The sequence below is a fragment of the Sorghum bicolor genome, chromosome 2 (assembly GCF_000003195.3).
Source record: "Sorghum bicolor cultivar BTx623 chromosome 2, Sorghum_bicolor_NCBIv3, whole genome shotgun sequence".
Lineage (NCBI taxonomy): Eukaryota > Viridiplantae > Streptophyta > Magnoliopsida > Poales > Poaceae > Sorghum > Sorghum bicolor.
The window spans coordinates 76,375,847-76,516,423 of NC_012871.2; the positions used below are offsets into that span (position 1 = coordinate 76,375,847).

Sequence of the window (140,577 nt, forward strand, 5' to 3'; positions counted from 1 at the left end):
CCTTTCCTGTAGGCCAAATTAAATTCTGACGGTTTCGAGAAAACCGACGGGAATGTGTAATCGTTCCCGTCGGCTGTACGGAACCGACGGAATCTACTGGATATTTCCTGACGGTTTGTGGGTACCGACAGGAAAATGTTATTGCCGTCAGGAATACAATATGGATTCCTGTCGGGAGCTTAGAACCGACAGGAATCGTGGTTTGCCCGCCCGAAACTGGAGCGCGCGGGAAGAAAATATAATGGCGGGCTTGTTTGCCGCTCTTCTTTTTTTTTGGTCCACTTTTAGATAAGGGGTATAAAATGGAAACCAAAAAAACCCTAACACCCTGCCCGCCGCCCCCGGCTTCTCTCGCGCCGCGCCCGGCTTCTCTCGCGCCGCCCCGACTCCGCACTCCGATTCCGCTCTCACGCCGCCGCCTCCCCACGCCGATTTCGCCCTCGCGCAGCCCCTCGAGCTCATCCTCTGGTCCCTCGCGCCGCCCCTCATCCCGTGGTCCCTCGCGCCGCCCGTCATCCCCCTGGTCTCGCGTCGCGTCCCCGCGGCCGCGCGGCGTCCCGCGTCGCGTCCCCGCGGACGCCGCCACCGTCCTCGCCGCGTCCCGGCGGCCGCCGCTAGGCTGCAGCAAGATCCGCCCGAGGCCCCCGTCAACACCACGAATCCGTCCGTGTGAGCTTCTGAATCTCTCCTTATTTCCTGTCTCTGCCTCTCCGGATACTATATACTCCGTAGCATTTTGGAGACAACTGAATTTCTTGTAGGTTTGAACATAGTGAGTTGGGATGTGTGATGAAGTAAATTTATTTACAGTAATAATGGAGTTAAAGTATCCCTTCAAGATATGTGTGATGAAGTATATAGGAAAACGTATTTTAAAAAAATATATAGGAAAACAAAAATATGTGTGCGGTAATAATGCATCAAAATTCTCATATCCTGTGGCGAACCTCTTTTTTTTAACCTGGCTATGGCGAACTTATACCACAAAATAAGTTGACGAAGTATACAGAAAAACAAATGGTAATAATGCAGCTAAAGTATCTCTTCAAGAAATGATGAAATCTAACATCAGTTAATGATAATTTTTTGAAGAGCGGTTAATGATAATTGATAGTATGCAATAACAATTTATTATATTTTTTCATCTATCGAGCAAATTGCAAATGTTGTCGGTAACAGAAAAAAAACATCAGCAAATCCGCATGCATGTCGCTGCTACGCTGCCCATCTACTGGCCTACGACTCTGCTCATGTGAACTCAGAACTGAAGCTGTCTACGAGGGAGAAAGAGATGTTTGCCCCTGCAACTTGCATCAGCCTAGGATATGCCGCACCATACCCGTGCCACCCGCTGGCTCCGCCAGTGCTTCCAGTTCTGGTTTGCATTGCAGTAAGACTCTAGCAGTTCTTGTCAGGCGTATTACTTCTTTTGCTGCTGGTAACCCCAGTTTGGGTGGATTGTAACAATGTTGCTGGTATCCCCAGCCAACTATATATGTATCCCATTGCGTAAAAAAAATTATATATGCATCCGCAGTTTCGTGTTGCTTTATATTTTGTTGTTGAGATCATCACATCATAATATCATCACAGGCTTTGAGAAGGAGATCCTGCAAGTTGCGACAGGAGGAGGAGATTAGCTGCCACAAGAGGGGTAGAAGGAGATCCTGCCAGTTGCCACAAGAGGGGAGATTTGCTGCCACAAGAAGGGGACAGAGGTGATTTGATTCTTCCCTTGCAATTTTTTTATGGATACTGAATCACTGGCATGAACTGTTTGTCACTGCTTATTAATTTGGCAATAAAAACATGATATATTGATTTGAACATGGGATTATTAGAACTAGTATTGGGCACCTAATTAGAGCACTTTGTGAACCTGGATAATTGTTTTATATGAAACTATATTCATACAATTGGAAAATAGTATTGGGCACCTGATAAAGCACTTTGTGAATGTTGACAGCAATACTAAATTATGGATGAGCGTGATTGGATGTATAGTGGTTGGAAGCGTGGTAGACCAACATGTAATTGGGTTCACCATACAAAAGAGTTCCTAAATCTTGCATTCTCTAATCAGTCTGTAGTACAAGAGGGTACTATTAAATGCCCTTGTGCAGTGTGTAGGAACTATTTTTGGCACAAAAGGGGCAAGGTAGAGTTGCATCTATGTCAAAATGGGTATAAGTCCAACTATAAAACATGGACTGCACATGGTGAGAGGCGCTTTCAGGAGCCAGTAATTGAGGGTTTCGGTGATACGGATAGAATGGATGATATGTTGGTAGAGTTAGCTGCAGCTGCACCATCACTAGGTAATGAGGAACCAACAGAAGATGCTCAAGCTTTCTATAGGATGGTTGATAGTGCAGAACAATTAGTTCATGACAAAACAACCCACTCAACATTGTCAGCCACTTCTAGGTTGATATCCATAAAGGCACAACACAACCTCTCTATTGCATGTTATGATGACATTCTGGCACTGATCCATGAACTCATACCAGCTGATAGTAACATGCCTAAGGATTTCTACCATTCCAAAAAATTGCTGAAGGGACTGGGCATGCCATATGAAAAAATTCATGTATGTTACATTTATGCATGCTTTATTATGGAGAAAATAACAAGCATAAAGAGAAATGTGACTACTGTGAAACCCCACGCTATGTGGATGGCTCAAATAAGGTCCCGCGCAAAGTCTTGCGCTATATGCCAATAACATCTAGGTTACAACGGCTCTATGCACATGAGGCAACAGCAAAAATGATGAGATGACACAAAGAAACTCCTCGCTCATGGTCTGGTAGAATGGACCACCCACGTGATGGTGAAGTTTGGCAACAATTTGATGCTGATTTTCCAGAGTTTGCAGAAGACGCAAGGAACGTGCGGCTAGGCATTGCAACCGATGGTTTCACACCATATGGCCCTATGGCTGCATCATATTCTTACTGGCCGGTGTTTGTTTTCCCATACAATCTTCCACCTGGTGTAGCTATGAGGCTGGAATACATCTTTCTTTCCCTAGTTATCCCTGGTCCAGAACACATCCTGAAAAAAAATTTAGTGTCTTGATGCAACCTTTAATAGATGAACTGCAAACTCTGAAGGATGGAGTTCTAACATGGGATGCATCGATAAAGAAAAGCTTCACCATGAAAGCAGCATATCAAATGTCAATACATGATTTTCCTGCCCTCGGGATGTTTGTTGGTTGGAGCACCCATGGGTTGTTGGCATGCCATCGGTGTTTAGGTGACACCAAATCATTCACACTCACTAAGGGTGGTAAGGCGTGCTGGTTTGATTGTCATAGACATTTTCTTCCCATGGACCATGAATTTAGAACCCGAAGTAATGCATTTAGAAAGGATACAATAGTGTTGGATGAACCCCCAAGGAAGTTGATAGGAGAAGAAATAGAAGCCCAAATGAACCTTCAAATCAATGATAGGAAGGCATTTAATAAACAACACAATTGGACACACAATAATGGTTTATGGCAGCTACCTTACTACAAAAAAGTTGCTACTTCCACACAACATTGATGTAATGCACAATGAGAAAAATATGGGTGAAGCTATATGGAACACATGTTTTGACATAGCTGATAAGACAAAAGATAATGTGAAGGCAAGGCAAGACCTAGCATTGATCTGCGATCGTCCAAACATGCATCTTGTATTGAAACCAAACGGCGAGTGGCGTAAACCAAGGGCACCATTCTGCATTGCCAAGGATGACAAGCCCATCATTTTAGAGTGGTTCAAAGCTCTAAAGTTTCCAGATGGATATGCTGCAAATATTAGAAGGGGGGTTAATATGCAAACAAAGAAGGTATCAGGGATGAAAAGTCATGATTACCATATCTTCATGGAGCGTCTACTTGCTGCTGCTTTCCGTGGATTTCTTCCTGAAAATGTTTGGCTTTGTCTAGCTGAGCTCAGCTATTTCTATAGGAAATTGTGTGCTAGGCAAATTACTAAGAATGAGGTATTAGCTTTGGAACAAAACATAGTGCCTCTTGTTTGCAAACTAGAGAAGATATTCCCTCCAGGATTTTTTAATCCTATGCAACATCTTATGGTACATCTTGCTGAGGAAGTTCGACTAGGAGGCCCTGTACAATATCGATGGATGTATCCAATTGAGAGGTATATTTTTAAACTGTAGGTTCAATTGGTTGCTGATCTGTTAGTGGTAGTGCTAATTTTTTTCTTCTTAGGGCTATACAAAAGCTTAGCCAAAAAGTCCGAAACAAAGCAAGAGTTGAGGGCTGCATTGTTGAAGCTCAGCTTGTTGAAGAGGCCACAAATTCCTTGTCTCTTTTTTTCAAATCGAAGGCTCATTCAGCTAGAAACAAGGCACCTAGATATGATGATGGTTCCTCCACATTTGTGCCCGCTTGTGATGATATTGAAATCTTTAGACAAGCTGGCCGGTGCCATGTCCAAAGGAGTTGTCGTGATCTTTCTGTAGAAGAATACAAGGCTGCCTTCTTATATATATTGACTAATATACCACAGATGGAAGATTTCTTGAAGTATGTGTTGATTTCACCGTAATGTATTCTAAAACTTTACCAAAATAAATCATCATGCTGATTTGTCCTTGTTTTATAGAAAGTTTGAACAGGAACAATGGAAGGGAACAAGGAATCCGACCGAACAACAAATTTCTAACTTAAGGCTGAATGGTTGGATACCTGGGCGTGGGAGCCATGTCCATAATGGTCCTAATTTCTTTGATTGGTTCAAAGCTCATGTAAACAACATACTTCGCATTACATAGCATAATTTTAGTTAACAAAAGAAAGCTAATTTATTCAATTTTGCGTTTCAGTGCAAGGTTAATGCAAGCATCCACAAAGCTTTGCGTAATTTATCTTATGGGTTTACTAGAAGAGTCAACACATATGGGTGTTATGACATTAATGGCTATAGATTTCGATCTGAACCATATGAGAAAACAAGAGTAGGATTGGCGACAACCAATTCTGGAGTTTGTGTGTCTAGCTTTGATGAGAATGACTCTCTTATTGAGTATTATGGTGTTATCAAAGACATCATTAAAATTTCATGGGAGGGCAGCATGCAGCTTGAGCTAGTTATATTTGAGTGTGACTGGTTTGATAGCACTGCTGCTGGTGTTAGGCGTACAGAAAATATTGGCTTAGTAGAGGTCAAGCATAGCTCAAGACTTTCAAACTTTGATCTCTTTGTTCTAGCCAGTCAAGTGAAACAAGTGTATTATTTGCCATATGCTTGCAAATCTAGACCAGATCTATCTGAGTGGTGGGTTGTGCATCAAGTAGCACCTAGAGATCGATTGCTTCCGATTGATAGTAGCAATAAGTGTGATGAAACTGGAGCCCTAACAGAAGATGTAACGTTCTTTCAAGAGGAAGGCTTGGATGGCACATTTGTGATTGATCTAGATGTTGAGTTGGACAATTCTGCTTCTTTATTGTTGGATGAGATAGTTAATCCAAATGAACTAGAGGTGCTAGCAAGACAAACACAAGCTTCTCAAGAGATAGATGAAGACGAACATGAGCAAATTGACACTGATGATGAGGAGCCTGATGATGCTTGCTATGACGATGAAGATTATTGAAACTAAAATCAATATGTTTTACCATTATTGTACTTTTTATGCTTGTTTCAATGTGTACTGAAAACAATGTTGCTTATTTTTCTGTACCTTGAATGTAATATGTCATTTTCTGCGATTTTTGTACTTCAATGTGTACTGCAAGTTATTGTTTTACTATGAACCAAATTCCTCTAATATGAACCAAATTTCTGTATCTATTTTTCTATACACTTACTAACATAATGTCTTCTCTGCAGAAAATGAGGGGCTTCAGACACCGCCGAGTAAATGGAGTCTGTGATGCCAATGCTGCTCCTACTGATTCTCATGAGAATGGGAATGGCTCCAACAACAATGAGAATGGGAATGGCTCCAACAACAATGAGAATGGGCCAATTCAGGAAGGGAGTCGAAAGAGGAAGAGAGGACCTACTCAGCTGAAAAGGCCTCCATCAGGCCAGCGAATTCCTATAGCACTAGTTGGCGAAGAGTGAGTATATCTTCTCCTATATTTATGTAATGTTACCTGTTATGATTTAGTAGAAATTTTAGAAGTATCTTCGACTATATTTATGTAATGTTACTTGTGATTTTAGGCAATTTTAGAAGTATCTTCTACTATATTTATGTAATGTTACTTGTGATTTTAGGCAATTTGAGTTTGTAAATTACTCACCTAAGAAGGACATGGGGATTGGTGGTCAAGTCACAGCTCTGCTAAAGCATGAATACCCTTCTATGATTGAAGAGAGTCGTTCAAAGAAGTATTTTGCAAAGAAATGGGCTCACTATGATATTATTGAAGATGAAGATGGGATGACTGCTGCTGATCGTTTTAAAGAAGAATTATGGGTAATTCAATAAGTGCACAATATCACTATTTTTAAATTTGTAAATATGATTTGGCTGTAGCTAACACTGGATTTGGCCTCTGTTTTGTCTATGTAGAGCATCTACTCAGTGGAAGATGAGTTAATGCCACGTGCAGAATATGTTCTTGATAGGCTTGCAGCTAAGCAGTGTAGAAATATGATGTATGAGCTTCGTGTGGATGCTGTGAAGGAATACTATGACACGTACCTTCAACAGAGGATAAAGGATTCAGAGGCTCGCCAGAAATTACTTCGTCAAGCCCAGTATGCAAAGGTTAAGCCAGACTGGATTTCTGAGGCTGCATGGCGTGCTATTTGTGCTTACTGGTGCTCACCAGAATATTTTAAGAAGCGTCGCCTTGCTCAAGATTCACGGAACCAAGTGGATTTTGCTCAAAACAGGGGTGGATCTCGACCATATGCTCAAACCAAACAATATCTGGTAAGTTGAGATGAGCTGAACTATTCATGTCCATATAGTAATGTTGTGTTCTACACTTTGTAATTAGATCTCCATATCACAGGGAAAGACCTATGGTCCAGAGGCAGCAACTGACATGAATACATTTTGCTCCATGAAGTCGGGTGTCAAAAATTGTGATAGCAATGGAAATAGTGGTCCAATTCCAAGCCAAAAGACCAAACAACGTATTGTATGTCCACCTCATTTTTAAATACCTATGGTTCTGTACCATGAAATGGAGGGTAACATGATTTTTTTATGTCATAGGATGATTACTATACTACTCTTGAGGCTGAACATCCAGATGATTTTGAGCAGCTCAGGAGTGATGGACAGCTTGATCCAGTTGTGGTATTCAAAAGTAGTGGTTGTGGCTTAGCTCATGGCCGTTTGCCAATAGCAAATAGTGCTATAAGGAAATCTGAGATAAAAGGATCGGGTAGAAGGGCAAACACAGCAAGCCAAACAAATTCAAGGTCTTAATATCTTCTGAGGAGGAATGCACAGTTGGAGCAGAATGCTCAGAACTCTGCCCATATTGGACTTGTACTAACCAAACATATGAAGGTATTTGAGCTAATCTGACATAGTGTATGTACCCGGTCAGTTACTTCCAAAATGTGCTCTAATAATCATCTTGTGTTTTAGGATGTTTTTGAGAAGCTGAACATGGAGTTACTAGCAGAAATTGCAGACATTCTGCAATCAGTCAATGCAAATGCTTCTATGCCACCAGTTGATCAGGTCTGTTTCTTACCATGCATTTATAATATCTATGTGTTACCCTTGCATATGTGTTCGACTTAATATAGATCCAGTGATAGTCCTCAGTTGTGATCTGTTGGTTTTCTCCCTCTCTATCTTTTGGCTGTTGGCTGCACTTTCAACTGTTGGCTGCACTTTCACTTGGACATTTCAAACTGTTGGCTGCAATCTTATTGTTGTTCACATAGATAGATAACCAAATTTGTTTAGCTTATTTAAATTTCATCTCCTTGTAGGTTACTGAGTCATCACATGCTGGAGACGCTGGTTTTGGTGGTCTACAGAACAATGGCATCAAAGAGGATGAAGGCAACGCTAACACAGACTGAAAGTGTCTGGATAGCAAGTCTCTTTTGTGTAGTTGGAGTGTATGGTGAAGCTCCAAGTTGACTTGCTTTGGTTGAAGCAAGGTGACCTCTTTTGTTCTGTTGGAGTGTATATGGTGAAGCTCCAAATCGACTTGCTTTGGTTGAAGCAAGCTGACCTCTTTTGTGCAGTCATAACCTAGTATGTAGATGTTAGAGAGTGAATAGGCCTCTGTTATTTAGTTTGCATGTATGCAGACTTGCCGAAGTCTTTCTCCCTTGAACTGTTAGTTGGCATGTAATCAGCTAGACTTTAGTAAGTCTTGCCATTTGAACCTACTTAGTTGGCATGTAAGGCTTGCTGAATAGTCTGTGATGTGCAATTTGGATTTGGACTTGTTAACCAGCTTCAAATGTGGTGAATTTGGACCTATGAACATGTTTGAAATATAATCTGGAATTTGGATATTGAATGTGTGGTAATCTGTCTCTGGTGTCAAATGATATATTTTATTTTTTCTGGAATCAAAATGGATGGAGGTGTATGTGATTGGATATGGCATTCCTGTTGTTTATTTTCCTGTCGGCTGCATGACAGGAATTGGGATTCCATCTTGTTTTTCTATTTATTCTTTCCTGACGGCTACATGACAGGAATTCTGATGCAAATTCCTGTCGGTCAGGATTCATGGCGGGGAATTCCTGTCGGCCTGTCGATAGGGTTACAGGTTGCGTCCGTAAACCGAAGGCCGTCAGGAATACAATCCTGTCGGTTGACCGTCGGGAACAAATGAGTTTTCCTGTTGAGTTGTTCCTTACGGTGGATTCCTGACGATTGCCCGTCAGGAATCGCATTCCTGACGGCTTTCGGCTAATTCCTGACGGTTTTAGGCCGACAGGAAAAAGCATCAGCCTGGTAGTGTGCAGCAGGTGCGGCTTGAGACTAGTCACACACAAGAACTAACAGCAGCTCTAGGATAAGCACAAGTCTGCAGATAATCATACGTCGTAATCAGGCAGATTAATATTGGTCTCCTCTGCCACTTGTGGCGTATCGCAATCACTCGGTTTATTAGTTATCGACGACGTTTGTCATCACAGCCTCACAGGGTTTCAACGATAGACAAATTCTGCATGGTTGGCAACTGGCATGGTTGTATTGCAAGCTACTAGCCACATGTACGTTCAGTCCTCAGTGGAGGCTGGAGGAACTGATATTTTTCTACCCTTTTCTTTTGGATGCATATATACTGTAATATGCTTCCCTTACTTATTTGAATCAAGATACCTTCAAAGTTCGAACTCCAGGCCTCCTCCTCTGAAAGTCTGAATGCATACGGTTGCATGTATTGCAGTATATATGTGTGTTCAGTTCAGTGCAGAAACTGATATTTTTCTTTGACCTTCAGGCTTCATGACAACAAGATTTTATAATTTCTCCTAGTGATGTGGGGTTCTCCTAGTGTTTTAGCATTCAAAATTTAGTATGAAATTTCCCTAGTAAATGCCTCCTAGTGAGGATTCCTTAGTGTTTTGACTAGTGGTAGTGTTTTATTACTAACTAAAAACACTAGGAAGACTCCACCATTTTGGTAGTGTCAGGTCTCCTTATCCTTCTTAATGATATATGCGAATTGTGAAAAGTTGTAAATCTTGTTTTCATCTGAATTTAAAGTTCTGTTTTTTTCTTTAGCAGCTGTATATATAGGTTCTTGTTCATCAACATTTAGTACTGTGGCCTTATGAGCGAAAATACTATAGTATATGCCTTTCAGTGTTGGGAAATGTTAAGTGCTTCTGTGCATTTAATTTCAAGGAAAAGTGCATGATATCTCTCTTTCCGCGATGAAACATAAAACGACCAGCAGGAAAGCCAAATTCTGGTTTGCGCTAGAAAGAAAAAGAGAGCCAGAATCTGGTAGGTATGTTCGCTTCTACTATATATTGTATAAAGCTTAACTGACAGGACACATGACCAGCTAATAATGCTCTTTTTTTTTTCTGTTCTTTCCTTTTTCTCTGAAAAGGGCCAAGCTAGTAATGTTCAAAATATGTATCGCACGTACAGTACAGTGACAACGATCTTGATGTCTCCAAAACATATATATCCCTAGCCTGTAAAGCACTTGATTCGTTCGCCTTCATTATTCACTGATTTGGACTCGAACCATATCTTCATAATGCATGACAAAGCATTCTATATACCAATGGCCACCAAACATGCAGCGTCACACTAGCAAACACACAGCATGGCATGTTACAAACAGACTGCGTCACGGGAGCAAAAATAACCAAACATGCATGAACGCTACTAGCTAGCTATATAAACACAGATATGCACTGCCTGTGTTATGCAGGCTAGCCATCAAGTCAAGAAACACTTAACCCTGAAAAGGACTGCAGCAGTATAGTCAACAGTGTACCTGCATTGGGGAGCCATGGCGGCTGCTTCTTCCTTGTCAGTGCTGGTGCTCTTGTGCCTAGCAGCGGTGGCCTCGGCGCAACTGTCGGCGACATTCTACTCCAGGTCGTGTCCCAGAGCTCTGGCTACCATCAAGTCCGCCGTGACGGCCGCGGTTGCACAGGAGCCTCGCATGGGGGCCTCCCTGCTCAGGCTCCACTTCCATGACTGCTTTGTCCAAGCAAGTCCCGTACCCGTGTCCCTCTCAAGTCTCATTCTTTCCACTCCTACTTAAATTTGACCACACATCTATCACCATACCGTCCATCCATGATCTCAGTATGCAATACGGCAGTCGTTAGAATTAAGATGGAGTAGTGTATTATTAATCCTAACGACCTAGCAACAATCTTTGATGTTAGTATGTGACCACTGGTTAGAAATTACAGTATGTTTGCCATTGCATCATCTTTAGCTACCTCGTTTTTAAGTCTGTTCTCACAGTTTATTACCACTGTTGTCAGATTATTAACACGACTAGTAGCCGTAGTAGCGTTTGGTAAGGCTCCAGCTCAAAAAAGTCTCCACCTGTCGCTTATCATATATAGAGCAGTTTCTTTGGTGGAGTTAGAGCCATTTGATTTTTTTTTTTTTTTGATAAAAACAGCTTCATTGGCAGTTTTGGAATAATTTGTATTAGGTCTGTGAGTGAGAGATAAGAGAAGCTCTTTTTTTTCTGACTTTTGTTTCTCCATAAAAAAACGGCTTCGGCTCTTTCGGGCTTCTTGCAAGCAGCCATTTTTTAGATATCATTTTGGCTTCTAGAGCGGCAAGAAGCGCGCGAGAGCCGAAGCCCTGGGAAGACAATGAACACTTTTGACATTTGGAAACATATGTCCAAGACTTATTTTATCCCTTGGTATATATTCAACTTACCAAATATTTACTCTCTATTTTTATTTATTTCTTATGGTTAGCACACAGTTTCCATGAGCTAGCTGCTCCTTAATTAAGGCCTTGTTTAATTTTCAAAAAGTATCCAAAATTTTTTAAGATTTCATATCATATCGAATCTTACTGCAACTGCATAAAGCATTAAATATAGACGAAAATATTATATAGTTTTGTCTGTAATTTGCGAGACGAATCTTTTGAGCCTAGTTAGTTTATGATTGGACAATTTTTATCAAATACAAACAAAAGTTATACAGTACCTACAAGCAAAAAAAATTGGCAGCTGAACAAGGCTAATTATACAAAATCATGTAACAACTGGTACTACTGCTACAACAACTTATATATTTTGTTTTCTTTATGTAACATCAGTGTGGTGTCCAAATAAAGTAAAATACTTTTGTACTTGCTCCACATGCATGGACGACGACCCGCAGGGCTGCGATGCGTCGGTGCTGCTGAACGACACGGCCACCTTCACCGGCGAGCAGACCGCTAACCCGAACGTCGGGTCCATCAGAGGCTTCGGCGTCGTCGACAACATCAAGGCGCAGGTGGAGGCCGTGTGCCCGGGGGTCGTCTCCTGCGCCGACATCCTTGCCGTCGCCGCCCGAGACTCCGTCGTCGCGGTAAGAAACACCCCCGGCCGGCCGGCTGACCAGAATTACACGGATCCGATCCCCAGCTAGCTTGTCTTTAATTCGGTAAACGATGTGTGCTGTGCAGCTGGGAGGGCCTTCGTGGAGGGTACTTCTGGGGCGGAGGGACTCGACGACGGCGAGCTTAGCTCTGGCCAACAGCGACCTGCCAGCGCCGTCCCTGGACCTCGCCAACCTCACCGCCGCGTTCGCCAAGAAGCGGCTCAGCAGGACGGACCTGGTTGCTCTCTCAGGGGCGCACACGATCGGGCTGTCGCAGTGCAAGAACTTCCGGGCGCACATATACAACGACACCAACGTGAACGTGGCGTTCGCGACGCTGCGCAAGGTCAGCTGCCCCGCGGCGGCCGGCGACGGCGACGGCAACCTGACGCCGCTGGACACCGCAACGTCCACCGCGTTCGACAACGCCTACTACACCAACCTGCTGTCCCGGAGCGGGTTGCTGCACTCCGACCAGCAGCTGTTCAACGGCGGCGGCGCCACGGACGGACTGGTCCGCACGTACGCGTCCACGCCGACGAGGTTCAACAGGGACTTCACGGCGGCCATGATCAGGATGGGCAACATCAGCCCGCTCACTGGGAGGCAGGGCCAGATCAGGCGCGCCTGCTCCAGGGTCAACTAGCTAGCCGCTACTCGGCTAGCAGCTGTACGTACGCCGGCCCAAGTGATCCGACGATCCAACAGTACGTGGTAGTGATCTGCAGTGATCACTATAATAAGGCTGGTTTGCGCCATTTTTCAGCTGCGTGTTTAATAATGTGCTTGTAACGATCGATCATCGTTCAAGAACTGCCCCCTTTCTCGAGTCAGCAAGGGTGTGTGATATGACTCGGAAAGTGGCGTCTAGCCTACCCATCACCACTACATATTTAATAATAATCTTCTCTCTGAGTGTCTTTTTGTAAGAAAAATTGACACGTGGTTTTTTGTTATTCTTCCCAATTTTCTTTCTCAAGTGGCGGCCTAGGGGGTTTTAAGCTCTAATATATGGACAATCCCTGAGGTGAAAATATGAACCCCCAAATCAACATTTCCTAAGCACAGATTCTAAATTCCATGTACTGCTAAATGAAAGCGAGAGATGATCATGAATATTTGGACTCGGGCAGACGCTAGACTCGACAACTTAGACACCATAATCTCGATAACGGGTGACGCTATCGGCCCCCTCGTCCTGATGGCAGATGGTAGACGCCAAGGTGTGTTGTGGCCAAGTAAAACAATTGGACAAGTAGTATTATAAGTCTCCTAATCTCTTTTATGCCTATACTTTGAACTGTCATGTTTGAACTACTAGTATTGTAATTTGTACACGTTCTTTAACTTAATCTTTGAATTTAAGACTTATCATGTTAATTCGTGCATTTATTACTGAATTATATTGCAAATTTTATAATTGTTTACCAGCAAACAATTTCACTGAATTGCATATGTAAATTTTTTGTGCGGCATACTCTTAGGTAAAACCTATAGATCCACCACTAGGTTGATTGGCTACTTCAAGATAATATAATTCTAAGAGTGCTAATAACCACCATTAGACATTCATAAAAGCCACTTGAAAATGTTGAAAACCTAGTCATGCATGAATATGAGCTTTTGGTTTTGGAAGGACCTTATGATGAAAACGCATCCATGTGGGATCCATATCACACTGCTTACAGTGTTATAGTTGCAAAATGTCATGCGTGGTGGGAAAGGCGTTCTTTCAGTGTCACGATTGATGCTCCTTAAGGAACTACAAGGGCCACCAGGTGCAACTACAGATATTTTTTTAGAGCGAACAGTATATGCGACAGCTAGCTGCATACGACTGTGGTGTTTTCAATGAAAGACGGCCACACAGTCCAACGGCCACAATTGTTGACCTTTGTAGTCATGCAAATTCAGACTAGTCAACTGTGGCCTATTGCAAACAGGAATGAAGGACCCAATGCAAACATCGCGCCATATTGAAGGCTGATTGCGATTTGAGAGTTGAGACAATGACAAGGATAGCATGCAAATAATGAAATAATGAACAAGCATGCAGTTGAAAAAAGAAGTAAACAAAAAATCATCAGTTCGTACTCTTTTTTCTTCCAGCTTATTAGGATGCATGGAGCGCAGTTAGTTATTAATTAGCAGTAAAGCGTGAACTTTACACGCTACTAATTGTCATACTGAATCAATCAAACATGTCGTAGTTAACTTTCAGACTAAAAGCATGGAGTGATCAAACAGTCTTTGACTATGAGCTGACAGTTAGGACCTTTGGTCCAAAAAACAAGAAGCATTAACAAATGAGCATTCCTTACTACATTACATCATGCGTGCAAGTTGCAACGTGCGTACGTATCAACTACAACTGATCGGCTACTTGCGCGTATGCATGTCGCGATCGTGCAATTTTTAACTATAAACGAGACAAATTTTATATGCTGATCGAATTTCAAGGCAAGACAACTCAGCTTGCATATATGGTGGTATCCTTTGTATAGACTATAGAGCACTTAGCGGTTAAGACCCACGTGTGTGCAGTGCAGGAGATAAGACTTTTCCTTGCTCGCGTGTGCATGTTTACCTGAAAAGATTTTGGACTGAACATTTCTTAATGAATAGTATTCTTCTGAAGAAAATAGAGGAAGGAGTATGGAAGGGGTTGAGAGGAGCTTGTTCGCTTGAGATTATCTATTGAACCTATTAGTCATTCAACAGTGTTTTTTTTTCATAAGAAATTAGTGAACAGTACTTTCATCCATATGTAGCTTATTAACTAAGCAAATAGAGTTCAGGGGCTGGCTCTTTGCCTCTAAGCATTTTTAAAATACATTATATGGTTTAGTCATATGTCAGGCGGTTGAATGTTTGCATGCCATCAACAAAATCTAGTATAGTATACATTTTTTAGATGATGTCATAAAAAAATTATCCCATCTCGATCGAATGTGAGCCAAATATAAGCCAATGATATTAGGCAAGCATTGAGTATCCAATTTAAAAAAAAATCAAATTATGCTATTGTTTATAGGTTCTTTTTTGCGATGAAAGAAGAATTGTATTAGATAATAGTTGAATACATGAACACATTACAAGCACTCTGGATTACACAAATATTTAAAACTGATTTTCATTTACATTATGGATGATCGTATAGGAAAACACTCAACAAAAGGCCTGAGAACAGATGCCCAACGAACAACGACCAATATTTATGTAGGCGGAGTTAAAAAACTTCTTCTTTCTAATATCTTCTTCTTTCTGCCACCAAAGAATGAGGAAGACAGATCTAAACACCTTATTCTCTCTAGTCCTTCATTGTGGCCAGATCTAATCACAATAAAACGGAGAAGAGACATGAGAAAGTTATTCCATAGCGATAATACCATTTGTGCCTTGATGTCGTTGTTCGGAAATAAAAGTCTCTAGTTATGTCGACATACCAATGAGTTGACGCCATACTTGTCGCTCTCATCTTCAACGGAGCCGCCATGGAGAAAATGATTCCACCCTACTCTCTCGCCATAGCTAGAGGAGGAAGAGCCAAAACCAAAAAAACTTGGCATATAGAGAGACTCTAATTAATCCTAAAAACTCAATCTACTAGAAAAAACTTATCAAAAAACGACAGATCTCTACTCCCTTTGCTTCAACGATATGCCGTAGAGAAAAAGAGGGACCAGTGATAGTGAAGGCGAGAGGCGGTGGTGGCGGCGCTCGGAGTCGCCCACAAGGGAGGGCAAGGAGATGTAACACCCTAAATTTTGTTCTTTTAGAAATAGATGAAAAATAATTTAATTTTGAATTTTTGTGCTCATGAAACATAAGAAAAGTAATATTTTTCATTAAAATAAAAATTTAATATAAGGCTTAGCAACTATTGTGTGTAAATCATGCTGGTGCATTTTATTTTTGAGATGAGTGATTTTGACCAAAGTTTGAAATATTTCAAACAGATTTCTAAATGGATTTGAAATAGGCTTTGAATTGAAGAAAGAGAAAAGAAAAGGAAACCCACACCTCTCCCTCTCTCAGATTTTGGCCTGAAAGGCCCAGCCAGCGCCCCCAGCTCCCCTCGCGCGGCCCATTCTCCCTCCCCCTTGTCTCGGCCCAATTTTCTTTTCCTTCCCCCATGGCCCAGCCAGCCCGCATCCTCCCCTCTCCCTCTTCTTCGGCTGACCGCCGGGACCCGCCACCACACCCGCTGACCCCCGGCCCCCACACGTCGGACCCTTTCTTCTTCCTTGAGCGTGGCCGAACCGGACTCCGTCCAGGAACCAAATCCCGCGAGTCTCGGGATTTCCTGCCCTTGTGCGCACCGAGCCGCAATAAGCCTCCACGCTCTCCCCCCGTGCTTCCCTCTTTTCCATCTATTAGAGTCGCGAGCCCCTAGCCGCCGCCCAGCATTGCTTTCGGATCTCGCCGAGAAGCAGAGAATACCGCCGCTGTGAAACTCTTCCTCGGCTGACGCGTTTCCAAATTCAAGAGCTTGCCGAGCTTCGCGACGAGAATACGAAGGTGCCGAGCCCTTTCCCATACGCTCGACCGGCCTCTACTCTTGTCTAACTGTCGCCGAACGTTGCAGAGCCCCATCCGTCCGCCGAAACGCGCTGCACGGCATATCCGGTCGATTTACGATCTCGAAACGTCCCTAGGTGAGTTCGCGTTGGTTCCCTTTTTCTCCCCATACTTTTGGATCCGAGTTTGGTGAACCATAGGGTGTTTTCCGTCAACTCCGGTGAGGTTCCGGCAATGGCACCGCCGCCGGAGACACTGTTCCGGCCGGCAGCTGCTTCCCATCTCCCCAGCATCTAATCTGAGTCGTCCCTTGTTGATCTAACGGCCCAGGGTGGCCGATACCCTTTCGGCTGCGACATTTGCTAAAGAACCCCTGCTCTTTTTAAAGACTTAACCCGCGGTCCAAAACACTTTCTCGGTTTACGCTTTTCGACTTTGAAAGCGTATTTTCCATCGGTTCTGCTGGAATACGTTTTCCAGAAATTACAGAATTGCCATTGAATTAGTTTTGCTCATAAAATATTCATCTTAACTCCGTTTTGACTCATTCAAATTGCGTTAGGTTCATAATCATGATCTCTACATGTTAGTAAAATTATTTACTCAGTTTGAAACTTTCTAATTTCGTGATCCTATTTAATTAATTATTTATCTATAAGAAATCTTAGAAAATTCATATCTTCTCCGTTTCAACTCCGATTTTCGTGATCTTTACGTCTTTGAGATCGTAGCGATGCGTAGAGTCATTTTATAACTTTTCATACTGTTTTTATATGATTGGTGTACTATTCTAATTGTAGCTTTGTTTGCTCGTGTATGCTTTCTCCGATTGTTTGTGTGATCGATGATCGAGTTTAGACGGAGAGCAGTTTTCGGTGGTCAAGATCAGAGCCTTGGACAAGTGAGACCAGCAGAAACAAAAGGATTAGCAAGAGCATCTGGATTAAGGCAAGTATAGCATTTGGATTTTATTTCTGTGACCATGATCCTGTGACTAGATTAATGTTAAGTAATAAATGATAAAAATGACTTTTTAGCCACTTGATGATTTATCTGTAAGTGATAACCGGGACAACAGTGCAACCATGAGGGCTATAATGGCTCTGGCTTTAGTTAAGTATGAGTAACTTTTCTAGCTCGTTAGCGGTTACCCGTTGTGGCGCAATTGGGGAATAGCAGACCGTGGATTCCTGCGGGTGAATCACATGGACTGACTAATGAAACCAAGCGGCCCTAACTTGTTAGACGAACCTTTGAAAGACTTCATAGTGATCCCTGCCGACCTCCCTTGGAAGGGGGTTAAGAGACTAGCTACCTCGGGCGAAAGGGTAAATCATGACTCATGGGTAAAGATGTGCAACCTCTGCAGAGGGTTAAAAACTAGTATACTAGCCGAGCTCACGGTCAGGAGCGGCCTTGGGGATTCTTGCTGCGACGATAATGATTCCTGTGTGTTAGATATGCTCATTATTTATTATTTAATGTTTTACATTATTTATGTCACATTGATCATGAGATTGTGGGAGCTATACAATCTAGTTGCTATACTTGTTGAGTTCGACATGGACTCACTCTTGCTATTTCCCCAAACCTCAGGAGGAGTTTAGGCTTGTGATCAACCAGTCAGTTGGATCCTGTAGAGAGAAGTTAATACCCGAAGTTTGGAGTTGTCTATCCGCTGTTTGTTATCAAAGGTTATCTCTTTTATACTAAGTACGTTATATAATTTATGCATTGTCTTTTGATATTACCCCTTATTTGTAGCTATATATGAGAATTGACTTCTAAAACTCATATATAGTGTATATCTGGTTTTGTCCTTAAAATCGGGTATTACAAAGTGGTATCAGAGCAATGCTGACTGTAGGACGCAAGCCTAGTTAGAACTGGACGTTTTGGCATGCTTCTATCTTTGCTTACTTCTTGCTTTTCGCCTTGACCTTGATAGTTGCTAAAAGTTATGCTTACCTCTTGCCTAGTTCTTTTATAAAATCTTGTCTCTATTCTAAATCCTCTCTCTTTGTCTCTTTAGATGGATCATAATGAGGAGACCTTTGACAAGAAGGAACGAAAGCACCCAGATTTTCCAACCGTAAAAGCATTCGACATGGAGAAGCTTCTAGCCATGCAAACACAAGTAGTGGAAGGAATAACTCAGAATAAGAACTCTCAACAACGTATCTCAGGACCCGTGAGGAGACAAGTAGCAGAAGCTTGGAAAAATATGAGAAATCATGGAAGCGTTGGGAGTAATACATCAGGATATCAGGATCAATGCCACTGTTGTGAGCATTATGGTCTTCCTTGTCTTCGGAATATGTCATCTAAGAAGAAAGTTAAGACAAAACCAACCTGTGTGACTAATGAGGATAAGAAGAGGAAGGCAAAAGCACTAGAGCCGAGATTGGGAAGTGATCAACACCCAAATCCCAAGATGTCACATGTAGCTTCAAATTCTCGTCCGGAAAACTCAAACCTTGGAGATGAACAAATTCCCCAAGCTAATCCCACTGCTCATGAGGTATGCATAGATGGGTGGACAATTACTTATAGAGAGTTTCAACCTCGGAGGATCAAGCAATGTAGAAAGAAATCTAACCAGGCAAAGATAAACCATCAGAGTATGCAAGTTGATAACACACCGAACAACACTTCAGTGGAAAATAACATCACAGAGGAACCAGCTAAGAGAAGGTGTTATCACTGCCAACAAGAAGGACATTATATAAGCTCTTGTCCACAAAAGAAGCAACAGATGCATCGTGAAGATAACCACACTAAGTCTAAGATATAGGTGTCCGTGTCCCCTGGTGTAATAAAAACGCTAGTAGCGAAAGTTGAGTTTGTGTGCCTTGTGAACCTTTAATGCTTAATTGCATGTTATTATGTTTATGTTTGATTTGGATCTTTGTAATGAGTGTAATGATTTTGTGAAGTTCTTCACAATTTCATTTAGTTTATAGGACTAAGGCATACGGAGTAATGACATAAGTAGTTGGGTTTGGCTATCTCCTGTTTCTATAGTTTGCTGATTTCTGGAGCAGTCTGCAATAATCATAGTGTATATCAAGATCTGGTCGTGCAAAGTTTACTAAACTTTTCTGGAAATAACTAGACTCCAAGATCTTTCTCTAACCACAAGAATCACCCTCATAGCTGTTATGGTTTGGAAGTTACAAAAATCACAACAGGATACAACTGTGCTGTCAAGAACCTGGACCAGTTTCGGTTGCTTACTGTTTTAGACATATATAACTATAGAATTTGGAAGAGTATTCTATAGAAAAGTTGTAGACAATTTTCTATTCTTTCCAACGGTATAAGCTGGAACTTATTTGGATAAGTAGAACCTGAGATATGATATTTACAATTGGATGTTTCTGTTCTGTTTCAAAATCTGGATAGATCTGGCAATTCCTATTCTCAGCCAAGCTTAAAGACAGAATCTGGGGAAAAGTGGTATACGAAAGTTGTAAAGGATTTCATAAGCTTTTCAACAATGTAAGGATCATCTCCATATGAGTTAAGTAGCTCGAGGTATAATTTCTGGAATTTACTGCATCCTTGCTGAGATATTATCAGGAAGGATATTATGTTTGGCTGTTTTACCTGAGCCTAAATACAGAACCTAAGGACGTCTTCTACAGGAAAGTTGTAGGGAATTTCATAATCTTTCTAACGGTATAAGCTACAACTCTATTGGATTAACAGAATGGGAGTTATACCTGTTTTTCTATGCTGGTGTTTTTCATATCGCGGGAAAATTTCAGGATACATGTTTGTTCTCTTGCACAGAAGCTCTTTGGGATGTCATAAGTTCTCAATGTTAGTTAACTTGTTTGGAAAACATGCAAGCTACCTTTCTTGTGTCCCCTAGATGACCTTTATTAAGGGGGGTAGCCTAAATAAAGGGGTTACATGGAGAAGAATTGGATAATGTTGGAACAAGAGACTCGGTACCACGAATGTAAAAGACTATGATGTGTGGCGTCCAAAAAGGATAGGAGAACTAGTCCCTAGTGTCCCCAATCGATCTAATTTTAAGGGGGGTAGTACCTTGATATCACGAGTGATGCATTTTAAGACTAGCTTGGAGTGATAATTGTCTTCTAAGATATTCTATGGTTATGATCATCTATCCTTGCCGTGTTACTGACGTTGGTCACTTGATGACAGGGAGTGTAGTGTCCCAAGAATCCGGAGCACAATATGACACCTCTCATGGATAGGTGGGAAGATTATGATCATCTTGCCTTTGAAGAAAGATGCTATGAGTATGACAAAGCTGAGTGTTATCAAAATAATATTGAGGAGCAAGTTGACAATGAATCAAATCAAAATCCACAACGACGGAAGCGTAAAAGGAAAGCTCGTAAGAAGCCTGCTCTCGGAAATAAAGTACAGCGAAATTATATCAATGGAAGACTGAACAATGTGGATATGCATAACATTCAAGGAGCCACCAAAGTGGTGGGAGGCTATATTCAAGTGGACTCAGTACTAGTTTTTGCTCTGTTTGACCGAAGTGCTTCGCATTCTTTCATATCCGCCGACTTGGTAAAGACAATCGAACGGGTGAAGTGTCCGACGAGAAAGCCTTTGTTAGTTCAAACCCCAATGGGAGAAATACAGGCAGATCAGGTTTGCTCAAATATCAATCTTGTCATAAAGAAGGAAAACTTCACTGTAAACCTCATTGTGCTAGAGTCACTCAATATTCCTTTGGTTCTTGGCAATGGATGGTTATGTGCACACAAGGCAGTGATCTATGCTACCCAGTGGAAAATTTTCTTAACCGCACCATCAGGGAAAAGAATTGAGTATCAAGGTGGTCCACTCCTACCTGAGGAGGCATACCCATGCTAAGTTATGATGTCTTTAAGTTGTATAAGTCAAAAAGTTGGTAGTCAAGATGAATTTTAATCAGCTATGAATAATAGACATTTTATGGAAGTTTTGTTCACAAGTTGTGATCTCAAGACATGAGTGTTGCTTTTGGAATACAAGTTGTCAAGTTGAAATAATGATCAAGATCTTTTTCCTGTTTCTCTTTTGGAAACCGTGTCTTTTCCGAATCTCGAGGACGAGATTCATTTTAAGGGGGGTAGATTTGTAACACCCTAAATTTTGTTCTTTTAGAAATAGATGAAAAATAATTTAATTTTGAATTTTTGTGCTCATGAAACATAAGAAAAGTAATATTTTTCATTAAAATAAAAATTTAATATAAGGCTTAGCAACTATTGTGTGTAAATCATGCTGGTGCATTTTATTTTTGAGATGAGTGATTTTGACCAAAGTTTGAAATATTTCAAACAGATTTCTAAATGGATTTGAAATAGGCTTTGAATTGAAGAAAGAGAAAAGAAAAGGAAACCCACACCTCTCCCTCTCTCAGATTTTGGCCTGAAAGGCCCAGCCAGCGCCCCCAGCTCCCCTCGCGCGGCCCATTCTCCCTCCCCCTTGTCTCGGCCCAATTTTCTTTTCCTTCCCCCATGGCCCAGCCAGCCCGCATCCTCCCCTCTCCCTCTTCTTCGGCTGACCGCCGGGACCCGCCACCACACCCGCTGACCCCCGGCCCCCACACGTCGGACCCTTTCTTCTTCCTTGAGCGTGGCCGAACCGGACTCCGTCCAGGAACCAAATCCCGCGAGTCTCGGGATTTCCTGCCCTTGTGCGCACCGAGCCGCAATAAGCCTCCACGCTCTCCCCCCGTGCTTCCCTCTTTTCCATCTATTAGAGTCGCGAGCCCCTAGCCGCCGCCCAGCATTGCTTTCGGATCTCGCCGAGAAGCAGAGAATACCGCCGCTGTGAAACTCTTCCTCGGCTGACGCGTTTCCAAATTCAAGAGCTTGCCGAGCTTCGCGACGAGAATACGAAGGTGCCGAGCCCTTTCCCATACGCTCGACCGGCCTCTACTCTTGTCTAACTGTCGCCGAACGTTGCAGAGCCCCATCCGTCCGCCGAAACGCGCTGCACGGCATATCCGGTCGATTTACGATCTCGAAACGTCCCTAGGTGAGTTCGCGTTGGTTCCCTTTTTCTCCCCATACTTTTGGATCCGAGTTTGGTGAACCATAGGGTGTTTTCCGTCAACTCCGGTGAGGTTCCGGCAATGGCACCGCCGCCGGAGACACTGTTCCGGCCGGCAGCTGCTTCCCATCTCCCCAGCATCTAATCTGAGTCGTCCCTTGTTGATCTAACGGCCCAGGGTGGCCGATACCCTTTCGGCTGCGACATTTGCTAAAGAACCCCTGCTCTTTTTAAAGACTTAACCCGCGGTCCAAAACACTTTCTCGGTTTACGCTTTTCGACTTTGAAAGCGTATTTTCCATCGGTTCTGCTGGAATACGTTTTCCAGAAATTACAGAATTGCCATTGAATTAGTTTTGCTCATAAAATATTCATCTTAACTCCGTTTTGACTCATTCAAATTGCGTTAGGTTCATAATCATGATCTCTACATGTTAGTAAAATTATTTACTCAGTTTGAAACTTTCTAATTTCGTGATCCTATTTAATTAATTATTTATCTATAAGAAATCTTAGAAAATTCATATCTTCTCCGTTTCAACTCCGATTTTCGTGATCTTTACGTCTTTGAGATCGTAGCGATGCGTAGAGTCATTTTATAACTTTTCATACTGTTTTTATATGATTGGTGTACTGTTCTAATTGTAGCTTTGTTTGCTCGTGTATGCTTTCTCCGATTGTTTGTGTGATCGATGATCGAGTTTAGACGGAGAGCAGTTTTCGGTGGTCAAGATCAGAGCCTTGGACAAGTGAGACCAGCAGAAACAAAAGGATTAGCAAGAGCATCTGGATTAAGGCAAGTATAGCATTTGGATTTTATTTCTGTGACCATGATCCTGTGACTAGATTAATGTTAAGTAATAAATGATAAAAATGACTTTTTAGCCACTTGATGATTTATCTGTAAGTGATAACCGGGACAACAGTGCAACCATGAGGGCTATAATGGCTCTGGCTTTAGTTAAGTATGAGTAACTTTTCTAGCTCGTTAGCGGTTACCCGTTGTGGCGCAATTGGGGAATAGCAGACCGTGGATTCCTGCGGGTGAATCACATGGACTGACTAATGAAACCAAGCGGCCCTAACTTGTTAGACGAACCTTTGAAAGACTTCATAGTGATCCCTGCCGACCTCCCTTGGAAGGGGGTTAAGAGACTAGCTACCTCGGGCGAAAGGGTAAATCATGACTCATGGGTAAAGATGTGCAACCTCTGCAGAGGGTTAAAAACTAGTATACTAGCCGAGCTCACGGTCAGGAGCGGCCTTGGGGATTCTTGCTGCGACGATAATGATTCCTGTGTGTTAGATATGCTCATTATTTATTATTTAATGTTTTACATTATTTATGTCACATTGATCATGAGATTGTGGGAGCTATACAATCTAGTTGCTATACTTGTTGAGTTCGACATGGACTCACTCTTGCTATTTCCCCAAACCTCAGGAGGAGTTTAGGCTTGTGATCAACCAGTCAGTTGGATCCTGTAGAGAGAAGTTAATACCCGAAGTTTGGAGTTGTCTATCCGCTGTTTGTTATCAAAGGTTATCTCTTTTATACTAAGTACGTTATATAATTTATGCATTGTCTTTTGATATTACCCCTTATTTGTAGCTATATATGAGAATTGACTTCTAAAACTCATATATAGTGTATATCTGGTTTTGTCCTTAAAATCGGGTATTACAGGAGACCGATGTACAGGTTGGCTCGGACCAGTTGTAGGTCCGCTGATCGCTCTTTCTAGGTTCTTGTGTACCATGTTATACTCTCTCTGTCCCTAAAAGCTGCAATTTCTAGAGCTGTCCTAAGTAAAACTTTTAAAACTTTGACCAAATTTATAGAAAAAAACACTAACATTTATACCATCAAATTAATACAATTAGACTTATCATAGAATATATTTTTATAAAATATTTATTTTATGTCATAGATATTGATATTCTTTTTCTATAAAGTTAATCAAAATTTAAAAAGTTTGGTCGGCGTATATTCTAGAAGTTGAAACTTTTCAGAAACAGAGCGAGTAAGTTTTACTTTACGCTAAATTCAAGGCTCATATCTAGCCAGGAACAACGGAAATTCGTTATATATGAAGCCAAAATAGGGAATCTGAGAGAGACGTGGTGCATGTTCAGCTGACAGGTCGAAGTTATCCTAAACTGATCAAGCACCCATACATTGATCGATAAACGTGTGCATTGTACATGCACTTTGGTGCGGTCCTGCCGACTTGCCATCGTTTTTGGCTCCATACATGCATGTATAATAAAATAATCCGCAGAAAATGCAGCATGAAATTCCTAAGAAAAAAGTGAAGCACGGCATGTGCCTATATATATATATCATCTGCATGCAATGCAGCGCAGAGCATCGCGTCCCACAAGCACGAGAGCTTGATCGATCTGTAGCAGTAGCACTATCTACATTGCATATCGCATTGCTAGCAGCTAGTAGTGCTAGCTATTCTCTGCCCGCCATGGCGTCTTCTTCGGTGTCAGCCTTGCTGCTCTTTCTGTGCTTGGCCGCGGTGGCGTCAGCGCAGCTCTCGCCGACGTTTTACGACACGTCGTGCCCCAACGCGCTGTCCACCATCAAGAGCGCCGTGAACGCCGCCGTGCAGAAGGAGAACCGCATGGGGGCCTCCTTGCTCAGGCTGCACTTCCACGACTGCTTTGTCCAGGCAAGTTCATTCCCTTTCTCGATCACCTTCAGCTTCATTTGCCTCACGTTGGTTAATTTCATGCAATTTATTAGGCAAGTTCATTCCCTTTCTCGATCACCAGACCACAATCATGTGCCTAACTTTCGTTACTGTTCTAACAAAACAATAATCGCTGCATTTGAATGCGTGTGATGACATGATATCAGGGGTGCGACGCGTCGGTGCTGCTGGCCGACAACGCCGCCACGGGCTTCACCGGCGAGCAGGGGGCGTTACCCAACGCGGGGTCTCTGAGGGGCTTCGACGTCATCGCCAACATCAAGACGCAGGTGGAGGCCATCTGCAAGCAGACCGTCTCCTGTGCCGACATCCTCGCCGTCGCCGCCCGGGACTCTGTCGTCGCGGTAAGCAAGCCGCCGGCCGGCAACGATCGCCGCCTCATCGATCGATCGATATCGTCATGCATGCAACAAATGAGGCTGGATTCGTCATCCCTTTCCCTTACCTCGATCGCGCTCGTGCATGCAGTTGGGAGGGCCGTCATGGACGGTTCCTCTGGGTCGGAGAGACTCGACGACGGCGAGCCTGTCCCTGGCGAACAGCGACCTGCCGCCGCCCTCCTTCAACCTCGAACAGCTCATAAAAGCGTTCGGCAACAAGGGTTTCACCGCGACGGAGATGGCCACGCTCTCTGGCGCGCACACCATCGGGCAGGCGCAGTGCCAGTTCTTCAGGGATCACATCTACAACGACACCAACATCAACTCCGCGTTCGCGACCTCGCTCAAGGCCAACTGCCCCCGTTCCACCGGCTCCGGCGACGGCAACCTGGCGCCGCTCGACACCACCACGCCGTACAAGTTCGACAACGCCTACTACAGCAACCTACTGAACCAGAAGGGGCTCCTGCACTCGGACCAAGAGCTCTTCAATGGCGGCAGCACCGACAACACCGTCAGGAACTTCGCGTCCAACTCGGCGGCCTTCAGCAGCGCCTTCGCCGCGGCCATGGTGAAGATGGGCAACCTCAGCCCGCTCACCGGCTCCCAGGGCCAGATCAGACTCACCTGCTCCAAAGTGAACTAAGAACTAATCACCATATTATACAGAAAAGCGTTTATATACATGCGAAAATAAGGCTAGGCCATCATAGTTCGTAGTACTAGCTAGTAGTGGTATGTTTTACGAATTGAAAGAGACGCCGTGTGACTTTGAGATACTACCTGCAAAAGCAGTACGTATAGTATCTTATCATGAGCTCCATCAATTGCTCAAAGAAAAGACGTAACTACGTTATGCGTTTCAGAGGCTTTATGCAAAGGCATGAAGCGAGGATTCCGTTGCTTAATTATGTACGTACTTCTTTACGCTTATTTAAAAATATGCACCCCCCCCCCCCCCACCCCACACCCCCACGTTCAGCAATTATTTTACTGTACACTACGTTCACTAGCTACTTGGATATTACTTACGGCCACTTCTAGCTTGCAACACCTAAACATATAAATCTGTTTCGACTAATTGATTGATCAAACGTAGCTCATTTTTATGGTGGCTATAGCTAGATCATCAATCTAGCATAGAGTTGTCTCCAAAACAAGTGCTTTCATAAATCCCACAAAAATTATTTGATTTTAGAAATAGATATTATTCTAAAAGAAAAAAATGATCAAAGGCATATATCAATAACTCAGACATCGAGGCTCGTGTCTACATGTTCAACAATCTCATGTTTTCCTCTTTCACAATCTATTATAGTGCCTACAATGCATCTGGGTTGGCAAGTTCATTCTCTATCCTTCCTAAAATTGATTGTTCTCTGAATGTGACCTCATTTTGAAAATTCTCCCTTGCATGTCATACAAGCTCTCTAAATCTAGGTGGCCTTGCAAACAACTCAACCTCTTTCTTCATGTTCTCAAATTTCCTATTATATTTGATCACCACCGTGAAACATTCGCACTAAACAATCCATCTAATTGTACACGTCAAAATCATGAATAGAACCAAAGCACCATTATAACTAAGACTCTAATCCAACTAATCGTACTACCACCTATTCAGGTTTCCAAAACACAAAACAGGAGGGATACTAGGGATCCTAATCCCCTCAAATGTGGGCCAAAATTGGTGGATTTTAGTTAGATTTGGGCCAACAACGTTGTTTGGATGGCGTCAGCCACAACAAGGAGAAGGGGGGGAAGACAACAAGGAGAGAGATAAGGGTCGATGGTGCATGTATGTATTCCCACTTGTCTAGTCATCAAGCGCGTGGCAGACAGATCTCAATACTTTTCTATGCATAGAGTTATCTCTACCTGCCACACTAGGCGTGTGGCAGGCAGATCCTAATGCTTTTCCGCGCTAGCGTGCTATGCCACGCTGTAAGGACTGTCGCAACACATGGCATGGCATAATAGGCGGTTCACCACACTAGGAGTGTGTATGCGATCAAAAGGGCTTTTCTTTTAAAAAACATACTAAAGTTACTTTTTAAAAAAATAAAAAAGGGTTAAAATCCCACTAGTAGATTGATCATGTTAACTCATTTTTTGGTGGTGAGTTCACCAATCTATTTAACAAAGGAGGGTGTAAAATTGGTACTGTATCTAGCATAGAATTGTCTTCAAATATCAAAGTGCTTAAGATACCGTGAAAATTGAAGTATACGTGTCAAGCTAAGTCTGGTTATTTTAAAGTCTGCCAATCAAAATACAGTTCTTATTAATAGTATGTATGCAAATACACGTTACGGTAGAAGTTCATCTATACCCAGAATAGAACTCCCCTAACTTTTGGTTAACGGTGCTACCTCTACCTTGACTTTATAGGCACGACACTAGATGTGCTTTTTTTTATTATTAGGATGATGAACAGCTAAAGGTACACACATGGAAATGTAAAATCAAGTTGTCAACATCATTTAATCACGTCGATGCTTACTTCATAACGCTATCGTAATGCCAGAATGGCTGCACACGGGTGAAGCCAAGGGTTGATTTCTTTTGGACAAATGCGGACTTTGTGCCTAATCATCCAAGACACTCGTCCAAGCTGTTTCGTCCTGTGCTACTCATGTGGACCCATGCATATATGGTCACTGTCCAGCTAGCTAGATGAGAATGACGTTTTCAGGCTATATACTACTAGCCATCACTTTACGAATGATACACTGCTGGCACACGTAGTGGTAGTTTAAGTCAAGAGTTTGGACATGTATACATATATTTACCATTTTATGCTTCTAATATAGGATTCATGTGTGTGCAAAAAAAAAATTTGGTTTCGAAATTAGTTCGCAGAAATAAAAAAAAATGGAACCTGACTAATAATGTCTTATCAGATTAATGCTAAGTACGTTAACTGTCCTCAGAAACTCTAATTTTTTTCCCTAAGAATATGCACTCTGAGTTCCAAATTGTAAGTTATTCTGGTTTTCTACGTGCAAACAACCGACAAAGAGCGAACTTTGCCAAACATCTCTAATGTAAATGCATCTGTTTGTACTTGATTATCAAGACTTTAAAAACGAAGATGGTTACGTGTGCGCTTCTAGTTGACACATAACATGCATGCATGCCCCCGGGTTTAATGCATAATGCTGTGTATTATTTGCAGCACACTGCTCATGTGTGACGTGCCGCCTGTCTTCCGGCCTTGACCTGCACTTGGTACCAACCATTCTGTTCGATCTATTGCGAGCTAGCTAGCTGCATGTACTATATATTGCAGAGAAGGTACAAATACTGCGCCACTGGTTCGCATACACTATTCCCCTGGGCCATCCCTCCATCTATATAAACATGACAAGCTAGCTAGCGTCTCTAGAGAGTTGGTGCCGGCCACAGCAATTATTTCGATGGAACTGGATGACACCCGTCATGGTGTGTGTGTGTATATATATATATATACACCGCAGGTCAAAATTGAGCAGAAAAAATACTGAGCAGTACTGAACAACGTTCAGTATCATTCATGAGTACACCTAGGACCCTAAGATACTGAAAAATACTAAAACACAAGTACTGAACAATACTGGATTTTGTTCAGTACAATAGTTTGGTGTAGAATAGTATTCTACACCTAGAGTGTAGAATAGCACTTGTGTATATATATATATATATATTATACAACCCTTAAGTTTAGTATATGTCCAAATTACCCCTTAAACTTATAATTGGTTTAATTTACTCCCTCCCAGCTCCTACATCTAGCCTCCAACAACTTTTGTCTGCGTATAACAAGAAGAACCTCAACCCGACCGACATGGTTGCTCTCTCAGGTGCATATATATATGCGCATGCCCTAATTAACTAGAATATATATACAGCACTCGTATATATAGCTATACTGACGATGCAGTGCACCTTTGCATGCAGGAGCCCACACGAAATCGGGCATGCAGGCGCAGTGCTCCAACTTCAATGACCACATCTACAACGACACCAACATCAACTCCGCCATCGCGACGTCGCTCAGGGCCAACTGCCCCAGGGCAGGCAGCACGTACCACCCTAGCTAGCGTCGCTGGACACCACCACTCCCAACGCGTTCGACAACGCCTACTACACCAACGACCTGCTGTCCCAGAGCCCAGAGGGGGCTGCTGCATTCGGACCAGGAGGCAGGAGCTCTTCAACAACGGCTGCACCGACAGCACGGTTAGGAACTTCGCGTCCAGCGCATCGGCCTTCAACAGCGCCTTGGCGACGGGGATGGTGAAGATGGGGAACCTTAGCCCTCAGATCGGAACCCAGGGGCAGATCAGGCTCAGCTGCTGGAAGGTGAACTCGTCGTAAGAGTTAGAAAATAGGAATATATTGGAAGCATGTGCAATGACTGCATCATTAAAAACATGTTAAGTAAAATTCATCCTTGTGAGAAACCCTAGTCGTGAAAAGAGTACAACCTAGCTCCATAAAAGTTCAATGTTCTTAAACCATTGTCCAAGTTCTCATATTACAGACCCAAGTTCAAGCTAATTGTACATACTAAACTAATAAAGATGAAGAATAATGTAGACCCAAGTCTTCAAATGAAGACTAACAGAAAAGAGGAAGAAAAAATGTCAGATCAGAGTCAGATCAGGGTTAGGGTTAGGGTTTCTTACCTCGCAGTCGCCAACGACGGAGAAGGAGAAGCAGCTCCAAGCAGGAGCAGATCAGCAGATTTGAAGAACAGATTCGGGTTAGACAACAGATGTGGACAGAGGACGATAAGAAGAGGTGGGGATCTTACCTGCTTCGTCGGAGCTCCGGCTACGTAGCTGCCGCTGCTGGAGGGCGAGACGAAGAGGTGGTCGGGACGACGGCGAGTCGCTGTCGCCCTTGCCCCTGCTCGTTGCCCTTCGCCACGGCTGACGGAGACTGGAGAGGCAGAGAGGAGAGGAGAGTCGCAGCGGCGGGGGAGGGGACGAAATGAATTAGGTTTCGGGAGCGAGGCGGCCGCGGGTTATATACTCGGCGTGCCTGAGGTAGGCCAGGCAGATTTGTCGTGTTGTGCCCGTGCTGGCCTATGGGCCGAATTGGCAGCCTAGGCACGGGCACGGGGGTGGGTCATGCCAGGCACGGGCACGAAGGCTGCCGGGTCGGGCCGTGCCTGGGTCGACCCATCGTCCCCGGCCCATCTAGAAAACTATAGGAGTCGGCAGCAAGGTTTAACCGATCCTATAATACTACACAAAATATTTTGTGCAACGTTTGTAAATACATCTTAGAGGCCGGCAAAATTAAAGGGCATATTTTCAAAAGTTACTCACATACGCCATTATGAACATACATTCATAGACCAACTCCTATATTTGTATCTAAATTACTGGCATACGCCATCATGAAATATAATTTAAATAACCTCTAAAATTGCATCTCTATTGTCAGCCTACACCATTATGAAAAGATGGTTAAATACTACACCCTCAATTTGCATATTACTCACCACCGGTGTAATGAAAGATAATTTAAAATAACCTTCTAAATCTGAATTATCCACGTCTACCATCTAATAACATAAAATAATCTATTTTATTTGTGTATCCAAATTTCTTGACTCTACCAATTAAAATCTTTGTGTACATACCGATGTTAGGTATAGAAAGTAATTTAATAACCACAAGCATGATTAATTTATATATGCTTCTAGTTACACACTTCAACCATTGTTAAATTAAAAGTAAGCACAAATGGTATGTGTCACCATGTATACCAAGTAAATATGCATATGTTAGGATAATTTTTAATTTAATAATTTATATGTTGTAAAAAGGTACCCTTAGCAAAACACAGATCAATGACGATGACACAAATAACTCACTTTGAACTATATTGATATATATTGTTATTATTGGAAAAGATGATTAAAGATAATTTTTAAAGATGATTAAAGATAATTAAATTAAAGGCCATATGTTTATGGTTATTGTGAAAATTTTTAAAATTTCTCTTTTTTTCCTAACTTGTCCCGCAAGGAATACATAACATGGATCTTGGATTCTTGGACGCCTTCCGTTAGTAGCTCAGATGTATGTGTGGCCGAGGTAACATGTGAGGTCTTGAGTTTGAATCCTGATGAAACCCACATATTTTATATATTTTTTTTCACCAATTAAGGCTAGGTTGAGGCAACTGACAATGATAGAAAAACCACATCGCTGTCACTTGCTCGCTACTGGTTCGTTTTCTGCCATCTGCCAGTTCGTTTTCCGATAGTGATGAGGGGTTGAGACCCGAAAGTGATAGTATTTTCTGTGGTAATGGCATATATGAATTAAGGCTATCTTTTAAAAAATATATAAAAAGGTTATCAGTTATATATTAGTTTGGTTATTAATTTAGGTCATGCATAGCGGCCAGCTGGAGCTGACAGGGAAGTTGAAAAGAAACACACCACAGCATGTCCTCGTCCGCTAATCTTGTCAGTATGTATAAGGGTTGCATACTTTTCGTCGCACAAGCGCCCTTGTATTGGATGCTTGCACATAAAACCGCGGTAGCTCATGATGATTGCTGGGTCTCAACCTAACATATATGTTCTCTTCTATTTACGCCAATGTAACACACAATTCAGATACTGGTCAACACTGTGTGCCGGGTGGAGTGGCAAGCTGCGGCACTGCGCGCGTGACGAAAATGGTTTGCTGGCTTTCGTAGACTAAACTTAATTGGACGATGTTTGGCATCCGATTTGGATGTTTTCTGATCCCTAGCTAGTGGCATGCAGGCATCAGTGGGCCTATAAATATGCTTGGAGTAGAGCATCCCCTTTGCACACCACACAGTCACACAGCCAACGAATTACTAAGCTAGCAGAAGCAAGAGTGTAGCTACCGAGAGATAAAGCAAAGCATAGGCGCCATGGCTGCCTCTGCTTCTTGCCTCGCCTTTTTGGTGGCGGCGGCGGTGGCCTCGGTGGCGTCGGCGCAGCTGTCGTCGACGTTCTACGACACGTCGTGCCCGAACGCGCTGTCCACCATCAAGAGCGGCGTGGACGCGGCGGTGATGCAGGAGGCGCGCACCGGGGCGTCGCTGCTCCGGATGCACTTCCACGACTGCTTTGTGCATGCAAGTCTCTACCTCCCACATGCATAAAGACGACACTAGCTGGCTCATCTATCTTTTCTTCGTCTGTTTTTTTTCTGACATATAATTCGATCAGATACATATTATCCAAATTAAAGTTTGTTTACATATACGCCGTAGTACGTTGACAGGACAGCACAGTGTGTGTGCGTACGTGTGCCACACTAGCTAGCTAACTAGAAATTTGTAAAACCTCGCTCCAGGGCTGCGATGGGTCCGTTCTACTGAACGACACGTCTGGGGAGCAGAGCTCACCTCCAAACAAGGGATCGCTGAGGCGCTTCGATGTCATCGACAGCATCAAGGCGCAGGTGGAGGCCGTCTGCCCTGGGGTCGTCTCCTGCGCCGACATCCTCGCCGTCGCCGCCCGAGACTCCGTCGTCGCGGTGAGATAGTTCCAATCTAGCTAGTTCCAGGCAACTAGCCACCCTGTTTCCCCTGTTGCTGACTTGCTGTCAATTATTGGTCTGGAACTCCTGCCCAGCTCGGCGGGCCTTCGTGGACCGTTCTACTGGGGAGAAGGGATTCCACCGCTTCATTCCCGAGCGAGACAACCGACCTCCCAGCTCCAACATCTAGCCTCCAACAGCTGTTATCTCTGTTCAGCAACAAGAACCTCGACGCAACAGACATGGTTGCTCTCTCAGGTGCATATGCATATGCATGCAATCCCTAGGCCTAGCTAGAATACATATATAGATATATACCTTTGAATCTTTGGTCGTTTCTTTCAGTCTGACGACGACGCACGCATTGCATTTTGCAGGGGCTCACACTATCGGACAGGCGCAGTGCTCCAACTTCAATGACCATATCTACAACGACACCAACATCGACGCCGCCTTCGCGACATCGCTGCAGGCCAACTGCCCTGCATCAGGCAGCACCAGCCTAGCGCCGCTGGACACCATGACCCCCACCACATTCGACAACGACTATTACACCAACTTGATGTCGCAGAAGGGGCTCCTGCACTCGGACCAGGAGCTCTTCAACAATGGCAGCACCGACAGCACGGTCAGCAACTTCGCGTCCAGCGCATCGGCCTTCACCAGCGCCTTCACGGCGGCGATGGTGAAGATGGGAAACCTCAGCCCACTCACCGGAACTGATGGGGAGATCAGGCTCGCCTGCGGGATCGTCAACTCCTCCTAATTAAGACGGACATCGACGACGACGACTCACGTTGGCATAATAATCAGCATCAAGTATGGGAATGTGCTGTACTGCTGATGAGCGCCAACCCGCATTCTCAGTTCGCATAGCCAATAAGATCCTGCATGCATGGACTACCAAGCAACAAGGATATATATACATATATATAGGAGTATGTATAACGAGTGATGTACGTATGTACGCCACCTCGATTTCTTTGTTCCATATCAATATGCATGGAACGGATACTTATAGCCGTGTGTATCGATCTACATATGTAACGAGGACCTCTCATGCAAAGGCATTGGGAGGTTAATTAGGTACTACTAGCCAATCATATCACTTTCCCTAGCTATATATGTTTCCACATTTCCTATAGTTCATATGCTCCAAATTGACGACAATTTCAGGCAACCCTTAAATCATCCAACATCTGAATCGGTAGGCTGATAAAAGTTGCCGGGGAAGGAGCAGGAGCTTCATGGCTGGACCTAAAAACGGGTCGAGGGTCTGTATGCAAGCTAGCCCAGCAGTTGTGAGCATTATGTGTAACGTAGTAGTAAGATTCTTTTTTTTTAAAGATCCCTTTCATCATTGATATAAGAGGTAACATAAGGTTCTAAGTTATCATGTACTGGAGACAGATGGACTTATATCTATTATGGTCTTCCTAAATTAGCGCCGAAGTACATGTAAACCGTGTCCTACACGTTGGGGCAATTAACAGTTCATGCTGTCAGTTCCCATAATACCCTACATAGGAAAAATCTGAAGATACCTTATTTCATCAAAACGGGGGAAAAAGAAGGCGACTAGTTCCTCTCAATTAGGCTGAGGCCCCACCAGCGCCGCTAGCTGGAGCCTAACGACAGGGAAGTGTTCAAAAGAAATACTAGTATCTCGGTCGGGCCCAACGCATGCATGCAGCCAAAAGGCTTCTTCGGTGTGAAATGACTGCACAACGGTCAGAGCAAGATGGAAGTGTCTTGGACGAATGCTGACCGGCCTCAGCTCTTGGCGAAATCAGTGCCATCGACATCGATAGATCGTTTTTTTTTTTTTGAGGGAAATCGATAGATCGTTTTGTCCCTGTCTCGTCCACTTGTGCAAAATTTCCACACAAGACATGGAGCATGAAAGACTTTGGAGGCTGACGTTTAGGTAGCTTACGAAAATGGCGTCGTGAACGGCTACAAATGCATTTGTTATATATACTGATCCTGAACTGATCGAATTGGTGTGCTTGCAGTTTCAGTTTAATTAGTAACCGCGAACAGAATAATGTTTGCCTTATCTATAATTATCTAGCGCTGAACTCCGCGTCAGCGGCCAGTTATTGAGTACAGATCATACTCTCATTAAAAATAAGAGAGTTTGATAAAGTGCACACATGACACATGTCTAATGTCTTTACCACAACTATATATTTGCATGCGCAGCAATGTGCTGGATGGCTTGTTGTCCTACTCCTACAGTCGTGCGCCACTTGCCCGCATGTCTTTGGTGACCATCGAGGACACTTTCGGAGACTGTTCCACTAGCTTGTTCGCTTGAGCTTATAATCAGCCAAATCAGCCAGCTGTTTAGCAATATTTTTCTCTTATAATAAATCAACAACAGTACTTTCTGCCACGATTTATCAGCCATATATGCGCAGCACTGAGGTCGATCTGTCTCATGCCTGCTGCGATTATTATTTTTATATGACAGTGACATTTGTTTGGTTATCCTTCCTCGAGGAACGCATCCATGATGAACTTTCAGTCTTTCAGTTTCAGAGACCGTTCGTTCTACAATGCTCTAGCTGATCGGAGTTGGCGTAGGTGGGAGTGGCGGCAATAGTTTAACGGGACCTGTGTGACTCTCTTGGCCGGCCCGTCCTGCGTTCTGAACTACTAATCGAATCGAATCGCATCACGCGTGGCCCATTTTGCACGAATTTTTGTCAGGACTCAGCGGTTTTTTCTAGACAAGTTAGGCGCCAGTTCTGGATGGGTGCTGTTCGTTGCCACAGTGGAGTGGAGTGGAGTGATAGATTACACTTACACGGATGATGAATTGGCGCCAAAGTCTGTAGCTATATATATGCATGCTAGCTGCAATAATAATGCAGACACACAGCGCAATGATCGAACGCGATTAGTTAGTCATACTCATACAGAGAGACAAGCTAGATCATACATAGGTGCTTCGTTCTGTAGGTAAACAAAACAAACATAGTCTGATCGATGATGGAGTCGTCTTCTCGCCTCAGCTTGCTTGTGGTCGCGATCTTGGCGCTGGCCACGGCGGCCACCGCGCAGCTGTCGTCGACGTTCTACGACACGTCGTGTCCCAAGGCTCTGGCCACCATCAAGAGCGCGGTGACGGCCGCGGTTAACAACGAGGCCCGCATGGGCGCTTCCCTGCTCAGGCTGCACTTCCATGACTGCTTCGTTGATGCAAGTCTCGAGACTCTCGCTCTCGCATGGATCTTTGAAAAATTGCAGTCACACATCTAGTACGCGTGGATTATGCATGTGACCAGATTTCACTACGTGTGGTGTGTGACTGTGCAGGGCTGTGACGCATCTGTTCTGCTGGCGGACACGGGGAGCTTCACCGGCGAGCAGGGGGCGATTCCGAACAAGAACTCGCTGAGAGGCTTCAGCGTCATCGACAGTATCAAGACGCAGGTGGAGGCCGTGTGCAACCAGACCGTCTCCTGCGCTGACATCCTCGCCGTCGCCGCCCGTGACTCCGTCGTGGCGGTAAGTTTTTACTTATATGATAGGTAGGTAGATAGTTGTGTGCATAGCTAGGATGATCGATAGAGGTTTACTGGAACTCGATCTGCATGCAGCTGGGAGGGCCGTCATGGACTGTTCTTGTAGGAAGAAGGGACTCCACCACTGCAAGCAAGGACAATGCAGAACGAGACCTGCCACCTCCTTCTTTCGATCTCGCCAACCTCACCCGGTCATTCGCAAACAAGAATCTCAGCGTCACCGACATGGTTGCTCTCTCGGGTAAGTACGTAGGATATGCCTACTACCATTCATTCATACGTCTGCATGCGTGCCTGCACGAAGACGTGCTCTGACGATCGAGGACAACACAAGCGATGCAAGCAAATATGATGCATTGCAGGGGGGCACACGATCGGGCAGGCGCAGTGCCGCTTCTTCCGCGACCACATCTACAACGACACCAACATCAACTCCGCATTCGCGGCGTCGCTGCAGGCCAACTGCCCCCGGCCGGCCAACGGCAGCGGCGACTCCACGCTGGCGCCGCTGGACGCGGCGTCGCCCACCGCATTCGACAACGCCTACTTCAGCAACCTGATGTCGCATAAGGGCCTCCTGCACTCCGACCAGCAGCTCTTCAACGGCGGCAGCACGGATAGCACGGTCAGGAGCTTCGCGTCCAGCGCGTCCGCCTTCAGCAACGCCTTCGCGACGGCCATGGTGAACATGGGGAACATCGCCCCCAAGACAGGGTCCCAGGGACAGATAAGGGTCACCTGCTCCAAGGTCAACTCCTAATAACCTGACCAAGCGGCCATGCAAGAGACCAAAGGCTCCCTGTGCCGTTGTGCGTGCGTGGAATAAAGCTCTGGTGGTGCCAGTAACACTGGAACATCAGAACAGCAATTGCTTGCTTGTGTGCGTGTGACAGTGTGAAATGCAATGCATGCATCTACGTGTATAATGAAATCCTCGTGCAAAGGCATGGATATTTGAATTACAAAGTTTACATCTATAAAATCTTAACTTTAATTTCTATATATGATTTCATAGGTATACCGGGATATAGTACTCTACGAGATCTAGAACGTTATATATAGCTCACAACCTTTTCGTTTCAAACCATCTTGATGCTAAAATGTTCATATTTCTACCTATAGATCTAAATATTGCGTCGATTGTTCAGCGTCAATATGAGTTGTTTTATTCAAAAAAATTATAAATATAATTTATTTGATTATGATTTATTTTATCAATAAAAATACTTTAGCAATAATTTATTTGTTTTACTATTTGCATAAAAAAATGAATAAAACAAACGGTTAAACAATAAATCTGAAAAGTAAAAAATGACATTTTTAATGGGATAGAGAAAATATAGCAGAAGTGGAATTTTATGTCCATCTTGCTGACATGGAAAAAATTATGAATGTTTAAGAAGAGAAATTCCGTCGCTTCAATTTGTGCGATTTAAGTTTTGACATTTTAGTTGGCAATAGTATTATATTTCTATAATGTTTTTATTTTATTGCAGAAATTGTTTTGTAAAAAAAAAACAACTGATGAAAAATGAAAAAATCGCTTTTATAATAATAATAATAATAATAATGGACTCGAATCCAGTCCCATAACAGTCGGGCTATTGTGGATCCAACTACTCTACCCGATTGGGCTCTTAGCCTGCACGCGGAGTGGGCCGGCTTGGCAAATACAGGCCCATCACGGTCTCTTTTTCTAAAACCCTCTGCTTCCGTCTCCGTCGGCGGGTGCACACGCAACTCCTGCGAAACAAGTGGGCTCCGGGCTCTAGAAAAGGACATCATTTGGCGCGTGGGCGATGGGACACAGATACGAATATGGGATGACCCCTGGATCCCAGCAGGAACTACTAGACGTCCGAGAACACCACGTGGTGCTGCTCTGGTTACAAGAGTTGCTGAGTTGATTGATCCTATCACGGGCACCTGGGATCACCAACTAGTCAAGGATTTATTTTGGGAAGAGGATGCTATAAATATACTTGCTATACCAGTCCGTCAGAATAGTGATGATATAATCGCTTGGCATTATGATCCTAAGGGGATTTTCTCAGTTAAATCAGCATATCATGTTCTGGAAGGAGTGGAAGAACAGAAAAGACAAGTCCAGAAAGGAGAAACCTCTCGGCAGGGAGCATGTACCTCAGAAGACAGACTGTGGAAAGATATCTGGCATTTGCAATGCCCTCCAAAGATCAAGCAGTTCATTTGGCGAGTTGCTCACAACAGCCTGGCAATGAAAATGAACATCAAGAGACGCCATGTTGACCTGGATACCAGATGCCCTGTATGCTTACGCCTAGACGAAGATGGTGGTCACTGCTTTTTGAAATGTAAACAAATGCGCCGGTGCTGGAGGGAACTGCAACTTGACAGTGTTCGATGTTTACTGTTGAATGCCCAAACATCGAAGGAATTTATTCGGTGTATTTTGGGTCTGAAAACTGATCAATGCCTGCGCACTTGTCTTCTACTCTGGAAATGGTGGGATGCTAGAAACAAGGCAAATGCTAGTGAACCAATGCCGTCATGCCTGGATGTGGTGTGTGCTGTAAACTCTATATTCAGAGAACTCTCTATTGAGGAAAGCAAAACAACCCAGATCCAAGTTCCCCGAAAACGATGGAAACCACCGGATCAACAGTTCCTGAAGATAAATGTTGATGGCAGCTTTATAAAGGAAGACAATGTGGGAGCATGCGGATTCATCGTTCGAAATTATTTAGGTGAACCGGTGCTCGCGGGGGCTTCAAATATTAGTCCAGCTCTGGATGCACTCTCAGCTGAAACATTGGCGTGCTTGTTTGCACTGGAGTCAGCACAACAGGTTGGCATTTCCTGGATTGAGTTAGAAATGGACTGCAGCCAATTGCGTGATGCGATTACATCTCAGGCCAGAGACATGGCACCAAATGGTGTCCTTTTCCGTAGTATCCGTGAGTTATTATTTGATCATTTTAATTGTAATAAAATTTTATTATCTCCACGTTCTTGTAACTCGTCGGCGCACGAGATTGCTAAGATAGCTTTAAGTTGGGACCCGGGTCAATTCTTAGTATGGGATGATCCCCTTCCTGAATTTGTAAACAATCTTGCGGCTCGCGATTTCGTCGAGTCTACGTTTGTTAATGACAGGCCATGAGGGCCAATGTGAACTCAAAAAAAGTAGCTGTAGGCAGAGCCGAGCGAGGAGAGCGACCGGCAAGCGGCCACCGCCGCGGCTTGCTGGCGCTGCTAACTGCCTGCTCATCATTGTATCCTAGGTGCTCAATGGGTCACCTGTACCGTGTTTCGTTTTGCTGCTCAAGTTTATTTTTGGGCCAATGTTCCATTATTTATGGGCTGAGTTTGTTGCTGGTGCACCATCGACCAGGCGTTCGTTGATGTGCTGCCTATCATCTTCTATCGCTAAAAAAAATTAACTAAACACAGGAACAATTTCTCACAGAATTAAAGAGGAACTCGAGTACAAAGACACACGCTACAGAATCTTACTGCTTATAGCTTGCTGGTGCAGCTAGCAGCGACAGTATCAGGACGCTGTACGTACGGAACGAAGCAGATGATGCCTCGCTCATCCGATCGACGACGATCGGTCGTCACGCCTGGTTGACGACCCGGCAGTTCTCCCTGACCTCTCCTTGGTCGCCGGTGAGCGGGCTTAGGTTGCCCAGCTTCACCATGGCCGCGCCGAAGTCCTCCCAGAACTTGGTGGGGTTGTCGGCGTAGTACTTGACCAGGTCGCCGGCGTCGCCGCCGCCCTGGTACAGCTGCTGGTCCGTGTGCAGCAGCGCGCGGCCCTGAATGAGGCCCTGGTAGTAGTCCGTGTCGACGGTGGTCGGGGTGTCGTCCAGCGCCGACAGCGCGTCGTCGTCGCCCGACAGCGGGCACCGCTCGTCCAGCGACGCCGCGTAGGTCGGGTCCAGCGTCGCCGTCTCGTTGTACAGGCGGCCCCGGAAGAAGAGGCAGCGGGCGTAGCCCAGCGTGTGGCCGCCGGAGAGCACCACCAGGTCGTGCAGGGACAGGCCCAGGGACTCGAAGCTCGCCTGCAGCGCCGGCAGGTCCATGAACGGGTTCGGGATCACGTTGTTCGCGTCGTCCATGCTCGCCGTCGTCGCGTCGCGCCGCCCGAGGACCACGTCGTACGAGGTTCCTCCCAGCTAATTGTAGAAACGGACATTCACAGTACGTAGGCGCGCACAGACAAAAAAAAAATGAAAAACTGTCAGTGTCAGTGCCATACTGTCAGTGTCGTCACTTCAGAGTGAAGATTTAAGTAACAGAACTTACAGCGACAATGGAATCGCGAGCGGCCACAGCCAAGATATCGGCGCAGGAGACGACGTTCCCCAAGCATACCGTGTTCACCGCCGACTTGATGGTGTCGATGACCTCGTAGCCTCTCACGGAGTTGTTGTTGGGCTTGGCCGTCTTCTCGCCGACCATGTCGTCGGTGTCGTCCAGCAGGATGGAGCCGTCGCAGCCCTGCAATGCGTATAGGTTAATTACAGTTACATGGCTGGCTTGCATTGCATGGCGGCGGCGGTGTGCGTGGCTTGATCATCAGCTAGGTAGAAGAAGAAGCTCGCTCACATTGACGAAGCAGTCGTGGAAGTGTAGGCGGACCAGCGACGCCCCCATCCTGGGCTCCCCCACGATGGCGGTGCCGACGAGGACCTTGATGGTGCTCAGCGCGAGCGGGCACGTCTCGCTGTAGTAGTCCGCGGTGAGCTCCGCCCTGACCCCGAGAGCCGCCGCCATGAGAGTGAGGTAGACAACTAGTAGCGCGCCCATTCGCGACGAAGCTGCCATCGATTAGCTGTTCTAGTACTGGTCGGTGGATCAAATTGAGGTGCAGTGAATTTGGCAAGTTATGATAGATGGTGTTGCCGTGACGATGGAGGAGGTATATGTGTGCTTATATAGGATATATAGGATAGGAGGAATGTGAATTTGTGAAGAGTATGTAGGCGTGTGGGATTATATATCTACCTGTCATCATCATGCATGCATTGTGTTTATGATCCATCGAGCTAGCATATAGCCAGGCGACCAACCGGTGCTTGTATAGTGGTTGATAGACCTAATGCATGCAGATCTAAGGCTTTATTCTCGGCGTGTGCGAGGGGCTTGCAATTGTCGACCGAGAGCAGTTTCTTGTTCGTTTCAGCAATCCATGCATCCGTGTATCTGCAGGCTTGTTAAATTTTCCCGGAATTAATTTACTTATCCGTGAATTTATTTATATGCATGCATATGCGTCTGCATCTTAATTGATTTGGTTTAGTTCTGGCAAATTTATCCTCCGTTCATGTTGATGCAGCGACCTAGTAGTATCTATCAGTCACACTGTTTCAAAACAAAACTCATGCATTTTCTGACGCAGAGCGAGCAAGCGTATATATCATCCGGCCGGCCGGCGTCTTTCTGAAGAGTCAAAACAAAAGATCATCAGATTAATCCAGCGACTTGGTTAATTAGCGCAACGTTTCGTGGTCAAGCTTGTTGCTCACCGACTCACTTCACTTCCTGTCTGCTGCATGTGTGCTCGTCATCTAGCTATCAGATCCTCTTTCTGTCATAGTAGTCTGTTAGCTAACACGAAAAGAAACCATCCAAACACCATTATTTATGTCCGTCTCGCTCGAACAGCTGTATAAGTGTATAGAGAATAATTTTATCAGGTCCGTTAGTTATCTTGACCTTCGCTTTAAGCAGGGTTGGTGAAAAGATATGATTAGCAAGAAAAAATGATTTCTTCCTGCCTCTTCTATATTACTCCCTCTATCCTTGAATAAATAGATTTCTAAAGTTATCTTTTTAAACTTTAATCAAATGTTTAGAAAAAACATTAACATTTGTGACATCATATCAGTATCATAATATGCTTATTTTATATAACAAATGTTGCTTATTTTATATAATTTATCTAGATGGGGAAAATACATCCAGAAGAGCTAGAAAGCAGCTCTGTCACGTCAACCTCTTTGGTGTGGCATGTAGGTATTTTCGCACCACCTCTCTGGCGAAGGATGCGATTCGGGCTAGAGCACGCTTGGCAATAGGAAGCTCAATCTCAATTGCCATGAAATTCGACATTGGTGGTGAGTAGCTTGGTTTGTTGGCCTCTAGGACTTGATTCGATCTAGTTGTGTGGATTTGCTTTAGTCGCTCGAGACCACGATTCCTGTTGTGGGTTATTGGTGCTCGTGAAGACAATGGCGATGGCACACCCATGTAGTTGGTCTTCTTAGGCATGGGGAGGTTTGGCTGAGATGCTATTGTTGTTGTATGGGAGATGAGGAAGAGGAAGGTGTGATCTGATGATTATGCCCTTGTGTTCTTTAGTATTGTTCTCTCACTGCCGTAAACAACATCATCTATTATACATAGTTTGCTCCACTCTTCAGAATTTGGCACATTTTCTCTCCATTAGTTTCTCCAAACTTCCCTAATTGTGTTTTTTAGCAAAAAGAAAAGAAACACACAGGGTGGGCCTAACGAGGTCACGGAGAGACGGTTTCGTGGCTATATGGATGGAAAGTCCATGTTGAGGGTCCAACCCTTGTAGAGGAGAAAACACATGATCTCCATGTGTGCAAATACATAGATGGAGACACCTAAAGTATAGATAGGGAAGATCTAAACCTCTAGCTACTATTCGTCTATTACTGATAAAGAAACTCCACATGCCCGTCTGACTATAGGGATTATCTCAATCGTCTATCCCCTACATGCACTACATTCAAACCACTCCATCTCAGTTGTACATCCCCCCACATGCACTACATTGAGCCTAGATGCCTTGGTCCACATCCCACTACTCACTTACATGGAATGCTTCCAACCATTGGATGCACAATATGTACATTTGATAAGCCCATTGGTCATAAGAAGATATGAAAAAACACTAGTGCATGTGTGAAACATTCTTATCTAGATATTGACAAGTGGATACCAATATGAATACATCCAAATCCGTTTTCCTAAGTATGGGTATGGATATATTCATATTCAAAATTTAGTTTTTTGTAACCCTACTCGAAGTGCAATTGTGATTTTGCTTCTATTTTTCTAACTTTGTGATTTTGCCCCTGGTTTGCTCAAATATGCAACAACAGCAGTATTGGTTCTAAAATCAAATAGAAAATCTAAAGCATGGGGTAAATTGGCGTTTCAATTCAAAATCGCGAGGGAAAAATTACAAAGTCAGGAAACTAGAGATAAAATCACAATTGCAAACAAAAGTAGGGGCAAAAACACCAAATTTCCTATCATAAAAAAATATATCTATTCTATAGATCTCATCGTAAAGAATGTAGCGGCGCAAGATCTCTTGAAAAATGATATAGCAATCCTGAATGAATAAAGTCTGCCAACTTGGTTTCAGAAAAAAATGAAAATGAAGGACATGCACCGTACACAACATTATCACATTTTTTTTTAAAAAAAAAGAAACAAAATAAAAATACCATCTCTCTCATGGATTGTAGCATGACTAAGGTCTTGTTTGGATGTTGTCAGATTCACATCAATCCACATGTGTTGAGGTGGATTGGAGTGAAACTTGAACTAAATTTCACCTCAATCCCAACACACATGGATTGAAGTGAATACGACAACATCCAAACAAGGCCTAAGCAGGCCAGCCCACATGCGTGGCCATAACACAGAAACTCTATACTCACATGCGCTGGGCGGGCTAGGCCACATGCGGGTGGCTCTGTTGCTGCATAGAGTTTTTTTTTTTTTTTGAGAAGCATTTTGTTTTGTTTGTGTTGTCACACGCATGCTGCTTATCAGGCAGTTAGTGCAGATGGGCCTAAAAAATATGACTCCCGCTGCCATCCCAGGCCCATCTGGCGGGCGGACGTGCAGGAGAAGAGGTCGGACGTCAACCGTACCTCTGAGTCTGATTATGGTAAGATTGTTCTCTGAAAATTTCTAAAAAAAATCAGGCTCCAGAAATATAGTATCTCCTACCTATGGCAAAGATACAAATTGCAAGTAAGCGTTTGAGTCTATCCTTCATCCTTCAATTGGCACTTGACAGTAGACGCGTATATGTATCTGGACTTCTTTCCTTTCTGCTCCAAAAAAAAAACATATTCTGTCAAACAATACCAATCTAAATGGCTACTAGCGGTGACATGCCTGTACTATAAGTGGCTGTCAGGAATCAAAAAAATCCTGAAACACTAATTATATAGCAGAAAAAAAAACAGGAAAAATACATGGAGAGATAATCTGTGTACGAACCAGAGTGAACCCAAGCCAACAAAAAAAAAGCAGGTTGGGAGCGGCTGGAAAAGGGCCCGATTCCCTTTGATTTGGGCTTTTTTCAGTGGCAGCCTGGCAGGAAAAAGGCCCGATCGATCCCAAAAAAGGAAAAGGGCCCGATTCCCTTTGATTTCAGAATTTGAACGTTAGCTTGCGCCCTCCCTGGCTATACCAAAGGTACACCGAGCGAACACAATCAAACAAAAAGTTGGTTTCATGTAGAACATCAAAAGGTTGCGAGATATTGCAGTTATGCAGTATCAAGAGGAGAAAAATGATGAGTGAGTCACATAAGCATCCTCTTGAACTATATGCAGAGAAGCAGAGGCAACATATTGACCGCGTACTATTCGTCATGATTAAAAGAAAAGTGATTAAAGGAATAAGAATGTTTTATTAAGATTATTACACTTGTATTGTCTTTAAACTAGAGAAATAAACACAAAGTTGTGGTAAGATGGTTTCAATAAGGCTATATCACTTCATGGTAAGATTACATATTACATATATAAATGAAAAGAATATGTTTCTTATTATATTGTCCATCTAAATATACTTACTCCATCTTAAAATAGGTGCACTTCTGATTTTGCAAAGAGTTAATTAATTTTAAGTAATTAGATTTATTTATAGAAAAAAAAATCCAATTTTTGTATGTCCAAATAGGTCTACTATAAAATTTCATTACATGAATAGTTTATATTTATTATTATATATTAGTGTTTTTATATTCAATGAAACTTAAGATTAATTAGTTGACTATTCAAAGGACGAGATGTGCATTCTTTTTGGGCAGGGAGTATGTCATCTAAGATTGCAATGTTCCCTTTTTGTTTATTTTTTTTTAAAAAATATCTACTTTTTTTTAATGATGATCAGGATGGGCAAGGAGCCCCTACTGCAGCTTATATTAAAAAGAAATACCAGGTTCAGATACATAAAAAAAAGTGAAAGCCTGAACGAAAAGCCTAAAACAGAAGAAATAGGTGAGTTTTAAAAAAGAACTATCTACTTATCTAGAGATAATCCACTTCTAAAGTTGAGCGTCCAATTTACATAATTGAGTCTTTCCAAATTAAGCACCCATGCCTCTTGTTTCAATCAAGTATTATGTTATTACTAATAGCGGCCACGGAGTGATACTACGGAAGCATGTGCTTTGTTTTCGTGCATGTGTACTGGGAGTGGCACTGTAGCATCCCTCGGCCAATCAGAGTTAGGCGCACATAATCTTGACCCGCCAGTTCCAATCCACAGTCAGCTAGCTAACAAAGTCCATCCCGACACTGTTGCGAGTCAGGGCATCCGTAATATTTTCAAAATAACTAGTCTAAGAATAAGTTTATTGGCATCAAGAAGAGAGATTAAACAGCTAGTGATTTCATAATAGCTAATTTAACAAGATTTTTCAGAAATAAATCTCTCACTGCTCGCACAACCCACCACCACCACATTGTTCTTTTTTATTATTTCTATAAGCCTCATCTATCTACATATTTGCAAGGTTGCATTGAAAAAGTTTGAAAAATGCCATTGAGAATGCTCTTAGTGGCTAGCTAGGTTCCTAGCGTGCTTTTAGGTTAGTGCATCGATGCGGACTAGCAACGACGATGGCCTGATTAGGCCTCGCTATCATGTAGGATCATGTAAATTCTAAATTATAAGAATAAGAAGTTTTAAATTTTCTAGATTTATATTTTTTTACTATATATTTAAATATATATACCACGTTTAGATACATAACAAAAATAATATAGCTCAAAAATCTTATAATTTGGAATATAGGAAGTACGAACGAATGTACGTACTCACTCTCGGTGCCGTACTATGGATCTTCTTCTTCCATGGTCCTATATATGATCTCGTTCTTGGAGATTTTTCTAGTCCATATACACAAGCATAAGTATGTACGTAAGCACATTGGCGATCGATTGATTGAGCTGTTTATATACACATATATATACATATATATATTTGCTACATCAGCACGTAAGTTAGGCGCACACTCATGCCCAATATCGTAGCTAGTAGCTAGCTTCGTCTTACATGGAGCGTACTTGGTGCGAGTTGCCCTTGTCCACGAGCAATTATGATGAGACACGTACTGTAGTACGAACGTACGCAGTACGCTCGCGCGCATGTGTATTTTCATAATATTAATAACAAGAAACATTAGCTCTCCCATATATAGGAGGAGAATGCGCGATGACGTGTCTCATCAGCTCGGATGTCCATGGCGGCCGGGGGTACGTCCACGCGCGCGGTGGAAATTTAGGCCTGGAACACTGTTCCGTCCGGCAAAGTACCCGCAATTTGACGCGAAAATATGCTCGCGTCGGAGCTCCGGTCCACTTGCAATGCGAATGCAACGCGGCCGATTGACGATGGACGACGAGGCCGGTGCGCAAGCTAGCTAGCTAGGGCGCCCAATGGCCGATGGCCAATTAAATGCGTATGCATGGAGACAGACTGTGCAGGACCATATGGCCTATAAATACGGGTATGGTCGATACGCTTCGACTTCAAGGCATGCGTACACACCGACGACACACGGACACGGTAGATCAGCGGCCATGGCGTCCAAGTCATTGCCTTCCCCTGCCGCCCGCCGCCTACTGTTCCTCGCCGTCACACTCATGCTCGCAGCATCTGTTCAGGCACAGGGACGGTCACCGCCACGTGCACCTAAACCGGCTCCAACACCAGCTCCCACAACGAGCCCAACTCGTGCACCGACACCGGCACTTATGCCAGCTCCAATGCATGAACCCACACCAGCTCCAACACCTTCACCAATACATACACCAACACCACCACCTATATCAGCGTCGACACGTGCACCCACATCGTCTCCAACATCTTCACCAATTCGTGCACCGACACCAGCCCCAACTCGAACACCTATGTCTACTCCGACGCGCGCACCCACACCGCCTCCGACGTCTTCACCAATACACGCACCAACACCAACATCTAATACGCCGGCTCCAACACCTTCACCAATACACGCACCGACATCAGCCCCAACTCGAGCACCTACGCTAGCTCCGATGCGTGCACCCACACCGGCTCCAATGTCTTCACCAATACGCGCACCGACACCAGCACCTACACCGGCTCCAACACGTGCACCCACACTAGCTCCAACGCCTTCACCAATACGCACACCAACACTAGCCCCAACTCGAGCACCGACGCTGGCTCAAACTCGTGCCCCCACACCGGCTCCAACGCCTTTACCAATACATACACCAACACCAGCCCCAACTCATGCACGTGAACCTATGGTGGCACCGACACCAACCCTAACTCAAGCACCTACTCCTACTCTGCCACCACCTTCAATAAGGTCTCCACCACCTTCAACAATGCCTCCCCCGCCACCTTCATTGATGCCTCCACCGCCGCCACCACCTTTGACAATGCCTCCACCACCACCACCTTCAACGGTACCTCCACCGCCGCCATCTCCAGCGCACACACCGCCACCACCGCAAGATGTGTGTCCTACCGGCTTTACAAACTCTCTTGAGTATGACTTCGCCTTCAGAGTGTATGCCAAAAGTGGCATTAGGTTGCAACTTGGTGGCTCACTCATGAGCACCACAACATGCTATTGCAATTACTCAACTATATCTTTTGGCGTTCCCAACATCAATGGCCCCATCAAATGCCACCATGTCTCAACCTGAGATACATTCACGCAACATGCTCGTGGACACAATGTGAACATGCACGTTGCTAAGCCACTTTTTATCCATATTATGTTTTCTTTTGTTGTGGCTGTACTTTACCCACACTGCTATTACTACTATATATGAATAACTTTCATGTGCATGCAGACAATGCATGCAAATGTTGTCTGTATACCGAAACTGGTCAGTGTGATACACTATGGTACCTCTTGTAATAAGTGATATTGTTGTTGCAAAATAGTACCTGTATTGATATACATATATACTACGTGTGGAAGTAGTTATGGTATCGGGGCAAATCCAGAGATGCACTATATTGTTGTCACTTTGCAACAACTTAGGCAAAATCGATGAAAATTTACTAAGACATAAGATGCAATGAGACACTAACCATCATACCTAGTGATTCAATGGTTTACAATTCCGGATCGCCCTAGGCGCATGGCCATGCATGTTGTGATATAAAACGTAAACATAGGAAAATAAAACATTTTATGATGCATTTTATTGCGGGAAGTGGGAACCGCTTATGCATTATCAGCTTGTAGTTCAATCTTTGTATACTTCACATGGGTCCAACAAGTTATATATATTAGTTATACTTTTGTACTAGATAATTGAAACACTTGCTTCTTCCCAATTCTCTAAACTAGTGTTGTAAGTAGCAACGCTATAGCAACAACAACATTGTACTAAATAGCGGCATATAACTGCGCTATAGCGGCCAAGTAGACCCCTTTTCACTAGATGCTACAGCCTGTTATATAGAACACTGCTCTAAACTCTATGGCTTTAGATATATTATTATGCATGATCGACAACAAATAGAATTTGATATTGCAGCATACAAGACAGAAGCTTTTGAGACAGAGGTAGTAGTTCTAGGTTTTATTTGATGGTTTGACCCTAGTATATTATCATAGTATATCCTTTAGAATTGAGGGAGTACATTACTATGCTAGAACAACAATCGCTGTCGGTTATGGTGGAGCCGACAATGATAAGTATATGCACTCGTGGAGATGTTAACGTTGAGGTCTCGATTTCAAATCCTGATAAACACATATTTTTTAAAAGTTTTACCACTTATCATTGTCGGACCTATCACTGCCGACTGGAGGGTCCGATCTGGCAGTGATTATGAAATATGACGTGACGTAGTGAACTATTACTTTTGTATTAAAAAATATAGAATTCTAGATTTGGTTGAGTCAAACAATCAAATAGAACTAAGAATTGTATCTTTTCAAACTTAGCTAAACATATTCAATATCCTTTAGAATCGAGGGTGTACGATTACTACCCTTTCTCGAAAGATACGGTTGTGAGTTTGGATTGAGTCAAATCCCCGTAAATTTGACCAAGATTGTACAAAATAATGTTAATGTGTAAAACTTTTTAGGTGTACTATAATTATACTTATTTATTTTAAATGGACTTAGTTAAGCCTGATTTAGTTCCTAAAATTTTTTCAAGATTTTTCATGACATCAAAATCTTTAGACGTATGTATAGAGTATTAAATATAGATAAAAAACAACTAATTACACAGTTTGCTTGTAATCTGTGAGACGAATCTTTTGATCCTAGTTAGTTCTTGGTTGGACAATAATTATCAAATACAAACGAAAGTGCAACCCTGAACTAAAAAATTTTCGCGAACTAAACCAGGCCTTAAACTGTTTAACTACTCGAAAAAAGCAAGACTTTGCTTTTTTTTTCAGTATTTGCCAAATCTTGTGGCAACGCAAAGACCAATTTCAAACGTCACTTTTGCTGTCTGTAGCAAAAAGGCCAAAAGCCTAGGAAAAGCCTGCAATGTGCACAGACGCAGGAGAGGAAAGGAGAGGCAGCAACGCGCCAACGGCTCCCAAACGGCTAAAATTTACTGTACCAGCGGCCGGGTCAACAGTCACACACCCATGGCGATAAATAAAAACAAAAATCCATCCAAACCGGCGTGCTCGCTTCCTTCGATTCCTTTGGCTCTCTCTGTCGTCGGTCGTCCTCTTCTCGCCCACCCGCACCAAAACCCCACGGACGGAACCCAAGAAAGAAGAGAGAGGCGTCATCTTTACTCGCCGCACGAGTCCCCATGAACGGCGAGGCCGAGCCGCAAGGACTCGCCCCGCCCGGCGCCTCCGCCGCCGCCGGCGGCTTGCAGGGCAGAGCGGAGGTCGACACCTCGGCGCCCTTCAAGTCGGTTCGCGAGGCCGTCAACCACTTCGGCGGCAGCGCCGCCTGGAGCTCCAACCTCATCAAGCGTATGTTCGCGCCCCCAAACCCAAAGGTAGCCAATCTCACAATCTGTGTTCTTCGCACGGCGCCGCCGCCGCAAATGTCTCTTGCGTATGGCGTGTATCGTGCTTTTTGTTGGTTGGTTCAGCAGTCGCGATTGTGTCGTCTGTGGTTCCTAGATTTATTGGGAGGGAAATGCGGCAGGTAGATAAAATTTCGCGCTGATATGTGCTTTCTCCTACCTTCTGCTGCAGAAGCAGGAGGGGGCCGAAGAACTGGCCGATCTGGAGGAGCAGATCGCGCAGCTAGAGAAGGCGCTCAGCGTCAAAGAAAGGGAGACGCTTGATGTGCTCAAAGAGCTAGAGTCCACCAAGAAGGTGGTTGCAGATTTAAAGCTAAAGATACAGAACGAGGTTGCCGGTGCATTCTGCATCCCTGAAGAATGGGTTCAGAGTCAAGCCGAGGCGCCCGCTGGCACTGAAGATCATGCAGAAGTGCAGCCTCAGAATGCTGAAACTGATGTGGTTGTGGGCACGCTACATGTGCCCATTGGCACCGGAGAACCTGCAGAAGTGCACCCTGAGAATGCTGAAACTGATGCGGTTATGGGCGCGTTAAGTGTGCAGCTGCAGCAATCCCCTGGTTCTTCAGTGTTGAGGGGCCTTGAGCAGGCAAAAGCCAACCTAAACAGGACCACGAGTGATCTTGCGGCTATTAGAGCCTCTGTTGAGTCGCTGCGGAATGACATTGCCAAAGAGAGAGTCTTGGCAGAGAGAAGCCGAGAGAAGGTTTGTGCCAATACGACGTTGATTGCTTCTCTGGAGGATGAGCTGGACCGGACCGCACAGAAGCTGCAAACGCTGCGGGGTCTGCAGAGAAGGCGTGACGATCCATCAGACATCTTCTTCGAGATCAAGAAGATGACATCCGAGCTAGAGCAGCTCAGGAATGCGGCAAGTGCGTCGAAGTCTGAAGCTGCTATGCTGTCTGCTGAAATTGAGCAGATGAGAGCTAGCATTGGCACTGCTGAGGTGAGGTGTCGTGCAGCCAAGAAGATAGAAGAGGCAGCAAGAGCAGCAGAAGCTCTTGCCCTCGCTGAAATCAAGATCCTACTAAGCAATGAGGCCTCAGCTGAGGATTTGCAGGGCACGGAAGGCATGAGCTTTTCATTGGAAGAGTACTCTGAGCTTGCTGCCAAAGCTCAGGAGGCTGATGAATGCTCAAGAAAGAAAATCGAAGCTGCAATGGTGCAGGTCGATGAAGCCAACCAGACAGAATCTGACTCTCTCAGAAATCTGGAAGAAGCTCAGTTACAAGTCGAGGAATGTAAGAAGGCACTACAGGAGGCCCAGAAGAGGGTGGATGCTGCTAACCGGGGGAAGATCGCTGTAGAAGAGGCTCTCCGCAGATGTCGATCCACGACCGGATTCAGGAGGCGTTCAGTCCATGACCATCCCAAATTCAAGCATCCAGCTCCCCGTCCTAGAGATTCTCAGAATATGGATATTGTTGACGCTTCAAAGGCTCCCTTGAAACCAACACTGTCGATAGGACAGATATTGAGCAGGAAGCTAATGGGACCAGATGGGTATGACAAAAGCGTTCGGGACGATGCAAGCGAAGCTTCTAATATGTCGCTTGGACAGATCCTGAACCGCAGACGTGCAGTTGTGTATAGCAGTGATGCAACTGCTCACAAGAAATTCTCAGGGAAGAGGAAGAAGTTTGCGTTTACAGGACTCTCAGTTTTCTTAGCGAAACAGGCCAAGAGCAAGAAGAAAAAGGGATCACATTAGAACTGCTGAAGTTAACTTGGGCTGGAAGAAGAAAACTGTTGTAGTCTACCTTGCTAGCTGTTAACTTGACCCTAGTTCTTCTTTTAATTTACTAGTAGTATGTATCGTTTATTTGCCTAGATCATTGATTCTTCCGTAGCAGGTTAGTAACTGATATTTCTGTTTAGTAGTAGTTATCAGGTGCTCTGTGAACTTGAAATGTATAAATATGACTAGTAGTTGATATCAAGTATATGAGGTATGTATTCACTAAAATTCAGATGTTCTTCACTGCTATCTGATTCCACAAGTATTCACTGATATCTCTGCTTTGTGAACTTGGTCTTTTCGACCATGCTTTGCACGTTCTTATTATTATTTTTTTTAAAAAAAAAACTTTGTGGTTCAATTTGTGGGTGTTCCGGGATGGGTGGATATGGTTCTCTTGGTTGGGATAAGACCTTTTAGATTCAGATGGTCGGGATAAGATAGATAGTATATGGGTTATATGATCAACCCCATGAATCAAGTGGACATGGAATGGTCCAATACAATCTGTTCTTTTGTTTTCTGGTCTCAAGTTGGACAATCAGTTTGGAGCTGTGTCACGCTTTAGAGAGATAGAATGCAGCTGAGAAAAGATAGCCATCAGCAAGCAGACTAGCTAGCGGTTTGCCTACAAAACGCCTTGCTTATACAGAACGGTGGACGCCTGCTGAAGAAGTCCACCGTTCGGAGCTTTCGGGCATAACAATAGAAGATAGTCATCAGCAAGCAGACTAGCTAGCGGAGCTTTTCAGATTTTCTTGCCAGAGTCGTTTTCGCTAGTCTCTGTAAAAGGACGAGCTTCAGGTGGGTAAATTTTGGTTTCTGGCCGTGTTGGTTGGCACTTGGCAGCGTTTTGTGAGTTGTTTCACCTGGCAGCATTCGTTCACAAATGAGAACAGTAAATTCGGTTGAACAAAAACGTCGATATGTCCGAGTGGTTAAGGAGACAGACTTGAAATCTGTTGGGCTACGCCCGCGCAGGTTCGAACCCTGCTGTCGACGCAATACTTTTTTTTTTTCCAGTCTTTTGGGTGTCATATTTTTTATTTATCTACTCTTGCTGAGAATTGGGCTGGGCCTTTTTTTTCGCTTTGGGCCTCATTCATTCATCGAACTATCTGCTGTCGACGCAATACCTTTTTTTTTTCCAGTCTTTTGGGTGTTATATTTTTTATTTATCTACTCTTGCTGAGAATTGGGCTGGGCCTTTTTTTTCGCTTTTCTCGTGTTTTTTTTGACAAGATATTCTCGTGTTATTCTTCTGTGCTGCATAGCCCATGACTCATTGGCTGTAAAGTTTTCAAGCTCATTGTGTGCTGTCGCTCTCGCTCGGTCGCTCATGCTCAGACAGTCAGGCCGGCACACATAGGTTCAGGTTCGTCGTCTCCAAAGTCCCAGCTGCCGCGGGAGCTGGGAAGGGAGTAGGAAGGCGGCTAGTAGTTGTAGTATAGGCCCGTGCTGCGGCGGGCGACCGGCAAGACTGGCACGGCCGTGTTTACTTGCCGAAGCGTCGCATCGACATACATAGAGTAATGAATATAGAGAAAAAAAATTAATTGTATACTTTGGCACATACATAAAATAATGAATATAGAGAAAAAATAATTAATTATATAATTTATCTATAATTTACGAGATAAATTTTTTAATTATTAAATACAAACAAAAAAAATAATATAGTAGCGCCTTGCAAAATTTTTGGGAACTAAATAAGCCCGGCCGTCACGGTCAGGGTCAGGTTAGCACGAACCTGGGGGTCGTGCGTGCATGCATGCAAACGGGCCGGCAAGAATTGAGAAGTTTGGAGTTAGTCCAGGCAGGCGTCAATTCATTGATTCACTCATGCAGGCACCCCGGCCGCCCATGCGTTTTTCCTGTGTTCCACTGCGTTTCCGCGGCATTACCGTGGAAGTTCAGTCTATCCACCACCAGACAGCAGAGTGCCGAGAAATTGGGTGGAAAATTTCGCGGGTCGTCGTCGGCTCGTCGCCCGGCCCGGCCGCACTCCACTCCGCTCCGTGATGCCGCGCTGCGGCCTCAATTCTCATTGCCCGCCCAAAGTCCAGTCCGAGTCCGGACCTCCGTCCACCGTCCGCCCGCCCGACCGCCGCCGGTGGAGAAAAGCTAGTAGTATTGCTGGCCGGATGACTCCTGCAGAGGATACGACGACACGACACGACAACCTTTTTCGTGTGGTGCTGCATGATGCTGCAAGTTATAAAGCAACTTGGTAGACGATCGAGAAGAAGCAGGGATTAGGAACCGGAGAAGCCAGGCAGCTGCTATAAAACAGATCGCCTCGCCTCGCCTCGCCTAATAAACAGCTGGTCAGTCGCGTCCACACGGCCGGCAGCATATCTCTCATTCTCTCGCCGGCATTTTTTGTCCCGGTCGCTCTGTACCTGTCTTGTGTCTGTATCATCATCAGACACAAAAGCAGGAACGGGCGGCCGCGAGCCACGCCACGCGCCGTCACGTCATTGGAAAGCAGCTAGCTGGCCAGCGCGCCGCGTGACATCTGGTGGATCGGCCACACGGGTGCCGTGCAATGCAATCGCCGGAACCATGCACGTACAGTACAGTACGTGCCTGGTGTCAGCACACACAAGTCCGATTTCTCCTAGTACCGACGATAGTCGATGATGATGACGCTGGAGGAACGAAGAAACTTCCGGGCGGCAGCAACGCGGACTCGCAGAGTGCCTCCACGATCGAGATGACTAATTGCATTGAATTTAATTTGGATCATATATATATATATATATATATATATATATATATATATATATATATATATATATATATATATATATATATACACACACACGTATGAACGAAATCGCAGTGGCAAATCACCAGGCGGGCTTTTTTCCCCCTTCCTTTAAAATAAAAAAAGAAACCACTTCTTTCGTAGGGATAGGGACCGAAATCTAACTCGGTGGGCCAGTGGTTGTGTGTGTGTGCGGGCCCAAAATTAAAGCACGCATCAGAGCTTCTAACTTCACCATTTGCAGAGGCAGAGGCAGCCGCTGGAGGCAGATCGCCAAGAACCACACGAAATCGTGATCATCCTATTCAAAATGAGCCGCAGAAATCGTTATCAGCGCGCGTTTGCATGCAGCAGATCGAGCCGTGTCGTCGTCACCTGCTAATCCCGGCAGCGGCAGTGCACACCACACACGTACCCGCCGGCCGGTGCCACTGCACTGTACGGTCTTGTACGAATAAAAAGGGGGTAACTGACACTGTACGGCTGAGAATGAGAGTGTTGAATTCCGATTTGTCGACCTCTGCTTGTGCCGTGCGTACAGTGGCAGCAGCTAGTAGTACTAATAAACTTCGATTAGACGTCTTGTGCTGTACGTACTCAGTATTCATAATCAGAGGCCATGCAAATTAAAAGGCCGGCATGCATATATACATACAGTGTATATATGTATGATTTGGAATAAAAATTAACATACTAGCTAGAGTCGAGGAAAAGCTAAGGATGCATGAACAAAGATGTCACATTGGAAAAACTAGATATGACAACGGCACCATTAACTTTTCCAAACAAAAAAGAAGAAGGATAAAACAAAAGTCATGTATGTGGCCATAATTATGCTTAGGAAGAACAATGTGTACTACCCGCTAGCTTAAAGCTAAGTGCCCGTCAACATTATTAAATCTTTATTTTCACTAGCTAGCTAGGACGACACTGCTGCTAGTGCATGCTAATAGCTCCGCAACCACAAATAAAGAGGGTATTGTTTTCATCAGGTCGATGCATGATGAGCAATGAGCATGACAGCCACCGCAGCACGCCGCCGGAAAAAGAAAACACGTACGCAGAGAGAATTCATTCGTCAGGGTCAGTCGTGACACGAATTTAACACAAAGTTCTGGACGCCCAAAAATATCTGCCTGCCACCGCACCGCCAGAAAAAAGAAACAACACGTACGTACTACGTACTCCGTGCATGAGAATGAGTATTACATACAGAACAGAAGCGTCAAGGCGTTACCGATCGAGATCGTGGCATATGCTGGGGACCTGCATGAATTAAGGACACACCAGGAACGACCCTTTCGGCCACGGAAGGCCCTGCAACTGCATGCATGCTTCCCGGCCGGCCGGCACATGCAACACCCGCACGCGCGCGCGCATGGCGTATCGCGATTCCAATTCGAGACTGCGTACGGGCGTGCATGTCTCCGCCGCGCGCGTGCCTGTCATCTGTGAACGTGCATGCATGTTTCACGCCAAGCGAAACACGTAGTACGTACGGCGCGTCTCGATCGATCGATCTCGTCGCGTGGCACGTACACGTACCGGCCCGCCGGCCATATCATCTCTCTTCTCGATCCATCGATCGAGGATATCTATCGCTGATCGAGTTACACGTACGAACATCATCCCAGACGACGTAATACATACATCTTTATTTGGACGTGTACTATATATATGTACTATCATTATCTTATTATTAGTAGCCCGGCCGGCCCTATACTTAGTGGTATACGTGCTGTGTGTGTGTGTGTGTATATATATATATATATATATATATATATATATATATATATATATAGAGAGAGAGAGAGAGAGAGAGAGAGAGAGAGAGAGAGTATATATACGTAGCGACAAATTGTCATATATTTATCGTCGGTGTCATAAAAAGAAAACTCCAACTTTAGTTGCTGTTTTGAGTAATATATACTCCAAGCAAGTACAAAAGTAGTATCTCAGGTGGTGGCCGCTACTTGCGACGGTGAGACGTGGCCGTTGGCGCCGCCAAGGGCCGCCACTACTCGCGACGCGGTGCAGTGCACACCGGCCGGCCGGAGACGGAGAGACACTGCAAGTTAAGTCGTTAACACACGTACTGTGCGCACAGATCTTGCCTGTATCCTACCTAATCATCCCGACCGGCCGGTGGCACATTATTAGCGCTATGCATGACCGTACCTATGTGGCTATGTATGGTGACGTACAAACGAAATGCTTTGGCATATGCGAATCTATATTACTGTTGCTGTTATTTGTGTATATATATGTCTGTTCTGCTCAGAAAAAGAAACTATACACCATGTGTTTTTTGATTGTGTAGTTGCAAAACAGTGCTGGAAAATAGTTTCTGGTATCTTGGGGGTTCAAATAGGTGTTGATCTGGTTAATGTGGGCACTTACTGGCTGAGCAACAAAAAGAATTGTGTACTTAACATAATTTCTTCTGCTGTTATTTGGTCTGTCTGGAAACTTAGAAATGATATTTGTTTTCAGAGGATTGGTTGGAGAGGTATGGAAATGCTTCTTGGCAGGATTGTTGGTCTTTTACTGAGCTGGATGGTCATTTGCCCAGTGGACATGAAGGATTCCCTGAAGGAATGCATAGACAAGATCAAAACAGCAGCAAGCAGAGTTCTGTGGCTCCCTTTTGTCTCCAGCCAAGTCACTACCTGAAGGTACGAAGAAGCAATGAAGAAGAGGTGTTTGATAACTACAAGTCGCTGAAGACTACAGAGAAAGAGTTAGGAGGACAGGAGCTGCCTTGGTGGAAGTTGTTGGATTCAGCTCTGTTCTGATCTTTAGTGTGTGTCTTGCTGTTTAAGTCTGCTGAGTGTCTGAATTGTCGTTTGAGGTCTTTTCCTCAAGTTTTGTATCGATTGTGAGGTCCAGGTGGACCTTTGACTTTTCTAAACTGTGCTGTAACAGATACTTGGTTTTTCGATGTTAATTGAAAAGCCGGGGCATTAGCCCTTGAACTCTAAAAAAAATTTGTGTATATATGAATTGAATGAACCCGATTGTACATGTTCTCCTTCACTATTATTCGATCACCTTTGTTTGTGAAATGGACGTGTGTGATTGTGGCGTCTTCCCTTGCTGTCCTTGTCAAGTGTAGTATGGCACGCACCAGCTGATTCGGTCTCCTCGATCGAATTGTGGTCCAGGTTAATTTGTTGAAAACTGGGTGCCTGGCTTTTAATAAAGTCGGGATATCTAGAGAGAGGGATAGGAGCTCAATTGTTATCAGCGGAAACTACTAGGGGTTTGTTTGGTGCTGTTTCAATTCTTTAGCTCTGACTTCTTGCACACGAATGAGCATTGTCAAGCAGCGTACGGAGTAGATCACTATATATATACACTCCCTCCGTCCTAAATTATAAGTCATTCCAAGAATCTTGGAGAGTCAAAGTTTTTCAAATTTGATCAAATTTATATAGCAAAATAATAACATTTTTGGTACCAACCAAGTATATTTTCATAGTATACATATTTTGACATAAATCTTTATATTTCTCTCTATATTTTTTTGTCAAACTTGAAAATGCTTTAACTCTACAAGATTTTTACAATGACTTATAATTTGGAATGGAGGGAGTATGGCTGGAAAATCCGGTCTAGCTCTGTAGGGTTCGTAACGACTGGAAAAGAAAATAATAGCATCATCGATACTTGAAACACAAATATATTGATGCACGAGTTTAATGTCATAAACTTGAATACAGTTTGACAAATTATTCGTGCAAATTTGTAATTTTTTTCCAACTCAAAATATCCATGTCATTTCTGGAGGGAGAGGGAGTGATCCACAAACTTTTCATTGACGGAGGAATCCGATTCTGAAACGTTCGTAGGATGATCCACAAGCCAACAGCATATGCCCTCATATATGAAATAGTCAGCCTGACAGTCCATTTTTGTAGAGATTACTGGCTAGCGTTTGCTGCGTGTAGCTTACGCAGCTTTGAGAATGAATGCAAGATCGAACGGACAGAATAAATGGTGTCTTTAGGCGGGGTTTTGCGTTACGCATTTGTAATTGTAATATAGTACTCCATACACAAGAGATCGCTCGCCGCCGTAACATCGATCAGTGCAAAACGGCGCGACGAGCGCCGGTCGCCGGAGCGATCGAGGGGCGGCTGGAACAATAATCGCAGGACGACGACAAAAAGGTGTCCGTCCTGCACGCTTGCCAAGCTGCTGCCTGCCGTTGGGCTTAAATTGCAGCACGCATCGCACGTGCTCTCAATCAAGGGGTCGACGGTGCACGCACGCACACGCACCGCCGGGAGGAAAGGAAACGACGTGAGAGCCCCGAGTGGTCGTCTTTGCACGGCCGCCGCTGCCGTCACCGTCACGGTCGTCGCTCGCCGCCTCTTGGTTAATTTCCACTGCAGATGGAGATGGCGATACTCAACTTCACATGCATGCTTGTAAGAACGAACAAACCTCAGTCTGCCGTCGTCTGGAATTCAAATTTGCCGTGTATCCAGAATATAAAGCAGCCAACAAAAAAGGGAATGGAATTCGCGGACGAAAATTTGTTGCGCACGCACGCGTAACACGGCAACACAGGTACGTGTACGTACTCTACGTGTCAGGTGCGAGTGCGGCCTGCGCGCGCGGGCGTGCCCCCGCCACGGGTCTCCTGTCCTGTCTGTGGTGATGCCAGCCAATGGCAATGCTACCGTACCGTACCAACTGCATATAGTAGTATCTATTTGAATTATTCGGTCTGTTCCAAACTAATTATACTACTAAAAGTATTAATTATTATTTATAATACATAATAGTATAGTAGAAAGATTTTTAAATCTATTTTTTTTAATAAATTTATTTTAAGATACGAATATTGTATATATTTTTTAATAAACTGAGTTCAATTTGTACTAGAAAAATCAATAATGACAGTTATTTTGAAACGGAAGGAGGATCTAGCAACAGGTAAGATTAAAAAAATTATCTCAGGTACAAAATACGGGGGTACACGGTGCCATAAGCGCACTTTTTTTTTGGATAATATGAATAGAGAAAAAAACTTGTGTTCCTCCTTTACTCCTTTAGATATATGCTGCTCCTAGATATCTCTCCAGTACTATAGTATCTTGGAGAAATTTCCTCAAAAAAGGAAACTTGGAGAAAAGATGTTCCACTATGCTATGTATTCGATTGAGCTGGAAAGTGTATCTCATCATTATTATAAAAATAATTCGATCGATCTGGAGCTTCGGTTTAATTAGGTGTTTTATTTCGGCACTTGTTCTGGCCATTAATGCAGTTGGAGAACAGCTGCTGCTACCTAGTGTTTATTTTGCTTTAAGCAACTCTTTCCGAATATGGGCCGCCTCTAATCCTCCATACAAGCAAGCAAAACGGTGTTCCAGCTTTGCTGCTAGTAGTTATTATAAACAGATTAACAACTCTCCAAACAAGACCTCGAGTGGTGTTGTAGCCTACCGTTGTTTAATGGCTTCGAAGGTTGCTATATACATACTCCCACTTTAGAAATGGTCAAGTGTTGATGTTTACAAATGAAGATATCCAAGCATGTTTTCAACACTTCCCAATTCTAATTAAGGAGGCGCATGCTTGCTTGGGTCGCGTTTTTTTTTACTAGCCCCGTTCCTTGTATCTTGCCGTTTTACGTGGCTTGTTCCACTCTCATCAGCCAGTATACTAATGATGACAAGAACATGAGACAAACGAGTTTAGCGAGATGGTACCACTATACTATAGGTCTGCTTGATCATTACTAAACTAAACTTAAATCATCTAAAGCTTTAGTTCTAGAACGTATGAACTAAACATGGATTTAAATCTCAGATAATATGATACTCCCTCTGTTTCAAATAAAATACATCAACTTCTGCTATGTATCTAGACAAAGGTTTGTCTAGGTACATGATCACAAGGCGATTTGTTTGAGACGGAAATATGTAACTAAATTTTAGTTGAACTTCCAACTAGTCCATCCATCACATAAAAGTAGTTAACACTTAGGCCCTGTTTGGTTCCTCTTGCTAAATTTTAGCTAGCTAAAATTATTTTAGCTACTTTTGGGTGACTAATGGAACTAAACTATTTTAGCTTTTTTTAGTCAATGTGTTTGGAACTTTAGCTACTAAAGTGACTAAAGTTTAGCTAGCTAAAATTTAGTAGAGGGAATCAAACATAGCCTTAATACTCATAGATATAGGCCCCAAACCGCTTTGTGATTCACAGAACTCAGCTCACCAAAATTAATTTGGTGATTGCTTTGCCCTTTTTAAAGTTTGAACGCATCAAGTGCCAGTTGGACTCACATCTTAACAGGTACCAGCAATAATAATTTCGTACGGCATTTTGGAAATTCCGGTGGGAAAAATCCAAGAATCAGTGAATATATAGAGGGTATATACTCAAATATATACCCAAAAAGTGGAATAATTACGATCACCGTCATTTGAAAGCACGAACTTTCGCTGATCGTGCACCCACCCAACGGACCCCAGCTGTCATTTAAGCGGAAACTGCCGGGCCCACTCGTCAAGCTCCCAAGTGTGAGTCCGAGTACTCCCACGCAGCAGGGCAGCGCGTCTCCCTCCCGCACTCGAAGTCGGGGCCGGCCACCGCGTGAGTTCGAGTACATAAATACGAGCACGGCCGCGGCGGCAAAGCCCCCAACTCAGACTGCCCACCAGCTAAGCCACCCAGCAGCACGACCGCGATCACCGGCCAGTGAGACGGTACGGTACAGGAAAAATTCCCCCGTCGCGCCCGGCCGGCCATTACGACGGCGCCAGCCGAGCAGACGCCGCCGCCACGATGCCGCCCGCCACCGGCGCCGTCGCATCTCCCCCCGCCGCTGCCGGGACCGTGCTCCTTGGCAGGTACGAGCTCGGCGACCTCCTGGGCCGCGGCGCGTCCGCCAAGGTGTACCTGGCGCGAGACCTGCTCACGGGCCGGTCCGTGGCCATCAAGTCGTTCCCGAACCCGCGCGCCGCCGCCGCTGGTGACCGGCCCGTGGCCATCGAGCGGGAGGCCGGCATCCTCCGTCGCCTGCGGCACCGCCACGTGGTGCGGCTCCACGAGATCCTCGCGACGCGCAAGAAGGTCCACTTCGTGCTGGACCTCGCCGCCGGCGGCGAGCTGTTCTCGCTTGTCGACGCGTCGGGCCGCATGACGGAGGACCTTGCGCGGCACTACTTCCGGCAGCTGGTGTCCGCCGTGCGGTACTGCCACGCGCGCGGCGTGTACCACCGCGACATCAAGCCCGAGAACCTCCTCCTCGACGAGTCCGGCGCGCTGATGGTGGCCGACTTCGGGCTCGGCGCCGTGGCCGGCACCGCCGACGGAGGCGGCAGTCTCCTCCGGCACACGATGTGCGGCACCCCGGCGTACGTGGCCCCGGAGATCCTGTCGCGGAAAGGGTACGAGCCGGCGAAGGTGGACATCTGGTCGTGCGGCGTGGTGCTGTTCGTGCTGGCGGCGGGTTACCTCCCCTTCAACGACGCGAGCCTCGTGAACATGTACCGCAAGATCTACGCGGGCCGGTTCCGGTGCCCCGGGTGGTTCTCGCCGGCGCTGCGCGACCTGCTGCGGCGCGTGCTGGACCCGGACCCGTCGGCGCGCATTGACGCGGACGGCATCGTGGCGCACCCGTGGTTCCGCCACGGCGCCAGCGACGAGGAGCTGGGCCGCCTGATGCACGGCGGCGGCGGTGAGCAGGAGGAGGAGGAGGAGGCGTGGTTTGGGCCGGTTGGGGAGTCGAAGGCGGACGAGGAGGACAGGGAGCCGACCGCGTTCGACATCCTGAGCTTCTCCCCGGGCTCCGACCTGTCGGCGCTGTTCCTCGGCGCCGGGAAGGAGCGGGTGTTCGTGGGCGAGCCCGTGGCGGCCGTGGTGGCCCGCGTGGAGGCTGCCGGGAGGAAAGGAGGGTACCGCGTGCGGAGGGACGGGAAGAGGGCCACCGCCGTGTACGTGGAGGAAGAGGAGAGCGGCGTGGTGGTTGCGAAAGTGAGCGTGTTTAGGATCGCCGACGCCGTGTCCGTGGTGGAGGTGGTAAAAGGCGACGGCCCCGACGCCGTGGTGTTCTGGAGCGAGCTGCTGGAGCCGGCCGTGAAGCCCCCGGCGCTGAGCTGCTGAGGAGGTGAAGCCGTGCCCGCGCGCGGCGGGGAGCTGTGCGATGTGATTATTTTGTTTGTTTGTTTGTTGTTGTCGGTCCGCCTCGGCGAAATCATCATCTGTAAAACCATTATGCTATGCATCGAATCAAATCAAAGCAAGGACGAAGAAGAATCCTTGCGATGTTGATTGAGACAACAAATTTGAGGTGGTACTGACGACGCTTTGGATTGACGGGAAATAGAGTAGGCCACCATGATCCGTGAATTCCTTTGGTTTGGCAACACAAGTCAAGAACTAGTGCTGTGTACTCCAGCCGGGAAAATCGTGAAGATTGACATTTTTTTTTTATCTCCATGGTGCCAAAAAGTGCAAAGTCAGCGGGCAGCCATATGTACTTTACTAGAATCATATAGTACAATTAAAAAAGCCCAAGTTGCAAGTAGTTAATAGAAAAACAGAGCAGCAGCAGCGGCTACTCGTCCGTCGATCAGCTCCGGCACCGGATAAGAAAGATTGCTGGGAGTGGGACGACGACAATGGACAACCGCGGATGAAATGAAGTGAAGGCGGCGCGGCGTATCAGCCATCCAGCCTATCATCTGCAAGGACGATCTGCTGCCTTGTGGTGGGCTGGATGGTACTGGGGGTGCCCGCGCGCGGTGCCTTCCTGAACGAACTCTACTACCACCAAACGCGGCACGGAGGGGAACCGTGGCGGCGTTGCGCTTGCGCGTGAGAATGAGATTCCCCGGGACCGGTCTCGCCGGCCGGGAGTCGAGACGAGCGGTTGGGCGCGGCGCGGCCACCTAACATTCCTTGGTTGTTCGTTGCTTTTTTTGTTTTTGGGAAACACACACACACACCAGTACTTTCTTGGTCGCTGCTTGTCGCCTTGCCATTGCCATTTGCACCGCACCCGGATGCCAATATGCCGTCGCATATTCTGTTTCTACCACCACTCCTGGTATGGGCAGGGCAGCACCCACCACTCCTATAGCCTATAGGGATATATAGCCCGTGCAGCCGTATGGGGTAGGATTAGGATAGCTGTTGTGTCTGTGTGTGACACTTGAGATCATCTGATTACACATACCGTAGCATACCATGGGCGGGCGGGAGGCCGGCCTTTCACTTTCAGGCTCGTACCGGTTGTGCTGCGTGCGTAGTACGTACGTACGTACGTACGTCTTCTTGGCGCTCATCACTGCCTAGCCCAGTGTTCGTTGGATGCCAATGCCATTGCGATCTAAAGTACTAGTACAATGGATAATGGAGGAGGAGGCGGCGGCTAGTCTGACCGGAACCGGACTGGGACACGCGGCGCGACTCTTTTTTATCAATGTAGATGTGAAAATTTTTTGGATTTCGCTACTGTAGCACTTTCGTTTGTTTATGGTAATTTTTTTCTAATTATAGACTAACTAGAGTCAAAAGATTCGTCTCGCGATTTATAGTCAAACTGTGTGATTAGTTTTTGTTTTCGTCTATATTTAATGCTTCATGTATGTGCCACAAGATTCAACGTGACAGATAATTTTGAAAACTTTTTGGATTTCGGAGTGAACTAGCCAGTCTCAATGGCATTTCATGAAGAATTTCATGCACATTAAATAAGGTGCCACATCAGCAAAAGAGAAATTTTTGCATGAAACTGAGATGAGAGAGAAGAAAAAAGTTTCTGGCCACGAAACGAATCAGCTCGGTTTCCAAAACGTTGGAAACGGCGTGAAACGCGCACTGAGGCCTTCCTTCGTTTCAACGCGACTTCTTTCTTCTCTATCGCTTCTCTGGTGCGGCAGAGGGGATGGCGTCGTAGGTCGTCCGCCCACTGGATCTTCGGCATGGAGGCCAGCCGCGAGCATGGGGGCCCCTCGTCGTGTAGGCCGGCCGTGGGCGTGGAGGCCAGCTGCGGGCGCTGCTCCAACGTGGTCACGGGGCCGGCCACGGGCGCTGCTCCGCCGCGGGTGCAGAGGCCGGCCGTGGGCGTGGAGGCCGGCTGCGGTCGCGGTCGCGAGCGCTGCTCCGCCGTGGGCGTGGAAGTCGGCTGCGGGCGTTGCTCCGCCGTGGTCACGAAGGCAAGCCGCGGCCGCGACTCCGCTGCGACTCCGTACTCCCCCCGGCCGCGATTCTGTCCTTCGCCGCGAGTCCGTCGTTCACCACGATGCCATCGTCCTAGTATACACTGAGAGACTGGTGACTGGTGGGAAAAAAAAGGCTAAAATAATCTATGAAATCGTGCGATGAAACTATACACTGAGAGATACCTATTTCACGATCTATTTCATATATTGAAAACTGTGAGGTGAAATGGTGCATTGACACTGGCCTAAACAAGGCCCGTGTGTACTGGGCCGCGTGTGGCGGTTGCGGCTTCCATTGGATGGTGCCGTGCACGCCGGGCGTTCCTGACCGCGATCGCCGGCGAGTCTGGCGACGACGCGGCCGGGATCCCGGGCGGCCGGCCTCTGGATAACACTCGCTCCAACGTCAAGAGTGACAGACAGGCAGCGACAGCAGGTTGAAAAAGCGCAGCGCAGGGTCCTACTTCTCCTCCCTTGTATTGCTTTCGCGGTCGGTTGTGGCAAGATGAGATGAGATGAGATCACATCAGGACGAGGCGTTCTGGGAGCTCTAACCTCATCAACCAACAGGAAAAGGTTTCACCGCTTCTCCGGCCATAGCTAGAGAGTCAAGCACGCACGTAGGTTTTACACTGTAGTGATTTCCATGTTTCAGTTCGGCTGGCTAAAAAAAAAGGGTCATCGTTAATATCAATACTGATTTGTTACGAGAAAAAAATATTATTCATTGTGATTTCAAGCGAACAGTAATGGATCGACATCGACCGAGCCCAGCATCTTTCTTTTTTCTTAGATATGAGAAGATGGGCAACGACGTAGTACTACCGTGGATGTACGTACACTTCATCATCGATAATGCAAGGTCGTCATTAGTGTCACAGCCTCATGGATGCACGGATGGACCATACCACAAAGGGGTGGGGTGGGTCACAAGATGTATGTTTTGTGGCCAGGTTTCAACGTTTCGTCCAGCTGCCAGGCTGCGCCATCCTGAACCCATCCAAAGAAAACAGTGTTCCCGTCACCCACACACGTACTACATATACGCTACGCTACACCTAAAATTTTCAGCTGAACATGACACGGAGAGTGACATGGAGATATCAGGAAGAAAGCAGAACTCTCGTTGCCATACGTTCATAATAGCGCATTTAATTTATCGCTACGGCAAACAGTTGTGCTGACGTTTTTCCTGATTTAATTGAAGACAAGCTATTATATTATTAATTATAGTAATATATAATGGGCTGCCTGGGCTGGGCATCAGTAGTAGACGGTACAGATATTTTTCGACCGTATTCGAGACCGAATTCGTTTATAGAGGTTCAGATCTGTCCGTATTCGAGTCCGAATATTCAACATCCGATACCGTATTCGTATCCGAATATTTAAATCGTATATTTATGATGTCGACATCCAATCGTATCTTATCCGACATGATTGACATTATCCGTATTCGAATCCGAATCCGACCATAAATATGAAAACAAATATGATATCGGTGATATCCGTTCGTATCCGATCCGTTTTCATCCCTAGTAGTAGTAATAGTACCCCAAGTGTACTATTACTGGACACTGCTTTAGATGGTGTGTACCACTGCAACAACCTACCCTTCACGGGTGCCTTTCTTCCCAACTCCAGTGCTCCATTATTTTGCCCTTCTGTCTATCTATAACCATTAGTCCTTATCAATATGCCACCTCACCTCTCATGATCGATGAGTACGTAGATAGACGACGGGCCAAAAATTATGAGGATCACATGCATATACTCCCATGTACGTATGTGGACAGATGAATACTAGCTAGATACATAGCTGATAGAAAAGATATATACGGTGATCAAGTGATCGATGCTGCTGACGCAGCACGGGATTCCTTGCCTCTTTGTCCTTGGGCCTTGTTTAGTTCCAAATTTTTTTACAAAATCGACACTGTAGTATTTTCGTTTGTATTTGATAAATATTATTTAATCATAGACTAGTTAGACTCATAAGATTCGTCTCGTCAATTTCGACCGAACTGTGTAATTAGTTTTTATTTTCGTCTATATTTAATACTCCATGCATGCGTCTAAAGATTCGATGTGACGGGAAATCTGAAAAATTTTGCAAAATTTTCTAGGAACTAAACAAGGCCTTGGTATCGTCTGGTTTTGGATGCATTTTTTTTTTGAAGGATCTGGTTTTGGATGCATGCATGGATACTTCAGAAATTCAGTGCTGCAAATACGTATTATACGGGCTTTGTATCACCTGAGCATATTAACCATGTGGCAGATATGTAGTAATGACTCGTCACTTCGTCAGCTAGCACACACGGCCAGTTCTCCCTCTACATAAAACAAACAAACAAAAAAGGATCTTTTAAGCGTGATTGGACAATGTTAATTCAGTCCAGAGGACAGGGCTCCAAATTTATCATCGCGAATAAACTAAACAGGCTCAAAATGGGTACAAAACTGGAGTACTGGTTAGTGCCAAACAAACTATTGATTCGTCATTTCTCGGGACTAATAATGAGTACGTTTGATTGGAGCCTGATGACTTGAGCTGACACGGCGACGGCCAAACAAATGCTCTGCTGAGAGCCTGAGACGTGCAAAGCCGGCGTATAATTATAACTTAACGCTTTGTCCGATATACTCGCTCGCTTTCGTTTTCAAAATAAAGCGTACTTATTACCACGCCTTAGAGCATCTCTAAGAGATTAGCCAAAAACACTAGCCAAATTTACTGATTTAGTTACTCTCTAAAATAGATTTTGACAAAAAAGTTATTAGAGTACTTCAACCGACTCTGTAAAAGATGACTCGTGAGGTAGGCTATCTAAAAGTAGAAGGCGAGTAAGGTGAGATGAAGAGCTACTAAATTTAAAGAGTCATTTACAAAATCCGTTGTAAACGTTTTTCCTTCAACAATAGCTAAATTTTACTTTAGAAAATGATTTAGCTAATCTCTTGAAGATGCTCTTACTTCATACGTACCTTAACTCAATGTTGATGTTTTTTTTATTTTCTAGACTATAATTAAATGATGTTGATGTTTTTTATATCTTCATCAATCTAAAGATCTATCAATGTTGACAAAACAAAACGGTGTTTCATGAAGCAATTATTTGGTTTTGTATGTGAATCCATTTCCAGTACTCTGTGAAACGTACACTTCGTTCGCTTGTTTTATAAACAGTACTTTTTCTATGAGATAGTAGTGTTTTCTCTAATAATAAATCAGCGAATAGTACTCCCTAACCCTTGTTTGGCTTTGGCTCCTTCCGATGCAAATTACAAAAAATGGTGTGTGGTGGTAAAATAATCTACATCGTTTTCATCAGGTGTGTACGACGTGTAACAACTGTAACATGACACCAGACACAGATACGTATTAGAGTAGGTATAATAATAGGAAAGAGAAGAGATTTTAAAGACAAGTATAAGACAATATAACTTAACTCTAATCACTTGGCTTATAGCCAAACACTTGGCTCTATTATTGATTTTGCTCTTAGCAATGCCTATTTTAAGCTAGTCGACAATGCAAGTTCGGTGAATGTTTAGAAAAGTTGGATGCAAATTCATAGGGGGGTCGAAAAGGGTCCGTACCAACACGCAGCGATCTGAAAGGCTGTCCATAACTAACCAATTTCGTGTTGGTAACAAACATGTTTAAATGATAGTGATACACGGACGTACAAGAGGAGGATGCGAGTTCGAGTACATCAATGAATGCCTGCTCGAACGTGTACGTCGCCTTCACGCATAAGAAAGTTAGAAACCTAATCGTGTTTTTTGGAAGCTCATCAACAGCACTACGGCAAGCAAGGAGGATCAAGAGGAAGAAATCTAGTGGAGCATCAACTTTGTAAACGAACTAAACGCAACGGTGCATTTAACCTGGACGTGACGAGTGCCGTACTTTGGTCCAAAAGTTGAAATGTACGTCCAAAGATCTGCCGATAGCTGGCTTTGCCGCCGTATCGTGCACTTAAGTTATCATGTAGCACTCCACTGTTACTAATTTGTGGACCATATTCCGTGGACCGACCTTCGGTGGGCAATTTGGCCTTGTTTAGTTCCAAAATATTTTGCAAAATCGCACCGTAGCTTTTTCGTTTGTATTTAACAAATATTGTCCAATCATGGACTAACTAAACTCAAAAGATTCGTCTCGTCAATTTCGACCAAACTGTGCAATTAGTTTTTATTTTTATCTATATTTAATATTTTATGCATGTGTCTAAAGATTCGATGTGACGTGGAATCTGAAAAATTTTGCAAAATTTTTTAGGAACTAAACAAGGCCAGGTAGATGGTCAAGCGGATTCAAACAAACGTCCACTTCTATTAATCTTTTTAATGATAGATATTTTAATGTGACCGTATCTACTAATTAAATATTAATAGAGACCGGCGTCTAAGGTTGTTGTCTCTATTAACAGAGGTGGACTTCTTAAATCTTCACCTTTAAAAATAACTATTAACAGAAGTGGACACACCAAGGATGATTTAAGATGTTCACCTATGTTAATCGATTTACATAGGTATATATTGTCGACCATTGTATAAATAGCTATCAAAAGTGATCGTTTAATAAAAGAAATTGGTGGTTTTTGCATGTCTCTCTGCAAATAAAAATATCTGTTCCTAAAAATGCTTATTGCAGTAGTGCTCTCTCGGCCTAAATCTTTAATAAGTGTGTGTCTTTCACAATGTGCATTGACGCACGAACACATGTTGATGTGTTATCAATGGAGTCGACTTGACACGTACACTCCTCGTCTTTGACACGTCGTGTGCCTCGTCTCCTCTATGTCGATTCAGGTTAGGCTAAGCATGTGCCATTTCCTCTGATCGAGGTTAGTGCTAAGCATGTGCCTCTTCCTCTGATCCAGGTTAGTGAGGATCCATCTGCAGTCTTAGAAGATGGGGGTCCGCTGGCGGCCAGTACAATGGTGGTGGCAGTATGATGGTCGACAGGAGACATTTGATGGGCAAATTCGACAGTCTTTAAGGACTGCACTGAAGAAGTACTACCATGCAAGACTAACTGCAAAGATGTTCAGGTCCACAAAAATTTGCAACCACATCGATGACCACACCCTAGCCTTGTCGAACGTAGGGCAACCTCCCGACTCCACTGCAAGCACCACCACAACATGTGTGGCTGATTGTAGCCATGGAGACGGGTCAGGCCAGCAAAACCACGAAGAAGTTGAAATGGTCGGGTTCCTATACCTACGCATGCTAACTAGGGCACGACTACCGCGCCACCGCTGAGAGTGAGGTACCTCCGAGCATCTGCAACACTGTCGCTATCAGATCAGGTAAGGTTGTACCACCACCTAAGTTAGAAGACCCATGGATCTAACAAAGAAGAGTGGCAGATCTAGACCCAAAGCCGAAGATCCAACTGCAACAACATCGGAACCAAGCCCGCCGACCATGTTATCATAGACACTTGAAACGTTGTTAGACTTAGAGGTGAAACACCCATTAAGACTAGAAGGGGGCCTCACCCCTATTATCCTTGTGGACATATAGACAACCAACTGCCCGCCCTAGTGGTGGTGAGGCGGGCAAGAGTGGCTGAAGCGCCTAGAGCAGTGGTGTTGTGTGCCGCCCATGCCTTTGCATTGTAAGGGACGGCGAGGCAGCATGGGTGCACATGAATATAGAATGTGTTTATCTTTTTGTTCGAACAACTGGAATTTGTTGAAGAATGATTAATTAATAACTCAAAGTTAGGATCTTACAAGCTGATGAGCAACTGTTCAATCACAGATTAATTTAAACGAAATTCAGATCCTAACATATTTATGTTGGAATGGTGCGTGCCATATGTTATCTCCTTGGCTTTCCGTGCTCATGCGATGTTTTTAGTGTGGATCGTTGCTGTAGTCCGATGTAGACTGAAAACTTAATATGAATTATATTGGCCTCTAACTTATCGCCCATGCTCTCCTTCGTCTCCGTGCTTTTGTATCCAAGAATCCTAGCTTGCGATGTTAACTTGTTAAGACAGCAGCTGATGGGACGGACGATGCAGCTGTGGCCTGCCGGATGACCTGGCCTGTGCGTTTGATTGAGCACCGGTGCCCCAGCCCATCCTTGACTTGACGAGGACGTACGGGAACCCGGGTGCGACGGGCCAAAAAGCAGCGGCGGAGGAAGCGCTCTAAACCTGGAAGATGCGATGCGCGTTCATGATGGTCCGGTCTGCGCGGTGGCCGTCGGGACAATAGACGGCGGCGCCAGACGGCGGCTGCATGCGGCCTGGTGCATTGTACTGCCGCCGGGCATGACCGCGACGGCCGAGCTATGACAAGTTCAAACGGGACAGCTCTACTCTATTGCACTGCACCACCCGTGCAGTCTGGATAACTGCTAGTAGCCTTCATGGTCCATGGAGACAGGCAGGTAGCGATGGCAGGTTGAAAAAGTGCAGCGCTTTTCCCATTGTTTCTATCAGGATCATACCATCGCTGACGATTTCGTGGTCAAGATCGACAGAGCCAGAGAGGTGTTGTGCTCTGACTTGATGGACAAACAAGATAGAGAAAAGGATGTGCAGGCAGCCACAGCCATGCATAACAACTGATCGAGAGAAACTAAACTGTCGATCCTTGGACGGATAACTATGGATCCGATGGATTACATGTACGTTAACCTCAGCCATCGAGCTCAACATTATTTTCGAAGCGATCCAGGACAACTTACACTTCATCAATAATGCATCCTTGTACTGGCTGCTTGGTCACTGCATTCACGGTTCATGGACCAAACGTACGCTCATCAGATGTTCAATTTCGTGGCCAGGTTTATTTCATCCAACTGCCAGCACAAGAACGTAGCGGACGTCCGTCCATGCATCCGATCCTTAAAGTGATCCAAAAAACTAGTGTACGTCTCAGTCAGCTATACACACGTATACACCTAAAATTCAGCTGAACATGACAGAGAGAGTGACATTTGTGGCGAGAAGGAAGACAGAACAGAACGCTCGGACCTGCTGCAGAGCCATTCATCAGTGGACACGAAAGGAAAACTGGTAGCTACCAGCAGCCGTCATTAGAATTGGACAGGAAGCAATGGGCCGGTTGGCCGTCAGCAGTATACTGAACACTGCTTTAGATGGTGCACTGCAACAACCTTCACGGGTGCCTGCTGCCTCCCTCAGGCAACAACACCCATGCTTGATCTTGATGCCAGCAGCTGCATTATTGTGCTGTTATATAGCCTTTAGTCCTTATCGATCAATCTGCCACCTCACCTCTCACTCATAAGGATGGACGACGGGCCAAAACTATGAGGACCAGTTGAAGATGCTGGTGTCCATTCGTGTTCCTTGTTCAATTATTTGTGTGATATATACTACAGAAGAATAAGATGGTGTCACAAGGCAAGGTAGTCAGGTTCAGGTAGGTCGCATGGTGAACAACTGATAGAAAAGATGTGGTGATGAAGTGTGGTCGATGCTGCTGACGCAGCCGGGATTCCTTTTTTGGTCTGTTTTCTTCTTCTCTTGGTTTGTTTTTTTTTTTGATGGATGCAGCTGGTTTCAGATATGAAGCGAAACAAAAAATGCTTAGCTGTGACAGGACAATGTTTAAAACAAGCTATTAGGTAGGCCCTTCTTTAATTTTCCAAGCAAACTAATACTATAGTTATTTAGTGGTAAACAAACTATTGAATTGTCATGTGTGTGTGTGTTGGAACTAGCGTGTGGATTTGGTTATACTTTCAAGTTTCAACTGATACGATGGTGATGGGCAAACCAATGGTCAGCTGAGACGTGCAAAGCAGATGTGCATTGTGCAAGGACGCACTGTACTGATAGAAAAGATGTGGTCAAACCAATGGTAATGAAGTGTGATCGATGCTGCTGATGCAGCCGGGATTCCTTTTGTTTTTTTTTTCTTTTTCTCTTGGTCTATTTGCTCGCGGCTTCAGAAATGTAACAAAATACATATATATATACATATACATATCTTTATCTTTATCCCTGCCATGCCGTGATAGGACAATTGTTTAATAATATCATAAAAAATAAACTAAAGATGATCAGATTGGGATTGAAAACAAACTACTAGGCCCTTCTTTAATTTTCCAAGCAAGCTTTTTTTTTCGAGAACATGCGTGGCATGTATTTCATTAAGCAGAGAATAAGAGTTTTAGAACAACTTTGGAGCCGGTAATCTAAGGATTACCCCCAAACTCCAACAAACCACACCAAAGCAACAACAAGAACACAAATTACAAACAACAAACTTGCACTAGGGGGGACACCGGGGTCACAGGGCGAGGATCTCCCCCAACGGCTTGTAACCGGCTGCCACCCAAAGGGACGCCTCCTCGAGAATGGCCTGAAGAAGAGCCGCCGGTTGCCTAGAAGAACGGTCGAAAGTCCTCGCATTCCTCTCTTTCCAGAGGCTCCAGCCGACGAGGAAGAACAAGGAGTCAAAACCTCGACGAATTTGCTTGGGAAGACGCTTTCTTGAATCAATCCACCAGGACATGACATCCTGATCCTGATCCTGGTCGACGAATTTTCCAAGCAAGCTAGATATTAGTGGTGAACAAACTATTGAATTGTCATGTGTGGATTTGATTATATACTTTCAACTGATGATGGTGATGAGCAAACCAATGGGTCAGCTGATATGTGCATTGTGCAAGGCACTCTACTCGCTCGCTCGCTTCAATTTTCAGAATAGAGTATATACCACGCCTTATTCACTTTAAGGGGTAGTAGTAGAAGAACAAATCCAAAGCTAGCTGAAAATTTTGTATACAGAAGTTGTCAATGTTGACGAAACAAACGGTGTTCAAGCAATTAGCAGACTATAAGGGAGACATCGAACATAAACTGCTATCGATCTCTAGAACAGGACATGAAGTAATAACGGACCGGCCATCAGTATTCAGTAGTACTCTGAACATCGCTTTAGATGCTGCCCTACAGTCTGCATCCAACTTCACACGGGTCCCTTTCCCTCCCAACTCTGATGCTTGCAGCTGCATTATTGTGCTGTCCTATAGCCATTAGTCCTTATCAATCTGCCACCTCACCTCTCATGACGGGGCAAAATTATTTTGAGCACCGATCAAAACGCTGATTATTCCTGGTGTACTGATAGTCTGATACCTGGTAGCATGGTCTCCCATGTGATGTGTTTAGTGGCAGCATATATAAGCTGCTGATGAACAGCTGATAAAAAGTTGCGGTGATGAAGTGGCTTGCGATCTGTATATATATGCGGCTATGCATGTGGTCCATGTGGGTTGGGAATGGGATGTAACTCGTCAGCTAACCTGAGCTATGACTGGGCATTGTTTAGTACAAATGATACCATTTTAAAAAAAAATGTCCAAGAGATAAGGCCATAAGGGCAGAAAATGGGAGGAAAAATGGTAGGGCGATTATCATTTCTCTTGGAGCTCTATTTGAAGATGAGTGCGCCTGATGATTATTGGAGCTGATTAGATCAAGTGATGGCGACGGGCCAATTTAATGGTTCCATAAAGATCAAATCAAATACAAAGTGGTTTCCTGCGGTGTGCAAAGGCGGGTAGTTGTCCCACTCAATTCCCTTTTCAAATTAAAAGTATACCACTCGCTTTACTTTAAGAGTAGGTAGAACAGGCCCGGAGGCATGCTGCTGAACTTTAGGAAGAGGAAAAGAAATAAAGAACAACTGTTAACGTTGACAACGCAGACTAAACAAATGTAGAAGGTCCATCAGTATTTGGCTGGCTTCATTCACTAGCTAGTGTTTGGCTTCATTTGTACTTCCTCAAAGTCCAAACATATGATGGTAGTAACTGGTAAATAAATAGCAAAGAATATAGCACAATCTCCATCCAATCAGTATTTAATTTGGCTTACTCCATTCATTAGAGTTTGGCTTCATTTGTTCTTCCTCTAATGTCCAAACAAATGATATATATGTCCCTGTATTTTGACAGTTCACGGCAGCCAACGAAAGGCTGCTTGCAACAACAATGCAGAGTATATGCAGAACAGAAGCAAGAGAACCAGAGTTTGGATTTTGGAAGGAGCTGGTCAGCGCAGCGATCAACCAGCAAATAAATTGAAGCCGAGCATTCATTCATTCGCTGATTAGTGATGATAACGCTGCCGCCGTATTATCATGGCTGGGTTAAGTTATCATCGTCTGTCTGTCACCGGTTGGGTAGGATCCGTGGCAATGCGGTGTACGGTGTCGGTACTGCTTGCCTGCTTGCATGAATGAAATGCACAGCTCACAGTCACACCCCATGCGCTGTTTTATTAGGTCGGCCGAAAATAATGGTCACATGCATGCTGCCATGTTCTATTCATCCACGGAAGCTAAGCTACCTACCTTATCAAATGCTTATATATATTCCTATATTAGTATACGTGATTGAGCTGCACACTGTATACCAAAGAACACGGCAAAGCTGGCGGGATTTCTTCAACTTTTGAAGACGGAATCTGGATTTCCGGTCAGCAGAGAGAGAGATTTCTTCACATTTGTCGACAGAAAAAGCTTTTGTTAAGAGACAAGATAGGAAACCGGAAGTCTTTTTTTCGAAAGGCAGCAAAAAAATTTTATCGGATTTTTATTAGACGAGGAAAAAGAAAAAAAATACAAAATCCCACCCACAGTTTAACGTACTGAATTTCACACTTATGAAATACTTTGAAAAGATCAGCGTGTGGAACGACTCCATTGATAGTTCATGTGTTTTTTTGAGGGAAATAGTTCATGTGTTAAAAAAAATGTGTTCGGCCTAAGATGGATACCTTGAATAATGAGCTGTGGATGACCAGCTTAAAACTGTGCCAAGGAGAGACAGGGCTGGTTCGGTTAGGGATTTTTCTGGCGGGAATAGTTCCTGTACAAATTACACGAATATTTTTGGTTGGATTGGTTCCGGGACTTGATTTCCTGGGAAGCGAACGGAGCCCTGTGGAGCTTGACTGCGACACTGCAAGTCTTTTTTCCCCCTCTTTGCTATATGTGGTCAACCAAGCCCAGCCAATAATCACCTCTTTCGGGGGGGAAAAAAGCCCAGCCAAACCTGAAGCAGCAGGCAGCCGAAGACACAACTTGGGCCAGTCAACCAACAGAATCTTTTGGGCCAGCTTATATTGAAAAGATCAAATCAAGGCCGATTTGGGCCAGCTTATATTGAAAGGGAATTCCTATTGAAAGCTCTGTGGCTGATTGTTGGGTTGAGTTGGAGTGGTTTGTAGATTTTCGAAGAGCTCTTTCTTCTAAGGAATTTCAAAGATGGACTGAACTTCAACATGTGTCTTTAGATGATGATGTTCCTGATAAAGTTCACTGGGAGCTGGACAAATCAAAATCTTTCTCAACTAAAGTCTCTGTATAGGTTTTTATCTAATAGGGGTATGCCGAGTAGAGTTGCTGGGATTATTTGGAAATGCAAAATCCCTCTCAAAATAATTTTTTTTTCTGTGGCAAACTTTCAACAACAAACTGCCAGTTGGGCAATCTTTGGCCAAGAGGGGTTGGAGAGGAGATGGGAAATGCTGTCTCTGTGGGGTTTTAGAAACTGTAAACCATATTCTCTTTGATTGTGTGCTTGCTAGAATGACTTGGGCGTTCATAAAAGAAGTTTTTAGTTTGGGTGATATTCCTCGTTTCTTACAAGAATTTTCAGAAGTTTGGTTGCATGGCAAGGGGCCTCTTCCAATTCGAGTTCTCATGTTTCTTTTTGCTGGTTTTGCCTGGACTTTATGGATTACCCGAAACAAGATGGCGATTGAGAGACAATTTCCCAAGGCGCCCACTGACATTTTATATAATGCCTTGTCTTTAATGCATATATGGTTACTACCCTTAAAAGAAGCTGATAAATGGAAGGTGTCCCAGGTGAAGAAAAGGATGTTACACTGGTTGAGAAGCTTTAATGCAAGCGCGATGATGCCTACAGATGTCTTTGAGATTTGACTGTTTTGCTTAATGCTAGCTGAGTTGTTTTCTTTGTAATTTTGTTTTGCTTGATTGAGATACTGGTATCCCCAGTGTGTATCCAAACATGTTGCTTTCTAAAAAGCAGAGGTTTCTCTTAAAAAAAAATTGAAAGCTAACATGATTGAACCAAGAGAATCTGAAGCCCACTAAAAAAAAGAGAATCTGAAGCCCACTAAAAAAAAGAGAATCTGAAGCCCAGAAGTCTGCTCGTAACAAGGCCGCAATAGCAAGTTTAGTCGACACGGAACGGAGTCTTGGGAACGGGTAGGAAGTGGCAAAGCCCGTCTTCTTTCCTGGTGACCGGCCCAACAATTTCCACGGTTCCACTCGGCTGGCTGTCTCCGTAATTTGTTCAGCTCCAGACAGTCCTGTAGCATGGACATGGACATGCCATTACCAACCAACTCTTCCGGCACGATAAGGCTGCAGATCTGCCGCCCCTCCCATCCCAGCATCACTCAAATCACTCTGAACTGATGATGCATGATGCAAAGCACGGAACGGACGCGGCTGAAACTGAAAGCACAGGTTTCCATTGAGGAAAAGAACCATCATTGATCACTGGTGCTCCATTGTGCAAATGGCTAGAGCAGGGCAAGGATAGAAGAGAGAAGTTAGAAGCTAGAGAGTTCCAATTTCTACTTTTGCTACCTTACCAATCTTTCTATGTTAGTCCAGGAGCAAACTCCTGACAGCAACATGATGTTGCCTTGTAACCTCTAAAACATGCGAGTCGTTTTAGGCTAAAATAAATAGTTTTCCAGATAGGGAGACTGCAATCATCGCATCAGAACAAGCAGTTTCAAGAAGCTGAGCCACCCCAGCCCACTGGTTTGGTTCACCAATGAATGCAGACGTGAGACGTCGGCAGCCAAGCTCCCCTGTCACCTCCATGCACTGCTTGATTCCATTCCAGTTCAACGCATCTCGGACCCCTTTAGAACGCAGGAATTTCTTGGAAAGTTAAGCTTCCAGAAATCACTTTATTTCTTACGAAGATCCACAGGAAACTGGGGAAAAAATGCATGGTAAAACGTCATTTTGGTTCAGCAAAGAGACGTCTTTTGGAATTATGCTTAGGCCTGGTTAGGTTGGCGAAGTGTCATAGTCCTGCCCACAGCAAAGCAAAGCAAAACAACAACCAAATCATGGGTTTGCTAAGCAATCATGCAGGTAAAATAATCATAGTAGAATTAAAAATGGTTGTACTTGCCGCCTATGATTCCATACAGCTGAGCAACCACGGTCTTTTTTCTGAAATTTACTTATTTTTCTTCTTGTTGGAGATTTTTTTTTTTTTTTTTTTTTTTGCGAACATGTTGGAGATTAATTTAAGACCTAATGAGGATGGATCACTTGTGCCATATGATTTTTACATTCTTCAATTGTTAACCATGTTTTCCTCATTGCATAAAGAAAAGTACGAGTCGTAGTTAGCTTCTCTTTTTCTTTATTTTTTTTAAGTAAACAACTTTTGTTTGATCTTTGAAAGAGTAAACTTACCGCTTGCATTTAACGCCATACAAATGCAAATGAACTACTTCATTTTCAATAATATCGATTATTTGGTAAAGACTCCAACATAGAAAGACAATAATGTATGATGCGTTTGCGGTGCAATATAAACTTTGGTGCTTCAAAGTATGCCATTTATTGTTCCTTAGCTGTCAAGATTCACCACATATATCGATTGTTTTAACAATGCTATCCGAAAAAGTCATGAACTCTCACAGAAAAACAACAACAATGATACATGGATCTAGCACAGGAGCGTTTGAACCACAAAATAAACTCTACCAGTCAATAAAATGCACTTTATTTTACCTACTTGATAAACATATAACTCTACCCCTACCTACTTGATAAACATATAACTCTACCCCTACTTGTACGCTATCTACAACTTGTGATATATAGTATTGCTCAAATAACGCCTGAAAAATCATGGTGCAAAGAGGCACTTGAAAAGTTATACATTAGTATAAATAAAAAGACACATCTTAGATGTATCCAAGATAACATCTGTAACAAATACCTTCTGGTGTTGAAAATCACAACAATCAAGGATTCAATAAAGGAGAAGATCAACACTAAAGCAAACTCTTATAATAGCATAAACATGACTTCAAAATAATTCTGTCCTTGGACGATAACACAAGTTTATGTTGATAATACAAGGGGAACAAAAATGAATAATGAAAAAGTGAGAACTACACAAATACATGAAAGATTGGAAATTGCCTAATAAAACGTTGCACTAGATCATAGTTTGTTGCTGCTTTGATTGCTCACCTTGCCAAGCCCATACTATGTCCTTTAGTGCAGGCCTCATTTCTCGGTTCAAGACCTTTTGATACTCTAGAGTGTCGCCATTCGTCTTCTTTATCTCCACAAGATGAAAGTTTGGGCTAACCTCAAATATCTCAGCATCGATACCCATCACCCCTTTCCTTCCAGGCTTTGAAGCTTCCATCTTTAACAAACCACCATCCTTTTTTGTCAACTTCAATCGCAAATTCTTCGCAACATCTTCGATCTTTGATACGATTGTTGAGCTTGTGTTGGTGGATGTGAATTTGTATTCTCTCTTGTTGTCAGATTCTTCAAATAAACCTGAGAGGTCCAAACCAGTTGATAGAGATATTATATCAAATGCATTCATGTTGGTAGGCTTCTTTTCTTCTTGTTGCTTGCTCTCTGCTGTTATGTTGATGCTTAGTGAATCAGAATCTGCATTCTTGTCTACCTGAGGGGCATTCTTAGACTGTAAATTATACCTAAGCAGCTTTGCATCTAAGCCCTTCCTAAACCATGGATTTTCCATGATTTTTTCCATTGAGATCCTTGTGCTGGGGTTAGGATCAAGAATCCTTAGCAAAAGCCTCCGGGCATCGGTAGAAAACCAACACGGGCATTTGAACTCTGCTTTCCCAATCTTCTTATACATGTCCATTAAGTTCTTGTCATGGAATGGAAGATAACCGGCCAATAGCACAAAAAGGATGACCCCACAGGACCATATGTCGGCCTTTGCACCATCATACCCCTTTCTGTTAATCACCTCTGGAGCAACATAAGCAGGCGTGCCACAGGTTGTATGGAGCAGGCCATCTTGTCTTTGGCATTCAGCAAGTGCACTTAGACCAAAATCCGACACCTTTAGGTTGCTATTCTCATCGAGCAAAAGATTTTCTGGTTTCAAATCTCGATGATAAACACCCCTGCTGTGACAGAAGTCCACTGCGCAAATCAGCTGTTGAAAGTACTTCCTCGCTGCATCTTCCTTGAGCCTTCCTCGCTGCACTTTATTAAAGAGCTCTCCACCTTTAACATGCTCCAACACAAAGTATATTTTGGTTTTGGTAGCCATGACCTCATAGAGTTGCACAATATTGGGATGTCTTACAAGCTTCATAACAGAAATTTCTCTCTTGATTTGATCAATGAGCCCAACTTTCATAACCTTGTCCTTGTCAATCACCTTGATCGCGACACTTTCAGAAGTCTTAGTGTTGCGAGCATGGTAAACCTTGGCAAAGGTCCCTTGACCAAGCAATTTCCCCATCTCATACTTGTGCATGAGAACATTTCCTTTATGTTCCACCATCGTGCCGTAGTATGCTATGCACACAAAGAGCACTTACTTATCCTTGACTGGAAAGGAACTAGCAAAGAGGCTGAGAGTGCGAAGACTTCAACCGTCTCCCCCAAGATGGTGATCTAAGAAGACGGTTGAGCCGCCACATCGAACCCCATTGTGCGGAAGCACAAGTAGGAGAAGATGCGTGTACTCTTGAGCTGCAAGGTCATCAAGAGCCGGCAAAGAATCAATATGGTGTGCTACCCTGCCAAGTCCCTCACAAGGTAGCTCTTCAACATGCAAGCACATCTTTCTGCATTCCCTAAGGTGTTTCCTCCTCCTTGTTGAAAACCCAGTACTGCCAAAAGGTGAAAGAAAAACAAATATATCAGCCATAAGCTCACAAAACTATATAAAAACCTGTTAGTAAACAGAAATCGGGTACAATTAGAAGTTGGAAGCAAAGGAACAGATATTTTTTTGCATGGACATGCATGCACAAGTTAGCTCAGCTGATGTTTAAGAGCTTGTCTAATCTTAGCAAAGCGAATTTCTTCCACCTCTGATCTAAAAAATTCTCACTCCCACAAGACTAGAACATTTGAGAATAGACCCAAAAAAAAGCCCCGTACGAGAGCCATGGCATGGCATCCTTAATCTAATCTTATCTAATGTAAATCTTGCAGGGAAACTATATCTATTTGTAGTACCGCTGCGTCGTCGAATTCAATTTCTCATCAGATATTTATATTTATATAATCATGGACATAGCATTAAAAATTAAAGAAATTAAATACAGTTCTAAAGAAACAACTCGAGTCCATCATGTTGTTCTCCTCTTCTGAATTCCTATGCACATACACTACTCGCAGTTCGACTTTTTAGTTTTTTAAAAAAAACGTCTTTTTTATATGAGGCCTTGTTTAGTTCCAAAATATTTTGCAAAACGTGAATAGTGCTAATTTCGTTTGTATTTGATAAATATTGTCCAATCATAGACTAACTAGGCTCAAAAGATTCGTCTCGTCAATTCCGACCAAACTGTGTAATTAGTTTTTATTTTTGTCTATATTTAATACTTTATGCATACGTCTAAAGATTCGATGTGACGGGGAATCTGAAAAATTTTGCAAATTTTTTTGGGAAGTAAACAAGGCCTGAGTCTAAACAAACGTTCAGAAGCGTGGAGCATGGATCGAGGCAAGTCGACTTAGTAAAATTCAAAACGGTCACTATGAATCTAAACAAACGTACGGAAGCGTAGATTATGAATCTAAGTCTAAGCAAGTTACTAATAAAAAACAGAATCGAGGAGCACGGCGCAAGGAAGCGAGGAGTAGAAGATGGTACGTACCAGATCCGATCCGGTGAGGACTCAAGACGGCAGCCGGGACGGATCGAAGGAGATGCCGAATCCTTCCCTTGGCTTGCTGGTGGCACCGGAAGAAGAGATCGATCGATGGCGGTGGCAGGACTCGGTGCTGCAGGGCGGCCGACGGCGATGAGGCTGCTGAGATGCAGATGCGGAGTTGTTGCGATGGGTGTGGTGGGAGCGGCAGCTGCGGTGTGCGGCAGGCAGGCAGGCAGAAGCAGAAGCAGAAGAAGGCGGATTCCTCTCTCTCTCTCTCCCGACCCCGGTTCTTGGTGTTATATGGCGCCGGGCGGCGTGCACTTGGCTGGGAATCCCCGTCCGGAGGTGAGCTGAGCTGCAGATATTCTGTCGCGCAGTGGCCTGCCCACCGTTCGCTGCTACCCGTGGTTCGGCGTGGCCAGTGGGACCCATCGGTTAAAAATCCTGGACCCGTTCCGTTCAATCAAGCCACCCTATAATTAGGAGGAGGCGGGTGGGGCCGGGCGGGCCCACCAATAATTGTTGGCTGGCAGTGGCAGGTGTCTGGTGTCTGTCTGGTGTGTGCTCTGCTGCCGTTAACTTGTGGCCGTTACTACCGTGATGAGTACCGCTCCTAAATTGTACTGTAATTGTGCAGGCGTGCAGCACCCGTGACCGTGAGCTGTGGTGTTAAAAGCAATGCATGGCTAGCTGGTGGCAGGGGGGGTGAGTCGTGACGCGTCTCGGTGGGTCTGAGGAGAAAAACGAATTGGTTTGATCGAAAGTGGCCTCCGGCAAATCAGAAATGAGGCACATGTGCAGACTGCAGAGCAGAGGCCAAGGCCGTGTTTAGTTCCTCGGCCAAAAAATTTCGCAACACTGTAGCACGTACGGTTGTTTGTGGTAGTTATTGTCCAACTATGGACTAACTAGACTCAAAAGATCCGTCTCGTCAATTTCGACTAAACTGTGCAATTAGTCTTTATTTTCGTCTATATTTAATACTCCATGCATATTTCTAAAGATATGATGTGACGGAAAATTTTAAAAAAATTTACGTTTTTGGGTGGAAGTAAACAATGCCCAAGCCGAGATGAGGAGCAAAAAACCAAAGCGAAACAGCTCGCCGCCCGCCTTGTTCCTTTAAATTGAGGATGAAAATTTCTAGGTGTCACATCGAATGTGTCGGAAGGATGTCGGAAAAGATTTTTAGAAACTAATAAAAAAACAAATTACATAACTCGTCAGAAAACTGCAAGACAAATCTATTAAGTATAATTAATCTATCATTAGCACATGTGGGTTACTGTAGCACTTAAGGCTAATCATGAAGTAACTAGGCTTAAAAGATTCGTCTCGCGATTTTCAACCAAACTGTGTAATTATTTTATTTTTTAATATATATTTAATGTTGTATGCATGTGTCCAAAGATTCGATGGGATGGATAAAAAAATTTTAGGTGAGTAACAACAGGGCCTTAAACTCGACCGCCAACGGTGGTGTACGTAGGAGTAGGCCGACGCAGTTTTTTACCCTTAAGGGCATATGCCCTTACTCTCCTACGCATTGGATTCGCTTTTAGAAGTGTGCAAACACATATCTCAAAGCAGTTTTGCATTGAGATGTGTGTTTGCACACTTCTCAAAGCGAATCCAATGAGTAGAAAAGTGAGAGCATATGCCCTCAAGGTCAAAAAAAAAAAAAACTTTACCCAGGAGTAGGCATCATCACCAACAAAGGCAACAAGGGATCGAGACACGTCGTGGTCAGGGGACGACGACTAGACTGGGTAATAATGGGTGCGTGCAAAACGAACGAGACGTACAGTTTAGCTTTTCCGCGATTGACTTACTAATTAGCTAGCACATTTGAAGAACCAACTAATAATAGTACTCCTAGGCTAGTCGGCAGCAAGCAACTGTTGGGCGAGACAGTTCACACGTTTATTAACAGCAGCCGCATGCACGTCTCGTCTAGCTAATGTCCAGCAGCTAGCTAGCTGTAGTTTCAATTCGTTGCTTCTCGCTCTGTGTAATTTGTTATATATTACGAGTTACGTAATATATAACTCGTCTAGTAATGTCCACACGTTTATTATCAGCAGCCGCATGCATGCACATCCATCTCGTCTAGTAATGTCCAGCTAGCTAGCTGTTTCAATTCGTTGCCCCTTCTCGATCGCTCTGTAATTTGTTATTACGATCGAGTCTCGTATATGGTAATGTGTCATATATATATACTATAGCTGCTACATATATATATATATATAGCCCGCGCGCCGCAGGAACGTCGTCCGTCCAGCCGCCCAACCAGTGGCTGGCTACCTTCCTTTCACATCCTATCCTACTCGCCACGTCACGGCAAATTGGGTCCTCGTCGATCGACCCGCCGCCGTGGGGTGCGTGACCTCAGCGGCGCCCGGCCGGGACAATATAGTACAGTATGGTGCATGCAGTGCACGCGCGCGGTGTGTCGCCACGTGTCCCCATCGCGAATAATAAGCAGCTACGACGTGCTACGTACTCGTTGATGTTAGGCCAGCACGCCCGGTTAACCTCGATCGGGTCCTGTACATACACGAATTTAAACGTGCTACAATGGCTTTGTTTGCTCAAACTTATTTGTCGAATATATTAATTATTCAGTAATGTTTTGCAACAAATTAACGAATAGTGTTATTAATCTATCCATCATGCATGCATCAATCGAGCTGAAATATATGCCGATGGCATGCATGTCCACGAACCGCGCGAGCTACAAATTAATCTCTCAGTCTCGTCTTGTTGGATTCGGGAACGTAAACACAGACGTTGCGGAAGTGCTGACAACTGAGGTAGTAGAAGATGTGTTTCTCTTTTAAGCATCGGCGATCGGCAGTGCAAAGAGAAGGATTCTGGGACCATCTGCATGGGGTGCGAAGAAAAGAATTCTCCAGACGACAGAGATGAATGCGACGTCACCTTCTGGTGTCAAGGAGGCCTTGTTTAGATGTGAAAAGATTTTGAATTTCGCTACTGTAGCACTTTCGTTTGTTTGTGGCAAATATTGTTCAATTATAGACTAACTAGGATCAAAAGATTCGTCTCGTAATTTACAGGTAAACTGTGCAATTAGTTTTTATTTTCATCTATATTTAATGCTTCATGCATGTGTCGAAAAATTCGATGTGACAAAAAATCTTAAAAACTTTTTAGTTTTCAGAGTGAACTAAACAAGGCGCACGCATTCCCTACTCGTCCGGCAGCAGTCGCCTCCGGAAGTCCCACCACACTGCTATCTATGGTAGGTGGTACGTTGCATCTTCTTTCTTTCTTTCTTTCTTTCTCTTTTTTTTTCTTCCCTTCTTGTCTCTTCTTTTTTTGTCTTCATTTTTCTTTCCTTGAAATGAAAGTGAGATCCTATATTTCAAGTGTTTGGATTTTCACGAGTATAATATAATACTCAATCCATTCCAAATTGTAAGTCGTTTGACTTTTTTAATATCAAATTTGACTACTCGTTTTATTCAAAGTTTTGTACAAAATATCACTTTTTTTGTTGTGTATTGGTTTATTAATAAAAGTTCTTCAAAAATGACTTAAATTTGACTATATTGGTACAAATTTTTTGAATAAGACGAGTGGTCAAACTTGGGGTAAAAAAAGTCAAACGACTTACAATTTGGGATGGAGGGAGTACAATTAAAGGGAAGAGGTCACTTATGTTTTCTCACAATTAATAACCAAACAATGACCAAATTATATGTCGTGTGAACAATACTAAAAAAAAATCAAACACCTGAAATGAAATAAATATAGAAGTAGTAGAAATGAAATGGTACGTAGATACCTTGCTTTCTCTGTAATGAATAATGATAGCTTTGAGTGGCCATTAGAAGCTTCTCGAGCGATTGTAATCAAGAGCACCAACCAATAATTATATAGGTTAAAGAAAACAATAGTTATACTGTATGTCCCAATCTCACAAGATAATCAAGGCCGTCCTTAGGCCCTGTTTAGTTCCCCATCTAAAATTTTTTTCATCCATCTCATCGAATCTTTGGACACATGCATAAAACATTAAATGTAGATAAAAAAAATTAAACTAATTACACAGTTTGGTTGAAAATCGCGAGACGAATCTTTTAAGCCTATTTAGTCCATGATTAGCCTTAAGTGCTATAGTAACTCACATGTGCTAATGACAGATTAATTATGTTTAATAGATTTGTATTACAGTTTCTAGACGAGCTATGTAATTTGTTTTTTATTAGTTTCTAAAAACCCCACCCGACATCCTTCCGACATATATCTGATGTGACACTCACAAAATTTTCATCTCCACGGCCTTGTTTAGTTCACCCAAAAACTAAAAACTTTTCAAAATTCCTGTCACATCGAGCACTAAATATAGACGAAAATAAAAACTAATTACACAGTTTAATTGTAAATCGTGAGATAAATTTTTTGAATCTATTTAGTCCATAATTGGATAATATTTACGAAATTAAAATAAAAATACTAAAATATCAAAAACCAAAAAAAAAATAGAACTAAACAAGACCTTCCCCCAACAAGCAAAGTGAAATGCCCTACTCCGCTCCTTTCCTTTTCCTGAACGCAGGAGAGGACGCAAGGGAAGACGTCATCTCACACTCCACTCGTGAGGAAGCAGGAGAGCTTTCACCCACGTGGCCTGCGCATGGGCGGAGCCCTGCCCTCATTTGCCCCTGCGGTCTGCGGTGGCGCTCTGGGACCCGCTACAACACTCTGCTGTTACAGGTTTGTTCGATCGAACCGTCTCCCACACGGCCGGTGGCGGTGGCGGTGGCGGTGCCGGTCCCGCCCGTCGCCGTGACCGTGACGACCGTGACAGCGTCGTCGCGGGTCGCCATTATTATTCTTTGGCGGCTTTAATTTGTCAGGGCTGGACTAACGGACGAAACAGGCCGACCCCATTCTGGAATCGGTATGCGCTGCTGCAAACAAACTGCGTGCCGCGGGCAGGTTCCATGCTTTTGCCACAACCGGATGACAAGAAACGAGAATCCTAGTTTACTTGGATTTAAACATCACCAACAACTTAGGCTTTTTATTTGCCAGTCACTGGTTTTTTGGGACCATGCCCTGTTCACAAGTTTCAACCTCATTGCTATGCAGCATGAATCCAAATAGTAAACCCCAGTAACTCTCGCTGATCCCTGGTGTTTGTAGTTTACTTACTGTTTATAGGCCACACAAGTTGTGGTGGAGTCCGCCACTCCATGGAACGGCCGGCTCCTGTCGCGCACGCATGCAGCTCATCATAAAATAAAATAAAATAAAATAAAAACAAAATAAAAAAGAAAACGATCCGATCGATGAGCTTGTTTTGCTTGGCCCTGAACAACTCTGCCCCTTGCATCATCCAGGTGGCACCACTGGGCCTCCGCCTCCTGATACCGTGGGCCCAGATCCTACGGCAGCTCGACACATCGCATGCTCCGATGCTCCCCTTGGTGTTTGTTGGTGTATCCACCGGAGACTGACCTTCCCGCCGCTCGCCACCACACCTCGTGAATCATCAATGTCATGTCATTATTGCATAAAAAATTTGGTACTACTTGCACTATTATTCTTATTCGACGATGAGTTGGAAATCTTAATTTCTAGTCAGGTTACATGCATAGGGCCATGGTATATGGCTCTCCTCTGGAGTGTAGTAGACCTCTGCCAAAAACAAAGACATACACACATGGTTTTTATTTTATACTATATAATTGGCTCTGACAAAGAAAAATAAATAAAACAGCAGGTCAAAGCATGCACCTGTTTCTCATGAAAGTGTGCTAACTTGCATTCTATTTTTCTTCAGTCAAAATACTAATATGTATGATGATGAACAGAGAGAGGAAAAAAAACAAGAAGGATGACTGACGACCCCAAATGCCTGAGGATGCAGCGTCTTCAGAGTTCAGACAACGAACGTGGAATCTTTAATTAATTTCCCAGAAGTTTCTGCAAATTGGTATGGCCCAATCCCTATTACCCTAGCGCTAGCTCGGTACCTCCTATGATGTCACGAAGCGGCAGGTAGCGATCAAGTCATTTTCGGCGACTTAGACTAATCGTCCACTAACAGCGACAACTATTAGGGACAATAGGAATCTAATGGACCCTCCCAAACGTTGGACTTCCCTTCTCAAATGTTACCTGTCTGAATCACTCGCCAACTGACGACTGCAATGCAAAATATCTGCTCTACTTTATATTTCAGGCCTCGGTATTACATCATTCACTCCAAAAAATGACAAGCAACTAAGCTTTCACCATTGTGTAAACAAGCCTTTCCGAAAACAACGACACAGTTCAGGATCTATCTGTAATGGGTTGTTCTTGACTAGTAGGACAATCAATAGTAATGTATTAATGTGTACAGATAAGAATGGCAGTTTTTTTTTTTTGGAACACCTGTCTATTATTACGAACATACTAACTATGCAAACAAATCACGTTAGCCATCCAGTTTGACCAAAACCAGAAAATATATAGTGGTGGATGCGTCTCAATATATAAAATTTCATTAGTTTCGGGGGAAAATAATTATAAGACGAAAAGGTCTGACTTGCAAACTGCACTGCAAGGTAGAGAAGAAATACACCTAACCTAACATTGTTTGTTTTTAATCTCCAAAACCAGGAGCCGGCGATGCAGAAGTGGCCTTCTCTTCCTGGTGCTTTCACCTGAAGTAAGCAATTAGGATTAATTAACAAATAAACAAAGATAAAAACATATAAAAATCTCCCAAATCACTGAGAGCCACAGAAGCTGCTGCCACAATTATTGCCCAAAGCACGATAGCCAAATTAAAATAAACTGGCTGGTCTCCTACCCAAGACAAGAATCATACCAAGAATCTGTTCACTCCCTCCTGTGCACGCAGAGCAGTACGATGCAGCAGTATACAAGTGCCTATCATGGCACTCCTAACTCCATGATTGTTCTTGTTTAATTCTCCCTAGCTCTGTCCTATAAGTCCCTGTGCAGCTATTAACCGGAGCAGGGTGCTACTAGCACGTTCCATTCTATTGCCAGCTGATCGATTTTTAATTTGCATGTTGCAATGAAAAGGACAAGCTGGAGAGATTATTTGTCTCTCGTGCTTTCACATAACAAAGAATTTTCCAGACGGGTGAATGCATGGTGAGCGCGCCATGCCTAACCATGGTGGGCTACTAATCATATTCATGCATCTATTTATGATGGCTAACCATTTGTCATACACTCAAACAGGTCGAAGATTCTTCTGTTTCTCTTTTGAAAGCGCTTGCATATGTTGAAAATTCTTATAAGAGCTAGCACATAATTCTGACCGAGGAAAGCAACTAGAAGACGGTTTTCTTTTTTCCATTGTGGACAAAACGTATAAACGAAAACATGAGATATATATACTGAATGTAGAAATCATCCTGATAAATATATATGCCGCAGTCCGCACTTGAGGTTGTTTCCTGGGTTTGTCGTCGCTCTTCAGATATCACACATATATAATACATAGCATGAATGAATAAAAGAAAGAAAGAAAGAAAGAAAGAAAGAAAGAAAGAAAGAAAGCATGAATGAATAAAAAGAAAACATAATAAGTACTACTAGGAACTACCAGTAGGAGTCTATGATGATGGGTACTAAAGCAAGTAGGACAAGGCAAATATATAGGAAATCCTGTAATAATAAGGCGTGTAGTACATATGCCACTTTTCTGAACTGTTAAGCAACGCAATTGTGTGGTTGAGTCATTGGTTCCTTTCTCTTTTGGCTGCAGCAATGATGATGCAAACGTACCACCACTGGCCGGGACACTAACCTGGTAGCCCTAGAGCAAGACGAACGAATGAACATGCCAGAATCAGAATCTGATAAAGGACAACGCCACACCAAGCAGCCGCGCACAGTGACACCGTGGAACAGACTACTAAGTAAGTATATGATTTGATTGTCGATCGACTATAACGTCCTAGCGACGAACAATGGCACCGAAAGCTTTGCGGTGCGTCGGTGATGGCGGACGACCATGGAGGAGGAGACGAAGGGAGGGGGAGCCACTGGCACTGGGTAATCCTCGCGGTTCACTGCCCTGGCAAATCTCGCGGTGGGCTGGGATATTGAGTTTGGGCTCAAGTGGGCATGTTTGGGATAGGTCGAATCCGGCCCAATCATTACAATAGTGGGCTGGTGTTTTGGAATAAGTTTTGGCCCGCTCACTAGATTACGCCAGGACGGTTTTGGAGTGATGAAATTTGTAGTGGAAATTATAGCTCTTGATAAGATCTAGAAAGTTGTACTTTTGAGTTTTTTATTTGAAGTCGTTACAATGTTTAAATAATTTTATATAAAATTGCAGGTGCATATTAATCATGTTCTGGGCTCGTTCCTTTGATAAATTACATCTTTCTCATACAGGTCCAATGAAGATGAAATTATATATAAGTGTCGGTGCATATTTTGAAGTTCAGTCCACTGCTTTGATCTACACAATGGGAGGCGTGAGCGGCAGCGCGACTGGGTACATGTACATGGAACCGAGGCCACACATCTCGCCAAGTTCTAGGACCGTCTAGGACCCAAAATTTACGTTTTGGGGGGAGTTTAAACTGTTTGTTTGTCTTATAGCCGTATTTTGTTTGTCTTATAAGCCGTATTTTTTCTATCAACCAGTAATATCTTTTTCTCATAATACATCAGCGAACAATACTTCAGCCATGACTTTTTAGACAAGCGAACAGACTAGTAAATATGTAAGCTCATATGTGGGGTCCTTATTAGTACACAATTAGCATTCCATGTCAGTGTACGGGAGCGTTAGATCGCATATGAGAACTGAAACCAAGTTTGAAACCAAGTTTAATGACCTGTCCAATAATACCCCTTGGTAAGTTTAAAGACCAACCTTGAGTTTTACTCTTACTTGAACTTATGCATGCCAGTATATATATTTTTTTAAAAAACTTAGTCAGAATTTCGTATTGTTTGATTTACTAGGTAGCGTGCCCGTGCGTTGCTACGGGATAGCTAACATTTTGTACTAAAAATATACAGATCGCACGATAAGATAATAATACTGTAAAAATTAAACGTTAAAGTAATATTTAATCTAAAAACAAACTTTATGAAATCAACACAATCACAGAGAGCGTAATCTAAAAAACAAACTTTATGAAATCTTTAAATTTCACAATATATTCTTGAACAGGTTAGAGGGTTCCACACTTCCACCATCTAGGAAAGAAATACACATAACATGTCGTTCCTCATGCATGAATGCTTAATGTTTTAACTGAAGTAAATTTGCATTGTGCAACTCAGACTGCTGAGTTTTTCACTGTACACATGCTCAAGTAAATACAAATATTAATGCACATTGTGATTTTAATAATATACACTGCAAGTCATCTCTCCCACCAATTTGGCTTCACCACCACACCATCAGAAATGCAGTATCAGTTATGGTCACAACACCCGAGATTGATAGCCACAAGAAGTTTACAGTTAGATAGGTAGGTTTTGAAATGATGTGTCTGTTATTTTCATGTACAAGTCCATTCTCATGCTCCTTAAGCTGCTGGAGCATGGAAGAGCGAGTGCTTAACCCCTATAAAGGATTTGTTAAAAGGATAAAAAATAGCAATATTAACCACTGTTGGAAACTTGGAGATCTCAGGAGAACCCAACTTGGGTAACTAAAATAGCTACACAAATGTCAAAGTTGTAAAAAAAAAGGTAACTGAAATAAATTAAAAGATGAGGCAAAATCTTTAAAAATGTATGTATGAAACTATTCCAAATAGAAAAAGATTTGCACATGACTTTTTCTATTTTTCTTATAATTATCTCTATCTTAACAGTAATGAGAAAATTCAGCCCCTTACATTTTTAAAAGAAGAACACAACTTCACATTATCAAAACGATATAATTACCTTGGCAGGCCGCTACACATTATCAAATGGTACGTGAGAATAACATTCTTGAAGTAGGATGTAGGATTGAATCACTCTGATGGAATACTCCAAAATGCACTACAAATACAATTTTCTTTTTTTACCTTGAATCAAAAGGATATAATTACATTGGCAGGCTGCTACACATTATCAAATGGTACGTGAGAATAACATTCTTGAAGTAGGATGTAGGATTGAATCACTCTGATGGAATACTCCAAAATGCACTACAAATACAATTTTCTTTTTTTACCTTGATGCTACCTTATGACTCCTGCAAAATATAGCACTTGTCTAGCATGACCTGCACAATCTCTGCAAGAAGCATCAGGAAGTTGTTGCAAGCCACTGGTGACCTACAATGGCAACTAACATCTTTGTCAAGTTCACGTTAGTACTACAATGCAAGCATCAGTATAAACAAAAAAAAAAGTTTTGGCTTGTGAGAGCCATGCAAAACATCAGCTGCAATAGAACATGCGATAAAAATGGTTATAAGCCAATGCTGGCAAATTCCAAATATCTTAATAAACTCTACAAAAATAAAGACTTATTCATGGAATAAAAAGTAAGTTTTAAGGATATTCTTCAGTCATGTGCTTTTCAGAAGATGGAACCAACAAAATGTGCATTAAGGCAACAAAATAAGTCAAACACAGCTCCTTCGAAAATAACCATAACTTAATTTGAAAGCAATTTACTCTTATCTACCAGAAATCTAAACACTATTCTCGATTCACGTAGATATAGTAGGATCTTTGTACCATGAATACAGAATTCTCTACATGGATCTACCAATTTTTACATCACTCAGCAGTCTGCATCCATGAAGCTAGTTTCAGAGGAACGGTGAAAACAACATTACTTGATCTGGACAATGACAAAATAGGCACTGGGCATTAACTGAGTTATAATTCATTAGAATATCTTTTTTCAGACTTCAAAGCCCCTTAAATCCGGTAAGCACCACTTGTAGTTATATGTACCTATGGGGATTAAGCACTAACTATGTGATAAAAATAGTACAGCAACAAGATAATTAGCTGAAGGTGAGAGGACACCCAACTACGTACCCAAGCCAAATTGTCAATACATAAAGAACCTGCAAGACCTTATTACCTGTGTGCTATTTTTTTTCCATCTTTCCTCAGCATCCATGGAAAAATAAAACAGAAGAGAGAACTGGGAAGAAGTTTCTTTGTATTTGATCTGAGCACACAGGAGCTAATTGAATTTCACTGCAGCAGCTGTGACCAGGGTTCCCATTTAAAACTAACCTTCTTAGTGTGTTGGCATGGTGTTAAAGGTTTCCTACATCTTCTGGGTGGCTGCTGCATAGTACAGGGGAGATGATAATACAAATGCCTCCCTTTTCCTGATTTTTTTCTTATACTCACTCCACTCAAATGAAATCAATTTGAACACTATTTATTCGTTCTTATAAAAATCATATAAAATAAAAAAGTTGTTATAGGATTATAGCATTCACAAGTGTCAGCAGCGACATCTGTGAGGCCTTGTATTCATGCAGCAACGATCCATGCATGAATGAAGTAAGCTGCATCTTACAAAATCTAGCTGATAAGAAGGTAAGCCTAAAAAATTCCTCCATATGGCGGAGTTTTTATTTTAATAACAAACCTATAGATATACGGAGGAATGGTCTTCTTATATATAATCAATTCCTAAACAACAATATATGGCTGTTTTAAGTTAGACAATGAAACAATACATGAGCTCATTACCCAAGTCACAGGTAAGGACAATCGCAAGCATCCAAACATAATTCTGTAAGTTTTAGGCCATTTTGGAAGTAGAAATTTGTCAGAAAACATACCTTAGCTTACCCAGGCTCAGGTGCAGTCCTCTGAGAGGCACAAATCATAAACACGAAGCCAAACTTCTCCTAGTATCTGGCTTTCCACTCTGCCATCTCCTACATTAGTTGGAGAAACCAAACTAAATTAAGTCTAGAGTTAATATATGATAGACAGAAGAAAAATTGAGATCTAATATAGCACCTAGGTAGTAGGGGCCTTTTACATATTTACCATCATAACGGTTGCCTCTCATCTGATTATCACTTTTATAATGTGCCATACATATTTACCATCTTTAAGCAATAACTCTTACATTTAGACCACATTTGTACATGTGGCAGCCCAAACCGAGTGACATGGTGGTGCTGACTCAGCATGGGCAGGCGAAATGACGATGCTGCCCCTGGCCTCATTTTCTTCTAAACACAGCAGCATAAAAACCTCTCTATTGATAAAAAAAATACAGCAACATATTTCATTTGCACACAAATAGCAACATAACATAAGGATCTGCTGTGTTTTTTTTATGTTGCTGTGTTTTTTTATCAATAGATGAGTTTTTATGCTGCTGTGTTTAGAAGAAAATGAGGCCAGGGGCAGCATCGTCATTTCGCCTGCCCATGCTGAGTCAGCACCACCATGTCAGTCGGTCTGGGCTGCCACATGTGCAAATGTGGTCTAAATGTAAGAGTTATCGCTTAAAGATGGTAAATATGTATGGCACATTATAAGAGTGATAATCGGGTGAGAGACAACCGTTACGATGGTAAATATGTAAAAGGCCCAGGTAGTAGAATCCGTGGTTGTGGAAAACACGGCTGATTGCTCTTCCTTACGCCACCTAAACCATAAAGAACAGGACACTCACTGTGCAATAAATCCGCCGGTTGGGGAAGAAGATATCCGTTGGAGAAGGGGGTGCGGCTGCAGGTGGGGAGGGGGTAAGGGGTGCCGCCATATGGAGGAAGCGGTCTCCATGGTTGATGTCAAGGAGGGCCAGATGGGAAGAGGAAGAGGCGCGGCCAGGTCTTCAGGAGTGCTTGCGTGGAGAAGTCTGTGCCCATGCCGCCGGCTGTAGCAACCTGTGCTCGCGCCTACGACGGCCACCCATGCGCGCTCACCACTGCAGCCCCTCCAACCGAACACCGCCATGGTGCAGACCCCGTGGGATCCGCGGCAAGGTAGGTCATGGGATTTGGACCTAGACAAGGCGCGATGGGATGGTGTTGCGGCAAGGACACGAGGGTGCAGGGATGGGTAGCGGCATGCGCGGCGGCAGCCCCGCGTGATTGGAGCGGATCTCGGGAGGGGATGGGAAAGTTATTGGAGGAGATGAGTCGCAGGAGCGGGTCTCCCGGACAATCGTGGGGAGGTGACGCGGCGGTTTCCTTGGTGAAAGCATGCGAGAGATCGCAGGAGGCAGACAAACGACGCAGATGCAGACGGACGACGCGGGGAGCTGCGGACCTGGGCGTCGCCGACGATAAGGGCGTGCTTGGCGGGCTGGCGGTGGGCGCGGCGGCGGGCGTGCTCGAACAACGGGGTGGTAAGGCGAAACCACGGTACGGAGTGGGGGTGGGGGGGGGGGCGAAAACCGCCAGAGACGATGACCTTCGGGTCTTTTTAGTTGTAGAGATTATAAAGTTATAAAATGGTATATAATCCTTAGTCAAACGCTTATCGCGCTGGGAAATGTCAGGGCATCCTCTATTATCATGGCATCTCGTTACAATTTACACCAACAAGTCGAGGTCTGCATACTGCACAAAAGCAGAGTGATCCGTAGTTTACGCAGCGAAAACCGGACGCAGAGATCGCAGTCACCCATCACCGCCACGTTCTGATCACAGCACGTACACCATGCCCACCTCGAGCAGCGACGCCGGCGGCACGCGCAGCGCCACGTCCGGGCCGCGGCAGTTCCGGCGCAGGAAGTTGTAGCCGACGCCGACGGCCAGCCTCTTGAGCAACGACGACCCGGGCTTGGTCTTCACGTGCGAGTGCCCCAGGATGAACGCCGTGCCGGCCTCCCGCGCCTCGCACAGCTCGTGCAGCTCCTCCAGCACGCTCTCGTCCACCCCGGGGCTCCTGGGCGGCGGCACCGCGAACCTCACCTGCTTCTTGACGGCCGCCGGAGCCGGCGCCGACGCCGCGAGCTCTATGCCGTCCACGCTGTCAGAGTCAGACGACGCGCCGTCGTCGTGGGAGTGGGAGTCGTCGTAGCCCAGGCTCATGTGGCGCCGCAGCGGGTTGCTCCCGATGACCGTCAGCGCGTTCTCGCGCTCGTAGTAGCTGCTGTCCCGCTGCTCGCCGCCGGCGTCGCTGCAGCGGAACAGCGCGTCCAGCTTGATGAACGTGGCGAGGCTCTCGACGAGCTCCGTCTCGAAGGAGTCCACGTCCTGGTGCACGTCGCGGTAGCCGTAGCGCACGATGCAGCGGTAGGAGCGGTGGCCCGGCGGGCCGACGCGGCCGACCAGGTAGCGCTCGGCGGGGAGCACGTGCGGCACCGTCACGGACTTGACGCAGACAAAGACCAGCACCCGGTGGAACGCCGGCAGGTTGGTGACGAAGCGGGAGAAGTTGGCCGGCACGCCGGAGGTGAGGTCGGTGTAGACGAGGCCGATGCCCGGGACGCGCACCATGCCTAGCTTGTCGCCCAGCGCCAGCAGCCACTCCAGGGTCACCTTGTTGTGCATGTCGTACTCGTACTTCCTGATCGTGGTGTAGTGCCACACGAACATGATGGCGAGCAGGATGAGTGCCAGGAAGATCGGCAGCCACGCGCCTTCCAGGAACTTGATCAGCGACGCCGAGAAGTAGAGCGCCTCGATGGAGCCGAAGAAGAGGAAGAAGGCGAGCGCCAGCCATGGGGATCGGTCCCAGCACAGCATGATCACCAGGGACATGAGGCACGTCGTCACCAGCATCACCGTGATCACGGCCAGGCCTGCACAAGAATTCAGAAATTCAGCAGCAAGAATGACAGACAGAGTATGCATTGCCATTTTGCCAAAAAAAAAAACTGTTTTTTCCCCCCAGAAGCATATGTTCAAGTATATGCATGGTTGGATCAGTTTTCTGAACATTATCAGTGCCAGGACAGCAAGATACTCCTACTTACCAGATGCATTTCCCATGTGCTTGGTGTTACGGAAACCAACAGTGACAGCAACGCAGAGGATCATGAGGATCCAGTTGACCTCCGGGATGTATATCTGGCCATGAACTTTGTCAGACGTGTGCACAACTTTCACCCTGGGGAAGCAACTCAGAGACTGGCTCTGGTTGATGATGGAGAACGTGCCGCTGATGATCGCTTGGCTGCCGACCACAGATGCCAAGATCGCCAGCACTAGCACAGGCCACCTTACACTCTCTGCATTCATCACATAGGCAAAGCCATGTGAATGTCTGAAAGTCTGAAAGCGTAGTGCGACGTGAGAATAAACAAAGCAGGTAGCAGTGTAGCGTACCAGGAACTGCAATGTAGAATCCGATTTGGTAGCTTGCGTCAAGGTTATGGTGCTGGGACAAATAAGCAGCTTGGCCCATGTATCCCAGGATCAGTGAAGGGTACACTAAAGAAGTGAAGGCAAGCTGCAAGAAAAAGGGACAGACTTCATCAGTTCAGAGTTCAGATTTACTTACACACTAACAAAGAGTACTGAACCATGAAATGTGCAAATACTCATAGATCCTAGAGGAGGTCTGGTATATGAAGTGCAGGATCAGGGGATTGCCTGGATCGAGCTGTAGGAGAAGTGTCCAAGATCGGCGAACATTGCTTCGGATCCTGAATAATGGCAGACATGTCACACACGATATTCTGTAGCTGTCGCAACTTGCAGTTGATCGAAATGGTCTACTTATCATAGAGCAATGAATTTACCTGTCATGCACAGCAGAATTCCTCCCAGGGACATCCAGCCAGACTTCTTGGTCTTCCTGAGGAATCGGATCATGTAGGAGGGGTTGAGCGCCGTGTAGATCTGGGGATTCCAGCGGATGATGTTGTACAGGCCGATGGTGCTCATGCAGAGCAGCCAGGCGAGGATGATGGGCGCGAAGAGGAACCCTACGCGGTGGGTGCCGTAGTGCTGGAGCGCAAACAGGAATACTAGTATGGCGCATGTTATCGGAATGACGGCATCTGCGAGGGAAAAAAAACTTCGATGAGCATATATTGGAGAAATCCTACAGGGTCAGGGTGAAATAAAATGTTTCTGAAAGCTTAAGGCTAGCAGCATCTATAGCTAGCCTGTGAATCGTGAAGTTAACAGTCAGGTGATGGAGATTGGTGAACAGATACAGTCATATGGCATCTCCAAGAGCCTGCCCATATACAGTATGTATCATGTTTCAGTTTCAGAATTCAGATACAGGTCGTTAAAAGGAGATGCCAAGTCTAGATTTTTTTTTTCTCGATCGTGTCCTTGTGACACGTTTTTCATTAAGAGGAAGCAGAGAGATGCCTAGTCTAGATGCAGATTATGACAGAAGATGCTAAGCCTAGATGATCGGACCACACATTCATGAACTCATAACACTGGCACCTGTGACTAATTGATTGACTATGAATAGCTAGTTGGTTGCTGGAAATGGTGGTAGGTAGACTATAGGAACAAAACAAGATCGTCGAGCTCTCTGTGTTTGGCGATTGGTTAGTTTAGTTGTGGACTTGCAGTCAAATAGCCAGTTGCATAATTCCACTACAACACGTACGTAGTATAGAAACTTGAAGCGGGTAAAACGAAAAAGAAAAAGAAATATAAATTAGTACTATAAACTTACATTCATGCTGATCCTTGGACAAGGAGAGCTCGAGCCCTGAGACGGCGGAGAAGACTGGAGAAGCAGGGGGAAGAAATCAAGGCAGAGAGGTCGATCAGCAACTGAACTGAAGAGGCATGGTGGACAGACACACAACACATAATAAGTAGTAAATTAATCACGTACCGGAGATGGCGGGGGTGAGGACGCCGTCGCCGATGACCATGCATGTTCCGATCATGACCATGACGAGCAGCGCGGTGTGCAGTTTGGTGTGGTTCTCGAGCCAGGCCTTGACTGGTGAGGGTGCACAGGTCCCGGCGGCGTCGTGCGGGCGCTGGAGGCTGTAGGTGGAGAGGTCCTGGTCGGCGAGCTGGCGGTTGGGGAGGAGGCAGACATTGGCGTGGCGGCAGATGAGGGAGTAGAGGGCGAAGGTGCCACCTTCGCCGTTGTCGTGGGCGCGCAGGACGATGGTGACGTACTTGAGGAGCGGGATGAGGGTGAGCGTCCAGAAGACGAAGGAGAGGGCGCCGTAGATCTCCTCGTTGCCCTCCGAGTGCGTGATGTCCTCGGCGAAGGTGCTCTTGTACACGTACAGCGGCGAGATGCTGAGGTCGCCGTACACCACGCCAAGGCTCTGGTACGCCAGCAGCAGCGTCGTCCGCCATGCCTCCCTCTGCAGTTCAGTTAATTAAGGTAAGCCAGGGTATCCACTCCTCTCCGCTGCTGGATATTCAGCACTCAGGAAGGACGGATTGGGAGGTGCCATGCCGTCTGACTGACCTTTCGTGGCGCCGTGCCGACGCCGAACTCGGGATCCATGGCGGCGCGCGGGATGAAGATTAGAAGCCTTCTGGCTGCTGCTAACCTAACCTCTGGTGGTCATCCACATCCAGGAAAGAAGACGCATGAGCAGAGCAGGGCGAGCAATGTCGTACGTGTCGCCGCCGGGCGGCGGCCTTTGGCCAGCTGCAGCAAGAACACAGACGCAGCGCAGAGACGACGTGGATAGATGGATGGAAGGAAGGAAGGAAGGCAACACAACAGCGGCAGCCGGCAAAGAGACGGACAATGCGAGTGGGTGGGAAGGGAATGGGGGATCGGTGCGGGAGGGGAATATAATATAAATAAAGATAAAGAAACAAAATAGAAGCGCGAGGAGGAGGAGGAGGAGGAGAGACCAAGGCGAGCCTGCTGGCGTGGAGTGGAGTGGAGTGGAGTGGAGCTGCAGCCCCACCACCACAGGAGGGAGGATGGTGAGATGGGCAATGTGCACGTGCGATGCGGCGGATGAGGATCACCACAACCACACCAGTCTAGTGCTCCCCTCCTCTGCCTAACTTGTTCCGTTTTGTTTGTTGGCTGGCTCCCAACCCAAGCACACAAATAAAGTTGATCGAGGCAGGTGCACGCGTCATCTTTTACCAAACCATGCAATACTACTACTATAGGAGTACACCACTTCTTCTTTTTTTTTTCCTGCATATATACCTTTCAAAGAAGAAGCTTCTTTTCCTGCATAATAATATAATAAAAATAAACATATATAAAAAATCAAAGGGGTTGCATGGTGTAGCAGTAGCAGACAGGAGGAGAAGGTGATCGTTGAAAGCATGTGCCGTGTGAGCAAATGCTAGAAAAAGAGGCCGTGTGGGGCGGAGGGCCGAGGACAGTGGCATGTGATCTCGCATTCTCCGGCCTTATTTACTTCCCTGAAAATTTTGCAAATTTTTTCACATTTCCCGTCACATCGAATCTTTAGACGTATGCATAGAGTATTAAATATAGACGAAAATAAAAACTAATTGCACAGTTTGGTCGAAATTGACGAGACGAATCTTTTGAGTCTAGTTAGTCCATGATTGGACAATATTTGTCAAATACAAACGAAAATGCTACAGTGTCCATTTCCCAAAATTTTTCGAAACTAAACAATGCCCGAAACAGAGGGCAGAGGCACAGCACGGCCGTCTGCCGACTCTGATGAAAGCAGCTTTCGGAAATGGAGGCCCGCGGCCAGGAACAGCCTCCCCTGGATCACACACACGTCTATGCGCGTCCACCTGTCACTGCTCCGTCAACACGGTGTCACTTGGTTGGTGGCCGTGTCTTACTCTTCTCCGCGTCCAAAAAGAATTCTTATTTTTTTTGAAAAATCAAAGTACTTAAAGTTCGACTAAAATTATTTAAACAAATACTAACACTTATGATATCAAATCAGTACCTATAAATTAATTATAAAATGTATTTTTGGAATAAACTTACTCCAGTCGAAAACATAAATGTTACTGCTCACCAATGTAAATTTGATCAAAGTTAAGATAGTTTGGCTTGCATAAATCTTATAGTTTGCTTTTTTTTTTGGACAAAGAGAGTACAGTTATAGGTTTAGTGTGAGTTAATTTCTTATAAAAAGTATGCCTTAAATAGATTCGCTATAAAAATATGCTCCGTGATTAATCTAATAATATGGTTAAAAGGTACGTTCGATGTTAGTATTTTTTTTGTACATTTTGTTAAATTGAAGTAATAGTTAAAAGTGCAATCTTTTTTGGAACAGAGTGAGACTACTTCTTCTTATAGTAAATTACTAATATTCTTCAATATGTAGCCGCATTTGGCATTTACTAATCTAGGACCAGCAATCATTTCCCTTTTACCGTAACCCCTGAAGTTAAACAGGCCTTGTTTAGTTCTTAGAAAATTTTGCAAAATTTTTCAGATTCCTCGTCATATCGAATCTTTAGACGCTTGTATAGAGTATTAAATATAGACGAAAATACAGTTGGGCAGATGGCCAGGTCCAAATCGACAAGAAAAGCGGCGGCCGATGACGTGCCCACGGAGTACTGTGACTGTTGAGTGCTTGCCCAAGTGCCTTTTTTTTTTTTTTGCCTCAATTGAGCAAGGAACAGCGACAAGCAACAGCAGAAAGCGCCAGCCAAAAATCGAATTATCGAAAGCAAGAATATTCTTTTCTTTCGACTAGTGGGGGAGTGGGGAGTGATGGGTGCCAATTTATGTGGCCTTTGTTTTTGTACTACTAGCACTGACACACAAGTCGCAAATGACAAATGCGGCTACAATATTTCTGTCATACGGATCCAATACAAGCAATGAGGCGGCACTGTCCCTCACTACCTACATAAGTATCGCTTTAATTTCTATATAGCCAATTTTCTTAAGTTTGACCACAATTATCTACAATTTTAATATTATTTGTATCTCAAAATATATTTATTTTAACAATTAATCTACTGATATTTATTATGCACTATAAATATTAATGATCTTTTGTATATATATTTATCAAAGTTAAAAGCGTTTGATCTCTTAAAAAACGAGAATGACATTTATTTTGAAAAAAGGAGTACACATCTTGAGGCATTATATCCTAATAAATACTCCTCAGTCTAAAAAAATAAGGTATGCAAATAATTTTAGAATCAAATAAGGAGTTTCACGAAAGGCTAACTTGTCTGTCATTAGTTAGTTTATTAGTTGTCAAATTGCTTAATTGCCTAGTGGTGTATAGTTTTTTTAAAAAATATTAATGCATGTCAACGATTTCCTTGGTGTTGACATAATTCTTCAACGGGACAATGTCATCTGAAATAACGTTTTAGTCAACATGGCCTTGGTGCTGGAATTTGAAACCATAATACATATTTTCATCTATAATAGAAATAGTGTAAATATGAACTGATCATAGATCGGTTCGTTGGGTTCTTTGTGGTGGAATCTACTCACATGGGTGCTCGTAATTTTATGGATTTATTTCAAGATTTAACCGCGCTATGTTTTTAGTGGTAGGCGACGTGTCCCTTAACAATGAGATGTCTGTGATGACTTCGTCAATCTCGAGATTTGCCGGCCCAACTCGGTTCTTCGGAGGTGCTCAGAGGGGGCGAGTGTGTACTCGTGTTTGTAAGTGTCTGCTTCTGTAACTGGGTCTCACAAAAAAAAAGTGCAAATCAACATGACTTAACAAACAGTCTTTGTCAATGTTTCCAAAGTATAGATCACTTGACCAAAAGCAACATTATTTATTTCTAACTAAAGAAAGGCCTCGCAAAAAATAGTGTAAATCAACATGACCTAACACACAACCTTTGTTGATGTTTCCAAAATCTAGATCACTTGACCAAAAGCAAAATTATTTATTTCTAATTCTCACTAAAGATAAAAACATCATATGTGATGGCGACAATGCAAAGGTCAAACTCTGTTAATAAATGAGATCAAACTCAATTTTAATGGGAAAGGAAAATCGAATATTATTTAATATTAAAATTGTGAAACTAATTAGACACAGAATTCTTGTTTAAATGACTTGATGGAAGGGGGTCACGAAGGTGCGTTGGTGCGCCGGGAAGGATTAAATGACTTGATGGAAGACACATAATTCTTGTTTAAACATTCTCGGCTGTAACTTCGTGTTTTTTTTGGCTCGGTCGTAACAATGGAAAAATGTTGTGCCCGTTTGAATGACTTTTACATTTTTTTTCCTAGCGAGAAGCTACAATAGTCGATGTATCGTTGAACGTAGCGTTAGTACGGGTAATATACTAGTATTGTATAAAAGTACATTATTTAATTTAGAATTTATTACCTTCATTTTAAAATTTAAGATGTTTTGGTTTTTCTAGGTATATAGTTTTTATATGTATTTAGATCTATAATAATATATCTAGGTATACAATAGAGAAAGTAGTAGTATTCTTACTAAAGATATTTTAATATAATCACTTATATTTATTTTTTCGGTTGAAAGGAGAGTGAGGAAACCCCAAAACTAAGGTCTTTTTAGGTATTTTTTTATTTTAAGTATTGTAGCACTTCGTTTGTATTTGATAACTATTGTCTAATTATAGACTAACTAGATTTAAAAAATTTATTTCTAAAATTACAGATAAATTATACAATTAATTGTTTTTATTATCTATTAATATTCTATGTGCTGCAAGATTTGTTGACGAGTAACCTTTAAATTTTGGCAACTAAACCAGGGCCTTGTTTAGTTCCTTGCCGAAATGTTTTCGCGACACTGTAGCACTTTCGTTTGTTTGTGATAATTATTATCTAATCATAGACTAACTAGACTTAAAAGATTCATCTCGTAAATTTCGACCAAACTGTGCAATTAGTTTTTATTTTTGTTTATATTTAATATTCCATGTATGCGCTAAAGATACAATGTGACAGAAAATCTTGAAAAAAATTTAGATTTTGGATGGAAGTAAACAAGGCCCAGCTCTACACAATAGGAGGAGCACATGGGCGGATAGGATGATGCTGACTGAGGCTTCTTTTTTTCTAAGCCTTGATTAGTTGCACGTTTCAAAAACTTTCTATCTATCGTATATCAAATATTTAAACACATACATAAAATATTAAATAAAAATAAAAATTAATTATATAATTTATCTATAAATAACGAGATCAATCTTTTAAACCTAATTAATCTATAATTAAATATTATATACTAAATAAAACAAAAATATTATGGTAGTCAAATCCAACCACTTTTCGGAAGGAAGCCTGACTGCCTCGTGCTGGTGGACCCCGTGAATCCCAATGCACCCACCGTATCCAATTTCCTTGCATTCTTGTGCAGTCTGCTCCACATGTCTGACGGGAGGAGGAGAAGAGAATCGTGGCGGGATCGCCCTGCTATCACCACCAGCTGCCCCGGGAATCTTCGAGAAAAAAACTTCGTTTTGCATTGTTCATCAACTCTTAAAATAATATAAAGAGAAAAAAATCTCACCTCTAACAGTTTATCAAATTTCATTTTCAAAAATCTACTAACAAAACAAAGAGCACCGCTAAGCGAACGAGGAACACCACTAAACATAAGAAGAAAGACCGATGCTAAACACGGAGACAGTCATATTTGCACGTTAGCCAAGTTAGAAAAGATAAGAAATTAAGATGCCAAAATGCTGAAGAGGTTTCTTTCCTCATTTTTTTTTTAAAAAAAATTATAGATGGAAAGTAATTTGCTAAACTGTTGAAGATGCTTGTAGAGACAAATCTAATCTCTTTTATATCTACTGTAACGCACTACTATTGGATAGATTAAATTTATTTAACTTATTATTACTAGCATGCGTGCAGTGGCAAAAACAACCGCAGAAAGCGACGAGAGTTACCGTCGTTGGCAGCGGCAGCGGCGGGGCGTGAAGTCCGGCCGTCACCGCACGTCGCAATAAGCTTGAATTTATCCAACCAATATATCTATTATTCAACACTATTTTTTTTATAATAAATCAGTAAACAACATTTTTAATCGTAACTTTCTTTTGCCAAAAACGAACAGCAGCGGCTGGCAACCGCACACGGCCGGGATGTGTCCGCGTCCGTCCGTCGCTGTCCATGGATACGATTTAATTTGTACTAGTCCATCATTTTTCTTGAGAAATAAACAGGACCGGCGCCGAAAGAAAACAGAGAAACTGTACGTGATGCCTTGTTCACCGACCTGTGGGTCAAACAACGGCCACGCCACGCCACCGTACGTCGCTATCAGCAAGGACGAGGCCAATCATCATTCATGTGGAGTGGAGCACTCGTGCGCGATAGCCCCTGCGCTTCCTTAGCTGTGTGCGCGTGTGGGGGTGCGGAGGCCGGGGTCGTGTGGTGTGTGTTGCACCCCAACAAAAAAAAAAACACGGTAACGTCACTGGTACTCACCCGTCACCCCTCTGTTTTTTTTTTCATGTTTGGAGTATTAGCTGCTGATGTGTAGTGAGAAAAGAGAGAGCAAGATATTGACGTGTTAAGAAAAGTACGCAAACTAGTGCGAAATTACGCGTATATCAGCTTATAATGTCCGAAGAGTTTGCTTCCGCCAATACTCCTCCCTCAGTTTTTTTTCCATGTCATGTCTTAAGTCAGGCATTACTATCTTTAACCATCTGTTTTAAATATTCTTATAATTTCACAACATATGAATTATATATTATGCAAGTATACTTTCATATAGTGAATCTAAAAACATAAGTTTTATCTCATGAATCTATATAAATTTGTTGAAAACTAATGGTCAAAGATTAAAAAAAAGGTCTGATTTAGAACAAAATTAATACAACATATAAATAAAAACAGAGGGATTAAATAATAAAATGAAGGTACAAGGAAACCAAATCGAACTAGTTGGTTGGATTTCCTATAATGAAATGTAACCAACTGAATTTAACTTCTCAACTTAACATGTGTGCTCATATTGTTTTTAGAATTAATCTAGGATTTAATGGATTTTACTTTCAAGTGATATATATGATGTGTTTATCAATAGTGAAGCGCCTGTGGTGATTTTGTTAGTCTTAAGATGCATTAGCTTAATATATTTTCTATTGTTTTGTAGAGATATAAGAGCAACTTCAATACTTGGGTATTCTTATCGTGGAGGCTATTTTAGAACTCGTATAGTAGAAAAATAGGCTCTTAGATGTGTTATTTGGTTTTGTAAAATAGAAAGTTGGTTATCCCTTGATTTTTGATGGCCATATATAGCTAACCGCTAGCACTAGTTATCTAATAGCAAGACTGTTGTGGACCTTTTTTTAAAAAAGTTATCTATTTCATAACATAGTTAAACAATAGAATTTGACTACTAAATTTAGTCAAGCTCTTGGAGTTGCTCTTATGTGTGTATACGTGTCCGTTCAATTTAATTTGTTTTCCTAAAATGTTTTCATATATTAAGATGTGTGCGGGTATAATATATATATAATCAGTGTAAACAGGGGAATTGAGAAATAAAGAATACACCGGCAGACAAGGCAGGGCCTTCCAAGAATGGGTTGCCTTCGTCGTCACTTTATTAATTTGCGGCTATCGCCTAGATACATTGGTGGAGCTATAGTAAATATGAGGAGAATACGTTTGTCTTTTGAGTGTATAGGATTTTATTATATGGATATGAATATAGTGAAAATTCGATTATAATCATTATCTTTGAAATTTTTGTGAGTGTATACTGCATATGGAACGGCCTGGACGTCGACGGGCTGGTCGTGACCATTATTGACAAAGCACCTGCTAGATTGCTACGTGAACGACATAATATATAGTGATCATGTGACTGTCACTTTCTATATTTGTTTACCGTGCGCTATGTGCTGTGTATATAGATATCGTGGTCGTCGTTGATGCTTATCTTGTCATCGTCCATCGTGGCGTGTTCGCTTATTTATCAGCTTGGCTTATAAGCCAGGGTATAGTATTTTTTATAATAAATCAGTAACTAATATATTTTTTTTAGCAAAACAAACAGAAGGGCCTTTCGGCGCTAGCTCAGGATGCATGCATGCTCCATTGCAACGAGAAATAAAAAAACTTATGAGAGAATCGTTTGTGAAGGATCGCGCTAGACTACCTATTTACTAGGAGTTGTTAGCTATCTATTCTCTCTCCTTAATAGCCAATAAATTCTTACTAAAGTAACTATTTAGACACTGTTGACACGCTCTTAGAGCAAAGTCAATAATAAGCTAAGTGTTTGGCTATAAGTCAAATAATTAAAGCCAAGTTATACAATAATTTGTCTCATATTTGTCTCTAAAATATCTTTTTTTTTTCTATTTTTTTCCACAACACTTGCTATTTGGGTCCACCACTACCTATGTATCCATGCCCAGTTTGGTGCTTACATGAGAGCTAAGCTATCATCTTTCTTCACTATTGTCTCCTCCACATCAGCGTTAGCATTTGTGCCCTAATTGGTGTTTGTTATGTTTGGAGAGTTTCCTTCGCCACTACCGGATGGAGGGGGTTCACTGTGTGCCTGGCGCACACGGCAAAGCCGAAGAACACACGACAAACCCTCCCACGGTAAATCTTATCTTTACTCATGGCCAAATTGTGGGCACACGACGAGCTTTGCCGTGAGTCAATCTTGACACACGGCACAAAAAAAGGTGACGGACGGCTTGACGACAAGATTTGCAATGTGTCACCATGCAGGCACACGACAAAGTCTCATTGTTTGTCGTGTGCCAGGGTTGGGAGTTGGCGTTAGCGTGGGGTTAGCTTTTGTCGTGTGCCCTGTTTTTGTCGTATGTTGCTCACGGCAAAGGATTGAGTTCGCCGTGTGTCTGGTGTCGTGTGCAACACACGACAAAGGCCAGATATACCGTGTGCTTGGTGTTTGCTGTGTGCGTGAGCTGGGCAAAGTATTTCTTATAATGAATCGTTTTATCTCATGGATTTATATAAATTTGTTGAAACTAATTGTAAAAGATTGGAATGTCTGACTTACAGGACAAAGCTAATGCAACATATAAAAACACAGAGAGCCAGGATTTAAAAAAAATGAAGGCACAAGTGAACAAATTCAGCTCAATTGGTTAATTAGTTTTCTTCTAGTATAATTTAACAACTAGATTTAAGTTCTCAACTTGAAATTTATGTTTGTATTTTCCTAGATTTAATATATGATTTATATTTTCTAGATTAAATCTAGGAGATTTAACAGCCGTTACCTTTCAGTAATATGATGTGTCTATCAATAGTCAAGCGCATGTGGTGATTTCTTTAGCGTCAAGATGTGTCACCTTAATATGTTTTCCGGTGGTTCTCATAGAGATGTAGTGTGTGTTTATCCGCATAATATATATTAACTGATTTTGCGACCAAAAGGAGCAAACTATACCGTGCGTTCAAAAGTTGGGCAGTTCCGAGGGCCTTGTTTACTTTCAAAAAAAATTTCAAAATAAAAAATAGTAGCATTTTCGTTTGTATTTGATAAATATTGTCCAATTATGGACTGACTAGGCTCAAAAGATTCGTCTCGTCAATTACGACCAAACTGTGTAATTAGTTTTTATTTTCATCTATATTTAGTACTTCATACATACGTCTAAATATTCTATGTAAGAAAGAATCTAAAAAATTTTGTAAAATTTTTCGATAAGGCAGGGTCGTGTGCGTGTGGCCGTCAAGGCAGGGTCGTCTTCCAAGAATCGGTTGCCTTCATGGCTTCATCGTCGATTTTAATTTGCGGCTCATCACCTGGACGTCGACGCTGGTCGTACGTGACAATTTGACAAAGCTAGCGCTGCTAGATTGCTAAGTGAACAGCGTAATAATATACCTGTGTGACTGTCACTTTTTTTATAATATTTGTTTAGCGCGCGCTATATATAGATAATTCTGATCGTACGTTGATGCTTATCTTGTCTATCGTCCATCGTGGCGTGAGGACAACGCGCACTAGTAGCTAAGCTAGGTACCGCGCGGTGCACATGGTCACGTGCCGTAACAAGAGCATGCATGTCGCTTTCGGGGGCCTTTCGGCGCTGGATGCTCCATTCCATTGCAACGAAAGACCCGGAACGCCGCAGGATCGATTCCAGGCCGGGGTCCCCGACTGACCGACGTATACCCACCGGTGCATGCGATCTGCCCACTCCATCCTAAATTATAAATAATATTTTAAATTTAACTAAAATATATAAAAATAGATACATTATAAAATATAGTTAATAAAAAAAATACAAAGTTAATATTATAAATTTTATTATCTTATCGTATAAATTTTGGTCCGGTTTAGTTTCTAAAAAATTTTACAAAAAAATATAGATAAAAATAATAAATAATTATATAGTTTATCTGTAATTTACGAGGTAAATCTTTTAAGTCTAGTTAGTTTATAATTGAGCAATATTTGTCCAATACAAACAAAAATACTATAGTTTACATTTTTTTAAAAAAAAATGAAACTAAAACGAAACCTTGGTTAAACTTTAGTTATTTTTGTTCTCTATAAGATTCTTGAAATAACATATAGGTGTGACATGTCCATGCTCCGGCAGAGGTTCTGCACATGCATATGCATGTGTGGTGTGGGGGAAGAAAGCGGAGGTCGGTTTCGTCGCTGTTTGTTCATATGCACGTCCCCGTCTGCCATTTTGCCATTGCCATGCCTTCTCCTTGTTTCCATGCAAGGCATGCAAGCGATTATTATAATTCCTCCTCCGATTATATATATTCCAACTAGTATGATCGATAGGCAGGCAGCGTATGTACGTGTTTAGGCCTTGTTTAGTTTTAAAAAAATTAAAACAAAATTTAAATGTGATGGTGTGATTGTTCGGTTGAGTTTATTTGTCGAATTTATCAGTTATTCATTGTGTTTTTTACTCATAATAAATCAGAGAGTATACTTTCAATCATGTCAAGCCAGCAGAAACGGTGTGAGAGTACGTGGCGCAGCAGCCAGCCAGTGCAGGCACAACGACAGCTTTCGACGCGGATAAATTTTTTAAATCTAGTTAGTCTATAATTAAATAATACTTGTCAAATATAAATAAATTTGCTATGATATCTATTTTGTAAAAAAAATAGAACTACACAAAGACAAAGCCTTAATTTGGAGACAAACATGAAGTTCGTGGCGTCGTCGTCGTTATTCATTAATCAGTTGTACGCACGCGCACGCATTTAAAGGAATTCATCGATCAGCTTCCCTGCCAATCATTTGCTACTTGCACATCTGCTACTCTACCTGCCTACTACTACCTCTCTCTCCATGTCCACCGTGGTGGATTGGTGTGGCGATCGTGTTCGTGTAGTCGATCAACGGCATGCATGCAGGATTGCTCATCAGCTCAGGCTTCTGCAGACTCCAGGTCCAAAAGTCTGCACTTGCCGTGTCTCAAGCCTCAAGACGGCACACGGCAGCCATAGCCCCAACCAATCTGCACCTTTATTCAAGTCATAGCCCAGTTTCTCGAAGCGCTCTCCTCGCTCGCTTCCAGAAGCTGCAACGCCGCCGCCGGCGGCGGCGGTTGGCGTGCGCCAAACTTTGGCATCGTTTAGTTCGCAAAAATTTTTAAGATATCCTGTCACATCGAATCTTTAGTCGTATGCATGAAGCATTCAATATAGATGAAAAATAAAAACTAATTACACAGTTTACCTGTAATTTGTGAGATAAATCTTTTGAGCCTAGTTACTTCTTGTTTGGACAATGTTTGTCAAATAAAAACGAAAGTGCTACGGTAGCCAAAAACGAAATTTTTTATGTCTAAGGATATTTTTGTAGGCGCGCGCCAAACCTTGTTTAGTTCGAAAAGTTTTTAGATTTTAATAGCACTTTTATTTATATTTAATAATTATTATCTAACTATAAACTAAATAGGTTTAAAAGATTCGTCTTATAAATTACAAACAAACTATATAATTAGTTTTTATTTGTATTAATATTTAGGTCTTGTTTAGTTCACAAAATTTTTAGTTTTTGGGTACTGTAGCATTTCGTTTTTATTTGACAAATATTGTCCAATCATAGAGTAACTAGGCTCAAAAGATTCATCTCACAAATTACAGGTAACTGTGTAGTTAGTTTTTATTTTTGTCTATATTTAATGCTCCATGCATGCGGCCAAAGATTCGATGTGACGGGAAATCTTGAAAATTTTTCCGAACTAAACAAGGCCTTAATGTTCTATACATGTGCCATAAGATTTGATGTGATAGGAAATTTTAAATTTTTTAAAATTTTAGGTAAACTAAACAAGGCCTAGTTGTATACTCCTCTGTCCCAAAAACAACGTCGTTTATGACTTTTCGATATCTTATTTGACCATTTATTTTATTCATTTTTTTATCTAAATATCGTCTATTTTATTATGACTTATTTTATCATTAAGTATACTTTGATAATTATTTATTTATTTTATAATTTGTATAAAATATTTGAATTAGATAAATGATCAACCACAATGTCTAAAATTAAAAAACATTACTTTTTTAGATAGAGGGAGTACTGTGGTAGTATATAGGACCAACTCGATTTGACCAATATGCCTGTATGCCTGAAGTGTGATGACGTCGTCTCGATCTGGTACCCTAACCTACCCAACCACCCAACCGATGATCTCCGCTCTCCATATGCATGGCTTCCATCCGTCTGCCGAGGTCACGTCCCATGTCCATTTTGTCAATTCATTTTATCAGTCAGTAGTGTTTTTTCATAATAAATTAGTTAATAATAATTTCAGCCATGATTTTTTAGAGCAACGAACCATATCGGATCCAACAAGGCACCCTCACAGTGCTTTATCTACCCAGAAAACGGACTCCAACGTATGATCTAAACATATACTAGCTCAAACGAAAGGCAAAAAAGTATTGCATCTCTGCACGCTAGGCAAATCTTCGGTGGAGCGGCCAGAGCCGAGGTGCATACCAGCTCAAACGAAAGGCAAAAAAATACTATTGAATCTCTCCACGCTAGGCAAATTTTCAGTGGAGCGGCCGGAGCCAAGGTCCTCTCTCTCTCTCCCTCCTCATCTCGCCTCCCACCCGGCCTTACTGCCCGCGCTACGCCCGCCTGTGAGCCGGCGAGGCGCCGCCCTCCTGTAACCTAGCGGCTGCATCGCAACCACCCGCGGCCATGTAGCTGTGCCGCTACCCTACCGTGGCCTCCCGCCCACTCCTCACCCGCCCATGTGTGCGCTAGTGAGCCGCCTCCCGCTCGTGCCGCTCCCGCGCATCGGAGAACTGCCTCCCGCCCATGCCGCTTCTGCGTGCCGATGGAGCCGGTGGAGCCACTGAGGTGGATCCACCGACGAGCTCTCCTTTTGGTTGGGTTCGCTGTTGGGTTGGCTATTAGAGAAGTCAAGTTTTGGATATGCTACTTTTTTTTTTACTATGCATGACCCAAATCAGAATCAGAGAAAAATGTTATTATAGAACTCTCAAACATGTGACTTTGTTAAAATAAGAATTCTAAAGTTGGCATCGCTAAAACGGTATTCGAAATGTTTGCACTTTGTTTTCTATGACATTTGGTGTATTAAATTTCTTTTCTCATTTAAATATATTTATTTTTCTTCTATTTTGACTCTTTAATCCTTTTGTCATATGGACGTCGATTACATACGAGAATTTCATCGGTCATCTAGACTAGATGGAAAGTCAAATCATAAATGAGAATGGACAAAAGCACTAGCAGCAGTCTTCTACCAAACATGGTGTTTAGATACTTTTCAGATTAGGGGTGGGTGTTTGGTTTTACGAGTTGAAATTTACTGCTCGTCACATCGAATGTTTGGATACATACATGGAGTACTAAGTGTAGACTATTTACGAAACTAAAAATATAGCTAGAGAGTAATTTGCGAGACGTTTTGAGCTTAATTAGTCTATGATTGGATACTAATTGTCAAATAAAACAAAAATACTACAGTACATGTTAAACTTTAACAACCCCAACCGAGGCTCCGCTAGTGTTCCCTATTTGTTTTTCAAACTAATATCATGTTTTTTTAAACAAAGCTAACATCATGTTTACAGGGACTATCCAACAGGTCTCCTACTTAATTTTTAACGACCTAAATTTATAGGTTTTTTCAAATCTCTTTTCCACTGCCCATTTCTGTTGGACTAGGCTATTTTTTTGTTCGGTGGTTTTCCACCCGTGCATCGCCGCAGCTCCTTCCCAGCGTCAGGGCCGTACCTACGATTTAAAAGACCTAGAATGAAACTCGTGATGTGGCCCTAATTATAATGCAGATTCTAGACTAATATGCTTTTTAAGGTACAAGTGTACAACTGTACACAATTGGGAATGGGGATGAAATTTGTGTGCGTAGTGAGCTGCAGATGGTGATATGTTGGTGTAGGCTTTTGGCGCTGGCGGATGACAGCTGCTTCTTGGTGATGTTTGTGTGATCGCCGCGAGCCCACGATGCCGTGCCGATTTTGCCACGTCTAGGTCTAGCACCAGTAGTAGCGCGGCGATGACCCAGATTGTGGCAAACGCTTCGCTACCGACTTCCAGTCCTATGTGAGAGAAGGGCTGATGGGCCATTTTATTTCTACTTTGTGATATATGTACTAAATTTGGAGGCTCGAAGAATTTGGAGGCACAGAACAGATGCACACTTTGCACCTGCTGATATACAGGGCCGCCAGCGTTGGCCTTCCTCGGCGCGATGCCATTGTGAGATGGCTGTGTTCGTCAATGGCGACGAGGATAGGAAAGAGGACGTCATAAGAGTTCCACATATCTTCTATATTGGAATGAATTTGAGGATTCTGATTTATGTAGTCAGACAACAATAATGCTATGAAAAATCTCCATTGAGAATGGCCTCACGTTAGATAAGCACTCGCACTGCCATAGTACAATTTGTTAATATCTGGATGCAGTTGCAACAATTGTACAATTGCACAAAAATGGCAGACGATGGCATAGTAAAAAAAAAGTGAATTCTACTTATTAAGGAAGCCAATGGTACAAATTGTATTAATGTGGTTTGAGTTTAAAAGTTTTCAATGAAAAATACAATAACTTAGGAGGTTTGGTCCCCTTGTCCCCTCTACCACTAGTGACAGACACCATGTAATTTTATGAGGTTTACAGAGCTACAAGTACAGTGCTTGTAGAGTTAAATGCATGAACAGCTTCTGAACTTGTCAAAGGATGCCATTTATTATGTCCACAAACTTCAAAAATGCATTTCTAGGTCCTTAAACTTGTTAAGTGGTGCACCATAATAGTTGGTTTGGTCCAAAAATAGACTTACAGTGCACCATTTTACAAGTTTGGGGGTGTGCTGTGCACCCTTCAACAAGCTTAGGGACCCAAAAATATATTTTCAAAGTTTGTTACAGAGCGCTAATCTATTTAACTCGTGCATATATATATCCAAGGGGTAGTTTAAAGGTTTTTTTCTGAGACAACAATTGGGATCAATCCCTACTGCAAGGCAACAGTGGAGAAAAAGTGATTGCATCCCCGTGGAGAAGACTACAGTAGTGATGGATTGATCCCAACAGCTTCATGAGGTTCTGCTCGATCTACAGCTTACAGGGATTGCACATTCTAGGGTAGTAGTGGTTAATTGCCGATACCTGCCTGCCTAGGGCACCGCAACGATGAAAGTGGTTTGGGATAAGCGGATAATGCCACTCCAACTTTTCCACCGGATAACAAAGGTTACCTTAGAGTGACAAATCAGACACAGACAGCAACAAAAATATCAACTAGTGGACTACTACTAGCATGTCATGTCTAGTAGTGTATACATATATCCATTCGCATCGGTCCAGGTTTTGCTAGGTTGGAGACGACGCTATCATTTCATAGATTAGGTTCTCGGATTTATATATAGATACAATCGATGCAGCCGGCGGCTGTCATATTCTTGGGTAAAGCCTTGCACGAAGTGCTGCTTTTCTGTCAGTTTTAAATCTGCACAAGTGAGGCTACAAAAATTCACACAGCAACGCCGTTTTCTCACTTGAAAAGTGTCTCAAAAACAAGAAGAAAACCAACCAAATTTGCTACCGGAAGAAACATGCATGACGCATACAATAGGAAAACAACTACAGTACTCTACACGGCAGCTCAAACAGTAGCTTGGTGTATCATTCATGGGCTGATGGCAGAAAGGCCTGTGGACGATTAGTTGGTTGCCCATGTCGGACTCAGACGCTGAGGTCCTCTGAGTCTGACTGGGAAGACCACACGTCGTCGGCGTCCTGGGCCGAGGAGAAGAGGTCCATGCAGAGCTCGCCGTAGAAACGGCCCACGAGGCGCACGAACGCCGGGCACCTGAGCTGCTCCCAGCAGCACAGCAGCTCCTCCACGTCCGTCAGGTCCATCACCTTCCGCTCCTCCACCAGCATCTCCACCAGGTGCCTCTCGAAGCTCCTGCACGCCGCCTCCACGTCGCCGCAGCCGTGACTGACGACGATGGCTTTCGCCTCGTCACCTGCCGCCACGGCCGCCGTCAGCTGCAGCTGCGGCTGCGGCGGCGGCGCGCGCGTGGCCTCGCCCTCGCCGCCGAGCCGGGCCTGCAGCGCCAGCACCCGATCGGCCGTCGTCGACCTCGGAGCGCGCGCCCCGCTGCTACTGACGGTGACGTCGGGGGAGAAGTCCGTCGGCGGGCGGGCGTCGGCCTCGGAGCGCATGGACATGAGCGGCCAGAACACCGCGCGGACGGAGCTGAAGCTCCCGGGCCGGCGAGGCCGCCTGCGGGTGCCGCTCACCAACATCTTGCCGAGCGCGCGGCGGAGCTGCTGCGCGGGGCGCCGGCTCTTGAAGAACGCACCATGGCCGTTGCATGGCTTGCACTCTACGCAGCACAACGGCATTGCAATTGATCGATGGATGGAACGCAATGATTTCAGCTGGTGTGTGATCGGGAGGCCGGAGTGCAGTGGTTGTTGCACGATGATTATATATGATGGTGAATTGATGCCGAGAGCCGAGTGCCCATGGTGGATGCATGGGTGGAGGTGGCGTTCACGTCGGTTGGCAGAGTGGTGGGGGGACACGAAGACGATGGAAGGTACAGGGTGGACAGGGGAGCTTGTAATTGCTAGCTATGGATGAGATGGATTTTTTCCATTTCATTTTCTTTTATCTTTGTCCTGCTTGCATTGCAACTCTGTCGATACATTGGCATGACAGGATGTTCAGCATTGGCATGACAGAACGAATTCAGACATATTGTAATTCAGTGACACAGCTGCTTGATCACACGATGGCCTAAAAACAGATCGCCCAGGACTGGTATTTGATCCATCCAGCTGAATCCATTATGGAGATTTGACAAACGCCGTTGGAGTTTTAAACGGATCGTGAGCAATAATTGAGTAGAATAAGACGACGGCGTCGTCAATTAAATTAACAAATGGCAGCCCCGCTTGCAGATTTGCAGGAGGAAGAGGCCTCCATGTTGCACCAAAGCTGCTGGCTGTCTGTTCCATAATTCAGTAGGGTAGGACGTGAAGGTTTAGATTCGCTACACCTGTCAAGTGTCAAAACATGTACTCCTACTACACAGTACATCCGTGGCCACCATCAAATCATGTTTTTAGAAAAATGCAAATATGTAATCTGTTCAGCCTTTTTCTTTTCTTTTCTTTTTTGATGAGGGGAATCTGTTCAATCTAATTAAGTGACCAAATCATGGCAAAAAACAAATCATGCAGCGGACCTTTCGGCAGCCCGGGGGCGGTTGGGTCCGTTCCTAATTCAGACGTTCACCGGCAGCATAGGCTTCAGGGCTCCATCGGAAGCGGCCCATGAAGCCCACCTATTGTGCTGTAAGTTCCAGCTCAGCCCCGTAATTAGTGGGCCTAAGGGGGGAAAAAAACTGGGTGTACAAGTAGCATAAGTGTTGACTGGTCAACTAGCTATTACTGCCCTCCCTCTGGATCAGTCGATGGGTGGTGTACAAGTAGCAGTGGCAGAGGCAAGAATTTCCTGATGTACTCGTGTCATGTGTAGTAGTAGTAGGATTGGAGGTGCGTAGTCGAAGTGGCCGAAACAGAGCAGCAAAAGCCCGTCCAACATCAGAGGCACGTAGCAGGTCGCTGGTGGTGCGTGGGGGTCGAATGCAATTGCAAGGAAAAGATTGAACGGTGAGCACCCAACTGGTGGTTCAGATGGGTTAGTCCGTTGTGCACGGTGCACGGACGACGAGCCGAGACAAAGCACCTTTTCGTTGGTAGCCCCGGCGCGGCGCTAACAGAATCCGCGCGCTCGTCCAAAGCTATGAGAGCTGCCGCTGCCTGCCTGGCTGGCCCGATCCATCCCGGCCAAAAGGCCGGCCGTTTCGCGCGCGGCCACCGACGGATCCGTCCGCAGTGGTCACGTACTCCTCCTACGTCCGTGCACGCGCCCGGCGGAGGCGTGATCGCGTCCGTCTCCACGAGTCCACGCCACGGCACGGCGGAATCATGCGTGCCGCGCGCCTTGGCGGCTCTCGCGTACGTACGTACACCCGCCGTCCAAGGATGGCGACCGAAACCGAGATGGCACTGGCAGTGGCAGTGGCAGTGGCAGGATGAAAGCCGCGCGCGCCCGCGGCCGTGGTCCGGCGCCGCGCTTTCCGGCCGGTCCAACCCGCCGCATCTGACGCCGCTCCGATCCATCCGCTCACGACTCGAGCGCCCGCGCACACGGTGCCGGCCGGTCCCGGAAATGATGCGGCCGGGGAGATCCATCGAGAGGACACGCGCGATCGACGCGTCGCTTCATCACCCGTCTCCTCTCCTCTCCTCTCCTCCCGGGAGGCGCGCTAGATCGGATCGCACATGTGGCCGGCCGGGCCGGCGTTGCGATGCACTCACGGCTGCATCCGACCGGCACAAGCACCCGATAGCAATAGCATGTTCGCTTGTTTTATAACAGTATTTTTTTTATAATAACTCTATAAACAAACACGCCACCGTAGCGTCCTGGATATGGTACTGTGTAGTGCTGGTACAACATGCATACAGTAGTGGGCTCCCTGTGCTCCTGGCTCCGGCCAACCGACCGCGAGAAGAGGCGTCTACAGTGCTTCTCTGTGCCGCTGAACGCTGATCCTACACGCACTGTGCTTTGACTCTTGTATGTACGTACAAGATGCACAGCACTTGCACTGCACGTGGAGGGTGACGCACGCGCCTGCATGCGTCGTCCGCCGCAATGGTGGTCGAGATGAGCAGGCCGGCAGGATCACCGTACCGATGGGTCGCCGCGGTCGGTGATGGATCACAAGCTGCATTCCATGCATGAGAATTGAAACTGAGAAGGGAACAACCATGCCGTAACTGAAGTGTGAACATGCGCGAGAAGAAAATGAAGGTGATCAACCGTGGCTACCCACACGTACCACTCCAATCTGTGCGTACTGCTAGTATTATACTCCTGTCCTGTCTGTGAAACTGTGTGACCTTACCGTGGCATCCATTCCAATCCATCGCAGCCGACCAGTAAGTATACTGTGCTGACCGGAGTACAGTGTATATACGTATATACCAGTGTAGTACGTAGTCCTTGTGTCAGCAATCAGCGTACATATATGTACGGTATGGATTATATATCAATCCCTGATAATCCATCCACTTGACCAAACCGAACCTTCTGTATTGTCATTTGGCAGCGCGCGGCAGGCAGAATGATGGCACTCGAGCAGGGTTTGCAAAGCTGCAATCATGCCACGTACGGGCCTCACACACACATAAGCACACTACGCACTCCAGGCTCCAGTAGTAGTCCCGTTCGCACCTACTAGTGCTCTACTCTAATCTACTACTTTACTCCTAATTATTAAACAAACACTGCATGAGGCCGGCTACGACCCCATCATCTCAAGAGTGAACCAATCGCTTCCAACCCCAACTGCCAAGCTAGCGTGTACTAGTAGCTACGACCTCCCTCTCCTTCCCTGTCGACAGGCACCAGGGTTCTGGGGTTACAACAGAATTGCAAAACGAAAGAACAAAAAAAAAAAAATCAGTATCAGTATCGACCAAAACAGGTGAATCTCGCAAATTTACCTGTTTCGACCGGTCAAAAAGTTAGATTTTAGCTAGTATTGGACTGAATTATAGTCAGGATTTGATCAAGACACATGAAGAGTAGTTTGAAAATTGAATTAGCACTCTACTCGTATATTAAAAGGAAGAACTTTCATGTTTGTGTGAACTTTGAACAGTATGCTTAGACAGGAATCGAATTTTGCCGAATTTTTCGACCGCTATGGTTTTGTTTTGGACGTTACCGAGGTGGGTGGATCTCATCGAAAATCGGTCGGTGTCGGACCAAATCCTAGGACACTCGGCACCTGCACTGCACCGAGACTGACAGAGATCGTTGTCTCTATTCTACTACTCCCTAGATCTCTCTCTCATCAGTCCCCGAGCAGAGCAGCTGATGAGAGCTGAGCAGCAGGGGTCGTAGGCGGTGTAGCTAGGCGCGAAGCGAAGCTAGCTAGGCCGGTGGTTGCGTCCCCTCTGGTCCTGGCCCTTGCACTGCAGACCTGATCGCCGGTTAGGTTGATCTTGGCGCGGACCGGAACAGAAGAGCCGGAACGGCATCGCCAGTACTCTGCCACTGGTGATGCGATCCGTGGAATGAGAGAGGAGACGGACGGACGGAGCCATGCTCGTTGGTGTTCCGGCAACCACTGGCAGGAATGATCCCGGCCGTCAGGGTCGTCCGGCACAGAATCATTAGCGCGCGCGATGATGCCTTTGCCTTGCCTGCTCCAGAAAACGCTGAGCCCCTGCCCCAGCCCGGACCCCGGACAGCCGCGACGGCGGGACGCGAATCGAATCATTCGCAATCAGCTCGCCGTCGCCGTCGCCGATTGAAAACGCAAGAGATGGTTGGGGTCGGCTCCAATCCAATCACAGGCAGCCCAAGCCGCCGCTGCTGGATGCTGCTCCAGCTCCACTTCGCCGTGGAAGGGAGGTCCCTGACGCCGGCCTGCGGGCTGCAGCTCCACTCGTAAAAAACCTGAAAACGGTCATGGTACAGTACGATCTCCACGTACAGTGCCAGCTGCTAATCCCTGCAATGTAATGCAAGCGGCGACGAGGGAGAGGAGAATCGACACAACAGTTCGCTGCAACGCGTCTGCACCCCTCTTCTCTTGTACGTATTTATCACTCGAGCTGTATATTAGTAGCTAGACGCAAGGAAAGCGGCCGAGTTCCTGCCGCTGTCGCTGCAACTGCGCACAGTATCAGTATCTAGTATTCTAGTAGGATGTACATAGCCGAGTAACCGACTGCATATTGGTGCTGTCTCCGTCCTCAAACAGATACAATTACAGCTCTACCATTATATAGTTAATAATGCTTGAAGTTTAACTAAGTTTGTCAAAGAAATATATCAATATTTATAACGCAAAATAGAAATATGATTACGTTTTATGACAAATCTAATAGCACTTATAAGCTCAAAGTTAGATTGTAATTAGCCAGTGCATCGTGCTCCACCAGCCCCAACGACAACATGGACATCACACTTTGGACATTTTACCCTACACTTCACAATGCTAATGTTTTTTTAAAGCTAAATAATTAACCAGCTTTAATAGTAAAGCATCCTATCTAACGGAAACAACTTGAATGGCATAAAGGGGGAGAAAACAACTTTAATAGTAGTGGTATGGAAGGAAAAGCTATATATTTTTTTGTGGCACATAATAACTCATGAATTTTCGATGCCATTGCATGTGTGCAATTGAATTGCGTCGCCCCCACGCACAGGGCCACAGCCCACAGGAGGATATCTGAAAGCAATGTTTTGAATAGAGAGGCAGCTAGCGAGCGTCGTGTCGTGGACCAAAGCTGTAGACTTTTGGCATGCATGGCCGGCCCGCTGTTGGCTGCTGCTGTCCCCTCTTTCGATCGATCCCCTGCATTAGCATGCTACCGTACATCACCAAAAGCTGCTGCCTTCGTCTGCGTCTGCTTGCGTGACTCGCCGAATGGCATTGCATTGCATGCATGGTTCTGTGTCACGGTTCACACTCCAAACAAATACAAATGCATGCACCTCGTGTGCTAATTCGATCTCTTCTGGCCGGCCGGCTTAGCTCGGCTCGGACGGAGAAATCAGAATTGAGCTGGATCTCCACGAGACGGGACAGGCAGTGAGCGCTGGCCGGTACGGTACGGGCTGGGGAACCGGCCGGTGAAAAGCTGGCTGTTTCTGAATGACACTCTCACTGCAATGTCTGTCTGCGTCCTGTCCTAGAGGAGTAGCTAGCTCCTCTTCGCTTTCGGTCAGTCACCGTGGAGTTGGGACCTGACCTTCTCCTCCATCGCGGCGGGGTGGGTCTTCAGTCCCGTCCCTCGACCTCTTCTGTGGTGTGGTCCAGCAGAGCCCAGACCAGACACGGCCCCTGGCCATAGGTTTCAGAACCTAGAGATTGCACGTACTAGTACGGTCGACGTGCATTTCAAATTATTTGACTTCGTGCCTTGTCTAATCAATCCATTGCCCCAGCATCAAATGGAATCGTCGGAGGCTGTGTGTCGCTTGAACTTAGCAACCACAGAGTTAAGGACTTAGGAGTGCATTCTTAAGTAGTGGAGTGAGCTAATGTGAACTTTAATTACTATCAACATCAGACAAGCAAGCAAAGAAGGCCGCATCAGCACACGGCACGGCACACACCAAAGGTGCAGTGCAGTGCAGTGCAGAGTGCAGACGCCAAACGGATTGTGATAAGCTGCCCCTCGCGCTTTCCCACGGCAGGCACCTTTCTTTCTGCTCCCACCCGCGGCAATCTTTTCCGCCATAAAAAGTGCGCGCACGGCGCCGCACCTCATCACTAGTCACCACTCACCAGCAGTCCACACTCGCCTCGTCCCCCGAGGATGAGCTCCTGGTTCCACAGGCTGCGGCGCAAGACAGCCGTTGCCGGGGCGATCGCCAGCGCCGCCGAACCCCCGGCGCCGCCGCCCTGCTCCCCGAACAGGGCGTCCTACTACGTCCCGAGCCGGGACCGCGCCCTCGCCCTCCCGCGCCGCCCGGCCGCGGCCGCCAGGGAGGACAACCCCAAGCTCTGGGACACCCGCTTCCCGCCCCCGCCCCCGCGTAGCCCGCAGCCGAGCGACATCGTCTTCGACGTCGTCGTCGCCGCCCGCCGCGACGACCGCTTCAGTCCGGCTCCGGAGCTCAAGCTGCGGCCCATCCTCACGAGGCCGCCTCCCAGGCCCGACGCCGCTGGCAGCAGTAGCGCGGCCGCGTCGCCCACGGGCAGGGCGCGCCTGCCACCACCACGGTTCCACTTCGACGCCGCGAAGGGCGGCGCGGCGCCGCCGGACCACCACAGGCGGAAAAAGGCAGAGGAGGAGGAGGAGGCCTGCACCCGGAGCCAGAGCCGGAAAAGGCGCCGGCGGCTGCGGCGCGCCGGCAGGCTCCGCTGGGTGTACGAGAGCGTGGTGGTGGTGAAGGAGTCGGCGGACCCCGAGGAGGACTTCCTGGAGAGCATGGCGGAGATGATCGCGGCCAACGGCGTGCGGTCGCCGCGGGGACTGGAGGAGCTCCTTGCCTGCTACATCGCGCTCAACGCCGCCGACCACCACCGCGCCATCGTCGCCGCGTTCCGCCGCGCCTGGCTGCACCTCCACCTCCACCGCGCGCCGCCGCCCACGCCGACGCCGATGACGGAACCGCGCAACTGCATGCATGAATCGTGCATCGTTGTAGATTAGCTTAGCTAGCTAGTTCTTCTTCAACCTCGAACTCACCGATCGCTGCACGGAGCTATAGACGCAAAGACGATCGCGACGTGCCTGCTCGATCTGCTGTACAGAGTGTGTATGTATGATCCGGGATGCGCGAGCGTTCATGCGAATTGTGGTGTGGTTGCTACGGTGGATATGAGCTAGCTAGTAGCACAGTTCTTGCACAGATCGTCGAAAAGACCGGCTGCTTCGTGTTTTTTTTTCCTGCGTGCGTGGGAACTTCACTTTTGTTTGGTTGTTGTTGATGATGATGTGATGCTGCAAAGCTGAAGGATCGATCCGTCGATGGGTTGTGCGTCGTCACGGGCGTGTCGCACTTCAGTTTCGGTGTTTCTTTGTTTCAGGAAAAACAAAAGGGTGTCGACGTGTCGACCGTGTGCCGAGTGCGGACTTTACACATCAGGCTGCTCAACTTGCGTCAGGAAAAAAATTTGGAATACTTCGTAGTATCTTTTTGTGTTCTTCTATCTATGGACCGATGCTATGGACAACGGGTCAATAGCTACAGTAGTATTTCTTTCTGAATTGGAGCCACGGCACGGCTAACCAAAACTGTTTATCACTGCACGCTCTCCCTCTTTAACTTGTTTATTACTATATTTTAACACAATATATTGTCATATAGATACCCTGCTTATATTGCACTTGATACTTTATAAACCTTTTTTCATATCCCTAATCACACTTTTCCCCTTGCATTCGAGTTGTTCGAATCTTAATTTTGTTTGTCAGAGAAATAGATATTATTGTTACCTTTTGTATAGGTGGTGTGAATGGTGATACACATGATGAAATTGTAGCTACTTTGGGATGTTAAGAAGGATGCTAAGATAAAACAGGGATGGAAAAAACCAAGGGAGGGTTATATCTCTCTGAGTATTGATGCTGCCTTTGATGAAGATAATGGCTGTGGTAGTACGGGTGCTATTATTCGAGATAGTTTTGGGGGTATGATTGCAGCTTCAAATACTTTTATCCCCTATCTTGTTGATGCACCAATGGCCGAAGCTTTTGCTCTTAAGGAGGGTTTGATGCTAGCTCAACATATTGGAGGTAATCGGTTGATTGTCCAATCGGATTGCTTGGAAGTTGTCCAGATTATGGAGAATGGAGGATTTACTGCGAATTCAGCAGCCGCAATTTATGATGAATGTAGCATCGTCTGGAATGGATTTCAAGAGATCTCTATTGAGCATTTGAGTAGGGAGGCAAACAATGTGGCGCATGCGCTAGCTAGGCAAGCTATTATCTCCAGAACAAATTGTATTTGGGACGATGACCCCCCTAGTTTTATTGTCCAACTATTATCAGACGATGTAACTATCTTCGATCAATAAAGTTTGCCCAAGGGCTTTATCAAAAAAAAAACTTTGGGATGTTTTTATGTAATATATTGATAGCAAGTAACTTAGATGCAGACTTGGGGTATTTGAAATTAATTTTAGGAATAGTAGATGTCATGATTTAGATGCAGATTTAGGGCATTAGAACTCATAGGACTTCTCCAGTGGCCCACTAGAAAAAACAACAAAGATTACAACAACAATATCTAACAGTGTGTCAGTTGGGATTTATCCAGAGCATAACTCCGGTATACCACTGGAGCTATTTTGGTGCTTCTGATTTCAATGGCTAGTTTATATTTGAGGACTATATGTATACAACTCATCTCGGGGGCTCAGCATCTGGAGACGTGCGTCCTAGACTTTTTCAGTTTCATTGGATGGTTTTTTCAAAGGCATATTGGCTATGTTTAGTCAAAGACTTCCTTTCGTTCCGGTTTCTATGTACACGGTTGTAATTTGCTATAGCCGATCATTATGCCCATTTTAAACTCTGTAATAATTGGTCTGATTCTATGTTTGGATAGATGAAGCCGGATAATATATCCTTTATCTTAAAAAAATGTATACTTGTTGTCATGATCATGGGGAGCCCTCTTGCATACTTGGAACCTCATACACATACTAGAGCTGTAGAGCATACATAAGTTGAGCATCCACTCTCATACACTTGCTTTGGATTGCATCTCTAGAGAGTGAGAGCTAGATTCTTGTGCTAAGCTTTGAGAGATTGATCAAGTGGCACTAGGTGGTTGATTTGCAATGGGGTTTACTTGTCACTCATGGAGTTTATCGTCTCCTAGGTGGTCTGGAGCTTGTGAATTCCATTGAAGAACCACGACAAAGATTATGACGGTTCTGATGATTTTTGAGGGGTCTTGTGTCCTTAGCGGCTCAGCCCCGCCATAGAAGGCGAAGAACAACTCTTGTAGACATGGAGGTATTGAGTAGCTCCTTCTTGGTTCTGTCGGGATCTTTTTTTTTCTCTCGATACGTAGGAGATCTACGTATTATTATATTAAGAAGAAAAAGTTTACAACACAAACAATGTGCAACAAGCGCGCTAGATGGTCAACAACTGGACCGACCTAGCAAAAAGTTCTGTGGTTTGATATTACATAAATGGGTCAACCAAAAAACGCTCGACGTTGCGTTCTACGAGTCCCCCTGGAAGAGCTCACGCATACGCCCGTTGAACGCTGGGAACAATGCGTCCAGGCCCTCCACCTTGCTCGACGATAAGGTCCTGGAACGCAGGGCGTCGAGTATCCTCCTTGGCGTGGGCGAAACCGGTGCGATCGGCGGAGCGATCCCCAGTCGCTTGTTTAGGAGAACCTCGCCCCGCTTAGAAGCCGGAATGTGCGCTAACGGCTGGGCGTCAATCCGACTGCTCCTGGATCGGAAAGGCGGGGGCCTCCTGACAGGCGTTTTCTGTCAAGGTGGAGAGACGATCAAGAGTGGCTCCTGCTGGATGGCGTGGTGCTAGTGGTGGCCAACGCTAGGCCCAGTTCCCCTCTTTGTTTTTTTTTTGCGATCACGTCGGTCCCTTGGACGTATATTTTTTTGAAAGGATCACCGGGGGGGTGAGCGCCCCACCTGAATAATTCCATTGATGCCGGCAAGCCGGTGTACGGAATGGTTTACAAAGTAGCCTTACAAATTGGATTACATGAAAAATTTAGAGGACAATTAAGGAGGGAAAACGGAGCTCCAGTGATTTGAGATCGTGCTGTCCTCATTTTTGAGCCTGAAGGCCCAGAGGTGGCACGTCTCTCTGCAAGCCGTGCTGAGCCGTTGAAGACAGGGTCTCATTTGTCGGAAGACCACGTCATGTCGGTGATTCTAGATGCACCAGCAGCAGAGCAGAACGAAGGTGTTGTAGTGTTTTGGCGGCATTGAGGGGGGCCTTGAGAGGTTCCACAGCTCAGTGATGGGCGGGAAGCTCGTCGGGGACCCCAGAACTTGGTTCCAGAGTTGGTTCGCGATCGGGCAGTGGAAGATTAGGTGCTCAGAGGTTGCCGGCGCCACTTTGCATAGCTCACAGGTGGAATTGTTGATAATGTGTTTCTTGAGCAAATTGCAGCGGTTTTGGATTCGGTCCTGAAGAAGCAGCCAGGCAAAGAATTTGACTCGCTGAGGAGCCTTGCTTTTCCACACAAAGCTGAAGACCGGGCTTGTTTGCTGCGTGTGGACTGCTGCCTTGTATACCGCAGCGGTGCTTAGTCTTCCATCAGCTGAGATAAAATTGGAGGTGCGCTTGTCCATTTGATCCGTTAACGTTACCTGGTCCATAAGCTGGTTTAGGCTTAGCAGATCGGAGACAGCCCCAGCAGATAGCCGGGAGGTCAGGAGGTGATGGATCCCCAGTTGGACAACTTGTTGGACGGAGCAGTGAGGCTGGGAGGAGTGGCTGTATAGAATTGGGAACTTTGCAGCCAGGAAGAAGTCCCCTAACCAGACATCCCACCAAAAGGAGGTGTCCTTTCCATTGCCCACTGACACTCTAGTGATGGAGCGATAGACAGGCATTAGAGCTTTTAGCCCTTGCCAGTGGTTGGCAGACTCCGGCCCAGTCGGTGTGATAAGGTTAGTGTTTTGCCTAGCCCAGGATGCCCAGGCCGACTGCTCCGAGTTGAAGAGGCGGTGCACGAGCTTCAACAAGAGTGCAGCATTCTGGGCAGCGAGGTTTCTCACACCAAGTCCTCCTTCTTGCAGGGGCTTCATTACAGTTTCCCAGTTAACCAGGCACTTAGATCCTGAGGTTTTGCTTGTCCCTGCCCAGAGGAAAGCCCGCCGTTTGCAGTCAATTGCCTCAATCACTCCTGGAGGCAGAGGGAGCGCCTGCATGATGTAGTTGATGAGCCCATCGATCACCGAGTTTACAAGAGTTAGGCACCCTTGATGATTGAGAAGAGCTGCCTCCCAGGTTGCTAGCCGACGGTCTACCTTGGAAATTAGCGGGGCAAAAGCGGAGAGTTTTAGTTTTGTGTTGGACAGAGGTAAGCCAAGGTAGGATTGCGGGAAGGCTCCTTGGGTGCACTGCAGGGTTTGGAGTATGACACTGACGGTCTCCTGTTGAGTGTGCATCGGAATTAAGGTGCTCTTGCTGAAGTTTATTTTTAATCCGGTTGCCATTGCGAAACTGTCCAAGACAGCCTTTAATCTTGTAACATCTGCAACATCAGCTCTTAGGAGGAGTAAGGTGTCATCTGCATACTGAAGCACTGGGCAAGGTCCATCACACACTGGGTGCCTAATTCCATTGTCAGCCTTGATCAGCCGTTGCAGGACATCTGCCACTAGCAAAAACAGATAGGGGGATAGAGCATCCCCTTGCCGGAGGCCTCTCTTGCATCTGATCCAATTTCCAGGGCAGCCATTGACCAGCACCACAGAGTGCGATGTTTGTAGAAGTTGCAGGATCCATTGGTTCCATTTGTGAGGGAAACCCCTAGCGGATAGAATTGTGAGGAGGCTATCCCAGCAAACAGAGTCAAAAGCTTGGCGAAGTCGAGTTTCAGGACAATTGTTGGCTTCTTGTTCTTGTGGCAGAATTGGACTAGCTCAGTAGCATAGACGAAGTTCTCGGATATGGACCGTCCTCTGATGAACCCGGTCTGGTCAATGTCTACAAGCTGTTGGATATGTTTCTGCAGTCTTGTCGTCAGAATCTTGGAGATGATCTTTACCGGACAGTTCTGAAGCGAGATTGGCCTGAATTCAGAGGGAGAAGAGGCTCCCTCACGTTTGGGGATCAGGACTGTATGAGCTCTGTTAATTCTGTCAAGTTCAATGGAGCAGTTGTGGAAGGCGTGAAGCAATCGCATGATGTCCCCCTTGACCGATGCCCAAACTGCATTGTACCAGGCGGGGCCTAGACCATCAGGGCCTGGAGCGCTGTTCACATTCATTGATTTGATCGCTTCCAATGCTTCGATCTCTGAGAACTGGGATATCAAACTGTCAAGAGGTGGATTCTGGTTCTGGTATAGGTCTGTCACCTGAAAATTCCAACTTGCCTGGACAGCAGACCCGAGGATCCGTTTGAAGTACTGAGTGATCTCCTTAGATTTGTCCTCGTGGCTTGTGACAGTTGATCCATTGACAGTGATTGAAGCGATGAAGTTCCTTCGCCTCCTGCAGAACGCCTTTACATGGAAATACTTTGTGTTTGAGTCCCCTTCTCTTAGGCACCTTACTTTTGCACGCTGCTTCCAGTAGGCTGCTTTCTGCCTCAGGAAGAGGTCAAGTTGTTTGTAGCAAATGTCTCTGAGGCACCGTTCACCTGCATTTAAGTCTCTGAACTCTTCGAAATGGTTAAACAGGGAAATTATAAAGTTGTAATTGTGGTATAAGTATGGTGGGGAGCGGTGCTTGCGAGCCCAACCCTTGGAAGCCTGCCTGGTTGCCTTGACCTGTGCTACCAGGGACCCCGCGGGATCCTCCTGTCGAGGTGCAGAGAGCCAAGCTTGAAGAGCTAAGGGTACGAAGGAGGGGTTAAGAAGCCAGGAGCGCTCAAGCCTGAAATAGGTGGCTTTTGGGATGTTGGTTTGGACAGTAGCAATCAGAGGTGAGTGGTCGGAGGTTGGCCTGTTACCAGTAGAGAGGAGGGAGCCAGGGAATAGAGAGGCAAAATCAAGGTTAAGGAAAGCCCGGTCAATTCTAGCCAAGGTCGGAGAGGCCCGTTTATTAGTCCACGTGAAACGTCGGTCCGAGAGGGGTAGCTCGATGAGCTCCAAGGTGTTGATCGTGCTGTTGAAACGGGAAGCCAGCGATCTGCTAAAGTTGCCATTGCTTTTATCGTTCGGATGGCGGGTTAAATTAAAATCACCGATGAGGAGCCACGGTGACTGGATACTTGCAGCAACAAGAAGAAGATCGTTAAGGAAGGAGTCAGTATGCTGGTGGTCAGAGGGGCCGTAGACGTTGGTGACTGCGAAGTGGAAGTCAGAGACGTTAGAACGAAGGGAGACCGTAGTGGAGAACGCCGAAGACGCGGTAGTGGTTGCCGAATAGAGGGAGTCACACCAGGCAGTGAGCAGCCCCCCAGAGGAGCCAACAGCCGGCGCGGCAAAGAAGGCGTTTAGGTTGCTCGGGAGGAAAGAGCGATAGGCCCAATCAGGTTGGGAGGCAAGCTTAGTTTCCTGCAAGCAGACAATATTTGGACTATACCTAGAAATATTGTCACGAACAACAACACATTTATCCGAACGGCCAAGGCCACGAACATTCCACGAAAGGATTACAAAATTTCTACGCCCAGGATTCATGGAGCAGAGCTTAGACAACGAAACAGAGACAAGGCGATACATAAAGGAGTAAGAAAAAATGCAAAAGGAACACAGAGGGGGCGAATGGGAAAGGAACAGTCCTGAAAACTAGGTAACATTAAGGGAAGACACCCGACGCCGCGGCCCTTGCCACCGCGCGGGTACTCGGTTCATCCAGACCAGCCGCTTTGCCCAGGCGGGTCAAGTCTAGAATCTTGAGAGCATTCTTCTTCTTCAGCACTCTGGAGTGGCGCACTTGATTCTTGAGCTCGGTTGAGCAGGAGCTGAGGCTGTCCCTCAGAGCTTTGCGGGCAACTGCCTTGGTGGTAATATCGAGGAAGGTCCCTGGGTCCAAGCGCGCGAGCCTGGCGCTGGCGCGCTTAGGAGGGGAGGCCCGCTGGGAAGCAGCCTGAACTGGTAGCTTAGCAGCTTGAACTGGCAGGATTGTCGCAGTCCTTGGTCGCCGCTGGTAGCAGATTAGCGAAGGAGCATGAGGGGGGCGCTCCTGAGCAACGCCGAGCTGCGCGCTAGGCGCCGGCGCCACCAAACTTGGATCGAGGCATCGGATGACTAGCGGGAGGCGAGGCAGCGGAGGAAGAGGGAAGCACCTAGGGGGTGCAGCCAGGAGGCGGCGCAGGAGGTGAGCCACGGGGTGGCCTAGGAGAGTGGAGCTGTCGCTCCCAGCAGCACTGTCGTTCACCTCGCGCCCACCATTCCGGTGAGCGAGATTAGGGCCATTTCCAGCCCCGTTAGGGAAACTAGGGGGGCCAATGCCCCGCTGACCATCCCCTCTCGGAGGCCCCCGGTTGCTGCGGTAGAAGGGCCGATATCTGCCAGCTGCATCAAGTTGGAGCGCCCTAGGCCAGCAGCGAAAGATGCTGACGTTAGGCACCGCGCCAAGGCCATCGGGGTTGACAAGGATCTCCAGGACGTCCCTAATGGACCTCAGGGCTTCACGAATCCCGTCAGCGTTCCAGTGTTCCGGCGGGAACCTGGTAACAGAGATTGCGATGTGCCACTCCGGGTCTCGGCGGAAGCGGTAGGGGGCGAGCTCGGACCGGACGAGGAAGACGCGGCCTCCATTGAGATGAAACGGGGAGGCCATCGCCGCCATTTCCCGCTCCAGGGGGCTGTCGAAGACGAGCATGTAGTCCCCCACCGAGGAGGGGAACAGGCGGAAGGTGGAGTCCGGAGCACCCTCGGACAACGCCTCCCGAATGAACGGCGCCAGGGCCTCGTCGGAGTCCAGGTTCTCTGTGAAGGCGTAGGCAACACGGCGTGTCAGCGCCATGTTCCCCGAGGAAGACATGAAGTGGACCCCGGGCAGGTCCGCCTCAGATCCATCCCTCGAGGGAGGGCCTCGGGGAGAGCCTCTGGGGCTCCCCGGCTGGGACCTGGCCGGAGTGGACCCCAGAATGCCGGGCTCCGTGTCTGGGAGAGAGATGTTGTCGTTGAAAGCTCTCACCCTGGGGGGAGGCGGGGCATTGTCCTCCAGATCCCGCACCGCCATGGGAGCAGGGGCCGGAGGCGGGGGGCTCGGGGGGAGCAGAGCGCGACGCTGAGTTCCCCGGGGAGACTAGGCTCCACGAGGCAGCAGTGGGAGACGAGGAGGAGTGGAGGTCACGCACCTAGAGGCAAAGATCAGGAGTAGCAAGTCTTGGGGGCTTGAAGCGCAGAGGGGGGAGAGCGGCCGCTTCCTTAGAAGAGGAGGGGTCTTGAATCCGGGGCCGCACGGAGGCAGAGCTATCGAGGGCGCTGCTGATGTCTGGCTCGGCCTCGTCCCGAGAGAAGTAATAGAAGGGAAGCGGTGGAACCGGGGCGGGCGAAGAGGGGGCCCTAGAGCTGGTTGACGGCGACCCAAGGGCCGACCTAGGGGGGGTCGGGCGCTGGCCGCGTGGCGAGGCGGACGCCGAGCCTGGAGCAGGAGAGACTGTAGTTGGCGCTGTAGCTGCCGGGGCAGGGGCAGCACCAGGGTGGGGGACCGAGGTAGTGTCCGCGTCCACGTGAGGCGTGGACCACGACGTCGTGGCGCGGGTGCGCCCTCCACGTTGTCCGAAAGTGCTTCCAAAAGCACCTCCAGAAGAAGACGACCGGGTCACGAGGCCATGCCTGGCCGCGACGCCCCACCGCGAGGACAGCTTGCAGGAGCGCTTCATGTGGCCGAAGACACCGCAGACGCGGCACCGGACCGGATCGCGGCAGTCTTTTACACGGTGGTCGGCGGCAAGGCACCGGAAGCAGGCAGTGGGAGCGTAGGAGAAGGAGGTAGATTTGGGAGGAGGCGAAGGTTTCGGAGGAGTGAGAGCGGCAGTAAGATAGGACTTACCAGGAACCGAGCCGCTCAGTTCCTTAGAAGGAAAGGCGGTCGTCCGCCCGAAACAGTAACTGGCGCACTTGTCAACTAGTTCGGCGCGAGGGCCCACAGCCATGTCGGAAGCGTTAATGTCTTGGGGCCCGATGGTCAGCGGCTCAGCCGGTTTAGTGGGCAGAGGTAGAAGCGGAGGTAAGGTCGCGTTGTCAGAACTGCGGAGACAGAGCACGAAAGGGCGGCGCGTGCGGCCACTTTCTGCCGTCTGGGCAGCAACAGTGCGGGTCTGGTGGTTGGGAGCGGTGGCCGCATTGAAGCCACGTTGAAGGTCCTCAGCCTCAGCAATGGCGGCAGCAGCAATGGCGGAGGCCTCGTCGCAATGCACGTTCAACACGAAGGAGCCCAACCGAAGCGGTCAATGCAAGGCGATATAGCGAGCTACGCTAACGGAGGCGACATTCAGAACAAAAACGGACCTCTAGACCGGGCTTTCAAAAACACAGGGGGGCAGTAAGACAATAGGAGAGGCAGTTGGAGACCTGAGTGGAAGAAAGGCGAATGGGGTTGGAGGAGGGGGAGGCAGAGAGCCAGAGAGTACCTGGTTTGGCCAGGGCAATGCCGAGGAAGGTGGGAGCAGCTGTGGAGTGGTGATCATGTAGGAGGCGCTCTTGGAAATCCAAGCCTGGCCTACGAGAAGGGACGTCCGCGGAGATCTTCTTCTTCTTCTTTGCCGGCGGCGCAAAGGTCCCAGGGAGCACAGAGACAGGCAGCGGGGGAGGCTTCCACGGCGTAGACGCAAGGACCGGTGGCTGGGGCTGGGAAGGTGGGGGGCTGGGCTGCAGAGAGGGGGGCGGGGGTGGCGGTGGCGGCGGGGGAGGAGGTGGAGGCGTGGGCGGCGGCGGCGGCGGAGGAGGAGGAGGTGGTGGGGGAGGGGGAGCGGCTGGGGAGCCATCTCAGACTCGTTGGCCGTGGGCTCAATGTGACTGGACGTATATTTCATTAAGTAGAATAGAGTTCAACCCAAAACAGAAAGCGACGGTAACTGCGGTTACTGCAGCAAAGCGCCTCACCCTTCCACTCTCAAAGCAAAGTGTACTACATTTCTCACAGTTTTCGGGGCCTTTTCTTGTCATTACCAAAAAGGCCTCATTTTACTACAGTTTTTAACAATAATAAGTTGTATTATGAGGTTAATGTTAGTGTCGAGTGACATAAACGTAATGAATTAGAAGCATTCAATATAATATAAAAATTTTTACACTAACTCACGACAAAACACTTCGCAAGATGTTTTGCATACAGAGTGGCGTGCACAACAGACAGGCCAAAAGCTCTAATCTAAATACGATACCTTAATTGGCCTATTCGACTACGCTAGTACTAGTACCGATCTCAACAAGCCAAAAGTTGGGTAAGCAACAAACTTTGTAATTGTAAGCAAAGCAAAGCAAAGCTGAGCCCTCTGGAAACAAAACAAAACAAAACAAAAGCAAGATAGGAGAACCTGGTGAATGTTAACCAAAGGCATGCACAAGTGAACACAGGGAAGGGAATCCGCTGGCAATCCAAGAGGACCCGTCGTCCTCAGGCGGCCCTTGTGGCCTTGTCCAGTCCAGATGCGAGGCCGGCCAGGCCCCCATGCTATGGTATGCTCGATGCTTCATCAGGTGAAATGGACGTGTCCGTGCGTCTTCAGTTATCCACTGATCGGTCTGCTGATCGAGTAGCCCTGGCCTGCCGCTCCAGACTGCCTAGCGCACTGTTCAGGCATGGTCACTGCTAGTCACCACTCAAACTCCACTCCACAGTGACAGGCCACAGCAACGCAACAAGCGCTAGCTAGCTGATGTCCTCGTCAGCTCGCGATCAGCTTCGGTGGTCAAGTGGCAAATGTGAAGAAAAGAACAAGCTCGCCGGCCTGCCGGCCGGCCGCGCGGAAAGGAGAAATTTACGTGGATATGATGATCCTGATCCTGGCGTCGTAGGAGTAGCCTGCAACTCCAATCCAATGCCCCTTTCTTTTTCAGGCGGATAGTGGCAGCAATGAGCAGGGCTGTGTGCGACCTTTATCTTTTTGCCAGTTATCAGATACATACTAGTAGCATCAAAAGATTAGGAGGGGAAGGAAAAAGGATTCCGAAAAATGATGCAGATCCACACCGCCCACCAGGCAGCCATGAATGGACAATGGAGTACTAGAGTGATCTAGCGCAGAAGAGCAGCTCAAGAACGAGCACCAGACCCAAAATTAAGCTCCTCCAGCTCCTCTGCGTGGAGGCTTTTGCAATCGTTCTTGTTCGCACGCAGTGCAAGGCTGAAGTTTCAGCAGCAGCAGCAGGAGGTGTACAAGTCCACGGGCCGAGAAGAGAAGGCAGGCAGAGCGCAGAGGCAGAAATAGTACGCATGGCGAGAAGAGGACATGCGCAACGTACAAAGATTTCGCCATCTTCACCCAGGGGAAGGTGCAGCGCTCGTGATGATGGACCTGACCTGACCTGATAGGCGATGGGCCGAAGGGCATGGGCTAGGGGCGAACGGAAAGCTCCAACCGCCCGAGTGCCCTGCAAGGAATGTCTCGCTTTCAGCTTTGAGGAACCATGGCCTTGTTCAGTTCACCCCGAAATCCAAAAAGTTTTCAAGATTTCTCGTCACATCGAATCTTGTGGCACATGCATGAAGTATTAAATATAGACAAAAACAAAAACTAATTACATAGTTTGTCTGTAAATTACGAGACGAATCTTTTGATCTTAGTTAGTTCATGATTGGACAATATTTGTCAAATAAAAACGAAAGTGCTACAGTAGCGAAATCCGAAATTTTTTCGGAACTAAACAAGGCCCATGGGAATGGGACAAAGCTGCTGTGGTGTGGTAGGTTTCGCCGTGCTCCTCCTTCAATTTCGTGTCTGGAGCCTTGGGGGTCATCAGCTGTTTCTTTCCGTGGAGGCAGAGGCAAGCCAAATACCGAGCCAAAGCTGAGAGGGAGTAGTGCGGTGGTTCGCCGTTGGCAGCCCGGCTAAATCTGATATCTATATAGGTCCATGTCCATCCGGCCTGCAACTCAACATGTGGGCCTCAGGTGGTGCATGGAACGGCCTCTTCGTTTTTCTTCTCCCTTTCTTTTTTTTTTCCGATAGGACTGGTGTTCTTGCCCTTGCTTTGAAATCTATTTGTGATTTTACCTATATTATTTTTTCATTTTTTCATTTTATTTTTTTTTTAAAAACTGAAGCCACCATTGGCCACTCTACAACTCTGTTAGTAGAAGGTCAATAAGATGAACAAAATATTCTTTTTTGATAATACCAACCCTTGATCTTATATTCACTAAGCATGTGCCACTTGTCAAACATTGCTTTGTATTTGACACACGGGTCTCATGAAACAGTGATTAACGATGTTAAATACATCATCAGTCGTATTTCTCTTCATTCCTGCTACCAAAGAGAAACATAGGGATCGTTCCATCTCCTCAACTCAACTCACTATGTCCCAAAACCAAAGACACACGTAATTGATTACTAAAAGTACTAAATGTACTGTATTCGCCATCCGTGCACACGGACATGCATGGAAATGGAATGCTTGGTACGCTAAGGCTAGCGTGGAAGGCACCTCGATCGAATATGCCGTCCCATTATGTTATGGATATATATATAGACGCCGACGACACGGGGGCAGTAGTGCACGCGTCTCGTGGAGTCGTACGTGACTAGACTAAGCGACTGTTTGATTACTTGCTAAAATTATTCTTAAATGATTAGTAAAATTGAACTATTTTTTTATCAGTGTGTTTAGAAATCTAACTACGTGACTAAAGTTAGTAAGAGAACCAAACAGACCTGATGCTAGTGTGACGACGACAACAACAGGATGGTTAGAGCATCCCCAACCGTTTTGCAAATAAGCTTTGCATTCATGTATTTGCAAAAAAGTCTTAAAAATACTTATCCAACGGTTTGACATTTAGACTTTGCAATTTTGTTAACTTGGCAAAAAGAGAGGAAGGATTGGCATATATGCCAAACCTGTTCACACTTGGCATTGATAAATTGGCGCGAAGTGATTAATGCCAAACCATTGGAGATTGCCTCTTTTCACCTTTACCATATTTTTTTTAGACTTAACAAACTTCCTCATTTGCCAAACCAATTATGCAAAACGGTTGGGGATGCTCTTAGACGATGTCGCCACCGCGGCCTCATGCTCCGGTAGCCGTCCAAGCCACGGCAGACAAATTAAAGGATTTGGAAAATCCTCGCGTATATACAAATGAAAACTTAGAAACTGGAAATTTTCTCAACTTTTTTTCTCGTTTGGCTGATAAGCTATTATGGAAAATATTGTTGTTTAGTTTACTGTAGGAGAAACATATTGTTGAATACCTAACAAATTCGGTTGATAAAATTAAACGAATAAGATGTTTAGACGAAGAAAATTCGTCTGTAGAACAAATGAATGGTTGACATGGACGCCTCTTGAATTTAACTTATCTGAAACAGCTAGTACAGTAAAAAAAAAGGGCGACCTGCAAAGGTAATATCACCTCCCGACATTGCTGTGACTGTGATAAAGAATCTTGGACAGTCGTAAGTCACAAATTTCTCATCTTTGGACGGCTAACAGTAATTTGAGATACAGATTACTCCAGATTAGTACTACTATGTCACTGTCCAGGCAGGGAGAAAAGAATTAAGGAATGGATAATCTTGATGTCACCTGTCTCGCGTCTTTTTCTCTGCCTGCCCTGCCCCTTCCATGCCATGTGGCCCCCTGACGCTTAAAACACCCGCCGCGGCCGCGGGCGGCGTCGGCGTCGGCGTCGGCGTCGGCGTCCGTCATCGCAAAACTCTTCTCGCACGCGTCGCCGCCCGCACCGCACAGATCAACAACCGCTCGAAATTTTGGGGGAAGCAAGAGAGCAGCAGAGCAGCGCGCATCGCGAAGCGGAGAGATGGAGGCGCCGGCTCGCCTCCCCATCTCCCTCCTCGTCGTCTCCGCCCTCCTCCTCCTCCTCTCGGCTCAGGGACCGGCGGGAGCGGCGGCGGCGGCCGTGCCGCCGCGAATCCAGCCGCTCGCTACCGCCGCGCTGCGCCGCCTCTACGACACCTCCAACTACGGCAGGCTGCAGCTCAACAACGGCCTCGCGCTCACTCCGCAGATGGGGTAACTCACTCATGCTTGCCTGCCTGCAGCTGCTGCAACGGCCAGCGCTAAATCAGTTCTGCTACGTTGCGCGTGCGCAGGTGGAACAGCTGGAATTTCTTCGCTTGCAACATCAATGAGACGGTCATCCGCGAGACAGGTTCGATTCCGGTTCCACCGCGGCCTCCACCCTCCTCACTTTCCACTACCAAATCCGGAGTTCCGCTACTCTAGTTTTAGTAATAGACCCGTTTCGAAATTTTGGTCCAATTCGTAATGTTCGCTTATTTGGTGCACCCCCCGCTGCTAAAAATAGCAGTACATCCAGATAGCTCATAGGTCAATGATTACTGTTGGATACATCATATATATGGGACTGCTTGAATTCACTGTTCAAGTGGCATCCTTGCAAGCAGCAACTAGTGTTTGCGTGGTGTGTGTGTGACACGCTGCCAAAATGCCTTCTCTAAAGCAGAGTTTGCTCAGACGTGTTCTCCACCTGTTGTTATTGAACAGCTGACGCGCTGGTGTCCACGGGACTGGCTGCTCTGGGCTACAACTTCGTAAATATTGGTACACCACTTGGCACAACACAATGGATTGTTTGGCTCTAGAGACTATTTTGTTTGTTTATCTTATCTTTTGTTTGTTGATTTGTTTCTTCAGATGATTGCTGGTCATACGTGAAACGAGGAAAGCAGGTAATGGCATGCTTTCATTCCATGTTTTCCAAAATTCTCTGTCAATTTGCATTTGGAGACAAGCGCTGGAAATGATTACGTATTTAACGTGTAATTTACTTGATCATTTGTATGTCATCATGTTCAAGCTTGGACAAGGCACTGATCAAATAGTCTTATTCGTTGCATTTGTTGAATGGCCCAAATGTATGCGTTCTCATTTTTCCTGGTTTTGGTGAAAACCGGACCTCCGTACATGTATTCTAAATTGGGAAAAATGTGTAATTTTGTACCGCAATGCCCTTATCTGTATACTGTTTATTCTCTGATTTTTGGTTTCGACAAAATATTTTTTACAACTCTTTATAGAGTTCTAAACTTTTCCATACAACATACCCTCCTGTACTTTTTTTTAGTTGCTCTGTTACATTTTATTTTCCTAGCAAATTGTTTTGCATTGTTTCTGTTCTGGCACATTGGGATGGATAGACACCATAGCTCGCAAAACTGGCTTTTTTCTCCCAAGATATACTAATACTGTAACACATACCTATTTTTTTTTTTTAGAAAGGACAGCAAAAGCTTTGCCACAGATTTTATTAGAAGAAGAAAAAACAAAAGGCAAGTGCCGGCCCAGTTTTTTGAGTGGAAACTAGGCCAAAAAAACCAAGACACATCTTCGAACGACAAAACCACCTAACAAACTCCATGGCACTACACCCTCAGGCTACAAAAGGCCAACTTGGTCTAAACTCTAAACATGAAACAACCAACAACTTGACTAAACCACTTGCTACACTAAGAATATGCACAACACAACATACCAGGAATACAACACAGGAAAACATCACAGACCACACCTGACAAGTCAAAGGAAAAAAAAAAGAGAGAAAAAAAACACAGCCACCCAATCGAACATTATCCCTGAGTTGCCAGCAGCTTATCTGTACAATTCTAATGGATCTTTCTTGTAACATTTAGGACCAATTGCTGCCTGATCCGAAGACTTTCCCTTCAGGCATCAAAGCCCTTGCAGATTATGTGCATGGAAAAGGTCTGAAACTTGGTATATACTCTGATGCTGGGTAAGTGAACATCTCAGTTATAGAATTTCAAATTTCTATATCTTCTGGACAGTTAACCTAGCATTGACAACAATAACTCAATAAGATAAGTCTTTCAGGAAATTTACTTGCCAAGTTCGACCTGGATCACTCGATCATGAAAGTGACGATGCTGCGATCTTTGCTTCATGGGTATGAGCAAGAAACATCCACTAAACAATCGCTATATAAATAGTTATTACTGCAAAAATATTGATTTAGAGTGTTCATATCAACCCACCTATTTGTGGCTTGAAGACTTGAACTATGCTGAATTACCTTTAAACATGAAGATATTGTACTAATACCTGAATACAAAAAATGCTTTTTGTTCAGGGTGTTGATTACCTGAAGTATGACAACTGCTACAATTTGGGAATAAAGCCACAGAAAAGGCAAGAAGACTCAAATATCTTCCCTTAGTGTTGATCACAGTTTACACATGCAACCATAACATGCTGTGATAAAGTTTGTTTCATGGTGTTATATTCATAGATATCCTCCTATGCGAGATGCTCTTAACTCAACTGGGCGCCAAATCTTCTACTCTTTGTGTGAATGGTAAGTCCCTTTCCTTCAGGAGGGAAATACAGTTACATCTCATACTTGTTGAATTGAGATCTCCGTAATGTGCTATCATGCTATTTTAACTTAGGGGCCAGGATGATCCAGCCTTATGGGCTGGCAAAGTGGGCAATAGTTGGCGTACAACTGATGACATAACGGATACATGGCAAAGGTAACCCATGCTCTTTCCAGGGGAAAAAAGGGGAAGACACATTAGCTCTGTTGATGTGCTCTCAAACTGACTAATTTATGTATCTGGTGAAAACAAGCATGACAGACATTGCTGATAAGAACAACAAGTGGGCGTCATATGCTGGACCTGGTGGTTGGAATGGTAATTATGTTAGTGAGGAGTTCAAGCTTTCTGCAATTTTCCATGCTTTCTGGAATTGTTCAGTACACTGTTACTCTGTTATTGAACCTCTGTTTTATGCAGACCCAGATATGTTGGAAGTAGGCAATGGTGGCATGACCTCAGCAGAGTATCGCTCACATTTTAGCATCTGGGCTCTCATGAAGGTAAGTTTTCATTGAGATTGGACCGATGTGGTATGATGATATTTAAATGCTGCTTCAATTGTTATACGGGTACTTGAGTAAAGGGGTTAATAAAACTGTAGTTCGTTGAATATGATAATTGTTATGCAAGTAGTACTAGTATTGTTTCTCCACTTACTGATATTACATTTGGATGTGAGAAAGGAGATATCCTAATCCTAATGCGTTAACTGCTAGCGGTTTCTTATATACTGTTATGCTTCAGGCCCCTTTATTAATTGGCTGTGATGTCAGAAACATGACTTCTGAAACAATGGAAATATTGAGCAACAAAGAAGTAATTCAAGTAAACCAAGGTATTATTCTGATTCTTCTTTGGGAGAGAACATGTTATCCTGGTTTAGCGTCTCAGGCTACAAATATATGTTTTTTACATAGCAATTGACAACCTTCTCCTTTTCTATACATAATTTCCCAACATACCTTATCCGGCAGAAAAATTTAAATCGA

At 44.9% G+C, this 140,577-nt stretch overlaps 15 protein-coding genes, 1 long non-coding RNA gene, 1 other non-coding gene and 1 pseudogene across 17 annotated transcripts in view; 12 read left to right on the forward strand and 6 right to left on the reverse strand.

The window, feature by feature from the left end:
- LOC8078550 lies at positions 6,289-8,030 on the forward strand. Its single transcript, XM_021453634.1, has 6 exons — positions 6,289-6,453; positions 6,550-6,915; positions 6,998-7,126; positions 7,204-7,383; positions 7,585-7,680; positions 7,938-8,030. The coding sequence occupies exons 1-6, from the start codon at positions 6,289-6,291 to the stop codon at positions 8,028-8,030; spliced, it is 1,029 nt and encodes a 342-aa protein (XP_021309309.1).
- Positions 10,336-12,958, forward strand: LOC8078551 (peroxidase 70). Its single transcript, XM_002461162.2, has 3 exons — positions 10,336-10,648; positions 11,799-11,990; positions 12,088-12,958. Exons 1-3 carry the CDS (start codon positions 10,445-10,447, stop codon positions 12,646-12,648), a joined length of 957 nt encoding a protein of 318 aa, XP_002461207.1. The 5' UTR covers positions 10,336-10,444; the 3' UTR covers positions 12,649-12,958.
- Positions 24,926-26,567, forward strand: LOC8078552 (peroxidase 2). The gene is made up of 3 exons (XM_002461163.2): positions 24,926-25,237; positions 25,426-25,623; positions 25,748-26,567. Exons 1-3 carry the CDS (start codon positions 25,034-25,036, stop codon positions 26,303-26,305), a joined length of 960 nt encoding a protein of 319 aa, XP_002461208.1. The 5' UTR covers positions 24,926-25,033; the 3' UTR covers positions 26,306-26,567.
- Positions 29,369-30,018, forward strand: LOC8078553 (annotated as a pseudogene).
- LOC8078554 (peroxidase 42) lies at positions 32,474-34,373 on the forward strand. Its single transcript, XM_002461165.2, has 4 exons — positions 32,474-32,775; positions 32,997-33,179; positions 33,278-33,440; positions 33,560-34,373. Exons 1-4 carry the CDS (start codon positions 32,569-32,571, stop codon positions 33,946-33,948), a joined length of 942 nt encoding a protein of 313 aa, XP_002461210.1. The 5' UTR covers positions 32,474-32,568; the 3' UTR covers positions 33,949-34,373.
- Positions 36,151-36,466, forward strand: LOC110433000 (peroxidase 2-like). Its single transcript, XM_021454448.1, has one exon. The coding sequence runs from the start codon at positions 36,177-36,179 to the stop codon at positions 36,447-36,449; it is 273 nt and encodes a 90-aa protein (XP_021310123.1). The 5' UTR covers positions 36,151-36,176; the 3' UTR covers positions 36,450-36,466.
- LOC8078555 (peroxidase 2) lies at positions 36,462-37,658 on the forward strand. The gene is made up of 3 exons (XM_021454447.1): positions 36,462-36,698; positions 36,791-36,956; positions 37,078-37,658. The coding sequence occupies exons 1-3, from the start codon at positions 36,462-36,464 to the stop codon at positions 37,473-37,475; spliced, it is 801 nt and encodes a 266-aa protein (XP_021310122.1). The 3' UTR covers positions 37,476-37,658.
- On the reverse strand, positions 40,134-41,685 carry LOC8078557 (cationic peroxidase 1). The gene is made up of 3 exons (XM_002463340.2): positions 41,309-41,685; positions 41,006-41,200; positions 40,134-40,875 (listed from the first exon to the last, which is right to left on the reverse strand). The coding sequence occupies exons 1-3, from the start codon at positions 41,525-41,527 to the stop codon at positions 40,315-40,317; spliced, it is 975 nt and encodes a 324-aa protein (XP_002463385.1). The 5' UTR covers positions 41,528-41,685; the 3' UTR covers positions 40,134-40,314.
- LOC8074445 (WEB family protein At2g38370) lies at positions 50,558-52,978 on the forward strand. Its single transcript, XM_002461168.2, has 2 exons — positions 50,558-50,979; positions 51,182-52,978. The coding sequence occupies exons 1-2, from the start codon at positions 50,785-50,787 to the stop codon at positions 52,721-52,723; spliced, it is 1,737 nt and encodes a 578-aa protein (XP_002461213.1). The 5' UTR covers positions 50,558-50,784; the 3' UTR covers positions 52,724-52,978.
- On the forward strand, positions 53,671-53,752 carry TRNAS-UGA. The gene has a single exon. It is a non-coding gene; the product is annotated as a tRNA-Ser (tRNA).
- LOC8078558 (CBL-interacting protein kinase 29) lies at positions 62,133-63,974 on the forward strand. Its single transcript, XM_002461169.2, has one exon. It carries the CDS (start codon positions 62,325-62,327, stop codon positions 63,642-63,644), a length of 1,320 nt encoding a protein of 439 aa, XP_002461214.1. The 5' UTR covers positions 62,133-62,324; the 3' UTR covers positions 63,645-63,974.
- Positions 79,779-82,956, reverse strand: LOC110432514 (CBL-interacting protein kinase 2). The gene is made up of 2 exons (XM_021453112.1): positions 82,629-82,956; positions 79,779-81,632 (listed from the first exon to the last, which is right to left on the reverse strand). Exon 2 carries the CDS (start codon positions 81,299-81,301, stop codon positions 79,952-79,954), a length of 1,350 nt encoding a protein of 449 aa, XP_021308787.1. The 5' UTR covers positions 81,302-81,632; positions 82,629-82,956; the 3' UTR covers positions 79,779-79,951.
- Positions 91,885-95,567, reverse strand: LOC110433068. Its single transcript, XR_002450465.1, has 4 exons — positions 95,247-95,567; positions 94,396-94,494; positions 92,538-92,914; positions 91,885-92,211 (listed from the first exon to the last, which is right to left on the reverse strand). It is a non-coding gene; the product is annotated as an uncharacterized LOC110433068 (long non-coding RNA).
- LOC8078559 (probable potassium transporter 9) lies at positions 96,023-100,288 on the reverse strand. Its single transcript, XM_002463342.2, has 8 exons — positions 99,932-100,288; positions 99,335-99,824; positions 99,170-99,223; positions 98,268-98,528; positions 98,119-98,171; positions 97,852-97,975; positions 97,500-97,754; positions 96,023-97,325 (listed from the first exon to the last, which is right to left on the reverse strand). Exons 1-8 carry the CDS (start codon positions 99,968-99,970, stop codon positions 96,223-96,225), a joined length of 2,379 nt encoding a protein of 792 aa, XP_002463387.1. The 5' UTR covers positions 99,971-100,288; the 3' UTR covers positions 96,023-96,222.
- On the reverse strand, positions 115,382-116,640 carry LOC8074446. Its single transcript, XM_002463343.2, has one exon. The coding sequence runs from the start codon at positions 116,261-116,263 to the stop codon at positions 115,595-115,597; it is 669 nt and encodes a 222-aa protein (XP_002463388.1). The 5' UTR covers positions 116,264-116,640; the 3' UTR covers positions 115,382-115,594.
- LOC8074447 (transcription repressor OFP8) lies at positions 122,228-123,602 on the forward strand. The gene has a single exon (XM_021452891.1). It carries the CDS (start codon positions 122,279-122,281, stop codon positions 123,116-123,118), a length of 840 nt encoding a protein of 279 aa, XP_021308566.1. The 5' UTR covers positions 122,228-122,278; the 3' UTR covers positions 123,119-123,602.
- LOC110432801 lies at positions 131,393-136,916 on the reverse strand. Its single transcript, XM_021453635.1, has 2 exons — positions 136,794-136,916; positions 131,393-132,442 (listed from the first exon to the last, which is right to left on the reverse strand). Exons 1-2 carry the CDS (start codon positions 136,914-136,916, stop codon positions 131,393-131,395), a joined length of 1,173 nt encoding a protein of 390 aa, XP_021309310.1.
- LOC8074448 (alpha-galactosidase 3) overlaps positions 136,801-140,577 on the forward strand; it is a 4,956-nt gene continuing 1,179 nt past the window's right edge. The window contains exons 1-12 of the mRNA XM_002461171.2: positions 136,801-137,240; positions 137,321-137,379; positions 137,736-137,792; positions 137,886-137,920; positions 138,881-138,984; positions 139,083-139,155; positions 139,339-139,397; positions 139,498-139,563; positions 139,658-139,741; positions 139,839-139,903; positions 140,006-140,088; positions 140,333-140,423. Of these exons, the coding sequence (XP_002461216.1) occupies positions 137,029-137,240; positions 137,321-137,379; positions 137,736-137,792; positions 137,886-137,920; positions 138,881-138,984; positions 139,083-139,155; positions 139,339-139,397; positions 139,498-139,563; positions 139,658-139,741; positions 139,839-139,903; positions 140,006-140,088; positions 140,333-140,423 (988 nt within the window). The 5' untranslated portion in view covers positions 136,801-137,028. The remainder of the gene's footprint in view (positions 137,241-137,320; positions 137,380-137,735; positions 137,793-137,885; positions 137,921-138,880; positions 138,985-139,082; positions 139,156-139,338; positions 139,398-139,497; positions 139,564-139,657; positions 139,742-139,838; positions 139,904-140,005; positions 140,089-140,332; positions 140,424-140,577) is intronic.

Excerpts from the sequence above, each read along its gene's own strand:
- LOC8078550 (XM_021453634.1), top strand. The coding sequence starts at position 6,289 with ATGGGGATTGGTGGTCAAGTCACAGCTCTGCTAAAGCATGAATACCCT. Across the intron at positions 6,454-6,549 it reads GTTTTAAAGAAGAATTATGG|AGCATCTACTCAGTGGAAGA; the intron begins GTAATTCAATAA and ends TTGTCTATGTAG. Across the intron at positions 6,916-6,997 it reads CTCAAACCAAACAATATCTG|GGAAAGACCTATGGTCCAGA; the intron begins GTAAGTTGAGAT and ends TCCATATCACAG.
- LOC8078551 (XM_002461162.2), top strand. The coding sequence starts at position 10,445 with ATGGCGGCTGCTTCTTCCTTGTCAGTGCTGGTGCTCTTGTGCCTAGCA. Across the intron at positions 10,649-11,798 it reads TCCATGACTGCTTTGTCCAA|GGCTGCGATGCGTCGGTGCT; the intron begins GCAAGTCCCGTA and ends GACGACCCGCAG. Across the intron at positions 11,991-12,087 it reads CCCGAGACTCCGTCGTCGCG|CTGGGAGGGCCTTCGTGGAG; the intron begins GTAAGAAACACC and ends TGTGCTGTGCAG.
- LOC8078552 (XM_002461163.2), top strand. The coding sequence starts at position 25,034 with ATGGCGTCTTCTTCGGTGTCAGCCTTGCTGCTCTTTCTGTGCTTGGCC. Across the intron at positions 25,238-25,425 it reads TCCACGACTGCTTTGTCCAG|GGGTGCGACGCGTCGGTGCT; the intron begins GCAAGTTCATTC and ends ACATGATATCAG. Across the intron at positions 25,624-25,747 it reads CCCGGGACTCTGTCGTCGCG|TTGGGAGGGCCGTCATGGAC; the intron begins GTAAGCAAGCCG and ends TCGTGCATGCAG.
- LOC8078554 (XM_002461165.2), top strand. The coding sequence starts at position 32,569 with ATGGCTGCCTCTGCTTCTTGCCTCGCCTTTTTGGTGGCGGCGGCGGTG. Across the intron at positions 32,776-32,996 it reads TCCACGACTGCTTTGTGCAT|GGCTGCGATGGGTCCGTTCT; the intron begins GCAAGTCTCTAC and ends ACCTCGCTCCAG. Across the intron at positions 33,441-33,559 it reads AGACATGGTTGCTCTCTCAG|GGGCTCACACTATCGGACAG; the intron begins GTGCATATGCAT and ends TGCATTTTGCAG.
- LOC110433000 (XM_021454448.1), top strand. The coding sequence starts at position 36,177 with ATGATGGAGTCGTCTTCTCGCCTCAGCTTGCTTGTGGTCGCGATCTTG.
- LOC8078555 (XM_021454447.1), top strand. The coding sequence starts at position 36,462 with ATGCATGTGACCAGATTTCACTACGTGTGGTGTGTGACTGTGCAGGGC. Across the intron at positions 36,699-36,790 it reads CCCGTGACTCCGTCGTGGCG|CTGGGAGGGCCGTCATGGAC; the intron begins GTAAGTTTTTAC and ends ATCTGCATGCAG. Across the intron at positions 36,957-37,077 it reads CGACATGGTTGCTCTCTCGG|GGGGGCACACGATCGGGCAG; the intron begins GTAAGTACGTAG and ends GATGCATTGCAG.
- LOC8078557 (XM_002463340.2), bottom strand. The coding sequence starts at position 41,527 with ATGGCAGCTTCGTCGCGAATGGGCGCGCTACTAGTTGTCTACCTCACT. Across the intron at positions 41,201-41,308 it reads TCCACGACTGCTTCGTCAAT|GGCTGCGACGGCTCCATCCT; the intron begins GTGAGCGAGCTT and ends TACGCATTGCAG. Across the intron at positions 40,876-41,005 it reads CTCGCGATTCCATTGTCGCT|CTGGGAGGAACCTCGTACGA; the intron begins GTAAGTTCTGTT and ends TTCTACAATTAG.
- LOC8074445 (XM_002461168.2), top strand. The coding sequence starts at position 50,785 with ATGAACGGCGAGGCCGAGCCGCAAGGACTCGCCCCGCCCGGCGCCTCC. Across the intron at positions 50,980-51,181 it reads TCGCGCCCCCAAACCCAAAG|AAGCAGGAGGGGGCCGAAGA; the intron begins GTAGCCAATCTC and ends CTTCTGCTGCAG.
- LOC8078558 (XM_002461169.2), top strand. The coding sequence starts at position 62,325 with ATGCCGCCCGCCACCGGCGCCGTCGCATCTCCCCCCGCCGCTGCCGGG.
- LOC110432514 (XM_021453112.1), bottom strand. The coding sequence starts at position 81,301 with ATGGTGGAACATAAAGGAAATGTTCTCATGCACAAGTATGAGATGGGG.
- LOC8078559 (XM_002463342.2), bottom strand. The coding sequence starts at position 99,970 with ATGGATCCCGAGTTCGGCGTCGGCACGGCGCCACGAAAG. Across the intron at positions 99,224-99,334 it reads CCTCACCCCCGCCATCTCCG|TCTTCTCCGCCGTCTCAGGG; the intron begins GTACGTGATTAA and ends CTGCTTCTCCAG. Across the intron at positions 98,529-99,169 it reads GTCCAAGGATCAGCATGAAT|ATGCCGTCATTCCGATAACA; the intron begins GTAAGTTTATAG and ends TTTCCCTCGCAG.
- LOC8074446 (XM_002463343.2), bottom strand. The coding sequence starts at position 116,263 with ATGCCGTTGTGCTGCGTAGAGTGCAAGCCATGCAACGGCCATGGTGCG.
- LOC8074447 (XM_021452891.1), top strand. The coding sequence starts at position 122,279 with ATGAGCTCCTGGTTCCACAGGCTGCGGCGCAAGACAGCCGTTGCCGGG.
- LOC110432801 (XM_021453635.1), bottom strand. The coding sequence starts at position 136,916 with ATGACGGACGCCGACGCCGACGCCGACGCCGACGCCGCCCGCGGCCGC. Across the intron at positions 132,443-136,793 it reads GAGAAAAAGACGCGAGACAG|GCCTCCGCCATTGCTGCTGC; the intron begins GTGACATCAAGA and ends CATTGCGACGAG.